Source organism: Podarcis tiliguerta (assembly GCF_965153285.1).
Source record: "Podarcis tiliguerta genome assembly, chromosome: 7".
Classification (NCBI taxonomy): domain Eukaryota; kingdom Metazoa; phylum Chordata; class Lepidosauria; order Squamata; family Lacertidae; genus Podarcis; species Podarcis tiliguerta.
This window is the reverse complement of record NC_139540.1, coordinates 52,499,851-52,625,499: the sequence shown is the minus strand read 5'-3', so window position 1 is coordinate 52,625,499 and position 125,649 is coordinate 52,499,851. Positions and strand designations below refer to the sequence as shown.

The 125,649-nt window shown below is 40.2% G+C and overlaps 1 protein-coding gene across 2 annotated transcripts; it reads left to right on the top strand.

Annotated features, from left to right (window-relative positions):
* The first annotated feature begins 4,347 nt into the window (after positions 1 to 4,347).
* On the top strand, positions 4,348 to 99,951 carry NETO1 (neuropilin and tolloid like 1). 2 transcript variants are annotated; one of them, XR_014513653.1, is made up of 11 exons: positions 4,348 to 7,763; positions 14,627 to 14,680; positions 17,338 to 17,475; positions 26,029 to 26,277; positions 65,163 to 65,204; positions 65,348 to 65,475; positions 75,717 to 75,945; positions 89,437 to 89,550; positions 93,595 to 94,153; positions 96,287 to 96,375; positions 99,358 to 99,951. XR_014513653.1 is itself a non-coding variant. In XM_083449820.1 (11 exons), exons 1-10 carry the CDS (start codon positions 7,736 to 7,738, stop codon positions 96,359 to 96,361), a joined length of 1,602 nt encoding a protein of 533 aa, XP_083305946.1. In that variant the 5' UTR covers positions 4,914 to 7,735; the 3' UTR covers positions 96,362 to 96,375; positions 99,358 to 99,951. The 2 variants fall into 2 exon arrangements, 1 of the variants encoding a protein (XP_083305946.1); XM_083449820.1 differs by having other exon boundaries at positions 4,914 to 7,763; positions 96,301 to 96,375.
* Positions 99,952 to 125,649: the final 25,698 nt, after the last annotated feature.

Genomic DNA, 125,649 nt, shown 5'->3' with positions numbered 1-125,649 from the left:
ATCTATGTAGACCATCTTGGAAGATGGAAATGCAATAAATTAAAATAACTGATAGTACTGTTAAAGGCACAGGAGAAAGGTTAATCAAAATAGTGGCATTCTTATACAAACCATGGCTGCCTTTAGCTGTCAATGGAGCCGTGCTCTTAAATGCTGTGGGAACCCACATCAGCCCTGTGCATTTCTGTATACATGAGATTATTCTTTTGTCTTCGTACTACGTGCCCCGAACATACTGGGCACATTGACACAATCAAATTTTGAATTAGCTGAGATACACACAAGTATCAAACCCAGACCCATGGCTTACAGTTCACTTATCACTTTGTGTAAAACAAGCCAAGAGCCACAGTTAACCATAGTTTCCCATTCTGGCCAAACCAGGAAACTGTGGTTAACAGCTTCCCAACAATCCCCAATACTAAACAATGATTGAAAGCTGGCTTCCAGATCCTGGCTAGTTTGACAGCCATTAACCATAATTTGCTGTTGGTATCAAGATGTAACAGGAAGCTATAATGAGCTGCATCTTCCTGGCTTGTTTGCTCATGCAAACAAGCAAGAACAAAGTAGCTGTGGGCAGGTGTGCAAAGCTCTTGTATATCCCATTTTATTAAGCTGAGATTTGTTCATACAAATGTGGCCAATGTACGACCATCATTGCTGAGCATGAAGGTTCAATTTCTTCTATCCTTCAGGCTCTCACAGTTGCGATTTCTTTTGGTTTGTTTTACAGTTGTGGAGCTACATTTTGGTTGTATAAAAATGCTTATGTAACTATTTTATTAAGTACTATTAAAGGGCCAGAGCTAATCCCTGAAGAAGACAGTCCTACAAATGTATTTTTGGTCCTTGTAGCATTGCAGCGATGGGGGGGGGGGGGAGGAATTATAGCCACTAAATGTTGCCAGGTGCTGTTTTTCCCATCATTGTCAAACTGTGACGGGAGAGGTGGCAGCTGTGCCACTTCCAGCTTCCTCAGAGATCTTAAAAAGGGACAGAGGTCTGCTCCTTTGGAAAGATGGCTGGCCTGGCTTATGCTCATATTGTTCCAGCATAATTGAGATGGCCTATGTTTCAAAACAAAAACAAATCATGGCTTGTTTTATCTTCACAGAAGGGAAAATCACTTCCCACACAAAGAAAAAAGGTTTGGCTATTTAAATACATTGGACTGGTATGGTAGCAGGTGCAGGACAGCGGCTCTTTTTTGGCGCCTTAGCAGCATTCAGATGAGAGAGACTTGGTTAAGGACACTTTAGCTAAAGGGCTAGAAAGCACACATGTATTTATTTGGTAGAGACAGCATTCATAAAACATATGTCACTGAGCATTCGCAAAAATTTATTCACCATGAAATTGTTCATTTTTGTACTGGTTAATTTTATAAAATGTGTCCCCCCTCCCGCCAGAGACATTTCATTAAAAGATAATGCTAATATACTGTTTTGCACTACTTACAGAATCCCTCATTTCTGAATGCATTGCTTTCCATAAGATGGTAATACATTGTTCAATGTATTGCATTTTCTAGGGATTCCACACTTTCAATCCCTTCTCCTTGTCCATTTCCACAATTTTCCTGTTATGCACACTGATGTTTTCTCTCAAAAAGTCTTTCAATTTGGGAGTGTCAAGCTTTTCAAAGCACTTTTAAGTTGCTAAGCATTTTGCAATCTTTTTTGTTTTTGCCTTCACATGATCTGGTAAAATGAGTTGTCATAAGCAAATTCACCTGTTGCATTTTTGTCGATACTGTATGGACATTTTTGCAAGTAGAACATGAGAAATGCTGCTTTGTAGATTGATTTTGATATTCCTCTTGACCAGCTTACAGCCTTTTTTTGTAATGGCAATCCAAATATTTTTTGCTTTTGGCCTGCTGGATCAGGCTATATGCATGTTATACTTTCAACATATGCATTGTATAGATCCTACACCTATTCAACTCTGCTTTTACAAATGCTAAGAACAGTTCTGCTGGATCAGACAAAAGACCTATATGGCTCATCGTAGGGTTTGGGATTGGATTCAGATGAATGCTAAAAGCTGAACCAATTCAGGTCAGCCTATGATTAGCTGGATTGGATTGACGAAGCCTTGAATCACCCTGGGTCAAATGGGGTCCACCTGGAGCAATCCAGGGCTGTCAAAAGCAGGAGCAGTGGAAAGAAAAGGAAGTGAGAGCAGATAGTCCACATGCATCTCCTCCTCCTCTCTGACCACACTGCAAAGTCCCCAAATTGGTTTGGGCCCTGGATCATCAGAGTCACTCCAAAGCCCAGAACTGGACCCCAAATTAGATTGGGTGTATGTGTGAAGCCCTAGTTCAGCACTTTGTCCTCACTGTGGCCAACTATTGAACGCTCACAAACAGGACATGAGTGCACTCATGATCCCTAGCCACTGGTGTTGCATATTGCCTCTGATATTGGTTGCAGTAGATAGCCATCATGACTAGTAGCTATTGGTAATATCCTCCTCCAAGAATCGAACAAATCCCTTTTGAAAGCATACCAAGTTGTGGTATTCTATATTTTAAATATGCACTCTGTAAAGAACTATATCCTTTTGATGTCCTAATTCTCTCACAATTGAGTTTCATTGGATAGCCCAGGTTCTAATATTATGATAGAAGAAAAGCTTTGTTCACTTTCTCCAAACTCTACATATTCACCTTTTCCCTAAACAAAATGGCCTGAATATTGTAACCTTTTCTCATAGCTCCAGCCTCCTGATGATTTTGACTGCCCTTTTCATATTTTTTCTAGCTCCAGGTAGACTGCTATTCTAGCAGACACTTCTTGTTAAGTTTATATTTTCTCTACAGGAAATTGTCTTCCCTCTGTTCTCCACAGTAACCACAGTAACATTCTTTAGGGTGACTGTAAGTGAAACTGAGAACAGGAAACAGCACTAATATCAGTATGGTTCTTACCTGAGTTATCCAAGAATCTTAATCTGTTGACAGAAAGTTACGGTGCTAAGAAGAATATTGGGCGATGTAACTGTGTGGAAGTTGACTATAATACACTTGGTCTTGTGTAATTATAATCACCCTGTAATTGGATCTAAATGTGAAAGAAGTTTCTCAGTTATCAATTAGGTCTTCGATTTATGGCATGCTGGCATCTCCATATGTAGCTGAACTTAATGGGCAGAATCAAACCATATTTAAGTACTTTTGACCATTTACTGAACTGGATTGGGCTGGTATGTTTGCAACCTGAAATGCTCACATCCATTTAAGCAAGTTGGAAACACACCTTACAGATTAATAAAGAAATCAACTGAGCATGTGAACACAATTTCCCTTTTACAGATGGGAAACTTGTGGGAATGTTTAGGGAGGCAGGAGAGGATATATTGTTTATTAATATCCTTCCTAACTTGCGCTAGCAAGTTCTATAACTTAACATTCCCCTTTTAAACACACAGTGGTTGCAAGCTGGTTGCAAGCTTTTTTAAGCTTCTCAATATAAATTCCTGGTAAGATCCCTTATTTCCCTCTTAAAAGAATCATCATGCCACAATCTTCTTTAAAGTGTATAAAAGAAGTTTACTCACAGCATCATCAGTTCACAGTTGGATCCCTGAAGACAGACTTAGTGACAGATATACATGTGAGTCTATCCCATATGGAGATAGTCTCTTTGTTGGCTGAAAGCCAACAGGGCATCTCTAGCTAAAAAGAGCCACTCCAACAAAGTGAGGAAGTCAAAAAGAGAGGGAGGATGCTGCATGCCTTGTGCTTTTGTTACCTGCGCAGGTAAGGTCACGCCCACGTCTAGTCACATGCAAGAGGAAGTATGTCCCGGTCCAGGAGGAAACAGGAAGTTCTGACTGGCTGGACCAAACATCCCCTTTCATGTCCACGCTAGGAAAACAAGGAATGTTGTATTTGACTGCTACCTATGTATCACATCCCACAAAACTGAGGTCGCGTGAAAGAAAATGACTTGTTTCAAGGCCACTTGAGCAGGGATTTGAAACCTTGCCTTCCAGGCCTAATGCTACGGCTCCTGGACCACACAGTAGCCCTCTATTACTTTTTTGGTGCACCAGATGGCACGCCATACACAACCAGCCACCCCAGATAACACTGCACTGTGCATCTACACATCCCTCCCCTTTCTCAATGTACAGCATCCATCTGGCAAGAGGAGGCTGTGTGGATTTCTTGCTGTTAGAAAAGGCAACGCAGCACATTTCCCTTCAGAACAGCCTATTCAGCTGTTTTCCTTTCTACTTTTTTAAAAAAAGAAAAAACTGTAATCTTTTGTAAGCAAACTATAACTTGAAACTTAGCCATAGGTTGTCTGCATTGCCCTGCAGAAGGTGTTGTCAATCCCTCTCCCTCCCCGCTCCACAGCGTTTGCTACAACCTGAGCCTTCTGGCTCCTCTGCTTGATCCGTGTTGTTGCTTGTGTCTTTTGCGGGGGCTGCTGAAGCGGGTGGGGAGGAGAGAGAGACGCTGCACAACTGTGGGGGGAGACAGTTGATCTTCCGGAATGAGTGAACTGTCACTCAGGCATACCCTAAATTTGGGGGTGGGGGGCGAAAGATTAAGGCAGCACTTTTACTCCTGGTTTAATTGATAGCTATAAGATTAATACGGCAAACCACAGGAGGCAAGGTGAACGCGATCAAAAAAGAAAAGAAAGTATCGTGGAAGGAGACATTTGCTGCAGAGCCGGCTTGAGACCTCTAATTCAGGAAGGAAAAGGAAGGAAAAATGATGCCATCTGCCAAGATGACTTCACAGTCCTCATGTACCAGGAACTTTATTGCTGACAGCGTGGATCCTTAAATCTCTGCGGCTTGTAAGTGTATGGCTCATGGCTACATATGGGATGAGTCCACCTGGTACTTGGAACGTGTATGGGGGAAAACAAAAGCAAGCCGGATCTCAGTGTACTCTGGAGTGAGCACCATTATTTTTAAAAAACACTTCTCGACTTCTTTATGTATATACAACTGTCTAACGGAAGTGACATCCGATTTTGGCTGCTACTTTTGAGTGGAAGTAAGCCCCATAATTGAACCCAGTGGAACTTATTTCCGAGTGCATCTGCACGGTGCAATCCTAGCATGCATATAAGTTAACAGGGGCTTCTGAATACACGTGTCTATAAGATCAGGAATGTTCAGAGTGGATGGGGCCGCTGTCCCGTCTTCTTTCAAGGCTACTGGTTATTATGGATCGGGCTTTGGAGTCTGACTTTTGAGTCAAAGCATGCATGAGATGTGACTGTCCAAATCGACGTCTTTTCAATGGCGCAAGGGACAAGGGAAAGGATCTCTATATTTTGCAGCCGACTGTCTCTTTCTCCCAGCTGAGAACCCCCTTTCTGTTCTCGAGGGACCACACACCACCCCTTGGGCTTCTTGGAGTAGCAGACAACCGTTCTTTTTGCTCGGAAAAGTCGCTTGCAAGAAATCCATGTTGTTTTGGGAAACTGACACCAGTTGGGAACCAGTTTAAATTAAAAAGAAAAAGCAGTCATCTGAACCTGGGTCTTTCTTGGCATCAAGTCCTCTTCCAAAGCAAGCTGCCCGATTTCGGCTGAGATCCCCCTACTTGGGCGTAAGCGCCCATGGAAATCCGCAGGGCTTACTACTTCAGCAGGAAGATTTAGGTTTCAAGAGCCGCGGAGCCCTTTGCAACCAGAAGTGCAGTCGGAAGCATTTACGGGAGGGGGAAGAGGGCTTGGAAAGGCCCCCTGGTTTGTTTGCCTCAAGTCCACCCCTCCCGCGCTCAAACAGGGCTTGCTTTGCAGGTTGTCTCCTGCGCTTAGGACCCCCATCCTCTCTTTGTGGCATCTAGAACAGAAGAGAGACTCTTCCCCTTCTCTGCATCAGCTTTGGAAGCAGCAGGTGTTGGAGGAGGAGGAGCTGCAGCAGCCGGAGGAGGAGGAGGAGGTCGAAAGGGGGTGCATGGTTCCCCCTCCCTTCTGCTCCTTAACTATCAAACGATTTTATTTTCAGTCACCTCTCTCTTCTCCCGCCTCCCTCTTCTTCCTGGGTGGATGCCTTTGCCAGTGGGAGAGGGAGATCGAGAAGGAAGCAGCGGCGGCGGCGGCGGCGGCGTCTGCCGGCTGGGAAATCCTTGTGTGTGAAAGAAGCTGGTACTGCGGACTTTGCCCTTGGCAGCAGCTGTGGGAGCCGCTGGCAGGAGCCAGAAAGAAGGAAGTTGGGCCCTGCCGGGGGGGAGGGCATCTCTGTCCCCTTCCAGCTCCCGCACTAGGTCTCTAGATGCCCCCTTTTCCTCGCCGCCTCCTTTCTCACCCTTGACCAGCATCTCCTCCTGCTGCTGCCGGAGCGCGCTCGCCGTCTTTGGGATGGTGCTGCCTTGATGGGGAAGAGGCGGCGGCGGAGGAGAAAGGCGCCTACCTAAGCGGGTAGGAGAGAGGACCCCTCCCTCCCTTCCTCGCCTATCTCTGGAGTGGGGGGAAGAGGCAAGCGTGCGATCAGCCGCCAGAGGATCCACAGCGAAACTTTTATTGCAGCTTCCACCCACCCACACATCCCCCAGCCATCCTCACCCCCGGACAGCATCCTGCGCGCTTGCAAATGGAGGGACTGCGGCTCGCAGGAAGATTCCCGGTCTAAATTGGCAAAGGGGGAAGCAGCAGCAGGAGGTGGTGGTGAAGAGCAAGGCACAAGTTAAAGGGCGACCAGAGAGGAGGCGGCCCCTCTTTTTTCTTTTTAATCTCCGCGACTCTCCTGGATTCTCTTCGCCCTTCGCCACTTAGGAGGATCTCTAGGGGGGAAAAACACACACCCAGATTATTGTCCTGGACTGTTGAAGAGGACACCCCCCCCCCCCGGCCGGCTTTGCTTTCCTTCTTCCTCTCTTCCTGCCCTGCTGCTGCTGAGCGATGGGCTTCTTCCAACCCTCCGCTCCGGCTTGATCCTGTGTCGCAAGGGAGGCAAAATGGACTTGGCCGGTTTGGAAAGACTTCGGCTGTAACTGAATGGCGCGCAGAGACCCATAAGCCCCTCCTTGGGTGACTCTTTCTTCCTCCACCCCCCTCCACCCCCTACCCCCTTTTGCTGCCTTCCCCTCAACTCTAGCCTCTCCCCTCTTTGGGTGTCTCTCCCACCACCTTGCCCGTCCGAGAAGCGAGATCGAGGAACTGATGACGGACCCATCGCTCACCCCCCCTTCGATGCATCAAAAGAACCTCCAGGGCCGGGAAAGGTTGGCCTCGAAATTCTCCAGGAAATACTTGGGGCTGCTTTTGGTGTTGTATGAAACTGGTGATTAAAGGGGGGGAGCCTGGAAAGGAGGAGAGGAGACGAACCCTCCCCCCCCACCTTCACTTTCTCGAGCCTAGTGGCTCCTGCCGGTGGTGGACTGCGATCTCTGGAAGTGGAGCTTGTGCGTCGAGGGCTCTTGCTCTCCCTTCCCCGCCTTGCCCTTCTCGGCCAGTTATGCAGACTCCCTGTGGTGGTTGCTGCTGCTCCTGCTCCTGCTGCTGCTAGGATCCGATGCTGGCCGCTCCGGAGCCAGGGGATGGAGATGGGGGGCTGATCATCGCCAGACGACGGTGAGAGGGGAAAGGAGAGAAAGAGCTGGAGAGACGGGGGCGCTGATCCACTTGGGTTCAGCGCGAAGCGAGCGTGGGCTTCAGGCTGCTGCTCGGGTCTCCCTCCTCTTCCCACCGCAGGAAGCCCTCTCGTCTCTAAATGGAATTAGTGGAGATCGAAGCCCCTTGTGTAAGGAACAGACATGATCCATGGGCGCAGCTTGTTTCACAGTAAGTAGATCTCCGCCGGATCCCTCAGGGCCAACCGTGCCCTGTGCTGCCCGCTGCCCACATTGGCCGCCGCCGCCACCTTCTTGGGCAGAGAGCATTGTATGTGACCCAACTAGTAGAGGAATCAGGTGCGGAAAGCTTAATGGCGTAGGTGTAAATACTCCCCTCCTTTTCCTCCTCCGCCCCCCCCCCGCATTAAAAAAATATAAATAAATTTTAAAAATGTAGCTACTGAAGATTTGTTTGTTTTGACTAGGACGGAGTTCAGGAGGTTCCAATCCTACGGCTTGTAGCTTTCAAAGTCATGCGTAAAAGAAAGAGGTGGGGGGGGGGAGAGAAAGAAGGATGCCCTGCAAAACTCTCTTTACCTGCCCCCACCCCTCCTTGAGCTATTGAGGTTTCAGGCCGCGGTAAGCTCCCTCACGGTAGAAGTCAGCAGCACTGGAATCGATGGGACTTAACCACGTAATTGTGTAGGGGCAGAGATTAGACGTTTACCAGTCTGGCTGCAGTCCTAAATCATTAACTTGGAAATAAGTCTCATTGAAATCAGTGGAGCTTACTTCCATGTAAATGGGTCCAGAGCCCTCTACATTTTCTAACTCTTCAGCCCCATTTCAGGTTTGATGCTGCGATTTTGACCAAACCAAAATGACACATCCATCTTCTGTGCCAGTTCTAGGACATCAGCATTAATCCGAAGTATAAACTCATTGATTACTGTAATTACTAGGGATTAGTGCCAGTACTGAATTCGGACAGTAGTTGTTGTAGTCATCATCACGGAAGGATGAAATCCAAGTATTTGGACTCAAGTTGGTGATTGTTGATTCACCCAGTTTTGGAGACGCAATCTTTCTTGGACTTATTTCACTAACTGGATTTTTAAATTTTTTAAAAAAGTTGTTATTGTGTGCGCATTGTGTTAAGCACATTGCAGTTAAGCAAAAGTTACAGTAATGGAAGGGAGATGAGTGGTTCCACACACATACACACAATTCATTAATAGTGGACAGTTGTTGTTTTTTTTAAAGAGAGAATAGTACAAAAGTGCACGTATTGACATACAGAGGGCACGCAGTTGAGACCAACTACTAGGATTTAAGCCAATTTAATCTTATGTGAGTGTGCCCAACAACCATTGTGTAAAATGCCTCTGATATCTGTTTTCTTTGTGCAGTATCAAAATAGTTTGGAACATTAGTAATGGCCAGGGAACTTTCCTTTGTCTTCTGCTTATTTTCCCTGTTCGTGTCTTAAATTGACTTAAGTTGTATCTACATAATGAGCAGGAAGGCACGAAGTCTACACAAACTGCACACACAAAATCTAAGCTTCCTGAGCAGTGTGGAATGTGGGGAAATAGTGACAAGGATGACCCAATGAGAACAACTCTTGTTTTACCTCTTTTAAAGCTCAGTGAATGGGACTTCTGTGTCAAGATAGCAGACTGTCCCTTTCCCCATTTGCTGCACAGCTTGCCTTTTTGATGGAGGCCATAGAAAAAGTAATCAAAATAAGGGAAGATAGCTTTTGTATTAGTACATTTCTAATCATGTGAATGGAATTAATTTAAAAAATCAGTTATGTATAACCACAGCCAAGTTGTTAGCGTTCAGTTGCCTAGTAGCTAATAGGAATGCATAACATCTACAGTACTTTTTAATGTGCAAATGGGTTTGTGCTATCTAGCTCCATTTGATTAGAATCAAAGAAAATTCTGCCATTAAATTTAATAGGATGTGAGTGTTCCTTTTATTCTGCCTGCAACAGTAAATCACCATTATGCCCATTTTTCAGATGTGGGTGGAAATAACTGTATGATACCCTTCAGTTTTATAATTTTCAGGAGTTGACTTCCGGAACTAACTGAGGTTGTGATTCCATGCAGACTTAATGACCACGTTCATGAGTTTTGGGATCAGGGTGCAAGGCCACAACATCTGATGTAGTTAAACTTGGGACTCAATCATTGGTATTTTATGTGGAAGTCTATTAAAATGTATGGTGACTAACTGCAATTAGAATTGAGGTATCCATCCCAATTCATGTTAATGAATGGTGTTAAGCATGCTTGAGAGGGCACAGGACATAATGCATTTGTATTACAGTATATGGCTTTGCACACATACTCTCTCTGTTAACATTGACTTTAAAGCCACCAATTCACAATGCATTCTTCAAAATATCTTCTTCCAAGAACAGCACTGTTCCTTACTTTTCTGGAATTTTTGAAACATCACTGGCTGTACATGACCAAAAAGTGTTGCTTAGGGAAATGAAAGTGTTTTGCACACTGCTAAGAATTATGCCTTCATTTTCCTATATTATTAGAAATCATGTAAAACTTTTTGAGTAACTTGGCATATGCATTCCATTCTGACCTCTTTGGAGTTATGTCAGGCATGCTGGAACAAATGTTTTCAGCTATTAGAACAATGCAACTGGAATATAGTCCCTATTTTACCCCTTCCCTTGTTCTGTGGCCTCCTGCAGGTCACATAAGTTTTATGAGTCCCGGTCTCTGCATTTCTAAAATGCCATGAAGCAATTCCTATGCCACAGAATTTCTAAAAAGTGTTTTGGGACTCCAAGGCAGCAAAAGATATGTGCTTGAAATTACACATCGGCTAAATGAAGAGTTTTGCCCATGTCTTACACAGTTATGAATTGGCCTTGCTGCTAGGTTGTCCTAGAGTGCTAACTAACCTTTGTGGCATAGAATCCAGCTATGCCACCTGAAGGCAGTGCTTCTCTTTCAAGGATGCCACACATTATATCAAAAGGCAAACTAGAGAGAGAGAGAGAGAGAGAGAGAGCGCTACTAAATGAACACAGTCTTCGCCATCTAGCAGGACCACTGCAATTCGGAGTGACATCATGGACACTTATTGGCTACATAGTCCCCTGACATCCTTCTCACCTCTGCAGCCATTTAGGATGCAGTTTCAAGGCATAGTCTGAAGTTGGTTGGACGAGGTATGTGAAACTGCCAAGTTGTTAATATTTATTAATTACATTTTTTATCCTGCCCTGCCTCCAAGGAACTCAGGTCCAAGATCACCAAGTGAGCTTTGTGAATGAACAGAGGCCTGAGTTCAGGTCTCCTTGTAGCCAGTGCACTGACTGTTTCTTTAGTGTGACATCTCCAAATGTTGTCTTGAAACTATGTATAAGGTTTCAACTCCTGTGTGAGACTTTTCCAGGCTGAGCATTCCTCTGTCAAACACTATTCATCTAAGTATTTTTTTTTTTTGGGGGGGGGGGACAGGGACAGACATGCTCATCTGTGTATGTGTGTAAGAGACAGACAGACAGACAGACAGAGAATATATATAAGCTCTCTTGTTTCTGCTGAATCGTTATGAAAATCACAGTACTGTTTTTAAATTGGCACCCGTAGGACAACCCCACACTGTGTAAAATGAGGTGTGACTATATTTTGAACTGCTAATATAGCTGATGCCCCAATATTATTCAGAAAGGGCCCCCAACCCTGCAGAGAGGGTTTTTTTTATGGGGAGTGGATTGCAGGTGGCTGCAGGGGAGAAGAGGCGACGAAAAACTTTCTTTCTGTGATGTTCAGTAAGTTAATTTATCTTAAGATCGAAGCCATCATTGTTAGTGGCATCCATGTGACAAATGTGAAATATAGTTTCTCTGGTCTAAGATATGTGTATCTTAAGATAAAGGTTTTGGGCTCTAGCAGGGTATGGGCACACATGCATCTTGACTGGAACAGTGCAGAGATGGAAGAAAGGATGGAAAGGTGCTCCATCAAGACTCAGCACTTCAAGACTCTAGAAACTAGTGTGTCTGTATGAGCAGGGCAGGTACAATTAATATTTTATGTGATTTATTTAAACCCAAGTTTGATTCTTCCTAAAGCATGTCTAGCAATGTTTCTTGGTACCCACAAAGGATGAATGAGTGCTCAGGATAATGTGTATCTTCAGTAGTTTCTTCTCATTTTATCCAAATGTCCACTAGCTTGGAGGCAGTAGAATTGATATGGCCTGACTGATGGAGGCTTTGTTAAATTTGCTCATTGGATGACCTTGAAGAATCAAGTACATCTCCTAGTCTTTGTTCATCAAATATAACAACAATTAACTACGCCATCACATGATTACCACCTTGCTTGTAATAGGGATTGTGGAGAACTAAATGTGCTAAATGCACCGTAGAGTGACCAATTTTTCAAGCCCTCAAACTGCAGCTGCACTGATTCACAAAATGTGAACCCTTATCTAGAAAAGACATACTGTGTAGTGCCTTCAATAAGCACAGAATCAATTTCTTATTTCTTTGCACATAAAATACACATGAGTAAATGGGTAACTTCATTGTGCTCATGTTTCAAATGGTAACAGCTCTGAAGGCTTACTGAGCCTCATGCATTGCAGCAATCCATCTCTGAAGAAAAAGTATGTTGACAATCATGCAGGATTTATATAAGAAACAAAAACTTCCAAGTATCCTTTGCAAATTGCTCATGCAAATGATATTCAGTAAACTGAATGTATGGAGTAACAGCAGCAGATGCTGCGGCTTACAGAAATGGTGGTTATGCTCTTCCTTCTTATTAAGTCCTCATTACCTCAAAGTATTTTCTCTGCTGAGTCAGCTTCTGATCCCAAAGTGCTCTGCCAGTACAAACCCCAGTAAACAGGATTTCTGCTGGAGGCATGCTTTGAGGACTGGCTGGAAACCAGCTTGGCCTTATTCACACGTCTAAGCTCACAATACCGCAGGTTAAGCAGGCTTCTAACAATATTTAATTAACAGAAAACAACTGATTTCCTGTGGTCCATGTTTTAGTCTAGTCAGTTATATTACTGGCGCACTCCACAAATGATCTCTTGCTTATTAGCCGAGGTACAAGGCGAGCTACCAAAATAGTTCCAACGACACTTACAAAACACCAGACGCAACACAACAAACTTTTTGAGAACTGAGCAGTAGTAGAGTTAGCTACTGAACTGGTGGAGCATGCTGGGGCCAAGGAGCTCATGTAGGTGGGGCCAATATGGTCACATGAGCGAGACAAAGGAGGTCACATGGGCAGAGACAAGTTGTTCTGGTTTTCTTCCCATCCTCCTACCTTGCAAAGGTGTAGACACAAAAGGATTGCAGTTGTATAAGTCCTTAATACCTAACTAAACTGAAAAGTGTTTAACACTTGTTTTAGAAGGGTTTCCTGCTGTCACAATATCTAGTGTGGGTTAATGTCACAATAACCACACACTACTCAGAAGTCAGCAGCACTAAATTCTCTGGGGATGGCTACCAGATAGGGCTGAATCCTCAGGTTAGTCTTAAAGGGGCCACATAGAACTGTTAACAAGGTCCTTTCTAAATTTTCAGCATTATGGAAAAAGGTTCCCCCATACTCCAATTTTTTTCACTTCTATGCCTTCTTTCCAGATTATGGAGGGCTTTTAAATGGACTAAGGGTGCAGGAGACCAGGGTTAAAGTCATCCCTCATCTATGAAGCTCGCTGGGTGAACTTGGGCTATTCACTGTCAGCCTATGTCTCAGGTTTGTGAGGATAGAATATGTAAGAGGAGAATAATGAATTGGTTCAACCCAGAAAAGTTGGTCATGGGCAGGTAGCAACATGAACAAGTCAGTTCTATGGGTTTTGGTAGCTGCCTTAGGGTGCAATCCTAACCATGTTTACTCTGAAATAAGCCCTGTTACATTCAATGGAGTTTACTCCAAGGTAAACAGAGTTGATTTATTGACTGTGTTTACATCACCTCCCCAAACAGGAGTTCTCTGGACTTCTCACAAGCAAAACACAACAGCTAAAAATGTGCATTAAAATCAAAACATCATTAATGTGCAATTTAAAACATTGTTAAAAGTAGACGTCAGGTTAATACTTTCCCAAGAATATACATGTCAACATACAGACGCTATACATAACACAGGACAACATGAAAAGAGTCTGAAATGCGCTTTTCAGCTTTAACTGATTTTTGAGTCGGGATGGGAGTGAAAAGGCTGTGGGGAGGAAAGATTGAAAGAAAGGAGTGGGCTGGGAGGGACAGGGCCTGAGCACTCATAGGAAATAAGGCAGGAATACAATCCACCATCCTACCCAAGCCATTTCTTTGGGACAGAATTGCTTGTTACAGGGGTGTGACCAGCTAGTAGTGATTGCCTAAGCAGAGAAGAAGCATTTAAGAAGCATGTAAGAAGCCCCTCAGTCAGTGGAAATGTATTAATAATGACTGTGGGTGACAAGAGAAAGACTGGACTATGGCTCTGGAGATTTTGGGGGGCTCTTGGAAGGGTTATGTGCCAGTTTGCCCAACAGAGGAGCCTCCCCTGTGGACAGGCCAATTACAAAAAAGACCAAGAATAGACCATGTTGACAAAACCATATTATTTATTAAATTATAATGAAAGACAGAGGTCACTGGAGAATTTACCGTAGTATACCAGTTCACCAGTTCACCTGTTTGTGAACCAAACAGATGCTAATAGCTTGGTTTGGCTTAAGTAGACCAAATAAGATACCGTAATTCAGTCAATTATTAAGTGTCCTTGTAGCAAGTGGAATGTCAGATCTAATAGTAATGGTTTCTAGTGTGCATACAACTATGTGGAACTTCTATCTAAATTAATACCCAGTTCAATCAAAGAGTATTAAATTGTGTTCCTGTCACCAATGTGCCTTTTGATCTTAAACACGGTTCATATCCAAAAATCAGATTACATAGCCAAGCACAACTACAAGATAGATATACAGAAATTGCTCCTTCTTTGTTTATTATTTGTGAAATGCTGTAGCTCTTTTGATTGCTGTTACAAATCTATTATTATAACTAATATATTTCTTAATTTTTTTCAGTTGTAGCAAGTTTTATCATCCTACACTGGGCTGGGGCAACAAAAAAAGGAGCAGGTATGTTTTTTATGGAGAATATTTCCATTATCTAGAGTATTTTAAATTATTCAAACCTTTAAGGCATAAACTGGGTTTATGTTTATGTTTTTATTCAGCTTAGTGATTTTCTTTTAATATTTGCATCCTTGACAACTAAAAATGATTATGGAACTTCAAGACAAAAACAAAAAAAATTAGGCCTACTTAAGACTTAAATAATAATTAAAAACATAGTAAACAAGATTCCTTATTTACAGATAGTATGGATAGTGGCCATACTGATCAGATTATTTAAAGCCCAGGACACAGGAAGAAACAAGAGCACCTTTTAAGAAAGGAAAGGAAAAGGAAATGATTAGCTGATAGCCATAAAATACCTGGGCAAAGTAAACCTGTGGTGGCTACATTTATAAAATCAGTGAATCACAGATCTGGAAAATGCAGAAAGCAACGGAGCCCTGTCCCCAAGTACAAGGTACAACTTATGATGTCACTAAAATTCATGTTTCCTGGCTTGTAACCTGGAAGGCTTGTATTGTCAAAGCAGTTTACAACACATTAAAACATCAAATAAAACAATCCAGAACAAAACATTACTGAAGAAAGTTAAATATAAAGTATACATGCAAAGTAACATAATCAACAGGAAACTAAAATGTTATCTTAATTTTTTCAAACTAAAACACTACCCTTTCATCTCCACTCTCCCATTTTATTCATTTGTATCCCACTTTGCTTGAAAAAACAATGGGGGTATTTGCGGGTCTCCCTTTCCCCATTTTATCCTCACGATGCTTCTGTGAGGTAGGATAGGCTGAGAGGCAATGATTGGCCCATGGTCACCCAAATGAGTTTCTTGTCTGAGTGGGAATCTGAATCCTAGTTTCTCAGGCCCTAGTCTAACGGTTGTACGATACAGAAATGTTCCTGTCTAGCAGGATTTCTACCCAATGTGAGCATTGCAAGGATGCACAAAGCCCAAAGTCTATCCAAAACTCTTTTACTTACTTATGCATCTACTTATTGCAGCATTCCAATATAACTCTTTCACAAGTACCATTGCACACAAACATATCGTGCTACCATCATCCTGTGCCTTTTAGATGTGGTAGTCCCTGTTGCCTTGAAGGGATAAACTGAGTTACGTAGAGAGAGAGAGTGAAGTACACAGCGATAACAGCAAGAACCGTTATCGAACTAACAGAACTGAACCACAGGGGCAAAGCAACTGCTTGTATATATTTCTGAAGGCCTGGGCCACGTGATTGGCTGTCTAAACTCCAAAGCTGTGAATCATGACTCGCAGTTTAAGGGCCAGTGCAGAGGCCCAATTCCTGAAATGTTCTGTGATTGCATATCATGTATTCAGGGGCTCTGAATCCTTAGTCCAGGCTCAGGCTCAGGCAAACACAGGCCGCTGAATACATAACAGAGAGGAAAAAGCAACTCAGGACAGATTAATAGAAGATCTTCTTCATAAATGTAGCCATCTGCCTATGCAGCTTGAAAATCAGCAAGTCTCACAGTCCCTCCCAATCCAGCCTAAGAAATTGGGGCACAATTACTTTTGCACAATTACTTTTTTGACTTCTTTTTTTAAACACAATGATTTTAATTTTTAATCTTATATTTTTGTAAACTTAGAGGCTTTTTTTTTTTTACAATCAAACAGTAATTACATTTTGTTAAACACAAAGAAAAATGAATGAATAGTTGAAATACTCTGTTATTCCAGTATCCATTGCTGCCTATGGAAAAGTCTCTCTGTCTATCTAATGAGTTCATTTTCACCATTATAGGCAGCAACTCTGGAGCATGGCTTCTATGCAAAGGATGTATTTTGTGAGGTGGAATATAGGAAAGGGAGTAAGAATCTCCATGCAATTCTTTCCCTCTTCTTTAAATGTATTGTTATGATTTTTTTTGGGGGGGGGCATTATGCTTAGACCCTTCTAACACTTGGATCCAATAAGTATTAAAATATAAGCCAGGCTAGTTTCCTGATGAGGTGTTTGGTCTGGTTGACGGGCCATTAAGAGGAACAGAGGAAAGGGCTTGTGTGCCAGATGGCAAATGAATGGGTAGCGGGCCCACCCTCAACTCACGAATACTTAAAAAGACAAGGCTAAAGCTGAAGGCAGAGGGATTGGAGTGATGTGGGCTAGAAGCAAAGCAGCAAGCTGAATAAAGAGTCAGAGAATTGTTTGAATCCAAGGCTATGGCTATGGGAGAAACAAGACCCTTTTGGGGTGTTAATGCTAAACCATATATTATAAAGACACCACAGTCTCCACTGTGACTCATTCTGAAGGAAACACAAATTCTGGGTAAGCACCTGGAACCCCTGGAATCTTGCACTGCTCGGAGATTGGGGCGGCATGCAACAATATTGTGCCCATTGTAACCTTCACCAGAGCCTTGGGTTCTAGAATGCTTCCTCTCCCACCTACCTGTGTAATTCTTGTGAAGGGAGATCCTATTTGACAGCTGAGTTTCTAAGCATATGCATCTGCGGCTGTGGTGGGAAACTGCCATAGACTAAAAAATGAACAAGATGGTAATAGGACCCATGGTATATATATATATATATATATATATATATATATATATATATATAACCAGAACTAAGGTGTAAGCTACATCTGCTATCATTGTTGTAATCTTTTCCCCCCCAGAAAAGCAAACCACGTCAGAAGGACAAAAGACAGTACAGTGTGGAACGTGGACAAAATACCCAGAAGGAGGCATCTTCACTTCTCCCAATTACCCCAACAAATATCCTCCTGAGAGAGAGTGTGTCTACATTATAGAAGGTGATTACCCAAGTCCTTCATTCTTAAATTACCCTTTTTTCATAATTAATGTATCTTCTTCTGTAATATCTACCTTTGGATAATGACAGTTTGGTCAAATGTTGCTGCAAGGAGCAGGTCCCATTGAATGCAATTAGGTTTACTTCTGAGTACACACACACACACAGTACTCTGAGTACACGCACACTTCTGAGATACACACAGGCCTGTGTTGCAAAAAGAGCAGTGCTTTGGTTGTATTTATTTTTAATTAAAGACTTAATAAAGCGGGAGGGGGTTTATTGGTAGAGGAAAATAGCCATCTTCTTGGGCCTCGGTCATTATTATGCTTTCACAGCCAATTATAAAAGAAAAGAAAAGCTATATTTTGGCAACTGTTGGCTTTGTCTCAGCCTCGTCTTTCTTTCTCTGCCTGAAGATAGAAAGAGAGCACTGGAAACTGCCATATTCAAATAATTTACACAGTCAAGGACATATATAGTACCATGCAATGGCAGCTTCCAATCTGTTACTCATTCTCTTTTGGCCAACAGAGAGTACTGCTAAAATAAAAAGATTAAACACTGAGAGTAACAGCCAGTAGGTGAAACATGGCATGGCAAGATACTTACTAGTCTTTTCCATCTCTCTTGTTGCCTTATTGACAGATAAGTCTAAAATGCTAGTTTATCGATATAAATTGCTTTTTAAAAAGAAAAGAAAGAGTATCACTGTTTGTAAGAAGAGTATCTCTTATTTCCTGGGGCCAATCTGGAAATGACTGATTATAGTGATCTACAAATAGATGAACAGAACTAGGTGTATTGGGAAAACAGAAATATTAACAAATGTTAGAATGAATTCTGAGAACACAGATCATTCCTGATGCCTATTGTCCAAGTCCCCACATTGTTCAAAAATTTTAAAAATCCTGTAGACTAAATGAAACAACTGCTAATTCAGTTTTCCTATCTTATAATTCTTTTTTTAAGGTAAGCCACCATTTATGGCCCTCATAAGATGGTTTCCAAAAAAGAAGCCATACAATTCAAATCAAACAACATAAATAAGTCAACCATCATTAAATTAATGACATGTATTTAAACTTAAATCTAAGAAAACGTATCATGAATAGCTCAATAATAAACTGTCTGCATGAGATATGATGTAAGATTTGTATGCTTTACACGTCATCAGGAAAGCTGAGGCAATATGTTAGTTGTAATATATTTCTATATAATAAACATGAGTGACTGCCAGGATTTTAAGTTTCAGAATATAAGAAACTAATCAGTAGGCCCTCAGGCTGAGACAGTTTTAAAAGAAGAGTCTGAAAGCCTTCAGCTTGCTTCAGTGGAGATGAAGATCATATGATTACCTAGATATTTATGCCTGGAGGAAGTAAAGTTTTATAAACAGACACACAAAAAATACCAAGTAGTGATTAATCTACATTTCTTCTGTAATGGGAGTCTTGGGTATAGGGAAATACATAGAAATTGTATACAGTACAATAATTGCAGTGCTACGTAAGACCAGTTGTCCATCTGGCACCGCATTTTGTTTATCCACAGTGGCCTGAAAGAGATTTCAGGTCACATGAAGGGACTAAAAGTTCTGTCTAAGATTTGGTGTTAATCTGTAGTAGGCTGTTGTTCTAAACATAGAGGTCGCAGTTTTACCTTCTGTGGCCAAAAGGCACTGACAGCCTTGTCCACCATGACAGTCCAAAATTCCATTTTGGCATTCACAGCATCTCCAGTCACCCTTGAGCTGTGATTGGGAGAGATCAGTTTCCACATCTAAAGTCCATGTACCATGATATGACGAGTACCTTATTTTACCCTTTGACTTTGCCAAGCCCAATAATCAAGGACCATTTTTTTCATTCTGAAAGTTACCATTCACACACTTTAGAACTTGAACCTATAATAGACAGACTAGAGAGCATGAACAATTTAGAAACCATATCTCATACCCCTGCTTCAACTCTAGTAATTATCATCATTATCATCATTATTTACCCCTTCCTTTGGTTAAATAGTGCACTTGACATTTTACTTCTTTTAATGCAGATTTTTGAGTACACCATGTTTTGAACATTCCTCAGATGACTAGGGTAAATTAGGATATATAATTTCATATTCATCTTATATAAAGCCCAATGGACAGCATTGCATTGATCTTATTAGATGAAGGTCTGGTGGCATGTGTGTGTGTGTGTGTGTTTAGAAATATTCCTGAAAGAAAAACTGCGCAATACACAAAATTGCAATATGGTAATTGAATGGAAGTTATCATTTCCCATAAATAGTGTGGTATTAAGGCCAATACTGAATGCTGAATGTGTCTGGGTTTTTATGTTGCAATAACAGTGAATGTGTCTTCTGTGAAATACATAATATGCCTAGACTCAGGGCAATTTTACACAGTTCTTGGCAGCATATACAGGTTTGCCACCAAGTGTACCAAGAGGGAGCTGCAGCCACATGTGTCTGTGTGATACAGGCCTTTGATGCTTCTAGACAGAAAGCATCTTAGTTATACTAGGAAAAATATGTAACATGTGTAGTGGACCTTTTCCCTACAAAAAAAGGGGAAAGAAATGTAGGGTTGTATCATTCAGAATATTTTATGTATGCTTGGTCATTCTTTTCCACTTAAATTCTTGTTTGTTATTGTAAACAGTGAATGCTTTAAAACTGCAGTAGCAGTCACAAATTGAACCTTCCACTCTGCACATTTCTATAATGTAGATGAACTTGATGTATTGGGCTTGATGTACTATAAGCCATGCAAAATTAGCAGCAGCATTCCATTGAAGACCATCTCCATTTTTTGTACAGCTAATAACATTTTTCTTCTTCCTTTGTAACACTATCTGTGTTGAAGAGCAATGATATTTTGCTGTTCCAAAGCACATCTATATAATTATCTGCTTGAGTAATAATATTCACTAATTCCATTCACATTCCTTGTATTCATAATGCATTCTTCAAAGCCGCAGAGAATATCCGTTTGAAAGAAAAATGACCCTAGCTTCCTCTGTTCAATTGCTGAGCAACTGGAGATATCAAGGATTATTCCAATCCATTAGTAGGGAACCAGCTCACATTTATGAAGGGGAGATTTTTAGATCAATCTCTCCTTTCCAGACATTCTGTTAAACTGAAACAGATTTTTTGCTTAGCTTCAGCTGTCAGCTACATGAAATTACAGCCTGGTAAGAATTAAAGCCTTAATTGTATGGGGCTATTTCACTGCAACTGTTCCTCTGCTTCTAGTTAGAACCCAAAGCCTTTTAAAGCAGATGTAAAACCTCAAGATGGCACTTGTATAAGATAATTAGATGAAAAAGATGACAAGACATGCAAGCATTAAGCAGTCTTTCCCATGTTATTAGGAGTCTTTGAAGAAAGGTAATTAGAACCTAAATTAAAAAGATTGCTAAGAGTTCAAGTAGTAAAAGCTCATCACAGAATGGCTGCACTATATAGCCTTTAAATTTTGTAGCAACATTTCCTTGCATCTTAGGCTTTTACTTTTGGTACAGAAGTCAGCCCCCTGACCCCTAAAAAAAATAATGGAACTTAAATAGACTTTCTCAGCCACAGCAAACTATATCAGCCAATAATATGTCTGTTTGAGGCCATGCAGCTCTTACTTTCTTCCTTTTCTCTCACCAAAGTTATGGAGAAACAACAGTAAGATACAATGCAAGTAAGGTGCAATTGGTTCTTTTGTAACCTCTGTGGTTGTTAGCACATGAACAGCTCAATATCATCCTGGACTGCAAGTGTTGTATTACAAGCAGAGACATCCACTGCAGTAGCAACTGCAGGATCCTATGAGAGACAAGCTAGGGAAAGTTGGACAGCTCTTTCAACTACTGCTTAAATAAAGAAAAGAAAACTGCTTGCTTAAGCTTTCAGCTAGAGCAGCCAACTTGTGATTTTAAAAGTGCCTGGTCTCTGAGTGCAGCCATGGCCAGAGTTAGAAAGGGCTTGATCTGTGACAGATCAGGCAGCAGAGTCTGGTGGGTTTTGTAAGGCCAGGAGAGAAGCATCAGAAGTCCAAGACCAAGTGCCACCCTCACTTATAAAAGCTACAGATAGTTAAAGGCCAAAAGCCTGGTTACAGAGGAAAGTTTTTGCCCCCAAAGATATAGAGTGATGGCACTGGTGAGCCCCTTTGGGAAAAGCATTCTGCAAAGGGAGTCACAACAGAAAACGGCTCATTCTTGTGTTGCCACTGTCCAGAATTGTCATGGAAGGGGGCACATGAAGAACAGCCTCAGGTGATGAGTGCAGGGACAAAGTTGGTTCATATGTTGGTAGTCCTCTCACAGCTGACGGTGTATACACTGTGGTATTTTCTGTTTTATTAAATAAGCTGCCACTGTAAACTTGAAATTAATGTTTTAGACATCTTGAGTAGCCATCCACTGAGTTGTGTTGTGTTGTCAAGGCGAAATGCAATCTTTCATGCTGTACCTGCTTACTTTAAATGGAGTAAAAAATAAATACAGTCATACCTTGGGATAAATACGCTTCAGGTTGAGCGCTTTCGGGTTTTGCTCTGCGGCGACCCGGAAGTAACGGAGCGTATTACTTCCGCGTTTCGCTGCTTGCGCATGCGCAGGTGGTCAAAATGACATCATGTGTAGAAGCGGCGAAACGCAACCCGTGCATGCACAGTTGCACCGTCATGTCTTACGTTCCATTCAGGATGCAAACGGGGCTCTGGAACGGATCCCGTTCGCATCCCGAGGTACCACTGTAAATTGTTTGTGTATTTTGTGCCCAGGGTCTCCAATTCAGTGAAGGTGAAGTGCTAGAATTCTAATGCTGTTGCCATCAATGCAACATAATTCTAGTCCATTGCACTGATGGCAACAGGATTAGAATCAACTGTGATTTTTGTGTTTGTGTCTACTGTAGAATACCACACATGTATTTTGCACTCCAAGATCTTTAAAAAGTGATCACTTTTTGGCATATGACAACTTACAGATCATTTGTGCAAAATCCATGCTGTGTTAGAATTTTCCTGATGGGACCTCAAATAAGTCTGCTTCCGAGCCTGAACTAAAAACAACAAAACTTGAAGTATTGTCTTGTGGATTCACCTGCATGCACACCAGAAGATTGAAATAGAAGTAAAAATGAAGACCAGGAAACAAACAGTCAAAAATCATCTGAAAAGAAAAGGATACTTAGCTCAATCACATTTTGTTGGAGAAGAGACTTTGGCTGGATTTTCTGGCAAGATAACTTTTATTTTAGATTTAGGCGATGAAGAGATAAAGTTTTCTAAAACAGGGAATTTAATTCTGTTTCTTGTTTTTAATTTGTCATGTGACCCCATTCTCTGGCAAAGGGCATAGGAAGCTCTTAAATAATCCTTTGAGCCATCACATAGTGCTTCTCCGGAGCTCAATCTATTTTGTTAATCCAAAGCATGGCTATGAGGTGAATGGCTGTATAGTTTAAACATTCCTACAGGGTAAACCATAAAACGCAGGGGTTAAAATCTGTAATATATTAATTTTTTAATAATATTAATCTATTTTTTTTAAAGCCTCGTGGGCTGTAGTCCAACTCACACTAACTTTGGATTCATTTAACAGGGCTTACATCTGAGAGGACATGTGTAGGGTTCTGGTGTTAATGTAGTTGTTACAGATAGAAGAAGATGAAACCTGAACAGCTCTAGGAGTTAAAGTGAAACATTTACATAATGTGTATAATTAATTAGTGCTTCAGTATCTTAATTAATTTTGCTATTGTCAGTACCATTTACCATGAAGGAGTTGGTGGTATGCCCCCTGATCAGGAAGACCTCCCTGGATCCAGAAGTGTTAAACATCTATTGCCCAGTGGACAAGGTAGCAGTCCAGCTTCAGACAAGTTTAGCTTCAATCATGGCACTGAAACTGCCTTGGAGATTTGGGAGGGGGGAGTGTGACCCTGCTCATTCTCCTCATTGATTTTTGATACTGTTGACCATGGTATCCTTTTGGAGCATCTCAGGGGGTTGTAGGTCAGTGGTTCCCCTCCTACCTCCAGGGCTGTTTCCATAAAGTAGCTATAGAATGCTAGTGTTCAGTGCCATTGGAGTTGTCCTGTGGTGTCCCCCATGCTATTTAACATCTATAGGAAGCCTCTGGGAGCTGTCCCTATGAGATTTGGAGTGAAGTGTCATCAATATGCAGATGATCCCCAGCTCTGTCTCTGTGCTTCAAATGAATCAGGAGAACCAGCTGAGGTGTTGGACCAGCGCTTGGAAGCAGGGATGGGTTGGATGTAGACCAATAAACTGAATCCTGAAAAGACATAGGTGTTATGTGTCCCAAGTTCTCATGTCTAGGAAGCGGAGCAAGGGCCTGCCTGGGATGGGATTGCATTCACCTGGAAGGGGCAGATTCACAGTTTTGGAGGGTTCTTGGATTCAACAGTCACTGGAGACTCAGGTAGCCTCAGTGGCTTGGAATGAATTTTTTTCAGCTCCAGAAGGTTGGTCAGCAGTGGCCTCTGCTGGACAGAGATGACCTGGGCAATGTTTTCCATGCTCTGGCAACTTTCAAATTGGATTAGTCACAGGGGTCAGCAAACTTTTTCAGCAGGGGGCTGGTCCACTATCCCTCAGACCTTTTGGGGGGCCAGACTATATTTTGAAGGGGAAAAAATGAATGAATTCCTATGCCCCACAAATAACCCAGAGATGCATTTTAAATATAAGGACACATTCTACACATGTAAAAACACACTGATTCCTGAACCATCCATGGGCCAGATTTAGAAGGCGATTGGGTCAGATCCGGCCCCTGGGCCTTAGTTTGCCTACCCATGGATTAGTGTAATACATACTACACGGGGCTGCCCTTAGAGATGACTTAGGACCTTCTATTGGTCCAAACCTCAGCAGCCAGATTGGTGTCTGAGGTTCCCTTCAGATTTCATATAACCCCTGTTTTAAAACAGCTGCACTGGGTGCCAGTTGATTTCTGTGCCCAATTCATGTGCTCACATTAAAGCCCCAAATGATTCAGGCTGCAAATACCTGAAAGATACCCTGAGAAGACATCCTTGGAACTTTTTCTTTTTGTATTACATCTGTCTTTAACTTTCTGGAGTGAAATTCCAATTCTTCATTATTTAGGAAGTCAGAATAGATGCTGAAAATTATAATTGATTCAGAAATTTCTGCACCAAAGCAGTGCTGTGCTTTGGTGACCATGTACATAGGGCAAGATACAGCTAAATTGTTGCATGTGTGGGATGAGATCTGCTCGTGCAATGGGACTTTCCCTCCTTCTCCTTCCCCTGTGCCCTCTAAACCCAGGTTTAGGGTATGTGTAGAAGGAGCTGGTATTCCTGTTGAACAAGTAGACCTTGTTCCCTGCATGCATGTCCCACAACAGAGACAGGTACAACTTGCCACTTTCTGAGGCAGTTACTACTAGATTTGGGCAGGCAGGTGGGTGGCAGATTACAAAACAGATTTGGAAATTGCTTTGTTTGTACATGTCTGTTTTATGGTAGCATTTTATTTCATTCATAAGTATCAGCATGTCTGTTGCTAAATAGAATGAAGGACTAGGCCTTCATATATGAGCATTGCCCTTGTTCTTTATTAGGAGCGCTACTATAGAGGCAGATGGGACTCAGCCTGAGATGGTAGCCCATCAAGAAGAAAGAAAACTCTGGTCCTAAACCTCCACTGCCTTGCAGGATATCTTTGAGAGAAGAAAGTCTAGGGAGTAAACCCTACACAAATCCAGAATGGAGTCCCTAAGACAGTTGGATGGTTCCTTGTACATCTCCTTCTCACAACTTCTGCAGCCAAGCTGGTGCCAATTGCATTACTCTGCTTTACTTTGGACCACATCAGCAAGGCCAAGAGGTGGGCCTCATCATCTGGGGAGCTCAGGACCTACATACACACTGCCCAGGCTTGAGTCCTGGGGGTGTCACTTCAGTGCTGGAAATGCAGCAGTTTGACATCATCCCCGGAGTCATACTCCATTGTCTCTTGAGACAGGTGGATGCCAACAACTGTAGAATCATTGCCCAGGGTTATGCTTAGAGTTCCATTCACCTTTACCAGGAATTCCGAGGACCACTTCCTATAGCAGGTGCCTCTCCTCTGCTTTGTCAAAGCTCGCTAGAAAAGTTGCTCTGCTGTTATGAGAAGAGCTCAAGCAAGCACAGGGTCATGAACAGAAAGATTTGGGTACACAAAGATTTAGGTTCTTAGTTTCCTGATGGTTGTATTATAAGATGCTAAGTGTTGTCCCAGAACATAAAAACCAGTAGGGTTTAAAAAAACAAAACAAACAAAAACAAAATAGAGTTTCATAGGAAAATCAACAGATCCTGCAAATTAATAATGTGAAATGTATTTTGTCTACTCCAAACATTGTAGCTTCTGAACATAAACTAAGTTACTTTTCCTTAAAAACCAAACAAACCCCAAGAATATATTGTGTCAGATAGTTGACAGACAGACTCTGCACTTGAAAGCAAACATAGACGATAAAACTAATGGTTTTGTTTTAATTTTAAATTTCAGCTGCCCCAAGACAGTGTATTGAGTTACACTTTGATGAAAAATATTCCATAGAGCCTTCGTGGGAGTGTAAATTTGATCATATTGAAGTGCGGGATGGACCTTTTGGATTTTCCCCAATAATTGGTCGTTTCTGTGGACAACAAAACCCACCCAAAATAAAATCCAGTGGTAGATTCCTGTGGATTAAATTTTTTGCTGATGGTGAACTTGAATCTTTGGGATTTTCTGCACGATACAATTTTACACCTGGTGAGTATAACCTCTAATTATTTTGGAGGAAATATTTTGGTATTTATACTGAGTGGAATTTGGTGATATAATGACATAACATGGTTTTAATATTAAGGCAGTGGCTGTATTCAGACTTAACATAAAGCCATGGTTTGCTTAGCAAACTGTGAACTATCTCACAAACAAGCAAACAAGCAAGCCATGGGTTGTTTCTCCAAAGCTTAGTTTGTTTTCCAGTTGATCTTACCTTGTACTTTGGTACCTTGGCAAGTGTCTGGGGTGCGGTGGCCAAACCATGATTGAAAAAGGCTGTTGTGTTTATGCATAATGCCAAACCATAGTTAAAAAGAAGTGATGATTCATAAACTAATAAGAAACCATGACCTCACTTGCAGCTTGTTGGTAAAAAAGAGACTGTGGTCACTTTATTGGGTGCACTTTCAAACAAACCACACTTGGACTAACAGTGTGTGTATTGGCCAACCAATTGGGCAAAGTAGAGAGATATGACTTAAACAGATAGTTTTAATGGAAATAGAAATATGTGTGTTCTCCTTTCCTTTTTAAAAAACAGAAAACAGCACTTTTTCTGAATTTATTCTTGGCTTTCTACAGTGCATTTTTTAATACACACCATTTCTGTTTATTGCTATAGAGTGGCTTATAATGGTTGGAAAAGCTGTAATCATCTTCCTTTTATGATGAAAATGTTGGATAATGTAACTATATTTTTCATGCAGGGAATATTATGATCACACAATAGCCAAGTTGGTTCAAACTTTTCACCACATGTTGGCTTTCTCCATTATAGCATCTTTATTGTGTGCAAGAAGGATGGAAGTTGCACACAATAAGCTTAGTCACTTGGTGAACAGATTATTGGTAGGCTTATTAGAGTTTACCTAATGCCTTTATGCTGTTGATAGTAGAATAAGTGCACTAATGCACTCCATACAACAAAAGTGGAAATATGTCATTAGTTTGTTTTAAAATGATTTCAACAGAATAGCATTTGAACATTACTAGTAAAAATATTTTGGATTGCTACTTATGCTGTTCCTATTTCCTTTGAACATTGCCTTTTATAAAGGCAGAATCTGCTGGAGTAATTTCCCCCTTTCTGTCTATTAAAGCAAAATGTTTTGCCAAAGGATTCTGAGATCCAAAGAATAGCATGCATTCAATTAAGTGCCTCCATGAAAGATTTTCCTAATCTTAATTGCTGTGGTCCAATTATGCCTTTTGTCAAATCATCTGGTTTAATTTGTGAGGCTAAAATGGAGATTTGCAGTCAAGTTTAGTACTGAAGTATTTCCCCATCTCATTATATATATTTTAAAGTTTATTTTAATTTGTGCACCGCAATCAGACTGCAGTGCAGCAACTTTCAAAGGATTGAATGGCATTCCGTAGGTTTATGGAGGAATAAGTGGGAATTTATGGAGGTTTCGTAGATTTATGGAGGAATATTGTTTGTTCTGAGAGGGATATGCTTTTGATCATTTATGCTATTTTATAAGTTCTTTTAGTTATTTAATCTATAGCCCCTGTCACAAATACCAGGTCTGCACTTAGGTATTTTTCAACTGTCCACACATGACTAGGATGTTTAAGGGTACCTAATTTATTAGGGTGTTAAAAGATACCTAATCTTAATTATGTATCATTACTTGACTGAGCACCAGTCATTTAGACCTTTCAAGTACCTTTCTTATTAATCAGTCCAACAACCTGCATCTCAGCAGGGATTGAAAAGGACCTCATAGCAATAGTAAATACTGGCAATTGAATGTGCCTCTGCATTGGCACTACAGGTTGCCAAATCCAGCTGCATCTAAGACAACTCTGTTTAGCACTCCAGTCTGGCAGCCTCCATCAAAAAAGTGTGTCCAGTTTTTGCGCACAAGTGAATTCAGAGTCGAGAAATTGGATGCAGTTCATAATGTGGCTTGTCCACACTGCTAGCTGACTCTGCCCCATAGAGTTGCCATATTTTGAAAAGCAAAAAAGAGGGCACATTTGCCAACTTCTACTTTTAACTATGGGTCACTGTGGCAACTCTCATTTTACATACCCATGAAAAAGAGGACATGTCCTGGAAAAAAGAGGGCATATAGCAACCCTGTGGGGAATTATCACTGAGAAGGGTGAGGTGCTATTGGTGGTAAGGAAGAGTTGATAGAGACAAAATAGTAGACCTTGATTGGCAAAGATGCTTACAACATGCTCAGGAACAACCTTTCCTTCCAGGGATCATGGGACTGTATAGTACAAATCCCATTTCCCTGTCTTATTTGTTGCCAGGAAGAACTCTTTTATACCTACCACACACTCCATACACCGTCAGTTACCACCACCTTCTCCTTCTCAAGGGCAACTGTCTCCCCACTGACCTTGGGGCAGAAGCATGAAGTAGGAAGGATACCTAATAATGGGATGGATCAAAGATTGGGTTGAACAGGAGCAGTTCTACCCTGTTTTGAAGGCATGCATACCAGCTGTGGTAGATCAAACTCTTTATATGGTGCACAAGAACCATAACCACTGAGTATGGGTGGAAAGTAGATCCAGCTGTAGTCATTAACTAGGTGGGGCAACATATTTGTTTTTCTTTGTTTCCAAGTGAGGAAGTTGAAACTAAAAGTCAACATATAAGTAGCAGGAGCATAGAAACAAAATTATGGGAGTCCTCGTGATTATGGGACTCCTCATGTTTATAAAGGTGTGTAGTATGAATGCACACAGTAATATTTGATTAAAGCAGCCTGAGTCCCAGCAATAGCAATTGGATGCATCACGGAGCGGAAGATTAATTGTAAATGCTTTATGACTTAAACTTCTGCATTTTGGGCGAGTGTTTTCGTTCAGTCTTTTGCATTTTTCCATTTCTAGGTTCTGTATAAGTTTCTCCTTAAATCCCCAGATAGTAGTGATCTGCCTGCAATTACAATTTAAATGCTTATATATCCTTAAAAATGGTTTCAGGGACTATCTGCTGAATTGTCTCTCTGGATGTGAACTTTATTTTGGCTTACACAGCACAAGTAAATGATCTCTTTATGCAAGTAGTTAGTTCTTCCACGATAGCTACTTGCCAGCACTTTATGTACAAAAAAGGATAAAGAACTGCAAGAAAGAACTAGTGATTGATCCAAATATTATTGGAGCACAGCTCAGAAGGTGCATATAGGTAGACTTGCATGCTCACTTCAATATGAAGCAAGCATTTCAACCCTGAGCGTTCTTTTTCAGCCCTCATTTAAATCTGAAACAGAGAGGAATTTAAACTGTCGCTGCCTTCCTTCTATACAATCACACACAACCCCCGCTCTTGCTTTTGCTGTCCTGACAGCAGAGAAAGTGAATCAGTCTCTCTCCTCCTTTCTAATACATTGCCATGCTGTAATGGCTGTGTGCCACATGCAGAGAGTGCTAAGAAATCAGTAGTGGTGTGCAGTGGTGCAGAGCTGCCCTCTTGACATTGGAGTGACAATGTCATGAGCATGTGGTTGCACCAGTGTGTTTGCACTCCACCATCCTTGCATTTGATTCAGCCTTCCCCTTCACCCTTCTGGTATGTCACAGCAACAATGGTGACAGACGGTCAGGTAATCAGTGCTCTACCAGGTTCCACCAAGCACAACAGGGGAAGGGTATGCCATTGTAATACAGGCCCAGTAAATATGTGAAATAATCTATCTGCCTGTGTGAAAACTGATAATTATTTCTTATTTTCATTGATGCCAGGCTTGTATGATGCTGATAGATATTTCAGACTGATTCTGATCTGGATTAGCTTGATGTCAGACATCACACAGTGTATGCATTTTATTTTGCTAATACTTTAGCATTTGTCCTGTCTGGAAGTATTAGAGGAAATGATGTTGTTGGGATATTTGTTGAAGTTACCTCTACTTTTGGAAGGTGGCCCACTGGTGTGGGCATTTTGTCTTGTTGCAATAATTTCCTCCCAAATGGCATGGAATTCAGTTTTCTTCTGTCTACACAGACAGCTGTTTTGAAGGCATCTGTTGCTCAGAGCCATTTTCTGCAGTGAGTCAATTTTGTAGTGCAGCAGACAGTGGAGATCCAGACAGAGTGAGGCTGTGCTCTAAGCTGATCACTCTTATTCATCTGGAATAATCAGATTTCTTTTTATCTTGGTTTCTCCCTCTTGGAATCTGCAAGGCTGTGGCCTCAGATGGCACATTATTATTCTCAATTCCATCAGTTGGTGGAAACCATCTGTGTTTCTGTTTGGCTTCATTGATGTGAATGTCAGCATACTGTATAGTCAACTATATTGCCTCTCATCAGAAACGAAAAGATATGTGGAACATATGAACAACAGCAGGCTTAACTGCTGGGAAATCATAGGAATATAAGCAAACATGTATGCTCCTGTGGACTTGCAAAGTATTTAGGAAATTCTAGAGATTTTGAGCTTTGGATCTTCAAATTTTACATCTTAGGATCAGTGTCAGTATTATGATCCTTTTGGCTCTAAACCCAAAACCTGTAATGTTTGAACCACAATGAAATAATATGTAAACTGTAAGAATGTGAACAAATAAGTGCACAAATAAATTTTGAACTGTAGTTTTGAAAAAAAACTGAGCTCATCTGAAATTACAAACATGACTGGACAGCAATATTTAAGGAAGGAATGTTGATTTTGTGGCAAGCCACCCTTTTCCTGTGATTGCATTTCCTCCCACTTTTAACACCAGCATGTTCAAGCCAGGCATTTGAAGACAGAGAAGTTGTTACAAGGTTTATTTCTGAATCTTAGTTTCTTTTCTCATAACAAAAGAGGGGGGAAAGGTTGTTTTTTTAGCTTTTTATAAACAGAGCTACTCAGAAGGTGCGGAACTCCCTGATACAGTTCAACACATCTTGTTAATATTACGATCTGATTCAGGAAAGTGGGAGTCTGACTTGAATCACCCCAATTTGCATCATTATTCAGAGAACTCACCGGGCCAGTTCACACACTTACTAGTGCCTGGGCTGGCACCATCCCTAGGCTAAGGCTTCTATCCCAGGAAGGTCATGTTGTCACTACCACATTGCCAGGCTCTGTTGAGGTGTTCCATGGCCTCTGCTGAATCAAGGGGAGCAGTGACATTGTGTGCACCTTTTGTGCATGCATGGAGTGCATTGCAGAATCTATTCTAGATGCCTTATAGCTTTGGGAGTGCAGAATAAGTTCATTTGTCCTCATCCAAACCCTTTTGGAGTTGAACCCTCATGGTAAGGTTCCTCTGAGTAATAAAAAAAGTAAGACTGTGATTATAGGACATTTTTTGGTTTGTTATTCATCCATGGAATATTCATTACCTTTGCAAATGTGTGTTGCATTTCTATGGGTCTGAATTATGATATTCTGAAGGTGAGACGTATACATATTTAGCTCATATTTGCCCATGTAGTAAGGAGCAGCTTGTTCTGATGTCACATCATCCAGTGCTTGACATGTGCTGCAGTTATCCTTTCTGCCAGGTCATCCTTCCCCTGACTTGGGCGCTTGCTACAGAAAAACTGTCACTGCATTATCCCGGCTTAATGTTATAGGGCCAATGGGTGCTGCATGATGGGGCACCCATGTGGTGTATTAAGGGCAAATGGCATTCGTTTATGCTGTAGAATGTCTGAGATCAGCCTACCACTGACAAAATGCCACAAACTGTACTTTGTAGTAGAATCCTTGTTCTCATCCGTAGATGCTCCTGGACTGAATTGACTCTAGTAATAGGATCAGGACCTTTAATTTATGCACACATACATACACCTTTATGTTGTGCCTTGATTATTTCTATATTTGAAGCCTTTTGCTTCTTTTGCTGCATTTTCCTAATATTGTCTGTATGTGGCTTGTGTGATAACCAAATTGTGTTTCGATGCATATTTATTTATTAAGAGTTTTTAAAAAATAAATAAATAAATAACACTGTGATTGATGCAACTACATATTCTCTCCCCCCCCCCCCCCTGTTTCTTCCATTACATTGAAGTTCTTGCTAAATTTCAGATTTTAAAAAAATGGTTTCACATGAAAGAAGGGGAAATGGCTTTAGTGGATCTAAATGAACTTCAAACCTTACTGAGTTGTTTATTGGGTGACTACACACACACACAGAGACACACACACAGCCCAGCAGTGGTTTTCATCTCCCCCTGGCCCTCTCACTCTGGCCAGGTTGTTATTGTTTTAATTTGTGAGCATTAGCATTAACAGAGGGCTTTTGTGCCAGACTTTGTGCCAGAGGTGCTCAGACCGAACCACAGGAATTGCTCTGCACACTGAAATGGTACCTGGAACCCATCCATGTACAGGAAAGTTCATTGAGAATGCTCATTGGGTGACAGCCAATGACACTTATCCAATTGCACAACAGATTTCTGTTTGCAAAGTGGGACTTCTCTTTTCCTTTGGGGCATCCCATGCCCCAAAATCTTCTCTTGAGGGCCCCAAGGACCACATGGGAGTAGAAATGCACAATACTGAATGTCACCCATGGTGCTTATAAAAATGAGTGCTTATAAAAAGTTTATCCCTTTTGTTTCTCATTTAATGTATTTGTATGCAGGGTCTATCAAGTTTCCTAAATCAGAGGTACTTCTGTGTTAACTATATTAAATCTGAATATTTGCAATGCTGCAGTCTGTATTTTGACACTTGCATTTAGATTGCAGTCCTATGGACAGTTAACTGGAAGCAAATTCCACTGAAATAAACAGAGCTATTACAAGCAAGCTTGCCCAGGCTGCGGTATTGGTTACTGCAGCTGGGTGCCCCACCCACTTCATCCCCCCCTTCAAATGCCATAGGATTATAGGGCTACTATTCTTCTCCATTTTGGGGAGCATATTTCATCTGATCTTTCATATGACCAGGAATGTATGAGATACTAGATAGGGTTGGTTCAAAGGTCATGTGAACTTTTACTTGCCATTGTAAGTGGCTCCAACTGGTGCATATGAATTTCTATTGAAGAAATAAATGAAGTGCATACATTGCAACTTTTGACCCATGCCAAAGTTGCAATGTATGCACTTCATTTATTTATTAATAATATTTGTATAATGCTTGAGATGTAAACTATCTAATTCATTTACATAAAGCACAATAATATCATTCAATAAGAAAAAAAAATACATATAAGCAACAATACAATTAAATACATCAATAAAAACAGAGAATCCACCAATCATGATAATGATTAATAATGCACAATATCCCAATAATACTGGACACTGCCTTGAGATTAAGACTAATCCTGCTGTTGCATAAACAAATGTACTGAAAATCTAAGAGAAATGTTGATAATGGACTTTCAAAACAGCTGCAGAATAAAATCAAATAAGAATAAAATCTGTGCCAGTTTTAGATTTGTTGCAGATCAAGAGATCCAACCCAATAATGTGATAATTGGGATGTTTGGTGAATGACACCAGATAATGAAAATTGTTAATATTTCTGAGAATGCAGTGATCACTGTGTCATACTGAAGTTCTTCTGTAAGGATTGGATGCAACTGTTCCTTAAACAGAGCTATTTGATGTTCTTACACAATTAGGCTAGCTATTGTGCATCTGCCATAATTAAAATGTTTGCATTTTTGTCTTCATTTCCTCTTCTAAATCTGTCATTTGTTTTGGAGAGGGAAATATAAACATGTTCATATTTCTGCTCATCTGTTCTGGGAAAATCTGTTTCTTTTATTGATACATTTCTAGCATTTTAATTGACATGCACATCTCTCTTTAACACAATTTTAACACTCTACATATTCTTTTGGCTGTTGCTCTGTGGATACTTTGTTAAGGAAGTGGATACCTTTTTCCTTTTGTAGTACTTAGACAATTTTTAACTTCACACAGGAGAGTAGAGGTCTCTTTAAAAATATGTGGCTCTCTTGCCTTATGATTTCCCTTGAGAAAAGCATAGGTTTGTTTTTGCTGCTTGAGTATTAAAGATACTTCTATATAAATCAACAACAGCAGTCAATCAAAATGATGGCCTCCAAAACATGAGAGTTTCCCTAGATCAGTAACAGCCAACTGCCTGAGTGACAGACCCCTGGCATCATTGCAAATTTCTCTGGGGAATCTTTCTATTTCATGCTTAGAGGGTACTGATGACTTAGAAGTGATATGCATGTTTCTCACATAATGCTTTTAATCCAGAAGAACATACGTTTAAAGAAGATTGGAAAATGTTTATTGAATATATGGGGGGAAATTGTGTACACTTGAAAACATTGACTGCATTAAGTTAAATTCAACAGTGTAAACAAATTTTGATGGATGTAATAATGGATTAGTGAATGGTTTAGTTCATGTATATTATGCAGGAATTTATGATATGCAAAATGAACCATGGAAAGAGAAGAAAGGAAGTCAATGACATTTTAAGGTTGTTTAAACAAATATTCTAAAATGTAAAACAGAAAATGTAATAAAAAATATACAAGAAGAAAAAGAAGAGTATAGCAACATCTTAAGCCATTTGGGAAAGACAGATTATAGTTACACTTTTCAGATGTCATGTATAACCATTTGGTGGAATCAGTATCATTTAAAAAAAATGTAGTCCCCTTTCCAGGAAATAAACATCAGGTTAAAAGAGGAAGGGGACTAGAGTTTTGATGCACAACACTTACACAAGCCCCAATACAGCTCAGAACGGGATAATTAACAAATAAGCATGGATGGTGTTCATCTGCATTGCATTGCTGTCAATCAGATGCACATTCTGAGAAATTTTCCTATTCCCAAATAGTCAATATTTATACACTAGCCCACTCCTGCAATGCAGGCATGCTTGGTTTTTTTAAGAATAAAGAGTCCTCCATATACAGAATTGTTTCAGAAAAGTATGAATAATCCAGGAGGATACTCTGAAGACATTCCAAAGATAGCCAAGAATATTTCAAAACAAGGAAAAATCTCTGCAGAAAAAAATGGTCAACTGTGTGACATTTCATCTTGGAATTTAAGGGAGGATCTTATTTTTCCTACTAGATGTTCTACTAACAGATAATTCAGTCCATGCTGTGTCCCAAGTCATTGAGAAGTAAGTACCATGTTAATGAAGCAGCAATTCCCTCACAGTATTACTGAGAAGGTTTGGGCATATACTACAAAATATTGTCTCATAGTAGGGTATGATATCCCAGATAGTGAATCTACTTGTGACCAAACACTGTAGTCTTCTGAGATAACCTTTACAGGCACTGTGGGAGCAATCCTGTGTCAACAACCAAAATGAGTGGGTTAGGATCCAATGGCTGTTTGGCTAGGACATGAGTTTCCCAGAGCAGTCAAACTATGCTGGTTTAACTCCCTCATCCTTGGCTGAACCAGAGATCCACCCCCAGATCTCCCCCATCCTGGCTCAGCAGAAACCTAGCTGTTAGCTAACTCAGCAAAAATGGTGTTGTAACTCAAATACTGTGTTAAAGACTTAGATGTAACCAGCTGCTGAAGAAGAGCTTGGATCTGGTGGAACTTTATACTGACTTAGCTTACACTGGCTTGTTTTATGCCAGCTTCCACATGTGCCACCTTGCCCCCACAATTGATGGGGCCCAGGGCTGCACGATGTCAGCATGCCCCATGACGTCAGCGTGCCCCGTGGTGTACTCAGAGTTTCCAGAAATTACAGCACCCATCTATCCATCCATTGGCAGTAAAAAAAAAAAAAAAAGCAGAAAAAAATATTCCAAATGATTTTTTTTATTTAAAGTATTACAAAAGGATCATACAATCTTTTTGTTAGCAAAGATGCAGGCTTGAAAATCTCATTTTAGAGAGGTTCAGTTCACTTGCAGGGAGCCGCCAGCCATGCAGTTCCTTCTTCGCTTGTTCCAGGATGCTTGAAGGGGGGAAAAGAATGGGAAACAAAAGACTGCAGGAAGCCTTCTAAGCCACACCCACATTTGTAACTTGAGCTCAGGGCTCACCTTAACCCTTTCATGGATGCAAGTGCGAGTTAGCAACTGTGTATTACAATAAAAATAAGTGTAGCTGGACTGATCTTGTGTATCATGTTATGGATATGCAATAGCCGGTTGTTATTCCTGCTCCAGGGCAAGCATTGATTCCTGTGGGCATGTATATAACATCTACCCCCACCACATCAGTTCTTGATTCTACCTCCCTGGCCCCAAGCCTGGAGCAAGTACTAAGACATCTTCCTCCTAGCCTATCACATACTAAAAGTGCAGAGGACCAGGCAGCTTCTATATCTCCAAGCTGATGAACTCTGGCCCATTGGCACTGAATGGTTCCTGTACCAAATCCCAAGCAAATGATCATCATGACTCAATTTGTTCACTTTTATAAACCCTTAAAAAAAGATATCCTCACAATACCTGCCAAATATAACACCTTTCAGACATATTTTTTAAAAGAAAACTTCTGTAGTCCATTTTTTGTTTGGGTAGTAAAAATGTTTGAGTAGTAAAAGTGTTTCCCTGAATGGTGAACAACTAGTCCCTTAGTGTACTTGGTTCAATGTGACAGGAGAAGAGCACAGACAATCCATATGCCATGTCTACTCGGGAGGACCCACTGAACATTCCCCACAGTGTGCTGAGACAAAAAGTTTGCTCCTCTTGTCAGCCATCCTTCCTCCAATGAACACAGATGAAGTGTTATCATCAAATTGGCTGAAAGCGGGGAAGAGGGCTATATTGTTTTTCTGCTTCCAAGACCAATGGTGCAGGTCAGCAGCTCAACAGAAGTGGCAGGAATATTGTTGTCCTTCTGGGAAAAGAAATTACAGCTTTCAAGCACTGGCATAATAAGCTGATAATGATTCCAACACCAGCAGACAAGCAAGCAGTCCTCTTTTGTTTTAATTTGTACCATTTGGCTGCCATATGGAAGAAAAAAATGAATAAGCAGATTGTTAAATCCTTTGCAAGCAAGCTAAAAATGATTAAAGTTGACAACTTTGCAGACCAATTATTTGATTATTTTTGTGACACAGCCCAAGCAAGCACTTATAAGTGCCATTGATTTCAGCAGGGAAGATATAAGCACATACTTAATTTTACTAGTCAAGTGGGAGCTAGAAAATCAATAGCTTTAGAACTGCTGAACTTTGGGTGGATTGTGCCCCATATTTTCTGATGAGAAGTATTTTTAGAAATGTGGATTATACTGATTTTAGGAAACGTAAAGGTAAAAACATTAGGGGGCATGCAGTACTGCATTTTGTTCTAAACCATCTAGTACAAAATCAGCAGAATTTATAGAGAGGTTAGATTATTCTTTGGTTTTCCAGGCATCTTTGGAAATAATGTTTCAAAGCATTTTGAAATTCAGATAAGTCCTATCCTAATGCTTTTCTGTTTGGGAAGATCCAGTTTTGCTGATTGTCTGTTCTTGCAAGACAGGAGCATCTGGTCAATCCTTTGCCCCTTCTGTGGACTTTTGGTTGATGTTAATAGTTCTAAGGTGGCAGGAAATAAGCCATTACACCACTGCACACTTTGGCCAACCCAGCTTACTGTGAAACTAGTCATGCTTCAGAGAGCAATACCATTTATCTGCACACTTCTTTCCTTTGCACTTGAAACTTCACCAAAGTGGTAAACCAAGGATGCCCAAAAGGGGCTTATTTGGAATTTTGAGAGATTACCCTGTACACTGTCACAAAATGACTATGATGGATGTGTAGCCAGCCACAAAAATACCCATTTAACAGAAGGCAAACTCTCTCAGGGAACGCAAACGCACATTGAGAGAAGCACAGTACCAATCCCACAGAGGAAAAACAAGGAAGTCTACTTCTTTCCTTCTCCTCCTTAGGTGGCTTCATCCCTCCTTCCCATTGTGTTGGGTCTAGTTGTTGTTCCTTCCTTACCCTTTTCTGTTTGCCTTTTAAAACATTTTTTACTGGGGGCTTTCTATTATGGTCTCACTGCTTTCTGATTGTGTGCTCAGGTGCTGTTGTAAAGTGCTTAGAGATCTATGATTGTAGGTGATGCATACATTTTAAAATAAATAATAGTTCCTGATGAAATGAGAATGAAATCTAAACCCAGTTTAGACTGCAGGCCTAAATATACTAGGAACAAGGAACACTGGAAAAAGGCAGAGTAACTTTATAGTAACCATGAACATATCCTGTTTACATAGTAATCTGCCTTCCACATTTATTATAAATCCTGTTAAAAGATAATTTAAATAGTATTTATATGTTTGGATTTGGATTTGATATCCCGCCTTTCACTCCCCTTCAGGAGTCTCAAAGCGGCTAACAATCTCCTTTCCCTTCCTCCCCCACAACAAACACTCTGTGAGGTGAGTGGGGCTGAGAGACTTCAAAGAAGTGTGACTGGCCCAAGGTCACCCAGCTGCAAGTGGAGGAGTGGAGACGTGAACCTGGTTCCCCGGATTACGTGACTACCGCTCTTAACCACTACACCACACTGGCTCCTTGATAAAGTAGATACAAATACAAATACATGTTATTTGTTTAGCACTTGTGTATAGCAGCAATACAGCTTGAATGCAACAAATGTTGGCTTCAACTTCCTCACTTCCACAGGGTAGTAAAATATGACATCTTCTAGTCAGGCTCATGGTACTTTTGAATATTGGCTCATGCACAAGTTTTCAAAGTGGGCATGCAGTAGTAGCTGTTTTGCTTAACACTCAAAACATACTTCTAAATAGCCACTAGCCTGGTCAACAAATTACCTCCACATGACCAAGCTGGAAAGCTTTTATAAATTGTAAGAGAATTACTTAGTTATCTAGACCACAGAAGAACTACAATGACTTACAGGTATATTGGATATGTCCCCAGGTAGACTGCTGAACATATTTGTGGGCTAGTGGTAGTTTATTTATAGGACTAATTTGCATACATATGCAATTATCTCTTGCGTGATGCTTTATGAGTTACAACTTGAATAGAATGATTTGTAGACGTTTTCAAGAATCAAAGCACTGAGTCATTTCAGGCTTTGGGAATGGCCCTGTTCATACAGTCTGGAATCATACAGTCTGACCAGCCAACATGCATCCAAAAGTTTGTGTATATCAGAAAGTACATTCATTGCTTCCCATTAATCCTGCCCTGATTCCTATGTATGGTGGGTTAAGTGCATTCATTTTCCAAGTGTTTTGATAATGCTGAATGTAAAGTGTGTAAGTTAAACCCATTTAGTGCAACCCTGGGCATGACTACTGAGGCGCAAGCCCCACTGAGTTCAGTGGAGTTTGCACCCAAGTAAATAGGTATTACATTGCTGCCTTAATTTTATAACTGTTTCCTAAATTGTTACAGTACAAAACATGAGATAAGCATAGGCAAGTTCTTGCTAGCACTAGTGGGTTAAATTCCCCTGGGAAATGTATCATTGCAGCCATGTTTTCCAATAATGAATTTGGCTCAGATATATTATTTTTTTAAGAGACAAAAAGCATACAAAAGAATAGAAGGCTGAATGAAAAGACCCTGCAGTGCTTTTTCTTTCTTTCTTCTTACTTTATCTGCAAGCCCATTCATGTGTTAAATGCTCATCTATCCCTGCCTGTCAGAGATACTTCTATGTGGGCTGACAATCTGTACAACACAGTACAATCCATATTGCTTCATTCAAAATATTACAGACGCATACAAACAAACCCTGTAATATTACTGTCAGCAGAATTATTCTTGCTCTTGGAAAGCAGAGGCAGCAGATTTTTGCCGTGCTATTAAAATGCCTACCGATATCACTTCAACAAATATTTGCTCTTGCTTGGAGTCTGGGTTCTTCAAAATTGTTCAGACTCTGATGGCTGAGCTCAGTTGCATTCACATTTAAATTGCTTTTCATGATGGCAGGACATGGAAATTGTTATGTAGATCATTAGTTCTTGCACCCATTTTCAGGGGGGATTGTAACACAAGATGAAAACAGTATATTATATTGGATGCCATTCACTGTCTAATTACGTTAAGACACTTAACCACCATCAAATAGTTCACTAATGTATCAAAACTGTTAAAGCATTTCTACAACAAGTATACTGCAGATGCTTGGCACAAATACAATCCAAGACAGTGTGATTATCAGAGAAGCCTGGAAAGGGGACATTTTTAATACATATTGTCTATAACTGCTGATACATAGGAGTTCATACTAGGAGGTAGCAAGCTACAGTAGGCCTGCTATACAGAATCATAGAAGTTTACTGAGGTAGCATTAACCCTGATTAGTTGTGTAGTTCTGAGGGATTTTTTTTTCTTCTGTGTGCTTGGTTGAATGTTTCCTTGAAATGTACAAGGCCGGAAGTAAAAAGGACAACACCTCTCTGTTCTTTCTCCTCAAATGATATGCTGTTTTGTTTGGGTTCCTCAGTAAAGCGTTATCAGGATTCCCCCCCCCCTCCAGAATCTGTATTACTTATATGACTTTGCTAACAATACTCCTATGTATGTTCAAAGTCCTAAATTATACTTATCCAGGTTACTTGAAAACCTGTTTTTCCCTCATTTGCCTAATAAGAGTCATGACCATTATATTTAACCTTGTTAGTTCCCCCATGATGGATGTTTATCAGCTGGTGGCAACATGGATATTTTTTCTTTCTCGCTGGTGGCACTAGTTTTACATAATGCCTGTCCTACTGAAATATGAGATGCCCTACTGGGGTTGGCATTCTGGCAGCCCTTGAAGACCCACCTGTTTAAACATGATTTCCCTGATCTTCTGACTTGAACCTCCTGGCAGTGGTGTAGCATGGGGGGTGCACGGGGGGCCGGCCGCACCGGGTGCAACATCGGGGGGGGGGGGCGCTCGCACTTGCAGCTCTCTGCCCCTACCTGGCTCATTCACTCTCTCTCACTGCAATGCTGGCTGTGTGAATCCGATCCGAGCCACCGGGTCACCGCCCACTGTGGAGGGGGGGGTGCCAGGCGTGTGGTGTGGTGCGGAGAGAGAGCGAGGGACTATCTGGGGGAGGGACAGTGCAGTGTGGGGGGGGGCGCAAATTACTTGCCTTGCCCCGGGTGCTGACAACCCACGCTACGCCACTGCCTCCTGGTGTAACTCTTTTAATTGCTGCTTTTACTCTTTCAATTGCTGTGCTCCTTTTAACAAATGTGTTACACTGTACACATTAATTCTGAATGTTTTGACAAAATTATTGTGTGTTTTTTTAAATTCTGTGTATTTTGTAACTAAATGCATTTTTAAACCACTTTGAAACCACCTTCAGGCAATTAGGCTATACAGTGGTACCTTGGGTTAAGAACTTAATTTGTTCTGGAGATCTGTTCTTAACCTGAAACTGTTCTTAACCTGAAGCACCACTTTAGCTAATGGGACCTCCCGCTGCCGCCACACCGGCGCTGCACAATTTCTGTTCTTATCCTGAAGCAAAGTTCTTAACCCGAGGTAATATTTCTGGGTTAGTGGAGTCTGTAACCTGAAGCATATGCAACCGGAAGCGTATGTAACCTGAGGTACCAATGTATATACATTAATAATTAATAAAATAGTAATCGATTTAAAATGATGAGAGTTTTGAATCTACTTCCCTCTTAGCATTTATGCGATTAGAAAGTGTCACCTTCAAGTTGTTAAGTTTCACCTTTTGTATTCAAACAGTCTTTTTAGTGGCTAGATAGGCACAGGAAATATTTGTACTTGCATATTTATGTGGATGTCTGCGTGTGCTTTGGCGTTTTATGTCTTCAGATTAAAAACTGGCCCCACGCTAGAAATTGAGGATGTTTAGAAATGATTGTTGCAGTAAATCCAATCCCAAAGAACTGAGGCACGTTAAAGTTCAAATGAAATCAATGCGACATAAATGCTGCAATTGTAATTTAGTTTAGTTGTTTACAACCACTGATCATTACAACAGTTTTTTAACTATTAACAGCCTGATGCTTCACAGGGACAAAGTAAATGTGCATAAGACGGCAACCTTTGTCTCATTGATTCCAGCACCTAATTGGATTGCAGTACTTGATGATGGTGATGATAGCAATGCTATGTAATTTGAACAGGGGCAGGAACCAGAAAAATTGATCACACTGTCACATTCACTGTTTATAAAAGGCTAGTGAAGAAAACAGTGTTAACATATCTTACTCTTCTCACACATCAGTCCTTTAGATAGCACCGGGAAGCCAGAGTTGTTGTGTAACAGGACTTACAGACATTATTTGCCAGATGGTATCTGCTAGCTGAGGCTCAAGAGACAATGTTATCAAATATGTTTCAGAATAAGAGTTTTTAAAGTATGATGATATTTCTGTTCTGTTTTCTGTAGAAATTTTATACTGGAATCGTGGAAATTAATAAGAGTACATGACTATTTGCCTGCAAATGTTTTATTATTTCACTGTCTTGTACAAGAGGTTAATAGGGGGATCAGGCAACTTGGTTATTAATGGTTACAGACTAGCAACAGTGCTTTGCTAGCATGGATTTAAATAGTATCTAATAATTATAGCCTATATTGTGGGAAAAGATTATGCTGTACCAGGAATTGTTCCTATTCTATGTTCAACTGAAATTGTACAGGGTATTATAAGATTTTGCTAACTTTAATTCATTTTAACAAGTCTTGTGCAGTGACTGTTCATAATGACATTGTGCATATAATGCCATGTTTGGATAAACAATTAGTATATGTCAAGTCTCATTTCTAGTTACCCCAATAAGGAGCTGGTGGTTCTGTTCACTCATGCATCATGCTAGAGGCTACTTCATTTACTTCAGTTTTCAGAAATGCTCCACTCAGATAGTAGTAATAATAAAAATGGACTGTGTCCAATCCTGGTAGTATTCAAAGTAGACCCACTGAAATTAATGCACATGACTAATTTAGTTCCATTCATTTCACCGAATTTACTCTGAGAATGACTTTGTTGGCTACAGTCCAGGAATAATAATAATAATAATGGCATAATTAATTCAAAGTTAAGCATTGATTTTAAGTTCCCTTTATTTCATTGGAGAATTAAGTATATGCTTAACTCCTATCTACTGAATTCAATGGGGATTAAAAATGCATTAGAATTTATATTCTGTTTTTCATGGGTGCCAAAATCACATCTGAGTGGTCTGTGCGACTGCCTTTAATGGATGGCAGTGTTATTAGTCTCAGCTTCCCATAAGTAATATGGAAATGAAAGCTAGTGACTTGCCTTAAGGCTGAAGGCACTCAAATTTCATCTATGACTTTCTGGCTCAAAGCACATTCCCTACTTAAACATGGCACGTTTCTGGGATACTAAAAGTGTTCCCACTGAGCTCTGTGTTCACATATTCCACCATACACAACAATACTTCTCACAGAGTTTTAAAGTATAGTAACAGCAACAATAACAGCCAAGTCCTATGTATGTGTACTCATACTACGATATACCAACTGATTTTAGTAAGCATGCATAGGATTTCTGCAGGCTGAATTTGCTATCTGAACAGAGGTTGGCACAGGGATGACACTGTGTCAGTTCATGACACACTTTCGAATGAAATATTCTGTTTAAATGGGAGCCATTATTACTGCAGCTTTAAACGAGTCCTTTTGATTAGGTTAGGAGAAATCCTCTCATTTGGCAGCCAAAACTTTTATTCAGTTGAGTGAAATTTAATTATTGCCTGCCTGCTGGATAAGCTGCTGACCTACACATCAAAATCCTGGATGCTTGCACTGACCAATGTGCTTAACCTGATGCTGAAAATGAAAAACTGTCCTCCCTTAAGTTCTGTGTATTATTATTTTTTTGATCAGAACCTATCCAAACCACTTCTGTGTTGCTTTAACTAGAGCACCAGTTCCTTTACTGTGATCACATGTTGAATCTTCCCACTTCACTGAAGCTGAAAACACATGTACTGCTGGTGTAAGTCTTGAATAAAGGGATGTAGCATAGCAAAACCAGAGGCGGGGACTTATGCTGGATCATAAGCCCATTCAACTTGGCCATGTGACCTGGCTACACAGAAGAAATTAAGCTGGCAAAACGAGTGGTGTAACTCAAACAGTATTTTTTAAAGGCTTGTTCTGCCTTTGCCAGGCTTAGGTTGACTCAGCCAGTAGTAGCCAAGCTGCTGAAAAGTGTTTGGATCTGGTGTTTCTGGTTTCTGTCATGGTGTCCCATTGCAGCAGAAGTCATGCTGACCTCATGACCCGGAAAACGCCGGCTCCTTTGGACTGAAAGTGGAGATGAGCGCTGCACCCTATAGTCTAATTCAGGCATAGGCAAACTCGGCCCTCCAGATGTTTTGGGACTACAACTCCCATCAACCCTGACCACTGAATTAGACTATGGGCTGAGAGAGGGCTGAGTTTGCCTATGCCTGGTCTAATTGGACTGGACTGAACTGTCCAGGGGTCCTTTACCTTTACCTTTTTTCATTCTCTTATACAGAAAAATGAGGGTATAATTACAAGCTATTTTGTATGGTCTGCAGTGTGCAATATAAATTATAGCATGAAAACAGCAGAATATGACAGGTATTTCTAGGCTACTAATATAGAATTATTCAACATCACATTGTAGGAAAAGAAGAAAACACTGCTGTTTTGTAATTGAAATTGGTCCCTGCAGAACTTATTGAAAAGTGAACTATGATCAAATGTGTAGATATAGCACAAGCAGTGGCCCTAATTTCACATTATGTGGTCATAATTACTCTTTTTCCAGTCTTGTAGCAGTATTAATTTGGACTTGCACCAAATCGCAATCATCTGTAAAGCTAACAAAATATATATCAGTGCATGTAAGCAATCAAAGACGGTGACTTTGAATTTGATGTTTAGTTATTCTTTAGAAAATGTGAAGCTAAATTTCTAAGACTGGTGAGGAAGTGCCACACTTTAGGCAACAAAATATATTATAATTAAGGGTGGATCTTATATACATTAGTGTGCTAGGGATGGATTTTTTTAAAAAAATAATAATATTGATCTCAAGCTTTTCTGCACTGAGTTATTCTAATTCACACCTTAGTCCTTGACCCCCCCCCCCCGATTCCACTAAAAATAGGAGTATTCATTGCATATTATGTGCAGTATTACATTTATATGTTTGTTTATTAACAATATTTTTATGCTGCTTTTCTGAGCAAATGTCTGAACATATTGGTTTATTGTCAGGCTTCCACCCCAAAACACAACTACAACGACTTTCACTTGAAAGTAAGGAAGAGGTCTTTATTCAGGCTGATAGCAGTGTAGGCTCAGCAGCAAGCACAAGGTCCTGAAGTCAAGGATCCAAGGTATATGAGCGAGGCAAATGAACAGAAGCTACAAAGATATCCCAACTGTTGATATGTCCCTCCTACCAAACTTTTAAATACAAGGTGGGGTGAGCTCACTTGTAGGACTTCCTTGCCCTAGGGATCTGCCATGTGCAAATTTGTCTTATCCCATTAGAAACACTATTGTATTCTTCCCTGTTGCCTCCAGCTCCACTCCCACCTCCTCCCATTTAGACCCTTCCTTTGGCTAGTTGAAATCCCCAGGCCTCTCTGAAGATGTCCTGAAATCCACAGAAGGGGCAGGGGATCCCCTTCAACAACTTCTCTCCTGCATCCCTGGATGCTCACCTTCCACCCCAATTCTACTCCTTCTTCTTGCTCCTCCTCCTCCTCCTCCTCTTGCATCTGGGATGGACAAGTCATGTCAGACATTGATGGAGACCATTACAAGGGGCCCATAACACATATGATCAGACCCAAGCAAAAGTGGAGGGTAGCTGGTACACTTGCCTCAGACTTTGAAGGTTAAACTGGCCAGGGGCTGCTGCCAGGGACCAGCTGCTTTTCTGTTTTAGTTTGTAACTTCATTCTAACAACACTCCTGTCCCAGGCTCAGACGAGCTCTGCAAAGGCCTGCGTATGATCAAAACATACACATTATTACATGAAGTGCTTTTTTTGGTAAAAATAATAATAAGGTTCCAGTGTTCATATATTGATATGTGCTGTGGATGCCAGCACAAAATGGCAATCATGGGGTGCTGGTACTGCATACTGCCTTGGTTTTATGCATAATATTATTTGCATATTGTGCACATATACAGTAGAAGTTTCAGTAGCGGTTTCCTAAAATAACCAGCACATAAACAGATATCTGTGGTGTTGTCTGTATAAAAGGACTTAATGTGTACTTTTACGAGCTCCTCAGACATGAGCAGGTGCTCAGCGAAAGAGGCAGTCCAATGCACAATTGGGTTGGAACCACCAAACGAAATGTATAAATGCATTTCTCATCCATCCTTAGCCTTTACATACATCTGAGAACACTCTCAGCCAGAACAATTTTCATTTCAGCTGGTGGACATTATAAGAACTTTGTAACTAAGAATCAGTGCCTGAATTTCTCCCCTCGTGCACCCATCCCCTTTCTTTTTGCTGCATGTCTTTTGCATTGTAAGCCTAAGGGCAAGGACAGTCTTATTATTAATCTTTGTAAGCCACTTTGAGCCCCTTTGGGGCTGAAGAGCAGTGTGAAAATGCTTTTAATAAATGTGCACGTTGTTCAAATTTTACAAGGTTGCTTAAAGAAACTCCGATATAATGCTAGTGCACATGCAGCCGTTGGATTTACTGGTTCATTGTGAAGCTGCCCTAACTCTCTGCAAGGATAGAAGCAAAGCACAGAATTATTTGACAACAATTGGGAAAAATGAAGAACACACAAGAAAACGTAGGAAGCCTCTTGGTGGTACTTTCCTGAGGAATTTGCCTACAGATGAAGCTGAATACATTAGGTAAAAGCACAGCATGCTCCTTTCAACATAAATTTTGCTTTCAAATGGCAAACACTGAAGTTACTCAGCTGATATGATAAAATCTTCTGGGAGATAGACCGGAGAAAATTTGAATCTACAGAGAATATTGCTCTGTTCCTTCACAGCTTCTTCTGATATACATTAAGATAATAATATTTCTACAGGATTTTGATGTGGTTAGAGTATGAACAGATGGGTTTATCTTTAGCCAAAAGAATATAGCTCTAATTCACTTTTCAGGTATAGGCACACAACTATTTGGGCAAAAGACAATAAGAATATGGCATTTTCTTCATTTTTGCCTGGTTAAGCCTGGTCTCCAAAGGAAAAAAAGCAATAATTTCACTGACCAGGCGACTGTGTGTGTGTATGTGTGTGTGTTGTATTGCTCTCTGTGTTTGCATGTAATGTGTTGCTTCATCTGTTTGTGTGTGACTTGTCACTGTGCATGTTCCTGTGTGATATATTGGGACTCACGGTTGCATGTGCCAGATTGCTACACATCTGCCAAAAAACGCACATTAAACATCAATAAAAGCAGCCCATAAAAATGAATTACTTCACATTTACATCTTACCTGATGTGTCAGATTGTGCCTCCAGATCTCATCCCAGCCACATGTTTGTTTGCATGTGATTTTTTTCCTGCATGTTTTTGTGCATGGCATGCTGCACTCAGTTGCATGTGAAATGGTGATATAGTATTGCATGTTATTGACGTCACTCACATGAGCGGAAGCGACAAAACGCAACACGCACATGCGCAGACACACAGTCACGTCTTAAGTTTACTTCAGGATGCGAACGGGGCTCCGGAATGGATCCTGTTTGTATCCAGAGGTACCAATGTACCAATGTATTAGGGAGCAATCCTATGGCAAGATGCACTGGGTTCGGCAGATCTCTGGCTGAGTTGGCAGGTTCCCAGCACAGCCATGCTATGCCAGATTAACTCCATCAAAAATCTATTATAAAAACTTGAAACTAGGAAAAATAAAAGTTAAGTGAAAATTAGCTCCAGGACTAAGATGCTGTCTTTTTTTTTAACTGCCTTGACAGTTAAAAAACCCTAACCCTTGACATTCCTGATTTTGCGCATTTTGATTTGTCCCTTTCTCTTTCTCCACTTTCTCTTTCTACAAAATCAGTTCTGTGCTGGAAACTAATAAGTCATGGGACAAAAACCTGCAAAAAGTTCTGCACTGAAGACAGACATTCAGGCCTCCTTCAGCCATGAGCCAGAGCTTCTTGAGCAAAGTTTTTCTTCCCTTCTACTCTATAGCTTCTGGGGTGATCAGCTCCACCATGCATGCAGGTTTGCCCCAAAAGAGCTCACTAACAATTTACAAGCATCCACAAAATTATTTTCCACCATTCATTCACTTAAAAAGCTTGTTCTTGCTGAGGCGTCAAAGCTTCCTAGAAATAGTCTGCCAACCAGCAACCTGAGGGAGAAAGCTAGCTGTTGTCTGTTGTAAGGGGGACAGAAATATTTGCCTTGGACTGAATGAACCAGCTGGAAAGATGTGTGCCTGGCAGCATCCTAGAGTCTTCCAGCCTCCTTCCTAAAGCCTAGTTAGTGCTTTCCCAACTTTGGGAAGAAGGTGGGAAGGCTCTAGGACTCTGCCAGAGCCTCACACCTCCTTCCCAAAGCCCAGGACCTCACTTATACAGCTTTAGGAAGGTTAGGGGGCATCATATTTTGGCTTCATGTGCCCCTTGTGTAACATAGCATGTGTGGACTGCAGGTTCCATGTTGAAGTACTCTTGCGGCCCACTTAGCATGAAAAGGTGGACCTGATCTAGTCCATCATCCTGTTCTCAAAGTGGACAACCCGTGAAAAGCCTGCAAGCTGGAACTGAAGAGGATTTGAGTGCAACAGCACTATGCCCACCTACAATTCCCAGCAATTCAGAGGTATACTGCTGTGCACTCCAGATAGTTTTCATATGTGAAGGCTTTTTATATAGGCCAGCCAAGAAAGATTTCTGTGTTTGTCATGGTTAGCTGGTAGGTTACATACGCTTCAGGTTACAGATGCTTCAAGTTACAGACTCCGCTAACCCAGAAATAGTACCTCGGGTTAAGAGCTTTGCTTCAGGATGAGAACAGAAATCGTGTTCTGGCGGCGCAGCGGCAGCAGGAGGCCCCATTAGCTAAAGTGGTGCTTCAGGTTAAGAATGGACCTCCGAAATGAATTAAGTACTTAACCCAAGGTACCACTGTATATTTATTACAATATATAATAAAGTGTAACAAGGTTATGAAGTCACATCATGCTTATTTATTCCCCCTCCTCTTTGCAATTAACTATACTCAAAGTGGGTTCACATCAGTATTACATTACAGTTAATAAATTCCATTAAAAAACTGACAAAATCACAGTTCAAATAACCTAAATAATCAATTACAACAATGCTCAATTTCTAAGGACGGAAGACTTTTCATTCATTTAGAAGAGCAAATGCTTCCTTTATGACTGAAATTAAAAACAATGATGTATAGACATATGAAAAACCACCATTATACAGCATATGCTACTTCTCGATAATGATTCCTCATGAATCTTTGTGTTAGTGTTTGATATGCTTGCAAACATCTAGACAGAAATGTGTGTGTGTGTGTGTGTGTGTGTTTTAGTATTTTCAATTACATGGGCATTTCTTCCTGGTGAATCTTGTCATGTCTTCCTGTCCTGTAACATCATCTTAGTGCTATCTGTGACAAGCATGCAGGCTGTTGGTTGATTAGATAACTAGCTGTCTCCAGATTTTCTTCTGCTTCAAGAAAAAAAGTATATTTCTTGCTCAAGTAAGACTTCTGATAGCCAGGCTAGACTGTTCTGACAGTTTGTGTGATTATGATTTATCATTTTAAGGCCTGCAATACAACCAACTGAGCACCTTCCTTCTCTCCTGTTGTTTGGCTTTGGACATTTCATCATTGCTGAAGTGTTTCCATCCCTTGAGAGACAGAGAAGAATTTCTAAGAAGATGTGCTGTGGAACTGTGAAAAATGTGTTCTTTGACCCTCTAAAGTAAATGCATATTGTACATCTGTTACTGTAATTCCCCTTATTCTGTGCATGGTAGAAAATAAACAGAACATAAGTGATTTGAAGCCAAGCTTAAGTAGTTCTGATCCTGCAAAGCCTGTCCCCTGCTCTAGCATATTTTTCACAGGAGAGTGATAAGAAGGATGTGGTTTTTATGTGAACTGCATTAGATTGGCTAATGTGATGGACAGCAAACTCCAGAAGTGGGAAGGGAAAAAATGTTTATAAACAATGGTATCTTCCATCAGGGTGGCACATCAAGAGGGTAGCATCCAATCAGCTGAGACAACAAAATAATAATTTGGTAAGTAATGCAAAACAGAATTTATCTGAACACATAGAAAAACCATAACTTTTTTCAGTTAATGGAAACAAGCCCTGTTAAATTAAGCAAATTTAAATCAACCTATATAAAATATAGATTTTGTAAGGCAGAAATACAAATAAGTTTCAAATAAATTCATATAAGAAGATACACAGGATCCTGAACACCATGTTTCTCTTGCCACATGCATTTTAGGGGCAGTGTTTTTAACCTAAGGCTACCAGATGCCCCTGTTTCCTGAGGACAGTCCCCGGATTTACAAATCAGTCCCCATACAAAATCCTATCATTCCTACTGAAGTTGAAAAGTGTCCCCGGATTCACTGAAAAAAATCTGGTAACCTTATCTTAACCCCCCCACACACTGACTCTCCTCTGCAATGCTGTTGTTACTCATCTCCCCCAAGGTGAGATCCAATGAACTAGCCCAGCTATGTGTCAAGGGAAACATCTTGTGAATTATCTTAGCAAATCACTGTTTGGGAGGATGGATTTGTCAAGGCAATATGTAGATCTGCCCGTAAATACCTTGCTCAAAGATGTTAAGGAGTGCAAATCTATGCATGCTTACTCAGAAGTAAGTTCTATGGAGTTTAATAAAACTTATTTATTATAGTATTTATTAATATATAGGTAAAGCTTCCATGAACTAAAAAAAGTCCCCAGGAACTTATATTGACAATAGATAAATATCAGTAAAGCAATTAATCTTTAGGTAGAGTTTGGTCACCAGCTCATGAGTGTTAACTGTGCACCCTGAAAATCATAGATGTTCTGGTTTCTAAAGCGGAAGTACAGCCTGATCCTATTTATATAAACCTGAAAGTAAGCAACATTGAGAATTTACAGAAAGTGTATGTTGGATTGAATTCTTAGGCCTGTTAATAGTGTTTTGATTGATATGAGTTATAATCACATTAATAACAAAAAAAGAAACCTTTCAGGGACCTGAAAGGCAATCTTAAAAGGAACCTGTCTCATAGTTTTGTGATAATTAAATTTTGTTGTTGTGATTTTTGTCTTATTTGTTGAAACAGGAATAGCAATGCGTTAATTCAGATTGATTCATTCTTGAAATTATTTGCTCTTCTGACCCAATAGCGCTCTTTTGGAACAGCTGATTTTGAGATAGCAGCTTCCAAGTCTGGTGCAGCCTGTTCAGTTGAAGGGCATGGATTTAAACTGAATTTGAAAAGCCTAACATGGGCTAATATACTAGTACATACTTCAGCTTAACTGTGGTGGAATGAGAGTGTTAGAAGTCTAGTTTTTGTTTGTATTTCAGCTGAATTGACTCAAAAATAGTTGTCTTTTGCACACATGAGAATGTGTGGTTTGGGTGTGCTTGGGTTCCAACCATGAGTTGGCATCTGACTAAGGAGGCAATCCTACAGCAAGACCCACTGGGATGGGCTGCTTAGGATGCAGTGGATCTCTACCTCAGCTGACTGATTCATGGCTCAGCTGGCGTTATGTCCCCATCCCCATCTTAGCTAGTACACCAGTGTAATTTGCTCATCCTGGTTCAAAGCTGGGTGAGCAAGGCTGGTGTAGATCTCCAAAATGGAGTGTAGTGGGACAGAAAGGGAGGACTTCGGCTGGATCCCAGCCAGTTCAGCTCAGTCATGTAGTCTCGCGACCTGGCATAGACCACTATTTTAAAGGTTTGTGCCCACCCAGTAGCCAGGATTAGGCAGAGCAGCAGTAGGAGTCTTACTACTGAACAGGGTTTGGATCTGGTCTACTCTGAACTGATACTGGTTTACTTTACATCACATTCTTGTGCATAGGATTGCTCCTTAATCTACTATTTTTCTGCCTCCTTAGCATGCAGAATTGGTGGTTTTGTTGGAATAAATGCCCAGTTCACCCTCTTTTTGCACCCACTTGCATGCTCATCTGTATGTCATACTTTGGAGTGGACACAATTTGCTGCTCATCAGTCCCTTCCACCCTTCCTTCATTCTCAGGTTAACGTTCACTACCTCAATCCTCAACACTGAAGTAAAGGAGAAAAGGAACAGAATAGTCTGTCCTTGCCAGTTTAAAGAACTTCATGTTCCTGCAGGAAAATAATTATTATAATTAATTCTCTAGTAACTTTTTTGATGGGGTTTTATCAATATCCAGCCTGGTCCACGAACCAATTAAACTGGATACTTGAATTAGTTGAATTTGTTCCACTGTAGCCTGTAGAATCAGCTTAAATCCAAATAGGCCAGTTTAATTGATTTGTGGAAGGAGCTAACAGTGTAATTAGAAATTGGGAAATTTGCTTTTAGTGAAATCAGTAGGAACTTAAAACTTTGACATACTACAACAACCACTGATCTTCCTCACCCCTTTCTTTCCCAGTAGAATTGGGATTGATTTGCTTTGTTGCAGTTCTTCGTTAGACAACACAACTAATAGATAATGTATCTGAGCTGTGGGGAAGGACTGTAGTTCAATGGCAGATTGTATGTAGGTTCAATCTCCGGAATCTCCAGGTAGGGCTGGAAAAAACTTGCCTAAAACTCTGAAGAGCCACTGCCAGTCAGTATAAAGAATGAGGAGATAGATGGACCACTGGTCTGATTGGTATAAGGCAGCTGCTTCCTATGTTTTTAGACATGTGTGTGCTAGGGCAGGGGTGGCCAAGCCCTGATCTGGCACCCCAAGCATTCTGCCCCACTAAGATGCCATGTATTTTGTTGGTGGCAGGAAAGAAACAAAACAAAACACACACACACATATTATAAATAAAAATGTGCCCTGATCCATCTGTTGCATCTCAATTTCTTTCAGTTTCTTATTTTTCAAATTAAGTTCAGTTCTCAACATTTCCACATCAGTTTTGCATTTTTTATAAACAAAAACAAAACACTCTTATTAAACACATTTTTGCAAAGCAATGTCCCTTAATATTAAACATGTTATTCCCCCCACTGATACGGGATGTGCATTTTTATGCTCCACCGCTGAACAGGGTTCGGGTTGGGGGTTTCTTTACAACAGTTTAACTTACACCAGCATGCTTTCTTAGTTGAAATATGTGTCTCTCCTCCTACTGCTGTTTTCTTTGTTAGGTGATATACAGATAGCATTTTCCTTGATGCGTGACACACAGATCACATTTTTCTACAAGGAAAATACTGAGGAAGGAAAAAGGTTAAAATTCCACACCTCGATTGCTCTAGTAGCCCTGACCTTAATCTTTTCTGCCCACAGTTTCCATTCTTTAAAACTATGGGAGAGCCAAGCTCAGTTGTCCCTACGGCTCTGAACCAGCCGTTGATGCTGCTAAGTACTGTTGAATGTAGGTCAGAAACAGCTACTTCTAACTAAAATGGCTGTACTTTAAACGTGTAACCTACCACTCCCATTGCATCAAAAGCTTCATGCCTTGATACTTTTAAAAATTCCATGTTAGCATTACTAAGCAGCCATTCACAAATGTTTTCTCTTTTTTTCTGTACAGTTTTTTTTTGATACCTATGTGTCCCCTCCCACATTTTGAAGTGTAAAGTGTCAGGTCTGATTCTCAACCCAGCAGAATTAGTATAGTGCAACCTTACCCTACAAAACTGCAACCCAAAAGTTGGTTCTGATCCCTTATTAGTAAACTTCAAATTATCTTCTTTCTTTCCTTAAGAACCGGAGGAGGGGATTATTATTTCTTTTATGAAATAATGAAACTAGCTGTTGCAAGAAAGACTGAGCTGTGGCCACTACATGTCTCACATATCTTTCTGCCTTGCAAAGTATAATACAAAAACAACAATAATAAAAATCAAGTCCCACTCTGTGAGTCAGTCTGTGAATGCTGGAGTAAACTGTAAGGGAAATTAGAAGGTTCCCTTACTGAAGGTTAATAACAAGATAAAGAATCCAATGGTGTTTATTGATTCTAAGTGCAAAGTAGAACTCACTATAAAGAAGTCTCTTCAATAGAATTAAACTCAGTACGCACATAGATACAGCAGTGTAAAATCATCAAACCCTCCCTTCATTATGTTAGTTTATTCAGCCATAAAGCATCATTTAAGTGACACTAACCAATTAGCAATTTACACCTTTTGACATGTGCAGTTAGTCCCTTTTGTTGTTACCATATTTTATACCACCAGCTATGCAAGAGTGCTTAATCTGCATTTCTCTTTGAAGCGTCTACAGCATGATTTGTTGCATTTTCCAAGTCTCCTGATGACTCTGAATGTTTCCTTATCTGTAACATTAGCATGCTTACTCCCTTCCAATAACATCAAACATGGCTTTGCCCTCTTTCCACCTAGCAGTTTCTCTTCAAGACAACTTAACTAAATGATTTAACTATTTTGGTCCCTACAGCAGCATGATGGGAGCACATCACATCAATATTAGTAAATGGCAGCACTATGTTTCCTATTGGACTGGTTCACAAGGCACAGGAAGCCAAACAATGGCTTCCAAAGGCTTTGAAAAGGTGAAGGCTCCTGGAAAGGAGATCACAGCTGTTATTCTTTTTTATGCTATGCCGTACTGAGTTAAGCCAATGTCCTCTGAGCTGGGACTTTTGGTTACTGAGAGTTCATGGTTAGTGAGAAGGGAGTTTAAGCATGGGTCCTAGTTCGGAAAATAAGCTAAGCCAAAAACCACCATAGAGCTAGCAAACTACAGTTCCCAGAATTCTTCTTTTTTGCCAGGGAGTGGGGGGAGAGAGAAGGTGCTTTAAATGTGTACACAGCATAATTGCTTATGGTTACAGTGTATGAAAGCTGGACTTCATATTCATTTAAAGTCCATTTATTCGGATGGGTATGCTATGAGTATAACTTATAGAATCATAGAATTGTAGAGTTGTGAGGAGCTCAAGGGTCATCTGATCCAACCCCCTGCAATGCAGGAATCTCAACTAAAGCTCCAAAAAAGGAGAGTCCACCACTACCCAAGGGAGTCTGTTCCACTGTTGAACAGCTCTTATAATAGAATTAGAAGGGACTGTGGGTTAAACCACAGAGCCTAGGACTTGCCGATCAGGTCGGTGGTTCGAATCCACGCGACGGGGTGAGCTCCCATTGCTTGGTCCCTGCTCCTACCAACCTAGAAGTTCGAAAGCACATCAAAATGCAAGTAGATAAATAGGTACCACTCTGGCGGGAAGGTAAACGGCGTTTCCGTGCGCTGCTCTGGTTCTCCAGAAGCGGCTTAGTCATGCTGGCCACATGACCCGGAAGCTGTACGCCGGCTCCCTCGGCCAATAAAGGAGATGAGCGCCGCAACCCCAGAGTCGGTCACGACTGGACCTAATGGTCAGGGGTCCCTTTACCTTTACCTTTAAGAGGTCATCTAGTTAAAGTCCCTGCCAATGCAGCATCCCTGATAGGTGGCCATTCAACTTCTGATTACTAACTGCTAAGCTAACAAATAAGAGTCTACCACCTTCCATGACCGCCTTTCCCACTGCTGAAGATCTCCTACCATCAGCAAGTTCTTCCTATTGTTTAGTCTACATCCCTTTTCTTGTTAGTTGAACCTATTGGTTTGGGTTTCACTCTCGGAAGCAACATAAGAAAAATTACTTCCATCATCTATGTGACAGCTCTTCAAACATGTTAAGATAGCTGCCACATCACCTCTAACCATCTCTTCTCCAGAATAAACATATGCAAGTACATCAACCATTTCCCACCGGGCTTTGTCTTCAAGCTCCTCACCATCTTTTTCACTTTCCTCTGAAAAGTTTTTTTGAATGGGTGAGATGCACTCATGAACTCATAATGTATCTATGAGTGCTAGTCAGGACAGCTGTGTGCCTCTGAATACTAGCTCTGAGGAACAACAGTGAGAGAGAGTTGGTATGATTTTGCTGGGATAAAAGTGTGATATGTATGTGGTTGCCTTAGGTCAGTTGAACAAGACACTTCTCCATGCAGCTGAGCGGTAGCTTGATTTCAAAGGGCTTTACTGTGATCTTAGGCACTTGTGGTAGGTATTTTTGGCTGTAAATAAAAACCCTGCACTGTTAGAAAATGATCAAAAGGGGAGAAGTGGTAGAAATTTCTGTCGCAGCATTTTAAAGCACTATTCAGCAATTATGACAAACCACATGTGGTTGTTTCTGCTTGTGTGTTGTTGTTGTTTTGGGGTTTTTTTAGGGAAATGTAGCAGATGGGGGACTGTGAAGCTTTTTAATGGTAGCATTGGGAGTGGGTAATAATTGGCCCTTAAAATCCCCCCAGTTCCAGGACCTGGACAATTTAATTCAATACAGTCAATCTAAATTAATGCAGGAACTAAGAAAAGATTTATATAACTGGGGAAGTTTAAATCTCTCTTGGGTAGGAAGAAGCTCCATCATAGAAATGAGCATTATGTATTGCATTTTGTTCTTCTTATTAAATACCATGTTGAAAATGGATGATTGTTGAATTTAAAAAATGGCAGAATCTTCTGTTAAATGTTATGTAGGTAGGCAGTAAACCCAGACTTATGTCAGAAATGTTCTATCAGCAAAATAAAATAAAATCAGATGGCTTGGCATTGTGAAGGACAGCAACACCACACTCCAGTGACAACCCAGTGGGGTAGCTCATTAGCAATGTGTAACCTGTCCTACTTCTCTGTCCTCCCCACTGCCAGCTGCACCTAGGCCTAGGGGTCCTGAAGTCCCATTGACCCACAGTGGTCTACTTGGGAGTAGTGGAGACTGCCTGCCTAATTCTAAGTGTACTACCTGACCGCTTCAGTCCCTCAGCCCTCCTGATCCCCCCAATTTATACCATCAGTGTAGACAAGTTAAGCAGTCTGGGATCAGGGAGAACCAAACCACCCTTGAGTGTGCCCAGAAATATAACTAAGCAATTTATTTCAGGTGGAGTATAAAAAGAGGAGAAGCAGCAGCTATGTACACCTATGCAGAAGCAGAAGCAAAACAAAACACCAAACCAGAATATTGATCTGATTATATATTAGGCACAACATAGCAAAACACATTCTTATGGTCACCTCTGATAATGGTAGGTGGATGAGGGACAAAAGAACACAGGAACTGTATTGATACTTATGGTCCTGTGTGCCCAGGAGACCTTGAGGGACAGGTTGCTAAGCTGAACCAATCACAAGGCAGGCACGTATTTCAGGAAACTGAGCTTAACATCTTTGGAAAACTGGGATATGTCGTTGTTCAGTATTGTCAAAGTTGTCCAACTACTCTATTCCAAACTCAAAAATAGAAAGCGTAATGCTGGTGGTCAACAAAAAAGGTTTAAATACTGTCTCACGACAAATTTTTAAAAATGTAGTATAAACACCAACAACTGGGAAATACTTGCCTGCCAGTGCTCCAATTGGAGAACAGCATTTACCAAAGGTGTCATGGGCTTTGAAGACACTCAAACTCAGGACGCAAGGGAGAAATGTGCTAAGAGGAAAATCCATACCGTGATCAACTCCTGCCCGGAAACCAATGTCCCCACTGAGGAAGGACGCGTGGATCCAGAATTGGCCTCAAAAGTCACCTACGGACTCACTGTTAAAACCATGTTTATGGAAGACAATCTTACTCAGTTATGAGTGATCACCAAAGAAGAAGAAGAAGATTGTTGAAGTTGTCCAACTTCCCTGCCAGTCTTTCCTCTGCATCTGTATAGGAGGGGAGACATGACTTCCTCATTTGGACAAGATGGAGAACTAGAGAACTTGCTCTTCTTCAAAGGCCAAGCTAAGAGAGAGTTTGCCAACCCTCATAGGTCCCTCGGCAAATTGGATTTTTGAGTCAGTGCCATGGACATCACCTCCTCTGGTTACTTCTTTCCCCCATTCCTTGGAACAGCCCTCTTCCAATGAAATACAGGAAATACACATGCACACAAACTTCGCTTTTCCAAGGGACATTGGTGAACGTCAGATCCAGTAGAATTAATCTGAACCTTGAAAATCACAGAGTTGAAAGAGAAAGGAAAATGGCACCATTCTTCCAACTTCCTCCTTCAGCTATGCACTTTTCAAGGGAGTAAACTCTCACCACCTGATAAGCAAAGGGGCAATAAGTTGGGGTTGGGGGCTAAGAGACTTTGGGAATGCTAGGGAAGACTTCAAGGTCACAACTGCATCTATAGACACCAGTTTCCCTGGGTTGTTTACATGCCAAGAGTAATAATAGTGGTCTGGACTGCAGGGTTGACATACATTCACAATATCTGAATACACACTATACATTTAAAGCACCCCCCCAATAGATTTCCAGGAACTGTATTTTTAAAGGGTCCTGGGATTTATAATAATAATTTTATTATTTGTACCATACCCATATAACTAGGTTGCCCCAGCTACTTTGGGCAGCTTCCAACAGATATAAAAACATAATAAAACATAAAACATTAATTATAGTGCTATGAGGGGAAATTGCAGTTCCCAGAACTCTTTGGGGGAGGGGGAATATGCTTTATTTAAATATGCTGTATGGTGTGTACACAGCCACCATATGTATGCATCTTCTTGCATACCAAACAGACTAAATAACAGTACTGGATTAGTCTGCAGAGTTATATTCTCTTACCCTATCATAGTAACCGGACTCAAGTAACCCCTGATCTGCCAGCCCTTTTAAACAACTTTTTAAAAACCACACAGCTAGCACCGCTCCCCTAAATTTCAATCATAGCTGTGATTTCACTAATCAGCTAAAAATGATGCTTGGTGAGAGTAGGCTCGTTTCTCACAAAATGAGTGAGCAGAATAGGTTCTGCATATTTGGTGTCATATCTCTGATTCTACAAGGGGTGAAGGCTTCTTTTTTTTAAAAAAAAAAAGGACAATGGGAATTGGGACCTATTAATGGTACAACAGAATGTATCTACCAGGGTAAATAGGTTTATCTTCAGCATAGACCAAAAACTCTAATGAAGGTGCCAGACATACCTCTGTGAGGAAGGAATTCCACAAATTAGAGGCTGCTGCAAAGAATGCCCTCTCCTGGGTCACCACCACCCAAACTTCTGAGAGCAGTGGAACTACCAAGAGACCCTCTCCATTGATCTTAGCACACTAAAGGGCCTATATAGACAGAAGTGGTATTTCAGATATTTGGGGCCTATTTGGGTTCAACAGCTGGAATTGAGCCTAGAAATGAACTGTCAATCAAAACTTGATAAAACCAGGCTAATCAATCAGTATGGCAACCCTAAGTGTACATTATTGTTGCTGTAGTGCTTAAAAACGCCTGTTTTAAAATACAGATTTTATATGGCTTTATACACTGGAAGGTTCTCAGTTGGCCAGGGCTCTTTGTGGTGTGTCCACATCAAATGACTTACGGTCAGTACTTAACTGAATTGCACACAGCAAGTCAACCAAAAGTAATTAGCTATATTGTATGTAATTTCTTGCCTAGTTTACCAGTCTATGCTTACAGGCATTGTTTTGGATTTGTTTTTTATAGGGTTTAAGGCATCCTTGGTTTTAACAAATAGCCTTTTGCAATAACATCAAGTCCTGATATGGCAAAAAAAATAAAAAGTGTTCTGGGCAGCTATGGTTTGTTTCCTCAAAATAACGAACATACTTCACAAATGCCTTTGAAAATCAGGCCAAGCAGCTTCCTTGCTTCCAGACGGAAGATTTAATTAAAGCCCTGCTGGGACAAATGAGCCTTTGCTCTGACTTTGGTTGCTTTTGATGATGGGTGAACTCCTCAGGCATGTATTATGCAGCAAGTCAGATAAGTTCATCATTGTGGCCACTTCTTGACATACTCTGTGGCATTATTAACTGGAAGTCATTGTTGCATATGTTAGGTCATTGGTGGCCCATAAGTCAGCGCAGCAGACTTTTGCAATGTACCAGGATGGGACTAGATGGCATTGTGAGCCAGTCTATAGTCGGGCCTTCATTTCTGCCTATCTCGTGCTATGCTCACTGCTAAGCAGTTCATTAGATGAAGTAAAATCCTGCTGTGGTGCTGAGGGCCAATATATTCACATGTGCTGCAGTGGTATTTTCCTTTACTGTGTGGTTGATGTGGAAATGTTGACTTCTATTGCACTCAGTGATGTCTCCCTGTCTATTTATATTTCACCATTGATACAGCAATGCAGATGTTCACAAACTGCATGACTACTGTGCTGGTCTCTCGGGAGCTGTCAGGGCTTGAAATAGTTATAATTATGCAGTGGAAACTTAGAGGGGGGAAACGCAGTTCCTGTAGGCAGGATTCCCTGGCTTCAGCCGTGATGTATTCCTGTTAATGGGCTGCAGGCAGGCAAATTTGTCAGGTTATAACCCAGATTACCCTCCTGCCTGCCTTTTTATTTTTCAACAGGCCTTCAGCTGTTACAAGAAAGGACAACCACAGTTTCCTTGCAATTGACACATTTCTTCACTCTGGTTGTTACTCTTTTCCAGTAGCTAGAACCCTGACCCACTGCAAGGTTTAAAAACAAGTAAATAAATAAATAAACAAAAAAATAACATTCTGACAACAGCCTTTGAATTTTGGCAAGTTTTTCCTTCCTGTAGGACAGGAGCAAGGCTTTTTTTACAGGAGGAATTTGTCAGAACTCAGTTCCAGCACCTCTCAGGTGTTCATGGTGCATTCCAGCACCTCTTTTTCTAAAAAAAATAGCACTGGACAGGAATATCCAACACAATGTCCTGCAGAAGTGGTTGTAGATATGTATTGTTTTGTGCTGCTTATGCAGGAACTCATGGAAAACTGAGTGAATGGTAAATCAGGCTTTATTCTTAGTGAGGCCTAAGAGTCTGCCTGCATAGAATGTAATTTCTCCCACTAGGATACACCACTGACTCAGATCTGGCCTCTTGGGTCATAGCTGTTTCTCTTAAAGGAGCCACATGCCAGATTTTTTTAAAAAAAATTATTAGTGAATAATGTATATATTACATAATGCAACTCTTATCATCCTTAATCATTGCATTTTCTGGCTTAGGCTGACGGGAGTTGTCATCCAATAATAGCTGGAGGGCAACACGTTGGCTACCCCCACCATGGGAGCATATCATATTTCCTGCGAAAATGTGAAAACAGCAGCAGATTAGTCCCCTGAAAATAGCAGCATCAGCCAATTTTTATGTGCACTTGTTTTAGTGAAAACCCCAGATACCAAAATTAATCAGTTCCCCTCTTATTAATGTTCCCAGTAATATTGAAATCCCAAATATGGAAAGAAATTCAGCAGAGGAGGATTTCATAAGTAGCTCTGCTGTTAAAGGTATGCAAAATAGACGGTCCGATCTTACACATAGCCACATGCTCAATGAATGGGATATAGTAGTGTTCCCACTAGTGGCAATAATGGCCTAGTTCCCACTTTATTAGCACAGGATGGGTGTAATTGAAAAGTGCACTTTGGTGTTGCACCACCTATCTTTAAGGAAGATGTGTGGAATGTCCCCTTTACTCTGGTAGCAGGGTGGACCTTGATATCTCAGTCAGAGGCTCTAGTTATGTATCTACTTCCCAGATCTGTAAGATAGGTGACCACAAGACCTTTGGAATTCCCTCCTAGCACATTGACAGTAAACAGCTACACTTCAGATTTTGGGAAGGCTTTAAATGCTCATTTGTTTCAATTGGCCTTTTCTGGCTAGATCTACACAGCTATAAAAAAACCGCATTGAATATGCTCTGCAAAAAACCATTGTAAAGCTCACAATTGAAAATATAATTGAGTTGCTATTTCAGCTCTACAACATTCATAACCCTGTATTTGACTAATGTAGCTGAGTCCCCTGATTATTTTTTGTTATAATAGAGGCTGGAATACTATAATTGTAGTTTTTATGAATTCTGGTTTTAGTAATGTTGGATGGTAGTTTTTATTGTTGTAAGCCACTTTTTGGGTTTCCCCCACAAAAGCTGCATATAAGTATTTTTTTAAAAAAACTTTTTAAAAAAATATCATATGATCTTTCCAATAAATGTGTTTGGCAAATTCCAGATGTTACCAGGTTTTCATTTTGTTTCCTTATTGTGGAATTGCACTATAGTGATAAAGAATTAGGCTTTGGCTGCTGCACAGAGAACTGTGTCAGTTTATTGGTCCATCTAACTCAGTATCAAGTGAGTAGCAGGTGCACAGACACATGGCTGGGAGACGTAAACAGTGAGGTCAGAAGGATACGAAATGCAGAAAACTACAGATGCTATTAACAGTGGCCATTCACAAAAACAACAACAACAACCCAGACATTCTGTCAGGCATGTGCTAAGCCAATTCACACATGTAAAGGTAAAGGTACCCCTGCCCGTACGGGCCAGTCTTGACAGACTCTAGGGTTGTGCGCCCATCTCACTCAAAGAGGCCGGGGGCCAGCGCTGTCCGCAGACACTTCCGGGTCACGTGGCCAGCGTGACATCACTGCTCTGGCGAGCCAGAGCCGCACACGGAAACGCCGTTTACCTTCCCGCTAGTAAGCGGTCCCTATTTATCTACTTGCACCCGAGAGTGCTTTCGAACTGCTAGGTTGGCAGGCGCTGGGACCGATCAGCGGGAGCGCACCCTGCCGCGGGGATTTGAACCGCCGACCTTTCGATCGGCAAGCCCTAGGCGCTGAGGCTTTTACCCACAGCGCCACCCGCGTCCCTGTAGTGTGATTCAAAACCCATTGTGTTTTTTCAATCCACAAATGATAGCACATCACAGCTATCCCTCTGGACACAGTTTCACAATTACTAAGCACTGCTTCTGGAAAGGAGGATGCAGTAGTACAGTACTTGTACGGATGGTGGTATAGGAGACAGTGTGGTGTTTTGGGGCAGTTCTGGATTCTAGTCCCTCTTTAGCTATGAATCTGACTGGAGAGGTTTGAGTTAAGACTTTTTTAAACAAACAAACAAACCAAGCTTTGAGATTTTTTTTGTTTTTTACAATCAACTGGTATCTAGATTGCATGAAAACAAACAAACAAACAAATAAATAAAGCACCGTATTTTTCGCTCTATAAGACGCACCAGACCATAAGATGCACCTAGTTTTTGGAGGAGGAAAACAAGAAAAAAAATATTCTGAATCCCAGAAGCCAGAATAGCAAGAGGGATCGCTGTGCAGCGAAAGCAGCGATCCCTCTTGCTGTTCTGGCTTCTGGAATAGCTGCACAGCCTGCATTCACTCCATAAGATGCACACACATTTCCCCTTACTTTTTAGGAGGGGAAAAGTGAGTCTTATATTGCAAAAAATACAGTAAGTCAGTGTCTTTCAACCTAACCTACACTACAAGGTTGTTGTGAGGACAGTTGTGGCATGGCCTCATGTATGCTACACTGAGCTGCTTGGAGGCAGAGTAAGCATAAAATTCAATAAACACATTGTACTGTATGCTCTTAAACAGATTCCAGTATCTACGGTAATTTCTATAATTGCACATGTGCATTTTCTTTATCTGCACATTTTGAAACATTATTTCCAAGGCTGACATACTGCAGTGTAATTCTGACGGGTGACAAACAATGTAAAGTTAATAAACTCATTGAACCAATTTAAAAGTATTAATCATCAATTTTAGTAGGCTGAATCCCAGTAGATTTCTGTCAAGTTTTCTAGGCCAGCAATTTTTTGTGTGTGATGGGGGTGGGGGAGAGAGGAATAGCTGCTTATGAAGGTGAAAAATCAGACATGCCTGCAAAGAAGAAGGGTGAATAAGTGTATATTTATTTATAAATATTTCAGATTTGGTTTTTTTCCTCATGCTGTATCCTGAAACCTGGCTGCTGCTTATAACAATTTCAAAATGCAAGCATAAAATTAGTTCTAAGTGGTAAAGCATTCACAACATTCTAAAAGCATTCTGGAGGCTACCCAGACTTTTGCAAATCGGTGGTTTTCTGTGTCTCTGAAGCAGTCAGTCATTGATGAGAATGCCTTGCTACATAACTTGAGCACCTGCTTTCTTGAAGTAATGGGCAACAGGATTCTCCACTATGCACTAAAACCTCTTAACCCATACCCTTGCTAGCAAATCTCAGCACCAGCATCACATTATCTCATATATCACCAGACCAATTGGAGACCCAGCAGGCATCAATTAAACATTTGATCCCTATCAGAAGACAATTAAATGGTGAGAGCTTTGTGGTCTCAAAAGACTTTTACATATCAGTGCTGTACCTGTTCCAAACGCTTCCTGTGGAAGCATAAGTTCCAAGAAATCACACACTTATAATACTACAGAATTGGTGATCCCTTATCTTGTACATTTCAGTCCTGTGCCTGTTTTGATCATTGCATTCATCCTGTATCAAGATGAAACATCTACTATTTGTAACCTGTTCTCTGAATATAAACGAAAGCTGAAAGTAAGTTTTGCAACTCTTGTAACTGATATGGTTGTCATTTAAACAAAGCATTGTCTACAAAGTGGGTAAAATTCTGAAGGAACCTTTCTTGTCCCTGAAGCATACTGTATGTGTATTGTTGGTATTAATATATATTTAAATGCCTAATCTGTTAATGGTGAAACTGGTGAAACTGGTAATGGTGAAGTCTTCTTTTAGCAAGTGTTATTTTCACGGGAGGGAAAACTTATTATCACAGCCAGTTGTTCATATAAATGTGTGTGTGGGGGGGGGGGAGAGAATCAAATTCAGCTTATTTGAGCAATTTATTGTGCTACATTATCCTTCAGTGGGTGACTTTGTTCTTTAAAAGCAAGTCACATTCTTGAATGCACATTAGTAGCTCTTTTCTACAGGGGGTCCCCTAAATAAAGACTAAGCTAGTTTGCAACTGAATTTTTGAAGAAAAAAAATTAATTGTTTCTTCCTTAATTTTATTTTAAGATCCGGATTTCAAGGACCTTGGGGTTTTGAAACCATTGCCAGGTTGGTATGTTCAGTGTTTCATAACACTTGGAAGTCTTCAAATTTTAATTGAGATATCTATATCTATATATAGATATATATTTCCTTTCCCCTCCACCTTCTTTATTGGGTTTGATTTTGTTGTTGTTATTGTTGTTACTCAGTTTGTGAGTTTGAGATGGGAGGATCTGAAGGAATTGTGGAATCTGTGCAAATTGGGAAAGAAGGGAAAGCTTCGGACACCGAGGCAGTTGATTGTAAATGGTACATCCGAGCACCACCAAGATCCAAGGTCAGTCCTGTTCCATTCTCTGATTTGGGGACTTAATTTAAAGAAGTGGCTTTACTAATACAGCATTTATTACTTTGTACAGACAGGCTTTGCTTAATATGACTTGCACCATTGAACCTGTAAACTGTTATTTTCCTTTAAAAGATGGAAAAGCAATTTGTCACCACACAGAATAATAACCGTCACGTGTTCTAAACCATGATTTGGGCTGTATAATAAATCGGTCATTTTGAGCTAAAGGGATGTTTTAGATTTAGGTGGGTCCTTCTAGTTTGTTCACAGCACAGCAAATGCACTTTCCCCCTTTCCCTTCCCCCCAATTTCTTGCAAGGAATTCATTCTTCTATACCTCATTTTTCCAGCACTTAAAGAGTAACATTTTATCACTGGGACAAAGATGGCTTATTATTAGAACATAATAAGAGCCTGCTGGATCAAACCCATGGTCCTTCTAGTCCTGTTCTCACAGTGCCCAACCAGATGCCTATGGGACCTGACCCACAAGGGCATTTTCTTCTCCTGTGGTTTCCAGAAGCTGATATCCAGTAGGATACTTGCCTCTGATGGTGGAGGCAGAACATAATCAATGGCTACTAGCCTTGATAGCTATTGTTTCTGTAACACTAGAAAATATTCAAAGCACTAGAAAATATTCAAAGCACTTCATAATCAGTTTCCTGTAACTCTTCCAACAGTTATGCAAGGCAGATCGCTAATGTTATTCTCGAAGCACACTTGGGGAGCTGAAGATGGTATACAGTGGTTTGCCCAAGATCACCTGATAAGTTAAAGGGAGAAATGAGACTCAAACTAAGAACTTTCTGATTTGTAGGTAGCTCAGTTAATTGTGCTTGGTAGTGCTGTGCAGGGCTGGCCCATCCATGAGACCGGGGGGGGGGGGGGGACAAGTGCCTCAGGCGACAGGATCCACAGGGGCAGCAGATGCCAATGAAGATATTTATTCCTACCTTGTTCCTGATGTAGATCTTCACTCACTCCTTCTTCCCTAGCATAGGGAACTGCCATTTATTTGGTGGTTCACCTCAAGTAACAATATGCCCTGGTGCCGCAAAATTTGTCTGTGAGTGTGTTGTGGTAGATACGTATGTGCTTCAGAGTATCGAGCTATGTTGCAGACCAGACCACGTGTATCTAATCTTTTTGTGAACTTTTATTGTTATTGTTTTACAGCCAATGTGTACAGTTGCACAGCTAAATGTCCCACCACCTTATTTTAACTATTCAGAAGATTTATATTGTCTAGCACCAAGGGCATGTGTCTACCATTTTAAAAGATTGTAGTAGATACGAGTGTGCTTGCCCTTGCAACAAGTCTAATCTCTGTATCTCACTTTGTCTGTCTCTACCACTCAGATCCATTTTGTATAATGTAATACTAAACGGAAAACCCTCTTTTAAAATACGCAGTTCCACTTTTATCACAGGCTTTTCCACTTTCAAATCTCAAATCTGGAACATGTCTAGTTTGATATAAAAGGCAAAAAGAAAAAGGATTCTGGACTTTATTGATTTTTCAGTTCTGTCTCTGCTTTTATTTAATCAACTGGAACAATGGTAATAAATTTAAAAAGGTTAACAAAAAAATCCTATACATATCTACACAAAAGTAAATTTCATATATTTTAAGAGAGCTTACTCTGAGCTAAGAGGCATGAGATTGCAGTATCAGTCAAGAGGACCTACTTTTGAGGAGACTTGTATATGATTGCCCTGTAAGGCTGCAATCCTATGCATGTGTAGTTAGGAATAAATCACATTCTCCTTAATTAGTTTACTTTTAAGTAGATATGCACATGTCTGATAATGTGGAAGCTCAAATCAGTAACATTATTTGCTATCAGTCTTATATTTTATTGTAAGTTATAATTCTTATGTAGTCGTGTGGTGGCATGCTATATGGAAAATGGAGATTAATTAGTCAGGTGTTGTGTTTTTGTTTATTTATTGTGACATTCATATACCACCACATATCCCAAAGTTCTCTAGGTGGTCCAAAATAAATAGTTCTATGGTAGGCTGATTTTAAATATACTTTGGGGATTTTTATTCTGCATGACTCTAGTTATTTTGATTGGAAATCTTCACCTGTAGATTACAATGCAAGTTCTTTTAATTGTGCTGGAGGAGCTGAAACACACACACACACACACACACACAGGAATTCAACATTGAGCTATTCCAATCAGTTCATCTGCATTACAGCTTGCCAAATGGATCAATACTCCCTCCTTTCTCACAGTGTTCTGGGGCTTCTTCTCCCCCACCCAGCAAATTTAGGGAATGCAGTGGAGAGGAGGGGGGGGGGGAGGCAACAATGCACAAGTGGAAGTCCTTTCACAGGGCTTCTGCTGACAAGGCTGAATAGGTAAACCCGCCCTGAATATCTATAATAAAATTGAGGGTCTAGTAAACAGGATGCACCAAGGCCTGGGGGCCTTCTTTTGTTTATTTATATGGAAATAATGAAAACAGAGCTAAAGCTTTTCTTGGAGCCATGCCATAGTACCAAGGGTCATCTCCCCACATCCTCCTTCCACATTGCTCATATAAAAATAGCTCCCCTCTTCTCTGCCTTCACATAGAAGTAATTTTTTCTTTATTTTTGTACTGAATGCTTGTTAGTGTAGCCCAAGTTTCTCTGCCTGGCAGTCTGTACTTTATTAAATAAGCACTTGCTAGTGAATCTTCCTCAGTTAACTCCTTTGGGGATGAAGTGTAGGACTTTTTTTTGTCTCCACAATCAGGAGGAGATATTTCAGGGTAGAACTATACATTATTCCTCCACCGTGTGTCTTCAAAGCCCTGTGGCAGCAGCTGCTTCACATAGGTGGCACTTTCCATCAGGTGAACAACAGGCAGGAGGGAAAGCCCTCATCCAGAGTTTTTCTCTGTCAACTCTCTCCCAGCCACTTTCTAGCCCTATGCTCCCTACTGGTGGTGGAGACCTGGAGAGATAAACAGAGGATGAACAAAGAGTTCTTTTGCAAAGGAGAAGATGCATCTAAGCCAGGCATAGGCAAACCCGGCCCTCCAGATGTTTTGTGACTACAGCTCCCATGATCCCTAGCTAACAGGACCAGTGGTCAGGGATGATGGGAATTGTAGTCCCAAAACATGTGGCGGGCTGAGTTTGCCTATGCCTGATCTAAGCTTTGAAGAGAGACATGTAGTTCTCCTCTCAGGCTCTGTCCTTGCTTTTTTAATATATTGCTCAGAATTATTGATATGTATAGCTGCACTTGCTCACAAATGACATTTTTCTTTTAAAAACACACACCACATAAACAAGAGGAAAAAGAGTGCACATACAGCAAACAAATGAAGAGAATTTCAGGTGCAACAAGGGCAACCCTTGCAGGCGATCCTAACAAGATAAAAGGGAACAAAATGCAAGTGAGGATTTCTGATTTGGACACATTCTCAGGATTTCATTGGTTGACACCTGATTAAAGTAACCTTGGCTATGTATGTCAACACTGCCCTGAAAGGCACATTATGCCATTATGCTACTTTAATTCTTCTTAACACTTGGGGTTTATTGGTAAAGAGACTCCAGGATCTACTGGCTGGCTTTTGTGGTCTGAAGCTTGCTGCTGATGATAAGTTAATATGGGCAGATCTGACGCATCCGCTATTTCTCCTATCACCTCATGGGAGATGGCTCGTTCATGGAATGTACATCGCTAAGGTTTTGTAATGAGAAACAACCTGCTGGCCATATCTAACCTGCAGAGCAGTGCACCTTCCTGCAAACTTATCGGGGGAGCTGGAAGAACCTCCCTTATATGGGCAACTTTACTCTGGCTCCCAGTGCTAAATCAGTAAATTAAACGATCCATATCTTTCCCCACTTGCTCTGGTTAAAGGTATGCTGAGGACGCACCTGACTGATCCATCTCATCCATCTCATCTGTAGATGTCATAAGCCCCCAGGGCCTGAGAATAGATCCTTTCTCAATATCTCTTCCAACCAGCTGGCAATGAGAGTAAGCCAGATAAACAACCCTTCACCATTAAGATGCTTCAGATAGTCTGATCAGGGCAGCTTAGCTTAAAATCCCCACCTGGCCACACCAATTCTGCTAGTTTTAATTAGGGGCAGGAGAGAAAATTATTTGTCCTTCCTGGAATACTATGCAAACTAAAATGCAGCTTTTCCATTGAAAATCACACTTCTCTGAGTTTTGTGATGCGGTTCTTCTTCTTCAACAACAACATCATTCTCATATATATATATATCAGGGGAAAGTCTCTCTACAGATAGTAAGTCTTCAGCATTAATCTCTGTTACTTGTTTCCCATTCTTGCCCTCTCCTAGTCAAATATAGATGGTCCAAATACAGACTAGATTAGCAGACAAGACTTCCAAGCCAGAAAACACGTGTCTGTGAATTTTACCATCTCTCTTTTGGAATTTAAACACTGATTATTCCAATTAGACACGAAGCTATTTGTTTCTCAAACCATACAACTATTAAGTTCTTTGTGGGAAGATTTATAACCATGTGAGTGGATATGTTTTTCTCAGCCCAAATGTAGTTTTCTGCTTTGGATGAAAGAATGGAAAAAATTCAATGAGCTTTTCTAGGATATTGGCTGAGTCTTCTGATGGTTTCTTGACCTCCCCAATCAATCTTGTTGTCAGAACAAACCTTCAGTGACTGATGAAGAAAGAGAATTCATCAAAAGTGATATAAAGAAATTATTATCTTACTGTTACAGAAGTCATATGTTATTCACCCTTTGCAGTGATTCTTTTCTCTTGATGTATGCAGTCAGGGCTTTTTATTGTGTTCAATTTTTTATTTTTTTAAAAAAATAATAAACTCCAGCCTACATTGCTTTTTTCATTATTATGATGAGACTATATCATAAACGTGACAAGACAATAATTTAAACCATAATGTGATCAGGGGCTATAAATTATATGTGCTGCAGCTGCAGTGATGCTTTATCACTTTTGTTGCTAATGGCACTGGCATTTAGCAGTGACATACCAAAGCTCAAGCAGTACCAGCATTCAGCTCCAGAACTTTTCATTTATTTTAGCCAAAACAACATGGAATTGATGGTTTGGAGAGAGGTTTTCAACGAAATTTTCAAGCAGAAGTATGAAAACATAAAATGCGATGGTTGTTTCTTTCCCTTCTGTCACACAATTATGTTTTATAAGATAGCACTTGCAATGCCAAATGCACAAATGCAGGCTTATAAAATACTAGTGCTCTTTTTGAAGCAGAAGCACAAAATATTCGCTGTTGCAGCAACAGACGAACACAGCTTCTTCTCTGATTGTTTCAGCTTGGTTAACAGTAGGTAGTCTCAAGTGGCTGAATCCTGCCATGAATTACACAGTTCTGAATTAGGGCTTCTATCAAAAGAAAAAGCCTAGTGAAGGTGCAGATTCAGGGAGGAACTTTAGGTGGAGGGGAGAGTACATTTGCACTTTAACTTCTGGAAGTAAGAGGAAACATCATGTTTTGATATCCCATTGCAATAGGTCCTCTCTGTGAAATCACCACTTGGAATAATCAAGCATGCCTCCAGAAGACCTGTTTATTGGGCTTTCGTAATCCTGCTTTGCTTGTGCAGAGGCTGTGTGACCCACTGAAGTGGAACATAAAAATATAATTTTAATAATAATAAACCCGAGGTACTGATTGATTTAGATTATTTGCATGCCACCTTTCCACAGTTGGTTCTCCATTTCCAGTTCTTCCAGTCTTAAATCCAGTTCTCCACATTTCTGAAGCTGTTTGCAATGTAAAAAAAAAAAAAAAATCCTGTGAAAATTCTTCAGAATTTTAGTGTGAATTCCTCCTAATAAACAATTCTTTGTTTGCAGTTTTGATTTTAAAGCAAATTATCCAAATACAATGTAGTGTAGTATGTTATTTCCACCAATATATTCCTTTTATGCACATTCCTCCTAATTTACACATATTTTAAAGCATTGTTTAGCTAGAGACCCACATCACAAAGTTCATATAAGTGTGAATTTTGAAGGATGGCTGTATTTTAGTTCTCATACTGTTTCAGACAGTGCAAAATTGATAGATTCAGCTTCAATTTTGAATAAAATCTCTCACCCATTTTTGGTCCAAAGTGGGCTTATTATCAAAAACAAAACAAAAAACCAGTGGGAATTGTGGTGGAAGTTGCGGGGTGGGAGAGTAGTTCACAACACACCAATAAATTCAAGTAAGACAAAAAACAAACAACCATAATTTAACCAGCAGAATAAATTAAATATTGTGAAACAAACAATCTAAACATAATACATGAGTACAAACGAACAATACATGAGCAACTAAATCAACCTAGTACATGAGTACAAAAGTGTACAATTCACACATAGCTTTTTCATGTGTTCTTTTGGAGAGAGAGAGAGCGAAAAGGGAGGGAGCAGGCCTATGGTTGAGCAAAAGACAGTAAATCTGACATGATACATAGGCTAGTCTGTCCACCCCTTTCAAGTTCTACTTTTTTAAAAAAAAAAATCATTATACCTGGGTGGGTGGGTGCGAGCGCACACATATGTATGCACACCTAATGGAAGATAAGCAATTACTGTGGATTCTATGTGTTTGTCACAAATGCATGAAAAGGACAAATGATTAAAGTGGTTAGGATTTTCTCTACTGCACAAGCTTTATTAGAAAAGAATCTATTTTTTGAAAGAAAATATTTTCAAATAATACTGCTTGAAATCTTGAGTCAATTGCACTTGATTAGTAATGTGTGATATGCAGAATAAATACTGCTCTATCTATTATAATGCTGGGGAGGCTAAAGAGCTTGTGGATTAAAGCAAAGTGTTCCATTTTTACAGAGCAACACAAGTAAGAGTTTGATCAGCTTATGCTGCTTTTCTAAAGCTAGCTAGATTGTTCAGGAGTAGGATTCCCTTAACACCAGTTTGTTTGCAACATAATCCTCTCTGTCATGCTTACTAGTGTTATCTCCAGCAGCCATGGGGTAAAAGCTTAGTCTAGCGACTTGAGACTAAGGTTGCAAGTCAGGAACTTTGGGTAATAAAACATACCTCATCTGTATAGCTGTGCTGTTGTCTATCTATTGGTGACTTAATTTCATACCCCCTAGGCTGAGATGAAATGCACTTTGGGAATTGTCATTACAAAGCAAAGTTGGCCAAACATTAATGAAGATTTAAGATGAATATAGGAGGAAAAACAGGATGTACATCTGGGGGTAATGGCATGGCTATCAAACTAGGTGCTAAATTGCTTTTAAAAATTAGTATAAAAGAAGTTGAAGATTGATGAGCAATGACCCCAATTAAGTAATCAATCTAACCAAAAGAAAAGTGTAAATTAGGTAGTGAAATTTATCACGATAGCTCCTTTTATGCATAGGCCTTCTGGCTCCTTGAAGAAGGGACATTGAGGGAGAGACCTCCCTTTTTGGAAAGAGCTGTAGCAGACCCAAACATCTCTAGGAAGATTGGGAAAGATTTTTGTCTGAATACCCTGGAAAACCTCTGCCAATCAATGCAGATCATACTGAAGTAGATGGACCAAAGGCGTTACTCTGTCTAGGTCAACTCCCCATGTTCCTATATTCCTATTTACTCACCTTTCTCTTTTCCTGCTTATACACAGATCATCTCAGAGATGCATCAACATATATGCAGTAGATTCCACCACCCCTAAAATAGTTGCCACAGTTAGTTATGGATAGGCTGAAGGTCAAGTGTCTTAAATTTTGCATCTGATAGTCACCAGTAGAAGACAAACTGGGCGTGGGCATAGCTTAGTTTAGTTCAAATGACTTTGTGAAAAGGCAGTTTTCATCCTTTAGCTCTTGGCTACATAACGTACTGCGCTGAAGTCAGCTGGAAAGACTCCAGCTCACTCTGCAGGGCCCAGTGTAGTGCAGCACAGGGAGTGTGTCAAGCTTAGACAAGAGAAAGAAAGTTCTGATTTCTGCATAGCTACTTGCAGTGGGGCTCTTGGACAAATCTCTACTCTGCTAGATCTAAGTAGGTAACTGTGGATGAAATTCCTTAGAGGATGCTGAGAGCAAAGGAAAAGTGAAAGCCTTTTTGCCTTTGGAACTCCTGCTCTGTCCCCTTCTCTCTCAACCCCCTCATCTTTCTCCTTTGCCTAGCACCTGCTTCTAAATTTCCTTACATTGGTATCCTCTCTGAAATATGTGGAAGTCTCATACATTTCATTGGCACACCCCTCTAAATAATCGGAATCAGACACAGGATATAAGACAGGCACAGGCAAACTCGGCCCTCCAGATGTTTTGGGACTACAACTCCCATCATCCCTAGCTAACAGGACCAGTGGTCAGGGATAATGGGAGTTGTAGTCCCAAAACATCTGGATGGCTGAGTTTGCCTATTCCTGATCTATACTCCATAGAAGCAAATGGTCACATTCTCTCCCCCCCCCTTTCTTTTCCTTTCTTTCGTTTTGGTCATACAATTTACTGGTTATTCTGGGTCAATTGGTTCAATGTACATTTACATTTTTTTTTTAAAAAAAACACACTATACAGATGTGTGACAACTCTGAATAACAGTTAAAGCAAATTTGCTAAAACAATATATTGTTTTAAAACAATAATATATAGTTTATTTTACTATAAAATTGATACAGTTGCATGCAGGAAATCTGATATAATTTGTACAAATTATGTACATTGTATGTAGGGTTGTTTTATAAATTTATTTATTTAAATGTTTTTTTTTTTTAAAAAAAGCTGGCTCTTCAACAACACCAAAAACACACCCAAAGCAGCATGACACGGACATAAAATGGACTGGTAGGGAGGAAATAAGCAAACTCAGGTTCCAGTACTTTGTTACAAGTTCTTCTAATGAGATTTGGGATGGAAACAGTTCAAGGAGAGTAGATACAAAGTTTGCTTGTCTCTCAACTTCATAAGTGTAGCAGCCCTGCAGCCCTTCTTAATAGCCTTCTGCTGGAGCCTGACAGATTGCTTTGAAACTTGGCTTTAAAAATGGTAGAAGACAGTAAATTTTATTCAAATGCACCTGTTTGCATATCTCCTGCACTGGTTGTCTATTTTTGAATACAACTCAAGAGTTTTGTTTTTGGGCCTGTGTATCTGGAAGAATGTATGTTCTTCCCACGTCAAACTGCTTGTGTCAGGTCATGAAACAAGGTTGTACTCCACATGCCCCGCCTTTTGAGGTGAGGTGGGTGGAAACTGGAGAGAAGACATTTTTATTGTAGTACCCTGTTTATGAAATTTCTCTTTTCTTTGCTATTTTTTGATGCTAATCTTTTTTTTTAAAAAAAATCTTCCAACCATCACTTTTAAAGTTTTCAGTTTTGGAGCACAATCATATCAATATCTATTCTAAAGTAAGTCCCATTGAATTAAATGGGATTTACTTCCAGGTAAGTGTATGTAAGATTGCAGCTTTAATTGTTTTAACCTGCTGCTTTTAAGTGCTCACCTGTTCAGTCTTACAGTTGCTTACTTGTTATTTCTGTTTTGATTTGTAACGATTTTCTTCTTATTCTGTGAACTGACTTGGAAACTGTTCATAATATATAAAATGTACGAAATAATTAAGTTATGTCAGTGGAACAGCTTTGATGTTTTACTACATCAGAAATTACAGAGATGTTAACAAGAAGGTGCTTTTTAACCCATTAGAATCCACCCTGCTTGAGGAAATGTGAAAGGAAAACCAATGTCTTATTTCCAAAGGATTCCTGGGTTCTCAAACATTAGCTCTTATACTTTTTCCATTAATAAAGGGATGAAATTGCAATTGTATTCCTGGTTCTTTTTCTCAGAGTGCAAAACCACAATTTTTTAAATGGGACAGTAAAAAGCTTTTTAGCTTTCTGTTCCAGATTCAGTAATACAGAAAGCCTTCCATTTTGATTTTTGTTGTTGCTGTTATGGCTGATTCACACATGCAAGTAATTACTTGATGTGACAGTCAGCAGGTGATGCTCATGCATGTGCGGACCGTATGCATATTTAGAGGGAGAATAAATAGTCATGCAATGGAAATTACTTTTTAAAAAAATATTGCTCAGTTCCATTAATAACCCCACACTTTTCCCAGAGCATAAACACAGCCAGTGTTCGATTACAAACCAGTGGATTTGTGGATTTTTTTTTCTAAAGGGAAATAATGTTGCTGAAATGCCTCTTGTTCCAATGATGGTTTACACTGCCATATTCACTGTTTTTTTGTTTCGTAGATATATTTACGGTTCTTGGACTATGAAATGCAGAATTCTAATGAATGCAAAAGGAATTTTGTGGCTGTCTATGATGGAAGTAGCTCAGTGGAGGATTTAAAAGCTAAGTTTTGCAGCACTGTTGCTAATGATGTGATGCTGCGCACAGGTCTTGGAGTAATCCGCATGTGGGCAGATGAAGGCAGCCGAAGCAGCCGATTCCAGATGCTCTTCACATCTTTCCAAGAACGTAAGGCTTTATCAGGATGTCAAATGATTCAAGTCTTTTTAAAAACCTCAAAAACCTTAATGGTGTTTCTTTCATACAGAGTGAGCACCCAAACATGAAATAACCAAGTAGGGTTTTTTAAAATATCCAATTCCCCACAGGTACAGTACCTGAACATGAAAGGATCCCCCATATGGCATCAAGGAACCTGGATTTTCTACCCTTGATATACACACTTGGTGATACATGCAGCAGGTCTTATGGCAAATGAGCATAGCTGTCAACGTTTCCCTTTTTTTAAGGGAAATTCCCTTATTCCCAATAGGATTCCTCTCAAGAAAAGGGAAAAGTTGGCAGCTATGCAGATGAGGAGCCCAGGCATACATCCCAAATCCCCATCCATAGCACATGGGCTTTTCTCTGAGTTTGCAGAATGGAAGACAGGATGGGGATATGAGCAATGGATGCTACCCTGCCATGTCCATGTTCATGAGCCATAGGAGAAAGACACTGTGGGGATTACTCTGAAGTCACATTCCTCTGAACTGCACCCACTGGATGGGGTGGCTAAAATGGAGTATGGATTTCTAGTGCTTATGGTGACCTTTGTAATTTTGAACAAGCTATTAGGCCGCTCTCCTTATTTCCCCATATTATTTATATACTGAGGGTGGTATACAGAGCTTGTGCAAGAAAAAACTTGCAAATATTGTAGAATTATAGTGATGTTAAGCATTATTTGTTGATATCCACGCTGATACTGTTATCTTTTCCATAAACGAATCATGCTGCAGATAATTAAGTTATATTTTTGTTTTCATTGTTTAAAGCAGACAGATATTGGCCACAGTATAACACACACTTAAGTCCCCTGAAATCAGTCATCTTAAGTGCACTTAACACTGTAATGTCATCTCTTTCTAAAATCAGAAATACAAACTTTGTAGACTATTTCAGAAGTAGCTGCCATGTTACAGAAGTAGGCCATGTTTTGTGGTTTATAGACATGCAGTGTAATCTGGTTCATACCTATTCAGGAGTAAGCCATATGGAGTTCAATGGGACTTATTCCCAGGTAAGTGTACATAGGATTTCAGCCCTAATGTTCCATCTATAGCTCATAATACTTAAATTCATAAAACTTAAATTTCATGTGCTTCAAGACTACTGAAGTCAGCTGGGCTGTGCCAAATGTTATAGTGCAAGCATATATATGTCTGCTAGGAAGTGAATCTTAATTTTCAGTTATCTTACTGCTAGCCAGGTAAGTGTGTATAGGAGTGTAGCCTTATTGTGCAGTCCTATATGTTTACGCAGCAGTGTGTTCTACCGAGTTCAAATGGGCTTACTTCCAGGTAAATGAGCACAGAATTGTACACATTTACTGTGCAGGGAGCTCCACTGAACTCAATGGGACTTACTTCAAAGTAAACATGCACAGCATTCACTGTTAATCAACTTCTTCAAGCTAACCTAATTGTGGATCAACTTAACATAAAATAAAATCTCATTTCCCCAACATCCCTGGGTAACGTTTCAAAGAATTTGATAATTAAAATCTGGGATGAATGTAAGCTGCTCCCAGAGCAAAGCAGGAAGAGCGATTGGAGGGGGGAAAAATCCTTCTATACCATCTGATTCACTTAAAGAGACTATTTTAAGACTAGTGGGATCTAAGGCGGAGTTAGGCTGTAAAATTTCCATAATGCATTGGTACATGCAATAGCCCTGAATAAGGTTGAAATGCATTTCAGTTTATTTTATTGAATAATTTCAAGTTATGTTTGTAATTGTTTATATTTGTGATATAAAATAATTTCATAGTGCCAGATTTATATTCTTTAAATTTGCATTATCTGGGTATGTAGATCCTAGTTGGTAATTAGCTTGTCTCTATTGGGACTTATTTACTTTTTGCTCAGGTTAGGCCAAGAGAAAGTGAGTGGCCCAAGGTCATCCAGTGAGTTTTGTGCCAGTAGAGATTCAGTGCTAGTGCAATTTATATAGATAGTTACAATTAAAGCAAAATATTATGCTTAATAGAATAGAATACCTTTATTGTCAATGTACAACCTGTGTACAATGAAATTAACCGAGCCTCACTCCCTCCCCAAACACTCAATCTCATTGCACTCTGTGTGCTTGTTGCACAACACACCAACCCCGAAAGTCAGTTGCACTATATTATTTTCCGTTCAGCAGCCTAACAGCCCACGGATAGCAACTGTTTTTTAGCCTGTTGGTACAACTGATTATACTTCTATATCTCCTGCCCGAAGGTAGAAGATTAAAGAGGTGCTGGCCGGGGTGTGAATTGTTCCTGATAATTTTTCTTGCTCTCCTAAGGCAACGATCCCTTGCGATGTCATCTAGCGGGCTCAGGGGACAGCCCATGATATCATGTGCTGTGTTCACCACCCGTTCACCACCCTCTGAAAAGACTTTCTGTCTGTGGCTGTGAAGCCAACGTACCACACTGTGATACAATATGAGAGGACACTTTCTATTGTGGACAGGTAGAAGGAGGTCATCAATTGTGGTTTAATATTGTTCTTTCGCAAGACCCTGAGGAAATGGAGTCTCTGCTGGGCCTTCTAACTGCCTGAGTTATATTGTTTTTCCAAGTGAGGTCTTCACTAAGGTAAACTCCAAGGAATTTAAAGGAAGAGACTCTCTCCACACAACCCCCTCCTGATATACAATGGGCTAGTTCCCCTCCCTTCCTTCAAAAGTCCAAAACCATATCCTTTGTCTTGCTAATATTTAAGTGCAAGTTATTCTTTAAGCACCATGTAGATACTTTTTGAACCTCCTCCCTGTACGCTGATTCATCTCCACCGGTAATTAGACCCATTATGGTAGTATCATCTGCAAACCTAATAACTACAGTGGATTGATCAGATGAAATACAGTCATATGTATACAACAAGTACAGGTAGGGACTCAGCGCACATCCCTGTGGGGTGCCAGTGCTGTGCTTCAGGGAGGTAGATGTAACAGGCCCAATCCTAACTGTTTGTGCCCAATCCCTCAGAAAGTCTTTAATCCATTCACAGATGGTAGAAGAAAGGTCTAGTTCCATCAGGTTTTTGATAAGAATGTCTGGAAGGATGGTATTAAAAGCCGAGCTGTAATCAATAAACAGCATTCTAACATAATTCCCTGGTCTCTCTAGATGACTCGCTGCAAGGTGAAAGGCTATAGCTGTGGCATCATCTGTTGACCTATTTCTCCTATGGGCAAACTGATGTTTATCAAAATCTGGAGGAAAACATGTCCTAAGGTTTTGAAGGACCAATCTCTTGAAGCATTTCATCACTACAGATGTTAATGCAATAGGTCTGTGGTCCTTTAGGCAGTTAGTTGCAGTTTTCTTTGGCTGCTTTCAAACATGATGGAACACAAGCCGTTTGCAGAGAGATGTTAAAAATCCTTATCAGGACTCCTGCTAGTTGATCGGCACAGTTTTTTACCGCTATCCCCAGCACCCCATCTGGACCAGCAGCTTTACTGGGATTCACTGCCCTCAGTGCAGCTTTCACTTGATGGTCATATAGAATAAGGGGCTGAGGGTTCTCTGAATGAGAAGTGGTAGTCCCAAGGTGCAAATACCAGCAAACTGACTAGCATGAAGCCTACCTGTGTTTAAATAAATGCATAATAATTTGACATGAAATCTCCTCTGGCATTTTGTATGTGACTGAGAGCAAGTCTCTGAAGATACCTGTTTTAGAGCATCATATTCACTAAATTTGGACTGGATATTTATTTATTTTTGAATCTGATGCATCCTGTTCCACAGGAATTGTGTTTCTTCCTGTTCTTGTATGGTGCAGATTGAAAAGTAATTTAAGCTGCTATTCATAAATCAAGCTGGCTTCAGAAATAATACTCTGTATTACTCTGACGCCATTGCTGTTGTTTATTTCTGTGTTTGAAGCAATCCTGAATATCCAGAATCTGATTCATTTAAATCAAAGGCATCATATTCTGTTACCTTAGAAACAACCCTGACGGCATTGGGGGATTCAGTACTTATGAAAAACTGAAGCGTAAGCACACGGTCACCAGTTCATGCTTGGGATGTAAGTGAGAATATTTTTACAGGGCTTTCAATTTCAAAAAAAGAGCACAGGAATCTTCTTGTTTTCTGCTCTTGAGAGATCCTCTAAGGGATTGCTCCCACCTCAGCTGTATGTTTTGAAACAAATAACATTTTCTTTATATAAATACTTGTCACCAGGTATTATGTATTATTTTGCTGGTTACTAGTCCAGTAGGCACACGCTCTTTTCAGGGCATATGACCATCTTAGCCAAGTTTACAAGTCACTTGCATTTTGGAGCCATATTGTTACCTGCTTGACTGTGCTTTGTGATAAACCCACAGCATTCAGTTTCCTCGGACCACAGCGAAATCTGTATGTGTATTTTGGCAGATCTGGTCTGAAGGACTTAATGACACCATTAGTTGTTTCTGTGTCAGTTGTACTGAATATTAATTGCAAATGATGTGTGCTAGAAAATAAAGCAGATGACTGATATGCCACCAGGGAGGCTTGCTGTATTAATGAGAGCAAAAGTGTGGGAATTTCTGCTTCCGTAGGCACACACCATTCTTCAGGGGACTTCAGGGGGGGGGGGAGAGAGAGAGAGAGAGAGAGAGAGAGAGAGAGAGAGAGAGAAGGTTTGGACCATTCAGAGCAACAGTAGTGGCAGATGGCATTTCACTGTTCTATCAATTGTCTTCATTAAATGTTGCAGTTTGATAGAGCTCAGATAGACGCAGAGGGAACAGGATGGCAGGGGAAGGCTGCCTTAGCTGCTATTTCAAAACACATTTAACACTCTTTCTTTTAGTAACACCCCAAAACTGTAGTTACATCTGGAGAAATAAGCCCCAGGTACTCTTTAACGCTCAGTGCAACATTTGTTATCCAAATGGCCTGAAGAACTGTTTACCAAAAGTTGAATCGGGACTCAAAAATACTCACTAAAGTGTTGCTAGCAGCAGGGTTTGTTTGTGGGTGGGATGCCATGCGGGGAGAAGGGATAAAAACGCTCCACTCACAGTAGCTCCCTTAGGAGTATGACTGGTGCTGATATTGTTATCATTTTGACACCAAGTTAAAATCTGTTTTCCTGCGCATTCAAAGGGCTTTTAAGTTGGTGATAGTTTAGCTCATGGTGCTGCTTTAACTGCCTTTATTTGTCTTTGATTATTTGTCTAATAGCTGGTCATCATATGATGCTTATCTCATGCTCTGAACTCCACTCTGGTGTCTGTAGAAATGTAGGGTTGGCTATAAATATTTCAAGGAAGAAAAAAAAAAAGGGGGGGGGAGCTTAAAACCTAAAGGATACATGTCAGCCCAGATGGTTTTAGAATTCATATCCTTCTTCCTTTTTGTTTCTCAGCATTTCTGTTGACCACTAAATGGAGGAAGACATCTTCAGTGCATAGTGTAGGGCTCTAGAACTTTCCCTTTTTCCATGGACCAGGAAAAGCCTCTGTGGTCGTTTCCTCCTTCAACTTTCATGGAAATGAAGCAACACTGAAGCAGTATGGAAGGACACAAGTATTGAGGAATGCAGGATCTGGGACGTAGGCAGTGGCCAGGAATATATTTACAGGTGCAGCCATATTGGGAAGGGTGCACACCTGTCTGAATGGACATCTGTGTCTGTGGATGAATGCCTGTATTTTTGAACTGCTGTTGACATATGTGAATGGTAATGGTAATAAGGAATATCTGCTTTGATATGTGTCTGCAAATGAGTGTTAAAGGACAAAATGGTTTTGTAATTGGGCCAGAGCTCTATCACCACTCCATATTTTCACAAGTATAATCGGCTATATCCAGTGTTTTTAATGCAGGTACACGGGGGTACGCATACCCCTAAATATTTTGTGATTCTAAGTTTGGCCTCATTGAGGGTCAGTATTTCAATATGAGTAGGAAAATGAGAGTACCCCTAAACATTTCTTTTTTTAGAAAAAGTAGAAGCACTGGCTATATCAAATCTGGCTCCAGCCAACAGTACCTTTTAACACAATACGTAAATGTCACACACAAAAAGTGAAGATAGCTATGATGAGGCATAAGAAACATTCCAAAATCCAAAGTAGGGCAGTATCTTTATTAGGCCAACCAGAATGTCACAAAAAAGGGTGCAAGCTTACAGGTTCTCTTAAATTCTCCATCAGGCTGGGTGGTAAACAAAGCAAGAGGAGGAAGTGGGGTATATAGACTATTGGTAAAATCATGGGTCTGCATGTTGTGCAAATAATAACAGTCTGCAAACTGCAAAATTGTTTATCTTGTGGTGAAATGCATGGATTCCATGTGTTTTTGGAAAGAGACTTAGAATTATTGGTTCATAGAATTGTAGAGTTGGAAGGGGACCCAGAAGACCATCTAGTTCAGTGTGAATTCTCCTTTCATACATTATAAAGGAAGCATTGCCAGAGGATGCACAGTTCACTCATATAGCCCCTGTTGATGATACTACGTAACATCAGTTTCTGTCCCCAATTTTAATGTTCCAAGCGCTATTTAATCCATTTAACAAAACTTACCAATTCCATAGGGACCCGGGTGGTGCTGTGGGTAAAAGCCTCAGCGCCTAGGACTTGCCGATCGAAAGGTCGGCGGTTCGAATCCCCGCGGCGGGGTGTGCTCCTGTCGCTTGGTCCCAGCGACTGCCAACCTAGCAGTTCGAAAGCACCCCCGGGTGCAAGTAGATAAATAGGGACCGTTTTATAGCGGGAAGGTAAACAGCGTTTCCGTGTGCTGCGTTGGTGCTGGCTTGCCAGAGCAGCTTCATCACGCTGGCCACGTGACCCGGAAGTGTCTGCGGACAGCGCTGGCTCCCAGCCTCTAGAGTGAGATGAGCGCACAACCCTAGAGTCTGGCAAGACTGGCCCGTACGGGCAGGGGTACCTTTACCTTTACCTTTTTACTATTCCCATGGACTTAGGACGTTCTACATGTGAAAAACTTTGATGAATTATTTGAAACATTTGTTCCCACTACCTGAAATCAAAACCTATGGTAAAAGGTAAAAAGGTAAAGGACCCCTGGATGGTTAAGTCCACTCAAAGGCAACTATGGGGTACGGTGCCCATCTTGCTTCAGGCCAAGGGAGCTGACATTTGGCCACAGACAGCTTTCCAGGTCATGTGGCCAGCATGACTAAACTGCTGCATGGAAACACCATTTACCTTCCTGCCGCAGTGGTACCTATTTATCAACTTTCACTGGCATGCTTTTGAACTGCTATGTTGACAGAAGCTGGGACAGAGCAACGCGAGCTCACCCTGCCACATGGATTCGAACCACCGACCTTCTGATAGGCAAGCCCAAGAGGCTCAGTGGTTTAGACCACAGTGCCACCCACATCCCTGATTGAAATCTGAGAAGTAAAGAGAAGAGGAATGAGGTGACATGCCTCTTTAAATTATGACACTTCAAAATTGTTCTCAAAAATATTATAGTTGTTTCCACCACCCCCAATTTCTTCTTCCCTTTGTTTGTTTTTCAGTCTGATTAATGACAGACATGCTACATCCACAGCTCCCCCAAAGTGCTTAACTTCTGAGCACAAACACCTACACTTAAATCTAAAGGAAAATTATTACATTGGTGGCATGGGGATCAGAGGAAATCCCTTTATTAGCACCACAGAACAGACATCCATTCTATTACTTTGACAGGTGGTTAGCAGTAGTCAGTCTCTTGATACCTATCATTTGAACAGTATTTGACCTTCTTGCCACTTAGAAGAATTGCCTTAAGCTCACTCTTATCTGGAAACCTAATTTCTTCAGCCATTTTTATATATATATATAATTTGGCGTAACTCTTAAGTTCTCACAGTTTTGCTATCACTAAGAAAATCCAATGTATGCTCAACTTGGAACATTGTTAGCTTCTGTGTCCTTTGTTTCCAGTGTACCATTCATTTTGGAAGAAGCAACTTTATAAACAGAGGATGCCGGTAATTCTTGTTCTTGATGTTAATGGCAAAACAAAATAATGATGATCTTTTTTAAGCTGAGCGCATCAAAATGGGATAATTACCAGGAACCAAGAATGTTTCAGAGCCTCTTCAGGTATACTTTATTTGCATCCTTCTATAATATCATAGGAAGAGGAACTTGTTAATCTCTTCCATGGAGAAAGATGCCTGAGCTTCCACTTCACACAGGGACTACAGAAGTGTGGAAGGAAAATGCATAGCACAACTCATGTGCACATCATCTGCATAATGTGAAATCCCAAGAAGGAATTTGATCAAGTTCCTACTATGAACTATTGAGGGTTCTTGTTTTATATGGCTCTAGAACTCTTTTATACCCCTTTTATTCTCTAGCAGCATGAGTTCTTCAATTATGATCATATTGTGGAAAGGATCATCCAAAGCATTCATTGCTAAAGCAGCAACTCCATGAGTACAATTAACACTAATTTATTTTAAGAATCAAGGGCATCACAATTTTCACACACAATTTGTGAGAAAGAGAGAAAGGAAATTTGAAGTCCATTCAAATTATGAGGTCACATTTGAAGTCATTTAGTCCAACCAATTGCTGATGCAGGAAATCCACCACTGCTGTATCCCTGATAGGTGGCTATGTGCTTAAAAGCCTCTAACAAAACCACCACCTTCTGTGGCAGTCTGATTTACTGCCAATCTGTCTTGGTCCAACAGTTTGGGAGGAAGTTCTTTGTTTGCTCATGTATTTGGTGAGTTGTCAGAAATAAAGCCCTCCAAATATTTGAAGACTATTACATACTCATAGGGCTGAAACCAGAAATAGAAAGAGAGGGAAACTCCAGTGGACTTGTGCAGTGGACTTTCCTGGCTCCTCTGTCCACTTCACTTTCCTGCATTGTCAAAAAACATTCCCAAGGGTCAAGGGAACTGCTGGGAAAGTGAGTGATGGGGCATGGGGAGCTGCATTGGAGCAGAGAAACTGGAGTAGAAGTTCCATTCTGATCTTGCAAGATGTATCTTGATCCAATTTTGGATCAAATACAACAATGTATTTTATGCATGCTGATTGAAAAATATTTGGTAATGAATTATTGTAGCGAGGGGAACATACATTAGAAACTCAGAAATAAGTATTTGGACACCCTGTATAGTGCCCCTCCCATATATTTTGGACTACAGCTTCCATCGGCCTCAACCGACTGGGGCACCAGTTTGAGGAAAGTTGCAGTAGGGCATGCTCTTCAAAGAGTGACTGTGCAGATATAATGCTGATTTTGATTAGGCTTCGATATAACTTCTGAAAACAGAATTACAGTTCATTGTTTGCTGTATTGTACTATATGAATTGAATAGGTTCCAGGAAACACCTTTATTAAATTGGAATTTCACTGCATTAACTTACATTTTATAACATTATTCTGTTCTATGAAAAGATTTCTTCTGCACAGGGAACAAGATTGAAATTCAAAAGCACCTAGATAAATTAGAAGGCTGGGCAGAAAATGAAATAATAATTCAAGGAAGACAAGTATAAATGACTACATACTAGGAAGGAAATGTATAAAAGTATAAGCCCTAGCACCCCTATAAGGATGACCTAAATCTGAACCTCCCATTACTCCGTTTGATACTATTGATGATTGTTATTCTCTCCAAGTCAAATTATAAGAACAAACCAGAATCTTTGTTAAAGAATGTGGCGTAGATAACAATCAAGGGAGTATAAAAGATACAGGTATTCATGTTATGGAGGAGAAACGAGACATCTCTTCACCTGTAGCTGCTCTTTATTTCCATAAATAGTCAACCACCTACAGAGGTGGATTTAGGAGGGTGCAACTGGTTTGGTTGCACTTGGTGCAGAGCCCTGGGGATGCTGCAGGGGGTGCTTCAACAATATACAATGGAAGGTGTATATTGGCATTGCACAAGACATCACTGAAATTTGAGACCCCAAGGTCTGCCACTGCCACCTACCACCATTCCCCTACTCTTCTCCTACATTTCCAGTGTTGGCTTCATAACATCGTGTTACCTGAAAAATTTGCCTTTCCCTTTCCACTGCATTAAGTGAGGCCCACTTAGTTTTGCTGTGCCCTGATAGTTATCTGTTTGTGGCAACATGGAGGCAGGCTGGTGGTGCCAGTGTTGTGAAATGCCCTCTCTGCTGAAATATTAAAGGGTTCGTCCATATTGGCATTCTGTTGGCTTTTGAAAGGCACAGCATTCCCTTCAGCTTCTTGATCCAACTTTTTAAGTGTTTGGTTTTTATGCTTTTTAATTGGCTTGTTTCATTGTACATTTTAAATGTGGGGTTTTTTAAAGATCTGGTGTAAATATAAGGGCAGTTTCAGTACTGGTTAAAAAGGGTAGCAGCTTTGGAGCTGAAGTTTATTAGTGTGGAACACTGAAGGACTTAGGCAGAAGGGAATCAGGAGAAAGAGTAGAGGTTGATAGCTGAAGGGAAGCTGAAGATCCAACATAGGATCTGATAAAACTGGTGCAAAGAGCTGAACAACATGTGTCAAGTAGTGAGCAAGGCTCTGTGCAGCTGGTTGTTGGGAACCTGAGGCAATAGTTGTTGCTGGACCAGTTTGAAAATCATGGCTGCACCTTGAGAGAAGTCTGAAGGACTTCTGAGTGAAGTTGAATGATACATACCAAGTTCTCCTAGTTTCGTGACTTGTATGTTTCCTGGGGAAGGAGAGTGATAGGATGATTAGCAAGGACTTGGTTAGGGGGTGAAATTGTAATTGTGCATAGCTACCTTCTAACAGGGACAGTAACACTATTATGCAGTGCTGTTGTTCAGAGTAATAGTAACTGAGTGAAAATATAAGGCTTTTGAATTGTATACTGTGGAGAAAAAATGAGGAGGGAAATATAAAAATTGAAAGGTAAATGTTTTATTTTTAAAAGTGGAAGTTAGCAGTAATAAAAATTGTGTGTGTTTGTGTGTGTGTGAAACTGATCTCAACAGTGTATTTGTAACTGATGGGGGAAAACACAAATAGGTCATCAAGGTGGCTAAGCAGTGGTTAACAGGATCCAGACCTGGAGCACCACTCATATTTTTAATCACTGTCCATAGGGAGAGATTTAAAAAGAAACAGCTGTGGGCAAAGGCTGCTGTTTTTCTTTCAACGGGATGATCAGATTAATTCGTATCCTAAGGGCTAAATTACAATTTTGGATCCTCTAGAGTAAGTTTGCCACCTTGTGTCTGATGTTTGCAACAGAACATAATAAGAACTACTGTACTGGATTAAACCGCAGTAATGTCTAATCTACTCTTTTCTCTCTAGAAGTGTTGAGCAAGAAGCCCCTGGGAAACTCACAAACCATCATCTGTGGTTTGTAGCCAACATCTGCTAATCAAAGCTATCCCGCCTCTGAACATAACCCTCTAATTCCCATTTGCTTGCCTTTATCACCTAATTGAAAAGCTTCCACTCTTTAGCTTTTATTTAGGAAAAAAGTTCATTCTCTATAATGATACCTAAATTCCTTTCCTAATAACTCCAATGCTGAATCAAAATTCAGGAATTGGAAAAAAAAGAAAAAAGGAATTGCCTTTTCAGCATCCTTCCCATTATTTATTTCTATTTAGTTTGTTTATTACAACTGCATATATGTTCCATAATGGAGGTTCTCTAGCCAGCTCACAAAGCAAATAAGCAAACCGGATTAAAGTACACAATTGAACAATGTAAACTATGGCAAATTTATTTTATAAGTAGATAAAACAAAATTGAAGCTACTTATGCACAGGAACTGCATGATCATGCCATAATTTATTGCAGAAGCTTTCTCTGTCCAATAAAAAAATGATTTGCCTGAACTATGCATTATCTACAACCACATGGTACATAAATTTAATTAACGCTGAGGAATGGTGCAAAATGTGAGTGATTTCACAAAACATGAAAGCATGATACTGATTATGATCCCAATATCTTTGATGTACATCATCACAAGTAAATTTAGTCCCAAAAGCAAATAGGTGAAAGTAGGGGTTTGGTCTTAGTTGAGAATGGAAAAACTTTTAAAAAATTATTTCAGTTTCTCATTTTTCCAATCTTAAATTCAGTTCTCTTCTGCAGGAATTTGTGATGATGGTGATGATGATGAATTTTAAAAACTTCATTAATTTTTTGCATTGTAGTGTGAATTTCTTCTAACAAACCCTTTCAGATGCAGTTTTGACTAGTGTGCACATATTTGCAAACAATTTCTCTTAATATAATGCATTTCCCCCCTATTCTTGACATGAATATATTAATCTTATGCACATTTCCCACCAATATAGGATTTTTTTGTAAACATTGGTTGTTTGGATAACTGCATCCCAAATTTTGGATAAAAGCATTCAATTACATTTTTTTTTAAAAAAAGATTCTAATTATTTGTCCTTGTGCTGCTTGTGGAAATGATAGCCAGTATTACTGTACAATCTAACTCTGTGAAGAGAAAAATGGATTGTCATTCTGAAGGTATAACCTTAACTTAGATCTGGGAACTTTCTATTGCTGAACAATCTCCACTGGGTTGTAAAATTCTCATTGAGGACATTGGATTTCCCTGTGAAGACTGAAATGAAGTATATGGCCTCCAGTAACACTTTCATCTTGGGGCTTTAGTAATATTAGCAACTTGATTCTACCAGTTTGTGAGCCTTAGGCAACTATGCTTTGCCTTCTGCTCAGGGACTGTGAAAATCTTTGTTCCTGCAATATCAGAAGGGCAAACATTTATTGTAGCTGTACTTATTATAAAATATATGTGCTTGAACATGCCACTAAAGGACTCCTTATGACGAACTATTCAACTCTGTTAGTTCATTGACCCCAATTTTCTCCTACAAGCACTGCATCCTGCTGAGGTCAGTGGCGAAACTTACTGCTTTGAATTCCAGAAAAGCCTTATTATTACCCCTTCTCTCCCACACACATATTCATAATGCCAGCTGGCCATTATAAGAACTACAGTTTAAGAAGTGGTGAACCTTTGCAATTCATTTTGGCATTTAATGTGAGTTGTTAGGGCCATGAATTATATATTATGAAATGAATTTTGTGCTGAGAAATTCTGAAGTCTATATAAATGATACAAAGTAAGTAAATCTGCATTACTTGTTTTTTCATTTTTTTCTGTTTCTGCTAATCATGGTAAAAAGTTTTTTATGTAGATGTTTTGCTTATGCTGGTCTATGACCGTAATAAAGGACTTGACTTGTAAAGAGTTACAGAGGACAGAGTGAAGCCACTATATTTGAACACTCTCTCTATTTGGGACCCTTTATGTTCTGTGGGATTACACTAGAATTTTCTACACACTTTCAAGCCTCTATTTACAATTACATGGGCTAAACACTTTTAAAAAAGAGTTGGAAAATCCAGGTTCTGCTTTACGGTGTATTGGATTATATGACACTACGTATATTGGTATTGAATGGGAGGCTGGAAATACTCTATGAGTCCTACTGATGTGTCTTTTTCTTCCTTTTTTTTAGCCCCCTGTGAAGCCAACACATTCTTTTGCCATAGTAACATGTGTATTAATAATACATTGGTCTGCAATGGACTCCAGAACTGTGTGTATCCATGGGATGAAAACCACTGCAAAGGTAATGCATAAGTATAGTTACATGGAATTAGGAAGGTGCTACTTTATGCTCATTAGTGCCATGTTTTCTTTGCCATCAAGTGGAAGTTGACTGTGATGAATGTATGCCACCATTAAACGGGTCCTGCCAACCAAACTCATGATAGTGATGGGATGCAGGTAAACAGCTGATATATAAAGATTGTATAGCTATATAGAACAAAGCCAGAACAAGGATTTGATAAATGTAGAGCAACAGGGAAGCTTTAACACAGTAGTGACAGGAAAAGATGCACAATTATTTGCTTCATGCATCTTCTTTCCATTCTGTCTGAATAAGTTCATGTATTTCAGATACACATTTCCTATCACGGGGTGGACCTAGACACATCAGAAAAGCGTGTTGTAAACATCAAAGTGGGAAATCACGTTGGAGAAAGATGGGACTTCACAGTGCCATCTGGTGTCACAGTGTAATAACGCATATAAAACGCTTTTTCTTCCTAATGTAGCTGAGTCCATAGTATCTGTCCCTTTCAACACGTAGAACCCCTCCACACAATTCACACGTGATGCAGACTAAACAGACTTGTCACATAAATTGCCTTCTCCTTTTGAAAAGTGGTGCTGATGATGTTACCAAGTCTTCATGAAATGGTTCTAAGACCCTGAAACTAATCTGTAGCTGCAGCAATAGCAGCAGCAGCCTACTGTGTCATGGAGATACATTTTCAAATATCATGCTGATCACAAGTAAAGGTGCCTGCCAGCAAGTCAGCAGCTATCAATATTTGCTCTAAAAATGCATTTCATTTCAGAGACGTGTCTCCTAGGGATATCAAGCTGAATTAAAAGTTGAAACATATTCACAGCATGCCATGAAATGCTGTGTAAATGAATGCCTTGTTCTTGAAAAGTGGCAAACATCACCAGCTTATTTCTTCTTTAATTAGGAAGTATAGTACGGAGGCGGGGAGGTTAACTACCCCATTAGGGAATGTATGAATTCTGTATCCTGTTTTTATTTCCCCTTCAGATATATTCGCTCTGTAACTGGGTTACAGAGGACTTAGGACTGGGTTTAGGAGGCATTAGCAGTCAGGTGTAATTAGGAACTCATTGTGTGCAGGTCCCAGACATATGAAAGCCTACGTCTTTTCAGATGTAGTGCCACATGCATAGTTGTTAGAATCAGGAACATGATATTTTGGCAGGACCAGTAGGCATGGCCCTCCCATGGAATGCCCTCCCATCAGTTGTCAAAAAAATAAACAACTATGTGACGTTTAGAAGACATCTGAAGGCAGCCCTGTTTAGAGAAGTTTTTAATGACTGATGTTTTAATGTATTTTTAATCTTTTGTTGGAAGCCACCCAGAGTGGCTGGGGAAACCATCTCCAAGCATTTATCCATCTCCAAGCATTTAGTCTATACATGGAGATAAATGTCTGCGTGAACCTTATGTGCTGGCCTGATATTTTCACTGAGTGTGAGTAAGGATATAAAGGACAGATCAAACAGGGAATCACATACCTGGCTGTTAAAATGGCTTCCTTCAATGAAAAGGGTTTCATGGCATACTGTCTGCTAAGCCAAAGTGTATGTATGTAAGTTTTTCAGTCCTGTCTTCATAGTGCCTTTGCACGGTTCAGGACATCTTACAACAATTTAAAATCACAATAGGATATAAAAGTGCATAGTCAAATAAGTAAAAAAAATGCAACAGAGGCAGGGACCACAGATAAACACACCAATGCCTATGTTTAAATTATCACAGAGCTCCTGATAAACCTTTCAGTTTCCGTTGTTTAAAGACCATTCAGGAATACTTCACAATTTTTCTAAAGAGCTAGTTGTAAACCTACTCTGCACCCTCATCTCCTATCCTTCTGCATCTCCTATCAGTTTGCGCCTTAACTTTCCCCAAGGAAGTAATTTAATTTCCACATACTTTTCTACTTGTTTCTGTGTGTTTTGTTTTCTAATATGCTAAGCACATTAAGAGACTTGATTTATCTCTGTTCACAGAACTTAGGGTTGCATTGACTCATTTTCCTTAGGCATTCTAGTAATAAATAAATTATAGTAAGGGCCAAATATTGATTTTTTTCCTTCCTGCAGGGAGAAGAAAGCATCCTGCCACTTTAAGCATTGCTACTTATTTTAAATTGAAAACATTTTTAATGGTATATGATATTACTCTGAATGAATAGAAATCCTTCACCATTTTAGTTTGCTGTGCAAAGAATTGATCTTAAACGTAACATTCAAACTTCTGGGCAACAAATATATTCCTTTGCTGGGCTTTTTTTTTTTAAAAAAAAAATATAGAGCTGTTATGTCATTCATGGGATGTGACTTCTATTTTTCACATTTGATTTAAATCCAGTCATTGATTAAGATTGGTCAATACATGACACTGATTCAGGGAAGAAATTTCGCTATCAATTGGAAACTGTAGCTTAGGGAGAACAAGAAGCTGGCATAAAGCAAGCTGGCACAAGTTGAGCCAATGTAAAGTTGGACCAGATCCAAACCCTGTTCTGGAGCAAGGATATTGACAGCAGAGCCAGCCCAAGCTAGAAGGGAAAAAAAGCCTTTAAAATATACAGTAGTTTGACTTGCACTACCTTTTCAGCCAGGTCACGTGACTGAGCTGAACTGAGTTAGGCTCCTGCTCAAGTCCTCCCTATATGGTCCTGTCCCCCACCCTCCAAAAATGCCCTTTTAAGGAGAAATTACACTAGTTATAGTCTCTGGGTTCAACCTTTCACAAAGAGCTATGAGCTAGACTTGAAAGTTCACTGCTTTTTCCTGGCCAGCATTCCTCTTGGACTGCACTCCTAGTGCTCCCCATATCTTCACACCAGTGGTTCCTCCTGCCATTGAGAGGCACCTGCAATGGTAGTTTCAACAGAAATGTGTCAATGAGTCATTCAGTCTAGTAGACTTCTCAGTTTTGTGGGCAAAACCTCTGTTTTTCTTATAATAAAACTTGGCAGTATTTGGAAGACAGTTCAGCATATAGTGATAATCACATAGCCAGTGGAGCAGAGCAAGTGCAATTTATGCTACCAGAATGAACAGGCTGAGACAAGAAGCCTGTGAAGATTATCCTTTGGGTCTAGAGCAGTGATGCTATGAAGATCTATATTTATGAAGCTTGGAATGTATGATATAAGAAAAAGGTATGCAACGGCTCATAGTAAAAGATCCCCTCCCCCTTTACTTGAAATCTTATTTGTAATAATTCTTGCTTTTCCACCTGAGACAGGTGAGTGTTAACTAATACCAGTGACTTCATATATATCAATGTTAGTACCTGAGATCGTTTTCAAGGATAAGGAAGCATTCCTATTTAAATTACCGTAAACTGCTGCTAGTTCGCATACTGAAGGTTGCCATCATGCATCCAAGAATATCGCTAATAAGCAACTCACGCTAGACAGCAAAGTTACAGCTATAACCAGATTATATTGTCAAACTTAGGGTGCTTCCAGACAGGGGCTTAATAGTGTAAATGGATCACTGAGATGGCTTTTTTTTAACTTCTTAGATTCTCAATGGAAAGGGTAAATCTGGATTAAATTGGGAGGATACTTGCTGAAATTTTGATGACAGCATCATTTGGACGCTGCAAGAAATTTCCATGCTTGGAAAATACCAAATCCACCCACACTCTCCAAAAACACATGTCTGGAAGCACCCTTAGTTATTTTTGTTAGGTCCTTTGAACATTTTGGTAGAGAAAAGCAGGGCGGAAATACTTGAGATAGAAAAATCGAAAGGTTCCTTCCTGTAACTGCACGGTTTCATGTGAATCCCACTATAGAGGTAGATCAATTTTCCAACTGCATGAAGGAATTTGGCACTGTGAATCACCTCACCATCAAGATAAAGGATTGTCCTGCCTATTCAACTTTCTGTTCCAGTTAGCCATTCTTATATTAGCTTACAAAGAATCATGGTGATAATTGCCAAAAGCAATGTGGCAACTATTTGTTTATTTACAAAGAATATTAATTAATTCTTTCTTTCTTTGTTTTTATGTTTCCCCATCAAACAGAAAAAAGAAAAGCCAACATACTGGACCAGCTTACCAATACCAGTGGGACAATAATTGGGGTGACCTCTTGTATTGTGGTCCTCCTTATCATTATCTCTGTTATAGTACAGATCAAGCAGCCTCGTAAAAAATATGTCCAGAGGAAAGCAGACTTTGATCAAACAGTATTCCAGGAGGTGTTTGAGCCTCCTCACTATGAGTTATGCACTCTTAGAGGGACAGGAGCTTCAGCGGACCTTGCAGACGTTGCAGATGACTTTGAAAATTATCATAAACTGCGGAGATCATCTTCAAAATGCATTCATGACCACCACTGTGGATCACAGTTATCTAGCACTAAGGGCAGCCGTAGTAACCTCAGCACAAGAGATACGCCTATCTTGACAGAAATTCAACCCCAGCCTGTAAAGCCTCTCATACAGCCCATGAACAGAAGAAATATCCTCGTAATGAAGCATAGCTACTCACTAGATGCTGCAGATGCGTGCGAGATAGATGAAATCGAAGAGGTACCAACCACGAGTCACAGGCTATCCAGACATGATAAAGCTGTCCAGCGGTCAGTATCAATAGATTTTTGATGAAGACTATTGTATGAGGACTGGGTTCAAGCCTAACTCTTCCCTCTTTATTTCTCTAATTTATATCGGTTCTTTACTTTCTTTTACTTTCTAAGATCCATTCACATAGCTTGTGATGAGCTTATCTGTAGCAATTGCTCTAAAAGGAGTGCTGGGAGTTATCATGCAAACACTGCATGGAAACAGCAAAGGCAGAGAAACTGCTTGCCAAGAATCCAAAGCTGTCCTGGCAAACGTTTATATCCTCAGACACTGACTAGCAGTTGTCACTCTGATCCATGACAGTTTTGCATGGGAACTCCTTCGCAGCCATAGTTGAGAACCAGATCAAAACATGCTGTGTGAATGTGCTTCTTGGACTCTTTCTCACTCTGCTTGTTTTCGCTTCCGGGCCAAATTAGATGTGAAACAGGAAACCCACGTGAAGGATTGCCTATGCAGCTGCAGCTTTGGGATCACACCTAGTGCTGCTGTTCTGCTAGCACATGAGGCTTCTGCTATGAAACTTTTCTCTCCTGTCTGCTTCACCCTCAAAATCTCCTCTGAATGGATTGGGGACACTCCAGAGCAGGTTTTGAGGGTCCACGGGGAGAGGAAAGGATGGGGAAGTCCCATTGTACTCAGCACTGGATTCAACCCTTAGCTTTTGTTTTGTTTTGTTTTCCTAATCAGCAGCCCCACACTTCTGGTTTGACAACCAGGGAAGTGGCAATCCAGGAAAGGAAGTTTACTCCTTTCCTTCCTTCATCTTTTCCTGATGACCTTTCCCTCCCATCCTAAAGCAGCTATGAGCTCTGTGATGACAGGAATGGGGGGCATCTGTATCCGTCTCTCCACATCCAGATCTAATAGCTGCCATTTGAGTGGGGGGAAAGGGAGGAAAGGGTTAAGCCTTCTCCTAATTATGGATCTCTCAGGTCACACAATTTTGGCCATCTGTTTCTACCCCTTCTTTCAGCTCATGATAAATAACTCAATCTCCATACTGATGTCAATATTTTTTCATGTTTTAATTTTATTTAAATACAAAACTATAAGAAAATCCAGGTACTTTGACCATACCAAAGACTTTTTCTTTGCTAAAATTAGTTGAGATTTCTTTTGAAAAATCAGTATGCACATGATTACTTTTGTTTATTTCTTATTGCATTTGTATCCTATCTTTTCTTCAAGGAGCTCAAGGTGGTGTACAAAAGTCTCTCCCCCCCCCCATTTTATCCTCACAATAACCCTGTGAGGTAGGTTAGGATGAAAGTTAGTGACTAGTACAAGGTCACCCAGTCAGTTTCATGGCTGTGTGGGAATTTGAACCCTAGTCTCTCAGTTCCTAGTACAACACTAACCACTACAGTTTTTCAGTTATATTCAAGAAAACCTGAATTGGATAGTTTGATGAGGAGAAACTCCTTTTCCATGAAACATGGTTTTCTATGTAATAAATGACAATATTTCAAAGTATTACAGTATGATTTCTGTAGCTGACCATAGTACCACTGCTTGTCATATTTATTTGGCATTTAGACCACAGGGTAATTTTTATCGCTTCAGCTTGATATTCTTTTAGACTTGCTTATGGGAAAAAATGTAGTGGAGAAGAATTTTCTGATTCAAGTCTGGCATGATTTCTGTTTTAATGACTAGCACGGAGATTCTTTTACTGTGTATTGCACCTTGAATGCTTGTAAATAAGAATGATTAAAAAATTGCAAGTAAATGCAAAAAGAGAAATACTTATGTTACAACTTATTTGGAAACAGCCAGAACTTTTAAAAATAGATTTGTGTTTCATATGCATGCTTTATTTCTCTGTGTTTTAACGTTCTGTTCATGTGCTCCACAATGTTTCATTTTGTCCGTCTAGGCCATGGGGTATCCGAAAACCTCAAAGCATCTTGTCAACTTCAGCCCTGCCAACTTGCAATGGGATGAGTTGATGGGGCACTTTGAGGGTTGACCTTGTTTATGAGCGCATTACTTTTGTCAATCTGCATGCCAGTTTTAAGTGTCTTGGATCAATTTGATCAGGGTTTGTAAAGTATTCTTCATTTAAGAATGTATATGCATATATTTCTTTTTTTTCTATGCAAACATTATTATGTTGAATGAAATAGCCATAACATTCCAGGTTCTGCCTCATTGGGTCTCTAAACAAACATGAATCTGAGTACAACACAACTAGGGTGTAAAAGGCAAACTGAAGGTAAGTGGACAAATATATAGTTCCCAATTCATCATCTCTTGCATTCCATTTGTTTTCTTTGAAAATGTCTAGTAGGTGTATATCATTTGCTGTGTGTGTGTGTGCCTGTGTGTGTGTGTGCCTGTGTGTGGGGTTGATGTTTTTTCCTTCATTTTCTTTTGCTTTGCTTGAAAATGGTGCTAAGCTTTCAGCATACAAAGAACTTAAAATTATAGGCAGGAAGCTGCTATAACTTAAACAAGACATACAATAAATTAAATTGGTACCCTCAGTTGCATTAGACCATCCTTGCTAAGTATAATCTGCATCTCAAGCTTGAATTCTAAACAAGTGCTTGGCATGAACATCCCCCTTTATTTAAGAAAATGATTGTGTGAAGTGTTTCAATAGGTAATAACTTCCAGCCTGATCCACGCTGTGGGAGTTCTAAATTTAGGGAGCTCTGAATTTAGATCTGTCAGTATATCTACCCTAGTTGAACCCAATGCTTACTGAGGAACGTATGGAGAATTTTATCCTCATAGCAGCCCCATAAGGAAATAAGACCGGTGATGTCCTACTCAGGACTGGCTAGCAAATTTCATGGACTGAGTGTGGATTTAATACCCTGAATTGTCTCTACCCTGCATTACTGTTTTGGATGTGCTATATGCATGGCCCTCAGCTATTGGGAACTTGTAGGAAGCAGCAAAATTTTCACTTGATCTCCAGTCTAAACAACAATTTTCTACCTTGAATAACCAACCAGAAAGGAACTGCCAGGGGATAAATTTGTAACTCCCAGCTGGGGATCATGCACAGTGCTTTGTCCCTGCTGTGAGAGCAGCACTGGTACCAGGTCACACTCTGCTGCCAACAGCTGTGAATCAGGCTGTTTGTTTGATGCCACTTAAATGCTTAGTTAAATTAAGATATGAAGACATCTGCTAACTCACTGTATTGTCATTTAGAATTTATGATGTTGGAAAAGGGCTTGGTTAACAGCTTGTAAGAATTTAATCTACTTGTTCCTTTTATATTGGTGTGCATTTTCATTTTGCTAGCACTAATTACAGTTTTCTGGAGGGTTTGGACACATGATTTTATTTTTTATTTCCCCCTTAATATCTCTACAGTCAGCATCTATTTGACAGTTTTTTATATTACTGCCACAACCTAAGGCTTCATATTATTCTGTTGTAGGTGTGGACTGACACAAAAACAACTTTTATGCTAGGGAAAACTCCCCATGTTTATTCCTGTTGAGCACACTGACCTTTCCTCTTATTGAAAGGAAACATAATGTTGGTGCATGGGGAAGAAAAATAGGCATAAAAGGATAATTCCTAGATGCCAGGATTCAAGTTTGGGCAAGTATTCCTTGGTGAAAGAACCCTAGCAGAGGTTTAAAAATCACAAAACATACAGCAAAGTGAAGAATGGAATTATAGGCTATTAGACCTTTAAAATATGCCCTTTAAATTGAGTTCCAAAGTTTCCCTCTTCCCTAGCATTGAAAATGACCACGTTTGGTAAGTTAAAAATGGTTTACTTACAAACTCTCCAAAGTTCAGATTCATATTCTTTTCCATACAACATTCAGAAAAAGTTGCACAGGCAGTGACTTAGTTATAGAGTGGTGAAAGTTCCTAAATTATTGGTATAGGAACTCAAGAGTGGCTCATGAAAGCCATGCAGTGTGAACTGGAGCCACCAGCTCAAACCTCTTTAGACCCTGAGTTCTCGGGTAGACTGGGGGTTGAATAATAGGATTGATTACCAAGTTCCTCCCAAGGTAAGGGAAGTGGATATAGCTGGGTCTGGCAGGACAGTTTATGATATTAACCCCTTCATATATTAATTAGACTTAAGCATGTTGATTATATGAGGCTGGTTATCCCACACATAAGAGCACTAAATAGTCACTGTAAGTATCTGAGCTACAGTTTGGGTGTGTTTTTTTTTTTTCAGATGGATGCGTTCTATGTAGTGAAACACATAGAAACAAAATGTTTAACTGTTAGTAAGATATACAAGCTTTTGATTTTTCAGGAGAAGGGAGAAATCATAAGTCATTCTTTGCTTTATGCATACAAACATTTTGACTACAAAAATTACTTAGCCAGTATTTCCAGGCCTTGAGTGAATGTGGTGGTGGTGGAGAGACAGAATTCTCACTTTGAGTCGACTATTTTTATTCACACCAAAAAATTCCAAATATTTCTTCTTACCTTCTTACAGATAGTTCTATTTTATAGCTAATTTTTTATTCTGGAATTTGGCTCAGATCGTATAGTCTGAGATCTATTTTGACTTGAAATTGAAGAACTTTTGCACTGCCCTACCAGCCAGTCGGGTTGCTGATCACAATCACTTACCTGTGCTTTGGATTTTGGAGGTCAGACTACTGTTGTATTACTGCGATCACACTTTTTCCAATTACTGGCATACCAAAACAACACCCTAAACGACTTTGTGTCCTGGTGCCACATTTCTACAACATTTCCCTTTTGTTTATTTAAAAGCAGGTCATACAATCAGGCCGCCTGCAGTCTTGTGGACAATGAAGTCAATGAAGCACTTATATGCCTAGCTGTCTTCAAGGTTCTAGTCGTTCATCTTAATTATGAGCACATTTATTTGGCAATATAGAGCAGCTAACAAACAGCCCAAGTGTGGATATTCTACATGTGCAGTGAGCCTCTGCTGTGTATGCTCTCACCGCCACCACCACAAATACTTAGAATATGCAGACATTTGTATGAAAGGGGCTTAAAGATAAAGGTAAAGGGACCCCTGACCATTAGGTCCAGTCGTGACCGACTCTGGGGTTGCGGCGCTCAAAGGGGCTTACATGAGTACAAATTGGGTTTTTTTAGAAAAAGAAAGGGAATTAAAGGCACCAAAATAATGTCATTCATTGTGTACTTGTATATTATATGTCCTGTCAAAGACAATTATTCACATTGAACTTGTTATATGTACATTGTTTTCATTATGTAGACTGCTTGGGAATAGTGCGATCCTGGGTGCTTTTGAATATACTACAGTGAATTGTGAAAATGTCGACCCTGGAACTGCAAGCTAGAGATGTTCTGGACTCTGACCAGCTATTCCAATTTCATGAAAAAAAAAACCCACACATCAGTCAGTAATGAGTAAAATTAATGGATGGCAATAAGACTCTTATTACTATCATTGCTATCATTTATTCTTATTATTGTCATCATCCGTTTTCTTTCTTTCTTTATATTTATTTTGTTCTGTTTTGTTACAAAGAAAAGATAACCCAGTTTCAGGAATAAAATGATTAAATCAGGTACTATTTATCCATTCACAATCACTTCAGTAGATATATTTGTTGGATATATAAATCTAACAATATGACTGAACTCAACAACGAGGAACTGATTTGCATGTATGTTGCTGAATATTTGAGTTGGCAAACAACAACAACAAAAATCCCTTTGATGAGATACATTGTAAAAAGCATGCATCCATACTTACTGCTGTTCCTATCCATTTCTTTGTGTCATATGCTTGCTAATTGTAACTTTTTATATAAAGATACATAAAACAATGTATAATAATTTCTTACACTGAGTTTTGTAGTACTCTTTTCTTTTACTGAAACAAATAAGCTTTCAGCAACGTATTCAAAATGGCTTTATATTACAAACACTAGTGAGCTTTCCAACTGAATATACCTCATGTTTCTCCTCTCAAACAGCTGATTGGTGATATGTCAGCTGTGTACAGGGCTATGTGCACACTGACCAGACTAAGAATTAGGTGTGATTCCCCCTCAAACTAGACTGCTTCATTGTGTACATTAGACTCCCAAATGAACTGGGGCAACGGCATATAGAGCTGAAATGATATTTGCCATCTCACTAATGAAAAAAAATTAATCAAATTTTGAATACGTAATTTTAACTCAGAATTTGATACTGGAGCAATTAAGTTTAGATTTGTTGGTAACTCTTGGTGGTTTGACAGGCTTCAGATAGGAACTCTGATAAACTATAATGTTCTACATACTACTGCATGATAATTTCAAAATGCTGTCAGGTACTAAATGTAGTCCATTGCTAAATATCATTTTTTTATTTATTGTCAAATAACATCTACCAAAATATTGAAAGCAAATATCATTGGGTGCTATATGCAGATATCATATATTTATGGAATATTCTGTAAATATGTGGTATCCAAATAATATATGGGAAATTCAAGAGCAGAGTTTTAAGAATTTTTTTTGGGGGGTGGGTTTGTTTAACTCTCTAACTGCATTTTAGTAGTCATTATTAATGTCTGCCTTTATAAATAAAGCAGCTGAGTAAATGGTGATTATTATAATGGACTCAAAGAGCAGGGCACTTTTTCACTTTTAATTTATTATTGCTGGGTTTTTTGAGAGAAGCTGGCTAAGCCTTAACTTTGATCAAATAGCTCTCCTCTTCAGCTCACCGATGGAAAAGAAAAGGGTAAGATTAAGTATCTAGAAAATTTCCACCTTTTTATTTAGCTCTGCCTTTTGTGTTTTAACAGCAGCTTGACACATCAACATTATTATTATTATTATTATTATTATTATTATTATTATTATTAATCTACCCTTCACCCTATTTATTATTACCCTTCACCCTATTTATTATCTACCCTTCACCCTATTTATTATCTACCCTTCACCCTATTATTCCAGGGTGGGTTACAACATCCAAAACATTAAAAAAAATTTTTTTACAGAGAAACTGGTTCTGGCAGGGAAGATGAAAGTGATAGTAAAAGCATTGCTTGCTTTCATTTCTGCATGTCCTGCTGCTGTTAAAGGGAGTCAAGAGTGGAGCCCAAAGTGCGTCAAATCTCTAAGCACCAAGTTTTATAAAACCTACTGTAAGTCAAGCATTCCCAACCTGTGGCCCTCCAGATGTTTTCGCCTACAATTCCCATGATCGCTAGCTAACAGGAGCAGTGGTCAGGGATGGTGGGAATTGTAGTCCAAAACATCTGGAGGGCTGAAGGTTGGGGATGCCTGACCTAAGTCTTCCATTACTGCTTGCTGCTATTTAAGTTTGTGTATCTCTGAGGTGGGGAAACTGTGGCCCTCCAGACATTGTTAGACTCCAACACCCATAAACAACCAGTCAACATGGGCAATAGTTGGGGAAGATAGAACTTGGAATTCATCAGCAACCAGAGGATTTAGATGCCATTGTGCTATAAAAACCCTATTGCTGCCTACCTCTCTTTCCTATCCTTTCTTTCCACAGCACAAGTTGTGATGGCAAGGGGTTGAGATAAATAGAAGAAATCCTCAACAGAGGTTATATAATGGACGTTATGGGCAGTAGCGTTATGGGCAGTAGCGTTGCCTTTACATATTGAAAACCATAAGCTTTGTAATCTCCATTTTAATTTCACAGAATGTCTCTTCAGGAAATATTTGAATTACTGTAATGCAGAAAGTTAAGGTACAACACTAATGTCCACCTTCTAATATGACATGAGCCTTGCACATCTTTAATATTTAAGCTTTACAACTTCACTAGATACAATTTCTGATTCTTATATTTTATTTGGTGAGCCCAAGCTATCACTCTAATAATAGCAAGAACCTGACCCATCTGATCAGAACATGCAAAACAAATGTTAACACCTCAAACAGCCCCAAGGAACACAACAAGCATTGAAGACACTGTGAAGGCACACTAGTAAGGATACTTCTTAAAAAGGAACCAAATTATCCTCTAATTGATTAGAGACAGAGAAAGAGACAGAGAAAGTATTTCCAACGTTCTCCTGGACTGCAGGATAAGACAGCAGCATAGCCTAATGAAGACCATGAATCAAAGAAGATATGTCAACCCAAAAGAAGATAGCAAATTGTGGTAAGTTGTTTAATTCATTCTCATGCCTGTTTGCACACAGTCTTATAAGATGTTACAATTGATGTCTGAAACATATAGCACATGTTCATGAGCCTACAAAATCTTCAGCTAAACATTGTTGGAGATATCCTGAATCATATACAGCAATCTGAAAGGCAAGGAATGGGACAAATTACAGTACGCCAGAAGTTTGTATTGGGCTATTTAAGACTATCACAGATTCAAAATATATATAAAAAATTAAAAAATTGTCCAGTAGCACCTTTGACAATGGGTATGGTATCACTCACCCATCTCCTACTACCCTCCTGAGGAAAAACCCCACCCCACCCTCCCACTATATATAAGGGTCTGGTGACTTCTGTTTCAGTGTATCTGAAGAAGTGTGCATGCAGACGAAAGCTTATGCCAAGAACAAACTTAGTTGGTCTCTAAGGTGCTACTGGACAATTTTTTATGTTTATATATATTTTGACTGTGTCAGACCAACACTGCTACCTACTTGAATCTAGGACCATGGAAGGCAACAGATTCAAAAGTTATATATATTAATGAGGTGATGTTTGTTTGTTTGTTTTACTGTGGAATCATATTTACGAAATGTAAGAGTCATAGTTGATGGGTGAATTCAAAGTCCACATGTGAGTTTGTGTTCCATCAAGCAGAGGAAAATCCATTATGATGGGTACTTAGAGCTCAGACAAAATCAAAGGGCTGTATCTAAAGCTGCCCAGTGAGGTTTCACCTGAGCACCAGGATTTCTGTTTCCTCTCCTTCCCCTGCCCTGCCCACTGCAAATCTGCTAAAGAGGGTGCCTCGGATTTAAAGATTTGAAGTCAGATTTGTTGAGCATTCCCATATTTGTTGAGCATTCCCAGAGCATATTTCAAATTGAAACTTGAAAGTTTCAAGCATGCAGCTGGATAAGATACACGACTGAAATCATTTCAAAGTTATAAGGTTTAAAATGCCAGCTCTGTTTTACCATTCAATGACATTTTGAAATATTTGCTCCATCTGTGTGTAACATTGCTGAATTACTGGGCAAGTGTCAAATAAATGTGAGTTTCACAGACATTTTTAAAGTCCCCTAAAAATAACTAACCTTCTGTTGTCCCCATTTTCCAGGAGATTTATAAATGTGGCAGCGTGATTTGTTAGAAATACTTTAAAATCTTCTGCAAATGTGCTAACACATAACTGTTGCAGCAAATGTAATGTGTTACAAAGTTTTTAAAACTACAAATTGTATATGAAATAGCAACACACACACACACACACACACACACACAGAGAGAGAGAGAGAGAGAGAGAGAGAGATCACAGCCCAAGGATACATGGATTTCTTATGGATTTGCATTACTCCAAAACGCAATGAACCCTCATCAGATCTTCAAAACGCCTATGTGTGCCAGGACTTCTGGCAAGAAGCTTTCTACTAACCAGAGAGGTTGGAACAGAGGCAGCTTTCATCTGTTTCCAGGTATTTCATGCTACACATAGCAGAGTGTGTTTCATCTGCCATGATGAAGGAAAATGACTTAAAAGGATTCTCCGGTCCATTTGCTGAAACTATCAGCCCTCTTTTGTACAGACAGGAAATACATTCAGTTACCATGACTCAATGTTCAGAAAGCATCTATTATACAAACACATGATAAAAAGAAAGTCAGCATTAATTTTCCTTTGTTCTTAATTTCTTTTTATTCAACTGTCTGCAAATTATAGAACAGTTGACAAGCATATCCCACTGCCAGCATCGTATCTACTCAAAAGAAGCATTCAAACAGTGACATTTCCAAAGCTTTGAGGCTCCTGGTTATTTGAGCAAATGTACTCTTAACTTTTCTTTAATAGAGTCCAGAGAGAGTCTTATTCACCACCTATTTTAATGCAGGTCTAGACTGCTCATCAGTTCTTCCTATACAGTGCAGTGCAAACAGCTTCAAGAGAAGAGTGAAAGAGACTGGAGTATGGAAATAAACTATGTTTCATCCAGATGGAGACATATAGCAGTAGAAGAGATAGTCAGTCTAAGACCCTGGTTACTTCTAAATGACTTGTTTATTGAGCATTAATCCTGATATTATTTTTTTTGCACAAAGTTTATGAGGAAGCTACACAATGTCCTTTGTTTGTTGAACGCCCATTCTTATTTGTTTGGAACAAACAGTGGAATGGACTCCCTCAGGAGGTTATGGACTCCTTCCTTGCAGGTTTTTAAGCAGAGGTTGGATGGTCATCTGTCATGGATGCTTTAACTGAGATTCCTGCATCGCAGGAGGCTGGACTACATGACCCTTGGGGTCCCTTTCAACTGTATGAGTCTATGATTCTATGTCTGTGAAGAGGCTGTATATGTTGCATCAATCAATTATTATCCTACATTTGCCAGTGCATTTCTTGTCTGAATTTGCTGATATATAATTGAATGTTGCCCTCCTGTCAGTGTGTTCCCAAACACAACACCACACAACTTTGCCCCTCCCACTCTCCATCCCACTAAGCAGCAGTAACCAACCCACTAAGAAGTCTGCTGTGGTTTTTGCCATGTTCTTTTCCTCTTTCCAGAATTCTAATTTTCCCAGAAATGCTACTGCATGTTGTTCCTAGGTAAAGGTAAAGGGACCCCTGACCATTAGGTCCAGTTGTGATTGACTCTGGGGTTGCGGCGCTCATCTCACTTTATTGGCCAAGGGAGCTGGCGTCCAGCTTCTGGGTCATGTGGCCAGCATGACTAAGCCGCTTCTGGCGAACCAAAGCAGCGCATGGAAACGCTGTTTACCTTCCCACCAGAGCGGTACCTATTTATCTACCTGCACTTTGACATGCTTTTGAACTGCTAAGTGGGCAGGAGCAGGGACCGAGCAACGGGAGCTCACCCCGTCACGGGGATTCGAACTGCTGACCTTCTGATCGGCAAGTCCTAGGCTCTGTGGTTTAACAGAGTGCCACCCGTGTCCCTATGTTGTCCCCAACTTCTTGCTTTAAAAACTGAAGGTGTACACAAAGTTATTTCCTGGTTTCTTTCTTCCCAATTCTATGTGAAATATTCAAATATCCTTATTTTTAAAAACCCAAAATGTACAGGCATCACTCTAATCCTTATGTGCATTTTTTTCTATTCATGCTGAGTCAACCTGGTGAGCTGACCTTTACAAAATCACCACACTTTTAAACAGGGCAATTTTTTGTGATACACACTAAAAACAATTTTAAAAGATTGAGTTACAACTCAGGCAATTATGCACATCAGTGCCCAGCAACAGCACTTTAAGGAAGAGATTTAGCATACTCATTAACATGCAATAATGGACTTAAGAGTGCTTTAATTCCACAACTGTTTTTAAAGCAAGGCATTTATGTACATTAGTGCACAGTAAGGGAGCTTAGAGAGAGTCCTTTAATTAGTGCTGTGCCAAAACCTTTCCTATAACCTGCAACAGAAAAAGAAAGTGCTGAGAACAAATATGAAAGTAAATGAAAGTGTGATAGTTTTGCATAGAAAGTTAAACACCAAAAGTGCTTTCAATGATCTCTCTCCCCCCATTTTTTAAAATGATATAATACAGAATTAAGACATTTGTGTGAAATTTGGGAGCAATCTTGAATAGATCTGTGAGGAAAATGATGAGCCCTCCAGTGAAACAGAGGCATGCCTAAGATACTAGCTACCAACTTGGGCTCATCAAATTTTATCCCCCTGATTTCTTCCCTATACAAGTGTGTGTTTATGCTGGGCAAAACCTTCCCAAAGGAACTTAAGACAGAGGACTCAGAGAAGGATGAGGGTTTGTCCTTGGGGGAAGAGCTGCTAGGATCCTCCTGGGTCCTCCAATTCAGAGTAAGAGTCTCTCACATTCTTCTCCACTCCCCAAGAGCTAAGGACTACAGGATTATGTGAGGACCCTTAACAGTCATCCAACTCCTTTCATTTCTAGAAAGCTTTGTTCTATGAAGAGGCTTCCATTTCTCTGCCTCATTCTGAGGGAACATGAGGATTTCTTTGTGAGGAGAATCAGAACTTACAGGGTTAAACAGTTCTGTGTGACATCTCACATTTGGAGGCATGGTTTTGTTCACCTACTTTTCCTTAGGATGTCCCTATTTTCATTGGAGAAATGTTGGAGGATATGGAGTTATCCAATCCCTGATCTATCTGAATCCAATTCTGTATAGGGAAGGGTTGTTGTTTTTTTATAAAAAAAATGTTTTATGTTTTATTATGTTTTTAGATATGTTGGAAGCTGCCCAGAGTGGTTGTGGTAAGATGTGTGGGGTATAAATAGTAAAATTATCATTATGGAATGGGACACCCCTATTTTCATTAGAGAAATGTTGGAGGGTACGCTTTTCTCAATCGTTGATACAGAATGGGTTTTCTATACTATAGGCCCAATCATGATATATAAGAATCTAGGTGTTTGTACTGACAATACATACATCTCCTTCAGCAAGGCCCTTGATTGTTGAGGTGCCTTGGATTCTTGCCTCAAATTCCAGCATTAGATCATTGACTTCAACTACTGACTTTGCCTCTGAATGAGAAACTGCTGAGTCTCCTGTGAGCCTTGAGCTCAGAGAACAGAGCAGGGGGCAGCTATCTTTTCCTCATATTCAACACTCGGATCAACACAGGGTCATCAAGGAATATCTCCCTGGAGGCATTTTCAGACCCCAGAAGCTGAAGGGCAAGTAGGTGCTCTGATGAGCTGTGGCATGACTTCTATAGATTAGAAAAATAAATGTTGGAATTAAGAACACCTAATTATTTAACGTGTAAGCATTACTGCCACTCACAGCTGAACAGCTGGTAGCACCCCCCCCCAACACCTAGTGTTTCCTTCCCAACCATCATGGAGAAAAAACATCTGACAAATCTCAGAGGGGACCTTTGCTCAGCGCTTCTCCCACCAACTAGAAAATGTTGTGGAGGAGCTAAAATGGGGTAATACTTCATGAGGAGATCCCATCCCCTGGGTTTCTTATAGGAAGACTGGGAAATTAATAACTATTTATTTTGCTTTGATTTTTACTTTCAGTAGTCAACAGTAACTGTTTTGTAACTTGATTGTTAGAACCACAGCATTTTCCAGGCAATGTGCTAATTTTCTTACCTCAGAAAGGATATATGCTGTGGAAGTAAGCCTCATTGTTACAATAAATGTGCTGGTCATAAGTCACCAAAAGACTCTTCTTGTTTTTGCTTCTATGAACAAATATAATGTCAGAGTTATATCTATGAATTGCATTATTTGTGGTTAATAAAGGTTTACAGACTAATGAACAAGACATCAATTTCTTAAATTTACTGCGCAGAACAAATACAGTACTATAAAACCCAGCATGTAAATAGCAGGCAAGACACCATCAATTTTGCCTAGTTTGTTCAGCTGCTGATTTAAAATCTAACAGGCACCTTGGCACCTAATCTAAATCTCTATTTTTTACATTCTTGCATAGCATGTAGATAGAATAAATTCATATTCACAGGTTTAAGTATTGGGGCTTTGCCACCTATTTGTGCAGGATTTAAATCTTGGAAAAGTAAAACTTTTTAAAATAAAATAGTACACCCTTTAAGTTAAAATAATGGTGTATAATACCCTATATTAGCTGGCTTTTTCAGTGATGTAAAAACATATAATACGATTCTTGGAGACATCCAATGTCTTGTCTGTGCCCCAGAATTGCAAACCCACATTCCATAGTCCAAATTATTTTTTAAATCCTCCTCTGTGCATCATGGAGAAGCCCAGGGTCAAAGCTCCCTTCCTTGGGTGTGCAGAAGTAATTGTGTGTTTTTTTGGATCCAGGCAATATTTCATTGTGGATGTTTAGGTTGAGCAGAAATAGTAAAGCATTTGAATTCCCTATAACCCTTCATTGGGCAGAATTAGGCAGAATGGCAGAATTCATCATTCTACCCAACAAAGAAAGTTTAGAGCTTGCATGTGTCTGCTCTGGCCTGTATTGGTCCAATAAACTATATAATTCAGTCTACTATGAACTATATTTAGAACATATATTTGCAGAACATATATTTGCAGATTTAGTAAACTAAATCTTTCTCCGTTCCCCTCCCAATGCTCTTAGCCAGGGGTAGGCAACCTAAGGCTCAGGGGCCGGATGCAGCCCAATCGCCTTCTCAATCCAGCCCACGAATGGTCGGGGAATCAGCGTGTTTTTACATGAGTAGAATGTGTGCTTTTATTCAAAATGCATCTATGGGCTATTTGTGGGGCATAGGAATTAGTTCATTATCCCCCCCCCCAATATAGTCCTGCCTACCACATGATCTGAGGGACAGTGGACTGGCCCATGGCTGAAAAATGTTGCTGACCCCTTCTCTTAGCTCTGGGAAGCTTCGCAAATGGAGGATATCCCTGGTGTACCTTGAAAATATAAACTTGATGCTGCCATGTTGGCATTCTTTTACTGTTTCTTTTGGATGGCATTGTTTTGTTTTCAATCATTTAAACTGAAACCACTTCCTGAGAAAGCCTAGGAGAAATATGTTAGGATCCAGCTAATTTAGCATATTAATTACCTAAGCCCTAACATATGGTGTTAGGTGTTTGCATTATCTTAACAGATAAAACACATCCTTTTTGCCTGTGGATACCTTGGAAGTGCTGGTGTTCTCTTGTGGAGCCAGATGGTTTCTAATTAGCAAGGTAGTTGCCTGCAAGACCATTCTTCACTGCTGACAAATAACTTCAGTCTCATTTCCATTTAAATGGCTGTAGCATGTACCTAACCCAATTAGAAGGAAGTTCTTTGATTTCATACTGCGTAGGGGGGAAAAAAAACAGTCACGTTTTTTTCACTCAGAACACTGAAAGGTCCAGTTCTGTGGGTCCTGATGTTCCTATACTTTCATCGATACACTTCTATGAGAGTGTGGATTAAAAAATATATAATAAATGATAAATCAATAAATAAGATCATTGCTATTCTGTTAGCACCACAATATGAAAATCAAAATAAGAGAGCTGATGTATTATAATGATAGTTCTTTGCCTTCTACTGTTCCTTACAGAAAATTGTGTCAACATGCCTGATACTATTCCAAAGAGGTAAATTTGGGGCTGAGCTTGATGAGATGGAATGCAATTAATGTACATGTATGGTTTTGGTTATGCTATGCCAAAAGCAACCAAGGGGAAGCCTGAACAACCTCTGGACCACAAGGATGGGGAGGGAAAAGTTTAACTCTTTCATTCCCTGACATGGCCCCAATTTTAAAAATGGAAAACTCCTCTCTGAAGTTGTTATTTGCCTTTTGAGGAACTCTCTGCTGATAGGAACTTGGAGAAAATGAGAGCTTTCCTTTAAATGCATATGGCAGCTTTGGGATGGGGATTTTTGCTGGGAAATTCTTTGGTCTCTGGATACAGTGATGCCAGATCATTTCGAATTAGCAAGGCAGCTGCTTGCAATACTTATTTACATAACCAAAGCATGAACATTGCTTGCCTTTATGGAACATCTAATTTTGCCCTTAGTCTCCACTGATGGAACTTTAGCCTTAGCACTGCATTGAATACAAGCCAAGGTAACTTAATTTGTGCATAACAAAAGTAACAAAAGAGAATTCTGCATTGGAATTCTTGTATCTGTAAAGTAATCCCAGTGATAGATTCACATAACCCTGCCAGTTCTGTTTTTAGATTTATTTCTCTCCTGTACTTTCTTCAATATCTCATCCTCAATATAAAACAGCCAAAATTAATACTCATAAAGGATTAATATAATAAGATACAAAGAACAAGTAGTAGTAAATAGAATGGATGGTTCCTTATGTCAATTTATTACCAGTTTTATCCTGACAGTACATGTGTTTAATATCTCAGTTGCATCAATTCTTGATTTGGCCCATGCTCAAAAGTTAATTCCTTTCATTCCAACCTTATTCATTGACAAACAGCATACCTACCTGGAACTGCTGGTATGTCTTCTGTAGGACAAAGATGTAAAATTCTATAGCTCATTTGTCTTGTTCTCAAGTTGGAAAACATATTCATTTAATTCCTATTTCTATCCTGCTTTGTGGCTCATGTCAATGAAATAATGAGACACAGTTTCTGTCCTAAGATTCGATGGTAAGAAAGGTGAGCCACACAAGGGAAGAGAAGTGGAATTGGGGGGGGGGGTGAAGAAGAAGAAGAAGAAGAAGAAGAAGAAGAAGAAGAAGAGAGTAGTAGTTTGGATTTGATATCCCGCTTTATCACTACCCTAAGGAATCTCAAAGCAGGAGCGGGGAAGCAAACCCAGTTCACCAGATTATGACTCCACTGCTCTTAACCACTGGCTTAGAGGAGGGAGACCATGTTTGTTGGGGCTGATGTGAGTTGTAGTTCAGCAACAACTGGAGGGCCAAAGGGTCCCCACATCTGCTTTAGATGAACTTCTTTAGTCTTCCCAAACACAGATAGATGTGAGAGCGACCTTTTTCAAATTCAGATCCCTTCATACTTCCCTCTTTATTAGAAGGGACAATGGCATTTCTAAAGTGGGAGGAAGGATTGTCACGATCCCACAGTCAGACTCGCCACATCTGAAGGACAAGGCAATGGCTTTAGAGGAAGTGTCAGAGTGCGAGAGGGAACTGCTCTCAACACTAACCCAGAGGAAAGACAGACATGAAATGGTTATCATTGAAGTTCCCTGGAGACAACAATCAAAGGGATAATCAGGCATATAAAGGGATACGGTATGAAAGCAGCCTTAGGGAAGCAAGTTCAATATAAAAAGGAACATTTTATATGATCTGTGTGCTTGAAATAAGACAAGCTCTTAAAAGGCAAACTTTTCAGTGAGGTATCCTGACTGTGTGTGGAAAATGAAATTGATTCATGTACTTGTTCTGCATGTTGTTATATTTCTCTATGAACAAAAAGATATCATTTTAAATATTTTATCCTTCATGCCATATGCTTTTTGTCAAATGCCTCTGCATAAAGAGAGAGGAATTTATTCACCATAATCACTCTTGTCTGTTTTCTAGTTTCAAAGGAAAGAGATTGTGACAGAGACATTCATTCACAGATGTCCTGAATGTCACCCTATTGTGTCCTCTGGAACAGTGGCATCACTTTGGCAGGGGGACAGGGTAGCAGAAGGGGAGGAGATTCCTTCCCCAGTCACAACTTGGAGCAAGGGGTTGAAATGGGCATGACAAACTGTTAAAATGTTGAATTATGTAATGTTTTCTTTTTAATTTGGCATGAATTGTATTTATTTTCTCAAGGTGGTAGCTGAAGAGCCAGATATCTGCTTGCTGGGCAGTTTTCAGGACAGGAGATCAGCCAAATGGCCCATTGTGTCTTCTTATTGGATATGTTCCAATAACCTAATACAGTAAAGTATGTTCAGCTGAATAAACTGCTGATGAAGAGGAGAAACCTTATTGCGGCCAGGCATGGCTGACCAGACAGTAGTGACCAGCAGGTTTTTCCCCCTGTGCCATTCCTTCTATGCTTACTTAGAAAACAGCAAGTAAAAGCAGTGGTCCACAAGTCCTTAGTCACTCCTTGGAGAAAACTTCTCACTGTTTGTTTATTCTGATGAATTTCATTGAGAATAAATTTTGCTGAGTGAACACTGATTGCTTTCTAATTGTTCATATTTCTTGAAAGCAGTGCACTTCAAATACAATGTATGACCCGTATGCAATTTTTAAAAGGAAACTTGTAGCTGGCTTATTCAAGCCTCAACTATTTCTGTGTTGCTGTTGAATTAAATTAGAAATGCATTGTATGCCTTGTTCTTTAAAAACATGGGTGAAGAACCTGCAGCCCAAAGTCTCAGCCAAATTTCACATGGATGAGGGCAGCCCAGCACAAGGAAAGAAGGTCAGAAGATGGAAAAAAGAGGAGAGGACAATTGAAGTTGTTGAAAATTCTGAAGGCCTGGGATGATTGTGGCATATGGGGTGGCACCCTGGGACCAAACTTGGCATACAGTTCCCTCAAACGTGGGCCACAGCCCTGCAATGATTTTCTCCTGATCTCTTTAACTCCATTGCATACAGTCATCTCTGCCCAAACTGGTATATGATATGCCCCTGTGGAAACTACATTTTCTCTTGCACCCCATGAATGGTCAACCCCAACAGAGTCCTTTAATCCAATTTGGGTTACTGACCAAATCACACATCAGTCCATACAGCAGCCCTAACTCTGCACTTTATAGAAAACTATACACCAGAGGTATGGGAGTCTATGAAAGTGGTAGAATGGGGTACGTGCTTCAAAGAAAGGTTTCTAATGAAGAAAAGAACAAATGAGCAAGTAAGATCCTTGGAGCAATCCATAAGTTTTTATTACAAATTTATATTGTCACTGGATCATGTAATATACATAAGCAAATAAAAAATGGAAGGAGTTGAAAGCTTTAGCTTTAGTGTTGTTTTTGAAAGAAATTTTCTGAAGATGGATAAAGGTTCCAAGCTTATGGTTAATAGATCGGGGGGATGGGACCATCCTAGAATGGATGGCACCATAGGACAACTGGTACAAAACTTAATTCATCATCACAGATCTGCCAAAAGTTTGTGGATTTCTGTAGTTCTCTATATGACTTCTGTTATTATTATTATTTATTACCACTATTTATTACATTTGTATCGGTCCCAGCGCCTGCCAACCTAGCAGTTCGAAAGCACCTCCGGGTGCAAGTAGATAAATAGGGACCGCTTACTGGCGGGAAGGTAAACGGCGTTTCCGTGTGCTGCGCTGGCTCGCCAGATGCGGCTTTGTCACGCTGGCCACGTGACCCAGAAGTGTCTCCGGACAGCGCTGGCCCCCGGCCTCTTAAGTGAGATGGGCGCACTACCCTAGAGTCTGTCAAGACTGGCCCGTACGGGCAGGGGTACCTTTACCTTTTATCCTGCCCTGCATCCAAAGATCACAGGATGGTTCACAACATAAAAATACTAAATGAAAACACAAAATACATAATAAAGCAAAACAAAACAAAGCAACAACCCAGTGTCATACAGACACATTTAAAAGGCCATAACATGTTAATCAGTCAAAGGCCTGGTTGAAGAGAAATGTTTTCACCTGGTGTCTAAAGATATGTAATTAAGGCTCCAGATGAACCTCCCTAGGGAGAGCAATTCACAAATGGGGGCCACCATAGAAAAGGCTCGTTCTTGTGTTGCCACCCTCTGGACCTCTCATGGAGGAGGCACATGAAGAAGGACCCCAGATGATGATCGCAGGGTCTGGATTGGTTCATATGGAAGAGTGGTGGTCCTTGGAGTATTGCGGTCCTGAGCCATTTAAGGCTTTATAGGTCAAAACAGCACCAAATCAGGGCCTATTAACTAACTGACAGTCAGTGCAATTGGGCCAGGATCAACGTAATAATGCTCAAACCATCTTGCCCCAGTGAGCAACCTGGTCACAAAATTCTGTTCACCTTCCCTAGAACAAATTCACCATTTCAAAATGGCATCTTCCTCTGCTGGGAAAGGTGGACAGGGCATCTTAGGATAAGCATATCTCTACAGAAGACATTGCTGATGCCATTAAAAATCTTAAATCTGGGAAGGACCATGGACCCAATGGGTATACTAATCCCCCCTTTTTTTAAGCTTTCAAGGAATCCTTGCTATCCCATCTAACAAACTTGTTAAATTATATTTTAGAAGGAATCCCTCTATCCTAAACATGGTGACAATCTAGGATTGTGGTTATCCCCAAACCTTTTAAGGATCTGTCAAAAGTGGACTCATACAGGCAGATTTCTTTCTTGCTCATGGACTACAGTATTTTCACCTCAGTTCTAGAGTAATAAACAAATTTGGACTTAGGTCTAAATTTGTATCAATTTTTCAACAAATGTACTCTAGTTCTTAGGCTAATATATGCATCAATAATTTGGAATCAAGACAAATTAAATTCCAATTAGTTATGAAGCTGGGCTGCCTCCTTCTCTGTTATTATTCACCCTTGTTATGGAACCCCTAACAACAAGAATTGAGTTGGCTGTGCAGTCAGCTAGGATTAACATAAATGACAAAAGGCTTTATATGGAGGATAAGGCTGCTTTTACAACAAAATCCATTAGCACTTTTATTGCTTTAAGGGAGGAACTAGGTAATTTTTGCCTATTATTGGGGCCAAAAGTTAACTACTCTAAATACGAAGTGATGTGCTACAGTGTGGATCCCAAAAATTCAGAGTTTTCCAAGGTATCTAATGTTCCAATAGCACACAGTAAATTTAGATATTTGGGTGTTCAAGTGACAAAGAACCTAAATAGACAGTATGCAGTAAATTATGGAAGCATTTGGAGGGCAATCAATAATGACCTGTTAATGTGGAATGAGCTTAAATTATAGGGTAATGAGTAGAGTAACAGCAGTTAAAATGATAACCCTTCCACTCCTTATATTTTTATTTCAAATGTTGCCAGTATAGTTCCCTATGTCACATTAAAATAATTGGCAGAGAAAGCTGAATGCTTTCATTTTTCAATGCAAACACCCATATAGAAGAGCTTAACTATGCCAACCTTCACAGTGTGGAAGTTGGTTTTTGTCAGCTGAGACATCTCATTCCTATTACTGTGGCTAATGATAGCAAACCCTGGGTAATTTTGGCATCTACACTGCAAGATGATTTTCCTTTAAACGTACCGTTTTCAAAAGCACTCATTGCATTGGTTTATTAAATGGCTCACTAAAGTTGCTTTTCATCTATGGATTAAATGGGTTGCACTGCTGGCTCTCCTTTGCTACCCCTTGGTCTACCATTGAACTTTTCAGGACAAAGGCTGGATCTAGACACATCAAAGAAGCATTTCAGGAAAATACTTTGTAAACTTTGTATGAGAAATCACCTCCACACCACCATCTGATGTCACGGTGTTATAATGCATAGACAACACATCTAAAACGCTTTTTCTTTACCAATCTAACTGAGGCAAAAGATAGAACATATGACATTTCGCAGTGGCAACCTTATGGTTTGTATTTCTTAACAGGTTTTTCAAAGGATGCTACCATCTCAGACTTGATAGTCTGCAAGAAAAACCCCGCCTTCTGTCTATTAGGATGTCAATTACATTCTTTTCTCTTCAGTCCTACCAACTTGTCCCACCCACCTCTGGCTCTGCCCCACCTTCTACCAGACAAATTAAACCATGGCTGTTTCTTATGATTGTTGGACAGGCATAGGCAAAATCCAGCCCTCCAGATGTTTGGGACTACAATTCCCATCATCCCTGACCGCTGGTCCTGTTAGCTAGGGATGATGGGAATTGTCCCAAACATCTAGAGGGCTGGAGTTTGCCTATGCCTGACCCAGCAGTCTTGAACAAGCTTCTCAATCATGAAATCAGTACCCATAGAGGAGTTGTTAATGTGCATCAAAATTCATACTGAGTTGTGGTCAAGGGCACTGGCTTGATGTACCACTGGCCATCTGTTTTACTCTAACTCCCCTCTCCTCCTGTCTCTATATTTGCTTGTCTCCAATATCAGCCCAGCCTGATGCCAATCTGTTATCTCAGTGTACAGAACCAATATTTTGCTGGCACGAATTTTATTAACTTGCTATGGTCTCATCTTTCAAGAACAGATGGTGAGTAAAAGATACATCTTGTACTGATTGGGCTCATTCATGTTTTAAAGCGTGTTATATCTGTCAGTGAATAGTTTTATAACACCCCTCTTCTCTTTTACACCAACAGCATTAACTACAGTTCATGTTGCTCATTTTCTTTCTAAAAAGGAGCAGATGGCGTGCTTGACGCTTGTTTTCCCTCCCTTCAACCTGGAGCAAATAACAGCCAACCACGGAAGTGCAGTGCCATGAAAGGTGAAGCTTTCAAAATGGCTTCTTTCTTCTACAGCAATTGGCTCCAATGATTTCCATTTCAAAGCAAGACTTTGAACAAATTAAACACTGGATTAGGGAGGCTGGAATCAGGTTGTGAAATTCATGCCGGCAGCCTTACAGAGACTAAATGGGGAGGTCATGGAAGTTCAGTTGTTGATCAACAGCTCTCCTGATTGCTTCATCCAGTCTCTCCTCAGCCCTCATCACTATGGACTGAGGGAGTCTGAAATAATTGACTGCCAGCCACAGATCTGAGAGAAACATCAGAGAGGAAGCGAGTGCGAAGCATTAGGGCTGGGCCAAACTGCTATCTCCTTTTATCCTTTTCTCCAGTCTTAAGTTCGGGGATCCACAAAATGTTTGCAACATTTTTTCTTTCTTCCAAGGTCCTTATTAAAATTCACCCTAATTTTAGTGCAAATTTCTCTCAATATACACATTTTTAATGCATTCTGCTTAATACATGCAGGCTAGGTTTTTTAAAATGTTATTTTCACTAATATATGCATTTTGATTCACACTTTACCCTGCTTTGTGCATTTGCATATACATTACAAGGATGGAAAGCTGCGTTGAAAAATTCAGCAAAGTGCAAATTTCAAAAGATAGCTTTGGTTAGGGTTTTATATTGTTTTGAAAACTTTGAATAAGATAGATTTGCATTTAAATGAAAACTAAATCAATTTTTTCTCCCACCCCTATGAAGGACATATGCACGAAGCCTGTCTTTTGTGTACAATTATTATGACCCAATCAACTTGGCCTGTAAATATGCTACAAATCTTTACATCCTATCCATATATATGTTGCAGGGGACAGGATCATTCTGACTTAAGTAAAAGCATATGCGAATTTTGCAGTTCACTCTTCAATTATGATGACTGCATATTAATAAACACTTTGTCGCTTTCTAGAATAACTGTTTATTAACAGTGAATAACACTTACTTTGATTTGTTGTGGGGAGGTTGGACAATGTTGTGTCAAGCAATTGTTATTGCATACTTTCCAGAGTGTGCAAGGTCAGCCAGTAAGCTTTGTGCCTGAGAGGAAACAGGCTCTCCCTAGTTCTAGTGAACTACTCTAGAATACACCAGGATATTTGTTTTAAAGATATATCAAGAGCATTGCAAGCTAAGAACCAAAACAAAGATCAATTTCGTCTTTGTGTACCTTTCTTCCCCAGCTATTACATGTTCCTCCAAGCTGTTTTGTTAATGTGTTGCAAGATTCTATTCAGACAATTGCTCTAAGACTGCGAGTGTTCATTCTCCAGAACTATCGAGTGCAATATGATAAAACAAAAGGAAAAAGAAAACAGCTCTAAGCAATAATTAATTTATATCTTTGGTGGGATGAAGTCCTCTTCTTTCCTAAGTAGAGCAGAGACACCTAATGGCAAAGAAGGGGATATATTTCTGTAATTCACAAGAAATCCCAAGCAAAAAAAAAAGATATGCAGAGAAAAATGATAATGTCAATTTAAAAAATGTAACGAATTTCACTTTGTTTTTATTAATCAAGGGACCATTTCTTTTTGCTTTTCTATTTCATTTATACTTTATCCTCCCAGGATTTTATCCCCCCACTGCATTGTGCAATTGACTTCATGTCCCCATACATTGCATCCCTATGGAGCAATAAGTAAATAAGTGAACTGAAATAAAGTGGAATGAACCTTGAGATAGGGGTGCCTTTGACCAACTTTGGTTGGTTCACCAACTGCATCTAATGCTGCAAGATCCTGTCATTTTGGCTTGGTAGCTCACTGTGCAATCATATGCACATTTACTAAGAAGTAAGTCCCATCTGGGATGGGGAAGAATTAGAAATTTGGGACGCGGGTGGCGCTGTGGGTAAAAGCCTCAGCGCCTAGGGCTTGCCGATCGAAAGGTTGGCGGTTCGAATCCCTGCGGCGGGGTGCGCTCCCGTTGCTCGGTCCCAGCGCCTGCCAACCTAGCAGTTCGAAAGCACCCCCGGGGGCAAGTAGATAAATAGGGACCGCTTACTAGCGGGAAGGTAAAGGGCGTTCCGTGTGCGGCTCTGGCTCACCAGAGCAGCAATGTCACGCTGGCCACATGACCCGGAAGTGTCTCCGGACAGCGCTGGCCCCCAGCCTCTTGAGTGAGATGGGCGCACAACCCTAGAGTCTGTCAAGACTGGCCCGTACGGGCAGGGGTACCTTTACCTTTAAGTCCCACTGGGCTTACAACCAGGTGAGCATGCTTTAGGATTGCATCCTTAGTCTTTTTCAAGTATTACCAATAGGTGCTACTTCTGTCCACCGTCATCCTACAAGTTTCGCAACCCTGATTTTCCTGTGTTCTAAAAGCAAGTGGTAGGGGCTTAAGGAGTCCACTGATTAAGTTCACTGATTAAGATGGGCAACAAGTTGATGGGCAACAAGAACGAGATGGATGGAACTAGCACAGTCATCCCCACTGCCCTACCTCATGTGTTAGCACCTCGAGAGGATTCTTGATAGACTACTGTGTATGTGGGATATCCTTGAAGATACTTCAAAGTCCACTTTGTCCGAAGCATCTACCTGCAGCACCTCTATCTTGTCAGGATTAATCCACAGTTACTTGGTCCCAATCCAGAACTTCCACAGCTTCACCTGACTCAGAAAACAAGAACACAGCTTAGTGTCATCAGTGTACTGTTTCCTGTTTGAGTATCCAGATGACCAGAGATACTTCAGACATACTAGGGATTACTACAGAGAAGAAAACACTGCACAGACTAGGTTTTATCTCCATTTCTCATTTTTTGTTACAAACTAAGGTTCAGTTTGCAACAACTCCATTTCAGTTTCTGATATTTTTTAAGGTGTCACAAAAATGAATCAGTAACTTAGTATGCCTTGCTCCTAATATGTACATTTGCAAGCCCTTTTACTGCACTACTACAAATTGTTGTTGTTGTTGCCCAGTTTTCACCAGCAGGTCCCAGGGTGGGTTACAACAATTACAAATTAAAAGAAGTCGAAACATATTACAATCACAGGAATAGTCTGGTCACTGAAAACACACATCTCAGACATCAAAGTCAGGGTAAAGAGGTGAGTCTTCAGCATTCACTGAAAGCTGGATAGCTAAGATGTCAGATTTACCTCTTTTGGGGAGAGAATTCCACAGCTTAGAGGTTGCCACAGAGAATGGCTGGACCACCTCCACCCCTGAATTTCTGAGGAAGGCGGAACCAAGAGGGCCCCATCTGCTTATCTTAAAACCTTAGAAGGGCAATGGGCAAAGAGGCAGTCTTTCAAATATTTGGGACTAAGCCATTCAGGGCTTTAAATACTAATCTGAGTACCTGGACTTGAACCCAGAAATGAACTGGAAGCCAATACAGCTGTTTTACCTTAGGAATTATATGAATCCAAAAGGTAATCCAAGCCAGGAATCTGGCCACTGCATTTTGAACCACTTGAAGCTTCTGAGTAGGGCAGCCCAATGTAGACCACATTTCAATATTCCAATCTGGAAGTTACCAGAGCATTGAGCACTGTGGCCAAGTCTTTTGTGGATGCTATATTCATTAATGTATGCATCTATATGCACACTTCCCCCAAAATATGTATTTCTGTACAATTTTTTTCATTGGAGAATAACACTACAAAAAAATTAAGTAGACGTGTTTCAGTTTATTTTACTGTTCAAGGATCTGTGTTAAAATGCAAAGCATTAGAGATCCCCAATCCCTAACTCTGGCAAATTATACTGAAGTACTATTTCATGTACCAACATTCAGCTAAAATTGCCTCTGATTATGGTACATGAGGAGAAATTACAAGGACTGCTGGCCCTTTCATCATAGACTCAAACCGGTTCCTTCATCTAGATCCTGTGCGAGAAATGTGTGGCATGTTCTTCACATTTCCATCCATATATTTACCTGACTCACTTTGTCTACAGAATGGATCTTCTCTTGTTCCTCCAGCTGCCTTCTGAAACAAGTGTGTGTGTGTGTGTGTGTGTGTGTGTGTAGGGAATTTAGGTATTTGGAATGCAAACTTCAATTACAAATGGGACCCAGATTCCTTCCTCTTGGAGCCTGAATCGTTATGGAGTTGACTGCTGCCATCATTCAGGACTCTGTAGCACTAGTTCTCCACTTAAGCGCAGGTGGTGCTGTGGTCTAAACCACTGAGCCTCTTGGGCTTGCCGATCAGAAGGTCAGCAGTTTGAATCCCCGCAATAGAGGGATCTCCTGTTGCTTTGTCACAGCTCCTGCCAACCTGGTAGTTCTAAAGCATGCCAGTGCAAGTAGATAAATAGGTACCGCTGTGGCAGGAAGGTAAACAGCATTTCTGTGCGCTATGGCCTCCATTGCGGTGTCCTGTTGCACCAGAAGTGGTTTAGTCATGCTGGCCACATGACCTGGAAAGCTTTCTGTAGACAAATGCCAGCTCCCTTGGCCTGAAAGCGAGATGAGTGCTACAACCTCGTAGTTGCCTTTGACTGGACTTCACTGTCCAGGGGTCCTTTACCTTTTTTTACTTAAGGTACTTGAAAAAGAAGGGGAAACTTGTAGACCTCTGCTAAAACTGCTATGTGGGACCATTTCTTTATGGCCTTTTGGGTGCCAGCTTAAGAAAAAAATTATTCAGTCGGGCATTTAAATATGCTTTATTTTATTTCAGAATATTTTTTAGCCCAACCAACATCCAAAGGTCTTCCAGCTGCCTGGACTTTGGAAATCTTCCAGATCTGTATAAATGGGAGAATTTTTGGTTGGGAATGTGTTTTTTCTTGCTCCAGTTGGACATATTTCAAAGATGCATTTTAGAAGACATTCACATGCAGACCCATCTTAAATATGGCCAAGTGTAACATGGCAAGCCAAGAAAAGATAGAAAGCTTGGACAATAGCTTCCACTAGAGGGCAGCACCTGCTTGCTCAATGAGTATATGTCCCAAACTTATTGTCAGCAAGCACAACTATGCATGCCAGTGCTTGGCAAAAGCTGGAACGTTTTTCTGAGGCTATGTTAGGACATGAAATAAATCAAAAGCCTGCAAATTAATATTCTAGTAAGCATATGCTGATGTCATTTCTCAAAAAGCTAAAATGTGCAACTCTGCCCATGATCAACAGAGCTCGAAGTCTGAAACATGGATTCAAAATAAAAAAAAAAGTGAAAAGTTTGAACTTTAGTTCTCAGAAGTGCTTGATAAGCTTGTTTCTGAGCTTGGAAAACAAAAAGAAACAACTCCTAGCCATGCTTGAACATAGAACACAGCTATTTTATAATATGATCATGGGCCATTCACAAAATATAAAACAATGCAGCTACGTAAGAACATGAATTGTTCCCAAAATATAAATATGCCTCTTGCATATGTACATTAAGTATGTCTGCATGAATATATTTTTTCCCCACCCTCCCAACCACATGATCCATTCGAGAGATTAACTATGTGATTGGTTAGGTGTGGAAAAGGAAATATGCATTGGAATGTCCTGACAAATATGGTTTTGGGTGCCAAGCAGGCTTTTGTGACACACACACAGAGAAACACACACACACACACACACACACACACACACACACACAGTTTTTAACTTGCCTTCTCCTGATTTTACCAGGCAGAGGCAAGAAATGTATTAGAAAGTAATTGAACATTTCAGAGAAAATATTAATCACTTTCAAACTTTTTGAGTGTCCATTAGGGAGGAAATGAAGGCCGCTGTTATCACTCAGTAAAGTGCTTGAATTTCAGTGATGCTAATCTTGTCATTTGTGAGTGTCTCAAATCTCTGTGGAATAAGAAAAAGCAAAACCTGCATTCCAATCATATCCATGTTTATTCAGAAGCAAAGGAACATCATGTTCATTGGGACTCAATTTCAGGAATGGGTGCATAGGATTGCAATCCTAAAACTGGAACGATTTAAGCAAGTTTTCACATAAGGACATTTTTCTGACTGAACAAGTTGTTCCATTTGATGGGAAGATTTTGTGGGTTCCTCATGGTGACCAATTTATTTAGCCTTCATGTTTTCACCATGTCTAGTCTCTATCAAGCATGCATTCTGATTTGCTTGTTCTTCCTGCTCATTGTTTGTTCATCCCATCCCTTTCAGTGCCTGTCACTTTCCTGTGGTGCAAAAAGTCTCTTTCTTTTTTGCAAAGTGGATTTGTTGTGCTTGGGTGAGAACATGCTTAGATTCACTTTAACTGCACAAAGCTAATGTTGCGGTATGCTTATGAATCCCTTTTGCGAAACAGAAACAAGTGGGAACACCCAGTGACTGGTCAGAGCTGTAATAAAGGACCCAGCCAATAAGACAGAGCATGGCTAGTAATTGCAGCAATGTAAAACTTGGTGCTGAAATTTGCAACAGGTTTGCAATTGTCTATGCTGTCAGGAAAGGTAGAACTGGGAGCATGCTAGCATCTCATGGGGTGGATGTAGCTGGGATTCAAGTTCATGTGAAAACATTTGAGACTCAAACATCAAGAGATGTGAATATTGTAAAACATTTTTTGCCCATTAACTACAACCTGTCTATTGCACCATTAAAATATCTTCTCAAAATGAGCAGGCACATATTAGTAAACCTTTTTCATCTAGGATTCATAGAGGTATCTTAGGCACGCTGACAGATTGCCCAGTGAACTTCTTGACATAATAAGCAGGTGCTGTAACTCTCCAATGGTTTGACTTTACAGTCCCGGGACTGGGGCACTCTTGTCTCCTGAGATAGATGAATGCCAGCAATAATAATAAAATCTACCACAGAAGGCCAGTTTCAAAAGCAGCTTGCTAACTGGAATGCGTGGGCTACTGCCGTTAACAGGGGACTGAGTCAGACAATAATTCAAAAATTGCACACTGCATAAAACCATTCATGAAGGGACAGCCTATCTGATAAACGGTGTATGCATACAAAGTCCTACACATATAGGCTCAATTGTGCAGCTGATTTCAGACAGGTCTTGTGACTTTGGCGCAGTTGGAGACATCCTCCTGTGCAGAGCTGGAACCAGTGGAAGAAGAGGTGGCTCACTAGCTCAACTTGTAGGGGTGGATTAGAACTTTAAAGAACTCTATAAACCAGCCCTGTATTTTCATGTCTCATAAGGCATCATGTTCCCCAGGGGATGGGCAGTAAAGGTGAAGTTTTCTGTGGAGAATTGGCTCATGTAGTCGATTCAGGAGGTTTTGGCTGTGCCTATTGGAGATTCATTCCCCGTGTCTGCAGTCATGGGATTATTGTCTATCACATGATGGTGTATGTTTTCATTCCACAGAGTGGGAAGTGACGGAGACAGGATGTTTGTGTTACTGTGTTCTGTGAAGTGGGATTATTGTCCTTTATGTTCTCTCTTTGCTGTCTGATGAGAAAGAGGAAGGAGCTAAGTCAGAATGCTCCAGGTGTTTTATATGTAAATAAACATAGATTAGCCAAATGCTGAGCTACTGAGTTCTGTTACATGGACTGTGCAAACTCTGCAGATCCCTGAGTGTGCTGGTGTCTTTTGGCATCAGTCGCTGTGATGTTTGGGCAGAAGAAAGCCTTTGAAGCTGCCGAACGATCGACCAGGAGGGAGAGAACATGCCAGTCAAGCATGTGTCTCTACCAGGGTCCTACTCAAGAGTAGGACAGGCTCCTGGCAGTGCCTCCCATCACCCGACGGGTAGGAGAGCCGAAGCTTGCTTTCCCTTGCTAATGCATAATTGGGAGGACATGGTAGGGCTCTGGATTGTGCCTTGCCAGCCACGTCTTGACCTGCCTCACGCCTATTGTCACATATGATGTCAGGAGTGGGGCGGGTGGCTATGATTTGGAGAAAACAGCCTCAAGACCCAAATTTGAACCCCTGGCAGGCCAAGGTGGGTCTGTGGGCCAGATGATCTCCACCCTGGTTTAAAGTTTTAAATTGTGTTTTTGTTTTGCTTTGTTTACTGCTTTGTCAGAAGTTTCTATGAGAAACGAGATTGTGATTACCAGAATAATAGCATAATTTTAAATAATTTTAAATACTGTAAGGAGCAAGTATCTAGGAACTTAAGAGAGAGCTATCTTTCTACTTGTTACAACAGGGTAGTACGGACCATAACAGTAAGTTCTACAAGGTATGTGATTTTAATGTGACCCCATTCTAGCAGAGAAAGGTCATAATGTGTCATCTTCTGTGCAGATAATTCTGTTCAGAGCTCTCTCACACATATAGCTTCATAAGTAATCATTAATATTTTCGATTACTTGAGACTATTGAACCTTAGAGTGTAACTGCCTCAAGTCCCATTAATTTTCTCCCTAGTGTTAAAAACGTTTCCTTGCACAATCAAAACGATTGTCTTTTAAGAAGGCAGCTATAAAGGAAACTATGCCTCATATTAAACTGAGTTGGCATATAAAAAAACCCTGATTTGTAATAAAGTCAAATAATAGACAAGGACATAAAAATTGCATACAAAAATCTTTATTTAAGATAGTTACCTTTTGAGTTGTGTTAGTCATGATGATCAACGATCTTGATTATGTGGTACCATTTTATGTTAAGAGCTTCAGACGCAATGCTGCTTTAGCAGAGTAGAGTTTATTTTAGTACTGCTTGCAGTTATTATGCTGACTTAACTTGTTCACACTACATAATCCATAATTTTCTCTTATGCTCTAGATACCACCATGATTGGTAGACAAGGCGGAGGGGATCAAGGCTGGAGTACCACAAATGTCCGTCCCCCCCGGAACTCAGTGAGCGGCTATTTACTTCCTTGATATCTGATGGGCGGCCATGAGTACCAAGAAGGCCCTCTGCCTGGTTTCCTGTAATCTCACCTCTCAAAATGAGGGAACCACCAGAAGGCCATCAGTGCTGGACCTTAGTGTCCAGACTGAACGACGGGGGTGGAGACACCCCGGTCAGCACCAACACTTTGAATTCTGCTCGGAAATGTACTGGGAACCAATGTAGATCTTTTAGGACCAGTGTTATATGGTCCCAGCAGCCACTCCTAGCCTAGCTAGCCTGTTTCTAGACCTGTCTTCAAGAAAGCATAGGACATAAAGCAGCACACTGTGCATGAGGCTATCAGGCAAGGCCCTTCTGCTATGTCTCATCAGTTGTTCAGGCTCTTGGACAGCAATGGACATGGTCCCTCACATCCAAGGTGCAACATCGCTATCAGCTCTGTGTCTAGCTTCTAAATTCCTTGTCTGGGATTCAGGGTCTGTTTGGGTCTAGGTGCTCCCCAACTAATTTCCTGACTCTGTTTTGTGTAGTGTTGCATTATGCTGACAAGGCTGTTTGGTGTATTGTGCACATTCACCTATATATGTCATTGGCTGTAACATTCCTCCTTGGGAAAGGGGGGTGTACTGTAGATACTCTTTAGTGTGAGCCAAACTCTCAGCTCATCTATGAAAGATAACCTGCCAGCTAGTTTCAGCCTTTGATCCTCCCTGTCTGTGTACTTATCCTCATTCTTTATCATGTGACATACTACTATTTTCTACTGAGTAACTGCTGATTAAGACACTGATTAAGATCCCTGGTGATCCTCAAAAGGATGCCCTAGAGTCAAGCAT

Excerpts from the sequence above, each read along its gene's own strand:
- NETO1 (XM_083449820.1), top strand. The coding sequence starts at position 7,736 with ATGATCCATGGGCGCAGCTTGTTTCACA. Across the intron at positions 7,764-14,626 it reads TGGGCGCAGCTTGTTTCACA|TTGTAGCAAGTTTTATCATC; the intron begins GTAAGTAGATCT and ends AATTTTTTTCAG. Across the intron at positions 17,476-26,028 it reads GTGTGTCTACATTATAGAAG|CTGCCCCAAGACAGTGTATT; the intron begins GTGATTACCCAA and ends TTTAAATTTCAG.